The sequence below is a fragment of the Thamnophis sirtalis genome, unplaced genomic scaffold (genome assembly GCF_051295495.1).
Source record: "Thamnophis sirtalis isolate CommonGarterSnake01/CBP01778 unplaced genomic scaffold, rThaSir2_p1.2 scaffold_6, whole genome shotgun sequence".
Classification (NCBI taxonomy): Eukaryota; Metazoa; Chordata; class Lepidosauria; order Squamata; family Natricidae; genus Thamnophis; species Thamnophis sirtalis.
The window spans coordinates 21,511,268-21,643,665 of NW_028261386.1; the positions used below are offsets into that span (position 1 = coordinate 21,511,268).

General features: G+C 42.3%; 7 protein-coding genes across 14 annotated transcripts in view; 2 read left to right on the forward strand and 5 right to left on the reverse strand.

The window, feature by feature from the left end:
- The window catches only part of LOC106547704 (lysophosphatidic acid receptor 6), a 14,475-nt gene extending 12,454 nt beyond the window's left edge, over positions 1-2,021 (reverse strand). Inside the window, exon 1 of the mRNA XM_087719090.1 lies at positions 1,942-2,021. The gene's annotated coding sequence lies outside the window, so the exon portion shown is untranslated. The remainder of the gene's footprint in view (positions 1-1,941) is intronic.
- Positions 2,022-13,851: 11,830 nt separating this feature from the next.
- On the reverse strand, positions 13,852-50,353 carry LOC106545885 (beta-galactoside alpha-2,6-sialyltransferase 1). 2 transcript variants are annotated; one of them, XM_087719091.1, is made up of 7 exons: positions 50,071-50,352; positions 44,518-45,251; positions 39,236-39,333; positions 33,652-33,753; positions 21,287-21,461; positions 20,383-20,661; positions 13,852-14,020 (listed from the first exon to the last, which is right to left on the reverse strand). In XM_087719091.1, the coding sequence occupies exons 1-6, from the start codon at positions 50,085-50,087 to the stop codon at positions 20,384-20,386; spliced, it is 1,404 nt and encodes a 467-aa protein (XP_087575217.1). In that variant the 5' UTR covers positions 50,088-50,352; the 3' UTR covers positions 13,852-14,020; position 20,383. The 2 variants fall into 2 exon arrangements, with proteins under 2 accessions (XP_087575217.1, XP_013918058.2); XM_014062583.2 differs by lacking the exon at positions 13,852-14,020 and having other exon boundaries at positions 20,377-20,661; positions 50,071-50,353.
- A 2,472-nt stretch (positions 50,354-52,825) lies between these two features.
- Positions 52,826-67,154, reverse strand: GPN1 (GPN-loop GTPase 1). Of its 2 annotated transcripts, XM_087717356.1 has the most exons (15): positions 66,690-67,106; positions 66,489-66,582; positions 65,543-65,603; positions 64,816-64,855; positions 64,550-64,616; positions 63,656-63,693; positions 62,570-62,648; positions 62,382-62,476; positions 61,626-61,671; positions 59,046-59,192; positions 58,757-58,839; positions 57,545-57,584; positions 56,153-56,246; positions 54,150-54,269; positions 52,826-53,211 (listed from the first exon to the last, which is right to left on the reverse strand). In XM_087717356.1, the coding sequence occupies exons 2-15, from the start codon at positions 66,540-66,542 to the stop codon at positions 53,126-53,128; spliced, it is 1,050 nt and encodes a 349-aa protein (XP_087573482.1). In that variant the 5' UTR covers positions 66,543-66,582; positions 66,690-67,106; the 3' UTR covers positions 52,826-53,125. The 2 variants fall into 2 exon arrangements, with proteins under 2 accessions (XP_087573482.1, XP_087573480.1); XM_087717354.1 differs by lacking the exon at positions 65,543-65,603 and having other exon boundaries at positions 66,690-67,154.
- Positions 67,155-67,523: 369 nt separating this feature from the next.
- On the forward strand, positions 67,524-81,164 carry ZNF512 (zinc finger protein 512). Of its 2 annotated transcripts, none has more exons than XM_014062615.2 (14): positions 67,524-67,678; positions 70,223-70,341; positions 72,342-72,434; positions 72,651-72,734; positions 73,569-73,693; positions 74,458-74,544; positions 74,937-75,035; positions 75,269-75,436; positions 75,904-76,098; positions 77,558-77,659; positions 78,066-78,128; positions 79,092-79,190; positions 79,374-79,693; positions 80,897-81,164. In XM_014062615.2, exons 2-13 carry the CDS (start codon positions 70,290-70,292, stop codon positions 79,659-79,661), a joined length of 1,455 nt encoding a protein of 484 aa, XP_013918090.1. In that variant the 5' UTR covers positions 67,524-67,678; positions 70,223-70,289; the 3' UTR covers positions 79,662-79,693; positions 80,897-81,164. The 2 variants fall into 2 exon arrangements, with proteins under 2 accessions (XP_013918090.1, XP_087573483.1); XM_087717357.1 differs by having other exon boundaries at positions 80,904-81,164.
- Positions 81,165-84,741: 3,577 nt separating this feature from the next.
- Positions 84,742-87,435, reverse strand: CCDC121 (coiled-coil domain containing 121). The gene is made up of 2 exons (XM_087719092.1): positions 87,343-87,435; positions 84,742-86,361 (listed from the first exon to the last, which is right to left on the reverse strand). Exons 1-2 carry the CDS (start codon positions 87,416-87,418, stop codon positions 85,484-85,486), a joined length of 954 nt encoding a protein of 317 aa, XP_087575218.1. The 5' UTR covers positions 87,419-87,435; the 3' UTR covers positions 84,742-85,483.
- Positions 87,436-95,299: 7,864 nt separating this feature from the next.
- On the forward strand, positions 95,300-117,204 carry FNDC4 (fibronectin type III domain containing 4). Of its 3 annotated transcripts, none has more exons than XM_014062618.2 (6): positions 95,301-95,900; positions 101,917-102,032; positions 102,316-102,520; positions 103,074-103,163; positions 109,783-109,916; positions 109,997-113,842. In XM_014062618.2, the coding sequence occupies exons 1-6, from the start codon at positions 95,822-95,824 to the stop codon at positions 110,024-110,026; spliced, it is 654 nt and encodes a 217-aa protein (XP_013918093.1). In that variant the 5' UTR covers positions 95,301-95,821; the 3' UTR covers positions 110,027-113,842. The 3 variants fall into 3 exon arrangements, with proteins under 3 accessions (XP_013918094.1, XP_013918093.1, XP_013918092.1); XM_014062617.2 differs by lacking the exon at positions 109,997-113,842 and adding an exon at positions 116,474-117,204 and having other exon boundaries at positions 95,303-95,900; XM_014062619.2 differs by lacking the exons at positions 103,074-103,163; positions 109,997-113,842 and adding an exon at positions 116,474-117,204 and having other exon boundaries at positions 95,300-95,900.
- Positions 117,205-118,453: 1,249 nt separating this feature from the next.
- LOC106545907 (low density lipoprotein receptor adapter protein 1) lies at positions 118,454-130,871 on the reverse strand. Of its 3 annotated transcripts, none has more exons than XM_014062622.2 (9): positions 128,443-130,871; positions 124,353-124,495; positions 122,870-122,982; positions 121,450-121,564; positions 121,180-121,252; positions 120,826-120,935; positions 120,595-120,638; positions 120,398-120,429; positions 118,454-119,821 (listed from the first exon to the last, which is right to left on the reverse strand). In XM_014062622.2, the coding sequence occupies exons 1-9, from the start codon at positions 128,537-128,539 to the stop codon at positions 119,712-119,714; spliced, it is 837 nt and encodes a 278-aa protein (XP_013918097.2). In that variant the 5' UTR covers positions 128,540-130,871; the 3' UTR covers positions 118,454-119,711. The 3 variants fall into 3 exon arrangements, with proteins under 3 accessions (XP_013918097.2, XP_087573484.1, XP_013918099.2); XM_087717358.1 differs by lacking the exon at positions 128,443-130,871 and adding an exon at positions 127,903-128,031; XM_014062624.2 differs by lacking the exon at positions 120,398-120,429.
- Between the last annotated feature and the right edge of the window lie 1,527 nt (positions 130,872-132,398).

The window sequence follows — 132,398 nt, forward strand, 5'->3', positions numbered from 1 at the left end:
TTAGGAAGAGAAATAATATAACAGGAGATATGTTAAGTTGTAATGTTAAAATAAGAATAAATATATATAAAGAATTTGGGGGTAAGCTATAACTATTATGACACAAAAAAAATTGCACTCAGACAACACGCTGATTAATAAATGATGAAATGTTTGTTTTAAAAGGAAAAAATTTAAAAAAACTTTTACCAAAAAAAATGCTCACTTTCATAAAGCTTGTTTTTGAGCTGCGAAAACAACCTCTTCAGTTTCTTTCTTTTACACTGATATTAATCAACCTCAAATGTGCTTTTTGTTGACTTTTCAGTGGTCATCCATTGGCTTGTTCTCACACTTAACAAATCAGTTTTCAGTTGTTTCATTTCTATATTCAACCCTGATTGAACTGATTCTGTACTCAGCAATGCTTGAAGTGATTGAAGTAAGGCATACAGAAAGAAACAGAATAAATTCTGCCTAAATCCAGAGTTCTGCTCTTTTAAGCAGCCTGTGTAGGGGTCCCAAGCCTCCACCCCATCCCTGTTACTCTTATTTTTTCTTCCCATTATACACAATTGCAGCTATCATTGTCCTAGAAAAGGAGAAAAACTTGGCTCCATTTTTCCCCTCTGTGGTGCATAATCTTATATCACATCCCAGCTTCCCTTCCCTTTAAATTAGAAGATTTCATCTTTCTTGGAATTAAAAACATAAAAATATTGTTACTGTACACTTTTCTGCATCTTTCCCAGCTGTGCTAGATATTTTTCATAAGTCGTCATTGCTTTATTTCTGGGTTGTTTAGCCAAAGACTGACATGTCAGTTAACCACCATTAGTTACCCTAAGGTAGTTTGTTCCTCAGGTACTTTAGTTTTTCATGAAAAATCAATGGAAAATCCTTCTCCACCTTTCAAGAGTTTTATGGATCGAGTCACTGATCATTTCCCTATTCAGCTATATACTGGATTCAACTAATATTAGAATTCTAGGGTAGAGCAAGATATTTTGAGCTAACTTTCTTTGATCCCAATAGTACCTATGAGTCAGAAATCTCCAGCTGGTTCGCACATCACAATAAGCAGTATGTAATTACAGAATAGCATGTAATATTAGCTATAGCTAATGCAATTACAACACAATGGCATAATAACATAATATTAACAATAGCATGGCTTAATAGGACGGGTTGATTTGTGTAAATGCTAAGAAAGTAGTTGGACTTGAACATCAGTGCTATATCACAAATTCCTCAATTCCATTTTAGCTTAGACTTAGAGCATTGGAAGAAGTGAGGCAGTCATTTCTAAAGTAGACTGTCAAAAAGGCCCAGTCTTAACCTTTTAGTCTGAGCAATTAATTCTGCAACCCTAGTTTGGGAGCTGTATTAGCTGGCCTAACCATCGATTTATTTCTGGGGGGAAAGCTAATTTCTGATGCTCCTTCATATCCCTCAAGAAACATCTTTATTCTTTACAGCTGTTAGTTTCTTTGCATAGAACCCCTCAGGAAGGAAATGCATGGAGATTCTCCATCATCCATAGCGGTTGTCTGAGTTGAACTGAAGAAACTTCTTGGACGAGAAGCAAAACGTTTTCAAGGAAAAAAGAAACAAGACCAGTGTCGCCTTTGGGGACACTCAAAGTAATCTGTCTGAAATTTGTTATAGATAATCTGCATCATTTGGGCTGCTACTACTAAACATTTCATCTCACTCTGTTTCAACTTGAAACAGTGATGGTATTACATCTCTGATTATGAAGGAACGGGGAGGGACAAAAAAAAACATTTAAGAATAACCATTACAATCCAAGATATCTGTTTCTTTCTATTTAACACAGAGTGACTATATACATTGGGGTGGGAAATTAATCTATGGATCCTCAACCCAGCAACCTCTCCTCCAGGTATTTGCTAATTCAGGAGGTCCATTTTCTCCTCTCTTTCCAAAGAACTTACTCACAGAGATTCACATCCTGGAATGACTGGTCATAAGAGCAAGGAGCTGCTTGAAGAGATCACTTGCCTGTATGTCTTCAGCACAATCATCTTCCTTCCTGCTGTTTAAAATGTAAAGCAGAAGAAAACCACACTCCACCTCCTATGATACAAACCGCATGCAAGGCTCTGTTTTGCTATTTGCTTTCGGCTGCCTTTGAAACGGGGAGGGGGGGCTTGGTATTTGGGAGAGGAAGTTTTAGTACAGGAGAAACTGTAAAAAGGGCGTTTTGTTCTCACTGTCTACTGTGCATGCTGGAGACTGGTGCTTAGTGTTGGTCAAGGCCAACCGTCCTGCATACCACCTGATGATGCTACCTGAAGATGAAACTCACATGATGCCTGATGAATTTGCAGATTGAACAGTGGGATGAGGGTTACCGGGGGGAGGCGGTTGGTCACATATTGATATGTATGATTTCACTCACTTTTGCCTCAGATCTTGCTTTGCTTAGCTGCCAAACTTTATGCCAAATTGTCTAAATGTGAATTTCATCAAGAGAAGGTCGACTACCTGGGCTACCGCATCTCCCACAAAGGCATCGAGATGAACCCGGCGAAAGTCCAGGCTGTAACTGAGTGGGCACCTACTCGCACCCGCAAACAATTACAAAGTTTTGGGGGATTTGTGAAATTTTATCGTCAATTTATTCCCTCATTCACCAGCATTGCTTTGCCCATTACAAATCTCCTAAAGTAAAAAGGGGAGGCCAAGCCCAGACCGGGTAAGCCTTTGAATTGGAGTGTCAAGCCAGTTTCAAAAAATTAAAGCGACTCTTTGCAGCTGAACCCGTTTTGAAACACCCAGATATGGAAGCACCATTTATCATTCAAGCTGATGCCAGTGATGTGGCGGTGGGGGCAGTATTACTTCAAATGAACACTGATGGAAAATTGCAGCCATGCGCTTACACCTCATGTAAACTGACAGAGACGGAGAGAAGATGGGCTATATGGGAAAAGGAAGCTTTTGCAGTTAGATGGGCTTTGATGACCTGGCGACATTTTGTAGAAGGGATGAAACACCCTTTTGAAGTATGGACTGGTCATAACAATTTAGAAGCATTGAAGACCCCACGTAAGCTGTCTCCTAAACAGGTGCATTGGGCACAACATTTCAACCATTTCAACTTTGCCCTCAAGTACATTTCAGGGGGGGGGGGAGAACTTCATGGCTGATGCCTTATCTAGGCTTCCCCAGTACAACAGCTCTAAGCTGAGCTTGGTTCACCCAGTCATCCCAGCAAAAAGTCTAGCTGCCCTGGTGATTACTAAAAGCCAAGGCACTTCGAATTTAGAGGTCACAACAGACCTCATGTGCAAACTCAAGGAAGGCCTTGAGTCCGATGACTGGTTCAAGGAACATTCAAACGAATGTACTATGAAAGATGGACTGGCTTGGGTAGGGGCTAAATTGTATGTTCCTGCTAACCTGCAAACTATTATTCTTCAACGGGCCCATGATTTGAGAATGGCAGGCCATTTTGGATTTGTAAAGACTTTACATCTGGCTAATAACAATTTTGGTGGCCTTCATTGAAAAAATACATTGAATCCTATATAACCAGTTGTCCCGCTTGTGCTGCCACAAAGCGACCACCGGGAAAACCCCAGGGCCTTCTCCAAAGTGTGGCCCGCCCTGAGGCCCCATGGAAAGAGATATCGATGGACTTCATTGTCGAATTGCCAGAGAGTCTAGGAAACACCGTGATTTGGGTAATCACTGGCCTGTTTTCCAAAGAAGTTAATTTTGTGCCCTGTTCCAAAATCCCATCAGCTAAGTCATTAACTAAGTTGTTTATTTCACATGTTACATGGAGTGCCTGAATGCATAATTTCGGATGGGGGGGGTCCAGTTCACCTCCCTCTTCTGGAAGGAGTTTCTAATTGGCTTCACTCAGGGGCTAAGCTCCGCCCACCATCCTCAGACTAATGGGGCTTGTGAATGGACTAATTCTGTTTTGGAACAGTACCGCCGGTGTTTCATCAATTATCAGCAAGATAACTGGGCTGAACTGCAAATTTTGTCCCTCTCCGAGTGGAGTGACCAACTTCGTCAATTTTGGCCCATGACCCGCAAGGCGTTGGAGGCTGTTCACCGGGTGCACAAGAAACAGGCTGATAAAAAGAGGGTGAAGCAAAAGGAGTACAAAGTAGGAGATTGCATGTTTTTGTCCATCAAGTTTCTACAAACCACCCAGAAATCGAAGAAACTGGGGCTGAAGTATGTCGGTCCTTTCCCTATTGTGAAAATCATTAATCCTGTTTCTGTACAATTGGAGTTACCAAAGAATCTTAAGGAGATTTATCCTGTGTTTCATGTAAACCTGTTGAAGCCAGAGCACACTTCCTTTCGTGCGCCCCTACCTGCACCCCCTGCCCCTCTTCTTATTGAGGAAGAGCAACATTTTGAAGTTAAAGAAATCTTGGACTCCAGGAAGCATAGGAATTGACTTCAATATCTAGTATCCTGGAAGCATTTTCCCCCCTCCCAGGCTGAATGGGTTGATAAAATGTTAGAGCTCCTCTTACAGAAGTTCTACTTGATAAGTCTTGATCATATTTGAAATGTACATTTATGTTGTTTTTTCTATTGTTTTATTTTCTTGCAGGGATAACTTCTCTTCCGGAAGAAGGGCCGGATGTCAGCCTCTGCTTCGCTATTTGCTTTCGTCTGCCATTGAAACGGAGAGGGGGGGTGGTATTTGGGAGGGGAAGTTTTAGTACAGGAGAGATTGTAAAAAGGGAGTTTTGTTCTCACCGTCTACTGCGCATGCCGGAGACTGGTGCTTGGTGTTGATCAAGGCCAACCGTCCTGCATACCAACCTAATGATGCTCCTTGAAAATGAAACTCACATGACACCAGAGGGATTTGAAGATTGGACAGTGGGATGTGGGTTACCGGGGGGAGGGGGTTGGTCACATATTGATATGTATGATTTCGCACGTTTTTGCCTCAGATCTTGCTTTGCTTAGCCCGCTATCTTTTCATAACCAGTAAAAGTACTCTTAATTCTGCAAAATGGAATTAAGTGGTTTCTTTCTTGGTTGCTGAGGGAGGCCGGCTTGACACTGCATTCTCAGAAGTCACCTCAGTGTTTGCACAACTTCCCGCTTCCAGCTGAGTTGTATTTTTCAAAATATGTTATATAAACTATTCACTGGTGGGGGACTCCAGGTTGAAATTCTGCAAGGCATCCAGTTAGAACCATTCTGTTAATAGGAAAGGATTAGGGGTGGTATCTGGCTACCTCTACTGCCGGTTTGCTCAGGGATGCATTGTGTGCGCTTGATACATGATATACGTCCATGTGCAGAACTTAAAAATGCTTCTGCACATGCGCAGAAGCAGAAAACAAGATGGTGGCACCGCCAAGAAAACCAGTTCAGAGGTGTGGTAGGCCAACTTACTACCTATTCATCCGAACCGGTCGGAATCAGTAGGAACCCACCTCTGGAAAGGATTCTTTCCTTAAGAGGAACATCAAGAGTCATACAAGCTTCTCTAGCAGATTTAAGAACCCTCATCCTAGACAGGAATTGATCTTCAAATATTCAATGGCTAAATTTGCACAGTCTGGTTTCTAAACCAAGTGTTATGCTGAGTCTACTAAGTCTGGTGTGGGCATAGGGGGACGCTACAATGTGTATCACACAACTCTGTCTCCTTTGTATGTCTTATGTCATAGTCGGGTGCAAAGGAGCAGGACTATGCGTTAAGATGCAATTCAGAAATATTTACTGCTTAAGCTTATACACAAGAATCTGATCAATTATAGTTCACATCTGAATTGGTGCCAGATAAGGCTCAGTGGAATTTAAGAAAGGCTGGACTTGAATTGTTTGTGGCAAGGTAAGGGTTCTAAGTGGATGACACCTTTAACTCTGACACGTAGCTCTGTCTGCTCTCTTCCTATAGTCATTATTTGTAAGTACACAAGGGGCAGGAATTTGCACTGTGATTTTATGATGCATTTTAGCCATTTTGATGAAATGTATCACTTATCAACTAAGGCGAAAATTGACTATACTTAACATGGTAGACAAATACAGCAGGTCACACATAAATGTACTTTTTGAATAACTTTATTAGATTTTAAAATCAAGAGATAAAAACTAACAAGAGCAAATTATAAAGGTGGGATATAAAATAAATAAAGAGAGAAGATAGACAAAAAAGAATGAGAAAAAGCAACAAAGAAGTGACATTTTTATTTTACAACAGTTATAACTATAAATGTACATTAAACATTCTAAGTTTACAAGTTTATTCATTTTTCTATTATCTATTATCATTTCTAATTGACAAAACCATACATCATAATATTATTTTATGTTTCACAGAGGAAGCTTACACAATTAAATGTATTGCGAGAATGCAGCCATTATGCATTTGCTTAAAAGAGGATGATTGTTCCCTTTCCTCAGAATACAGTACTTTCCAAAGAAATCAGTTTGAGACATCGATCTAACTTGTAGCTTGATAAAATGCAATTGTTTCCACATTTTTGAGATAGGGGCCTAAACAGTCGAAAGAACCTCAGAAAGATACTGATTTGCAATATCTAATCCAGTAAACTAGCTAGTTTAGTTTAGTTTAGTTTTAATTTATTTATATGCCGCCCTTTTCCCTGAGGGGACTCAGGGCGGCTCACAACTCAAGGGAGGGGAAATACAAACAAATAACAAAAAAAACCATAAAACCATACACAGTTAAAAGCACAACAGTCATACCATTTGAGTGGAGCAACGAGTCTTTAGCCCCAGGCCTGTTGGAACAGCCAGGTTTTAAGGGCTATGCGGAAGGCCTGGAGGGTGGAGAGGGTACGAATCTCCACGGGGAGTTCGTTCCAGAGGGTCGGAGCAGCCACAGAGAAGGCTCTCCTCCGGGTAGTCGCCAGTCGACACTGGCCGGCTGATGGAATTCGGAGGAGGCCTAATCTGTGGGATCTAATTGGTCTAGTGGAGGTAATTGGCAGTAGGTGGTCTCTCTATTGCTCCCCGAACAATAGTTGCAACAACCATATGAATTTCTTAAATATTCTTATTAAGCTGTGAAATTTTCACCAACCTGTAAAAAATTTATTTTCTTAAAATTTTTAAATGTTTTTCCTCTTGTTATTTAAACAACACATCCTTCTTCCTATAGCAGGGGTATCAAACTCAAGATCCAGGTGCCAGATGTGACCTGCGGGGTGCTTAGATCTGGGTCTAGGACTGTTCTCCTCGAACCCTTCGCTGCCCCTTGTTTGCCCCCAGGGTTCCACCCCCATCTATTGACCTCTACCATTTCGTCTCTGCTGAAAAGACCCTAACTGTTCGCCCTGGGCAATAGGACCAAGCCTCTTCAGTCCCAGAACCTTCCTCATGGGCCATTAGGTGAAATACTGCCCACCCTCACCTTTTGGGCTCAAAGAGGAAACTCGACACAGAACACTTTCTACCTCCCCTCCCTCTTGTCGTCTTTCTCCCTTCCCTTCCTCCGCTTGACTGGCGGCCAACTTTGAATGCAAGCAGAGTGACTTTTCAGAATAAACATTAAAGCAATTTACTATTAAAGTGCAAACTAAAAGATCCAGCCATGATTGTAATAGTCAGAAAAAGCAAATTAAAAATGCACAGAACATTCAAAAAGCAAAACAATTTCCTGTAAAACTCGAGCTACAGGATTTGTTTATTTTCTTATTCAAAAGGCATCCAAGATGCTGCCAAATGAAAATAGAGACCATATTTCTCATGATCAGAAGCTAGTAGACTTGGGTCATAGCTTGCTAAATGGTTACCAAAGTATAGTGGCCCTGCTATAGCCTGGTCTGCATCTATTTTAGGGGAAAACTCTCATTCAGGAAAATTGTAAGCTATGCAGTATGAAAAAAAATAACAACTATGATCAAAAAGACAGACACAATTACTATCCCTGAAACTTTGGATCAACCAAAGTTTCTGGACTAACAGCTGTCCAAGATATAAATATATGCAAATAGGATACATTATCAGAACATGGACAATTGTGGCCAATCCCTCTCACTCCCAGTCACCAATCTGTCATCTGAAAAGGTTGCTAGATAAGGAGTTGCAGAAGACATGAGGATCTTAGCCAGTGTGAAAGTAGCAGCTTCATGCCTCTGTGCTGCAAAGCTGTGTGGATGCAGTATATTCACAGCTCAAGCTGTGGTGTAGCTGAAACTATTTCAGAGCGATGGTTCTCTTATCTGCAATCATTGTGCATCACCTTTCCGCCCCTGGACTTTTGATAATCTCAGGGCTGATTCTGTAAGCTTGATTCTCACTTTGAAACCTAGATCAGGCTGCTTGATTTCTTTTGCCTTCTCTCTCTCTTTTTATACAGGAAGCACGAAGAGTGGGTTTTTTTAAATTTCTAGAGAACCTACAGTTTGGAGTGGATCTGTAGTTGTCAACCCTTTGAGGCAGACCAGATCCAGAAGCAGACACTGCAGGAAGTAATAATGTTACTTTGTTGTTGTAGTACGATATATTAACAGGGAGAGCCAGTTTGGTGTAGTGGTTAAGGCTAAGAAATCAGGAGATCAAGAATTCTAGTCTTGCTAGATGGATGACTTGGGGCTAGTTACTCTCTCTCAGCCCTAGGAAGGAAGCAATGGTAACCACGTCTGGAAAATTCTGCCAAGAAAACTGCAAGACTTTGCCAGAGCAAGTCACAATTGAACAGAAAAAAAATATTAAGAGAATTTTAAAAGCCTGCCATTTTTAAGGACCAATAGGTCAAGGCAGGACTGTTCTCTGTCTCCCACTTTCTATTTTCTCAGGGCTAACAACTGTTCCTTCTCTTGCAACCCTTTCTCAAGGACACAACTAAATTTCCCTAAGGTGATTTTCACCTCTTCTCTCAGCTCAGTTTCACAGGAAGGGAAGACAGTAGTAAGTAATGTTTAAATAGCATTTGGGAAGTGAAAATGGAGCCAGGGTAGAGAAGCTCCTTTGATTTAATCAAGACTGGACATTACCATGACCAACATTACAGTGGTGGGTTGCAGGAGGTATGCCCCGGTACAGGCGCTCCAGAGGGCCCACCCGCCCACCCGAGCTCCTTACCTGTCCTTTAAAGCCTTTGACGCTTCTGCGCATGCGCATGGCAGATACAGCACCTGCGGAATGCTCCGCTGAGCAGCTGGAGCATCACGGAGGCTTGTGGAAGTGTTGCTGGCAGCTACAACGCATGTATACCCTGTACGTGTGTGCGCGCCCACTGTGAGCATCCATGTGGGCGACACCGGGCCCGTTCCAACCGTACCAATTGGAACGGGACCGGAACCCACCACTGCAACATTACCAGAGCTTGCACAAGAGGTATAATATTAAGGGTACATGAAGTGTTAGATCTGCTTTATAATGCTTTGGTAAGACCACATTTGGAATACTGTGTCTATTTTGTGACATAAAGACAGTATTGCAACTCTGGAAAGAGTGCAGAGAAGAGCAACAAAGATGACTGCTGTGAAACATCCAATGAATGGTTGCAGGAAGAAGGTATGTCTAGTCTAATGAAGAGAAGGACTGACATGGTAGTAGTCTTCCAATATTTGAGAGGTAGTCACAGAGAGGAAGGGGACAATCTGCTCTCCAAACCACCTGACTGCAGGACAGGAAGTTAATGGCTGAAAGCTTATCAAAGGGAGATCCAAACTGGAACTAAGGAGAAATGTCTGGACAATGAAAACCATCAGTGCAATAGCTGGGCCTCCATAGGTTATGAGTGCTCCATCACTAGAGATTTTTAACAAGAGATTGGACAGTCATTTGTCTAGAGCAGTATAGAGTCTCCAGCTTGAGCAGGAGGTTGAACTAGAAGACCTCCAGGGTCTCTTCCAACTCTGGTATTCTATATTCAGATCTGGACATTCCTTTTCGACATCTCTTACAGAGGCCAACATAGACTGCAAGCAATATTATTAACTTCTTTTGCATGTATGGTTTTTAAATGATTTTTACCTGTAAATCACCCAAATCACTTAGTGAGATGGGCAGTGCTTAAATTTGCTAAATAAATAAAATAAAATAAATAGTAGGCTACCATGAAACAAAGGAAAAATTCTTCTTCCTCTCCATTACTTCCACAGAATTACCTCAGTCATAGATTTTAATTCATGTTTAATCAGATTCATGGGTTTTCCTCCACCTGTAATCCATCCACTTTCCAGTTTCATTCATCTTAGTTCCAACATCAAGGTTGATAATTAGCTTTTTGGTGATGTATTTTGTGTTGATTGATGGATTTTTTTACTCTGTTGTCAGCTGCCTTGTCTGTTTTTCCCCACCTAGGAGGTACATATTTTTTTAAAATATAAAAACATAAATAACTCCAGTGTTTGTCATAATCTGTACCAGCTTGACAAGGTATGACATTGGCTGCTGATTTGCTTTTTACAAAAGTATGCTAGACCAGTCCTACCTAACACTTGTTTAAAATGAGTTTTACTTTCAGATAAGGCTAAACTGCTATTTGGGAGGATTAAATACATATAATTGGATCCTGCTGTATTTTCCTTCCAAAAGAAAGAACGATCTGTCATTTTTCTTATCCTGCTAAAACAAAGCTGGCAGAATTCAGCGTATTAAAGTTACTGAACTAACTCACTCAGATAGACTCTGGGAGGGGAGGAAGGGCACCCGAGAGCAGAATTGTCTCCGTGCCAGGAACTCCTGTTGCTTTTTAGCAGCACAAAGCAAACCACCCATCCTCAGAACAAAAATTTGATTTATTGAATTCAAGACAAGCAGACCCTATACACGTGAACTTTTAATTGTTTGTATTAATCCTTAGCTTCATTTTTATAAGAATTCCTTCTGATATCTTACTTGCTAAAGAGATATTCAAAATGGCACCGAGCAGCTTCATAATACTGATCGGGCTTTGAATTTCTACGGAGTTTAAAATTTCAAAGAAAAGGAGTGATTTAATACTAAATTAAACAGCAACAGCTGCACAATTGACCAGCAGAGACTTATTAATTGGCTGAAGAAGATTAAAACTTGGAATGGCTTCTAAGCAAAAGCCTATCCAAAAGGTTCCCCCCCCCCCGTTTCAAAAAGTGCGGGCAGTTCGCCCGCCCCTGGCACAAAACTACAGTCATTACTTCCTCCCCCCCATAGGGGAGCCGTTAACTAAAGAAACTTTTCAGAAGGAACTGGCTGAAGCATTTAAAAATCATGTAGTTACGATGGAAACAAAAATTAAGGAGGAGTTATCCCTTGCTCATAAAGAACTGTCTGATAAACTTGAGACCCAGGTTCAGAAGATCAGAAATGATATGTTGGGGTTCTTAATTCGTTTTCAGATTATGTGTCCGGAATTGAAAGCAAATTAGAAGATCTTAATGACTCTAATATTAATTTGGTATCCAAAATGGACGTAGTTCAACAAAAAATCGGAGATGCTGAAAAAGAAATTATTATGTTACAGTATAGACAAATGGAGCTTGCACTAAGAATAAAAGGTTTGCGTGAAAATAACCAGGAAAATCTGAAACAGATTCTCTCAGAAGCTTTCGATAGTCTGATGGGAAGGCCAGGGGGGGATTTTGATTGGCAAATTGATAAGGTTTATCGTGTTAACTCCTGGCTGGCTAGACAGAAGCAACATCCAAGGGACATTGTGATTTACTTTACCACAAGAGACTTGAGGAATATGATATTGCAAGAGTCCTATAAAACCAAGCTTCAAATTGGGGGTCAGGAAGTGACTGTTTTGAAAGAGATACCACCTCAAATGCTAAGATCTAAGAAAGACTACGCCTTTTTAGTCGAAGAGCTTAAAAATCGTCAGCTACAGTTCAGATGGGATGCACCAATTGGGCTAGCACTCATTTTCCAGGGGCAAAGATACCGTCTTAATTCAGTATGGAAGGCCCGAGAATTTTACCATAATATCTTGAAGGCCGGACACCCCGCCCCACCTGGACCTAGAGAAAGAGAACAAGAAGGACAAGATAGACAGCAAACTATACAATTATCAACAAGGATGGATCATCTTTCTCTCGCAGAAGCACAAGGAGCCAAGGAACAAAGACAAACCCGTGTGATTACCAGACGACTGGACCAACAAACACCTGTTACCCGTCAAGATGCTACAGTTACCAGCTTAGAAGCAGTGGGAGGAGCCAGACCAAAGGTTAAATTCAGGATGTTCAGATGGCTCTAAAAAAACTTCAGGGAGCCAAAGATGACAACTAAGTTTCTAACATGGAACGTCAATGGATTAAACTCTCCACAGAAAAGAAAGAAAATATATCACTATCTTAAACAGTTCAAGAATGATATAATTTGTTTGCAAGAAACTCACATTAGATCAACTGATCAAAAATATCTGATTAATACAAGATTTGGACAACATTTTATAGCTTCTGCTACAGAGAAGAAAAATTGTATAGTTATATACTTAAGGAAGGATATGAAAGCTGAATTAATCGAAGCAGATCCCCACGGAAGATATATTGCATAGACTTGGTATTAGAAAGGAAAAGGACATTGCTGCTGGGAATATATGCTCCCAATCAACAACAAGATGGATTTTATAGAAAGCTTCATGCCAAATTAATACAGTGGGATTATAGGTCCTGCATACTATTGGGTGACTGGAACGGTGTTATGGACACTAAGAAAGATAAGAAGGCTTCTTGCCCAAATACTCAAATGCGAGCGAAACTACCTAAGTCCTTTTTCGATATGATGGATGATTTCGAACTGAGAGATATCTGGCGAGAAAGAAATGCAGAAGAATATGATTTTACCTTCTTTTCTGATAGACATCAATCCTTTTCCAGAATTGATTTCATACTAACTACCAATGATTTGCTTTCTAGGGTGAAGAAGACAAAGATATGTGCCAGAGTTTTATCAGATCATAATCCAGTTTGGATGGAGTTGGGAGGGGTGACGCAAGCAAGAAGGTCTTGGAGATTGAATGAAAATTTATTTAAATATGAGAAATATACTAATGAATGTAAAAAATTGTTAACAGAATACTTTGTTTTTAATATGAATAAGGGTACATCTATGGAAATTGTATGGGATGCAAGTAAAGCGTATATGAGAGGAGCTTTGATAAATCTAAATAGATTACATAGACGTAAACAAGGGGAAAAGCGAACAGAACTGGAAGATGAAATTAGGAAGAAAGAGCAAGAGTTAACTTTAAAACCAGGAGATATAAAGATTAAACAAGCAATTACCTAATTAAAAGACCAATTTAATATGTTGATCTCAGACCAGGTAGCCACTAGTCTGTCATATGCAAAACATAATACTGTCTGCAATGCAAATAAATCTGGTAGATGGTTAGCCTATCAGCTTAGGAAAAAACAAAAATTTCATAACATAGCCAAATTGCACTACAGAGGGAAAGAAGTGTTTCAACAGGGTGAGATTTGAAAGGTCTTCCGTGAATTCTTTACAGTGAGGTACAAGGGTGACAAAATTAATGGTCTAGATATAGAGAGATACTTGGATAAAGAAAAAATACCCATAGTTAAAGAAGAGCAGAGGCAAAGATTGAATCAACCAATAACTTCGGGGAAAATTTTACAGGTAATTAAGCAGTTAGAGGCAGGGAAGGCACCTGGTACAGATGGCTTGACAGCGGCTTACTATAAAAATCTACAATTAGAAATGGTAGAACCTCTTAAGGAATTATTTAATAAGATTCAAACGGAAGGTAAGGCACCTCCATCTTGGAAGACAGCTTTTATATCACTGATACCCAAAGAAGACCAAGATATTACCCAACCAAAAAACTACAGACCTATATCACTACACAATGTAGATTATCTACACAATGTAGATTATAAAATCTTTACTAAAATGCTAGCAAATGTTGGTTATTCAACAATTGATTCATAATGATCAAACAGGTTTTATTCAAGGGAGACAAATGAGAAGTAACATAAGATTAATCGTTAATGCACTAGAATATTTGGGAAAGAATAACCAAATTCCTGCTGCACTCATATTTCTGGATGCTGAGAAAGCCTTTGATCGAGTTAACTGGCAATTCCTGTTGAAAACACTGCAAAAAATGCAAATAGGAGAACGTTTCTTACAATCAATTAAAGCAACATATCAACAGCAAACAGCTCAAATTATAGTTAATGGAAGTTTAATAGATTCTTTTCAAATTGAAAAAGGTACAAGACAGGGTTGTCCCTTGTCCCCATTACTGTTTATTATAACTTTGGAAATATTGTTGAACGTTGAATTTTTTTTATCTTGTTTGTTTTTTGTATCTCCCCCTTCCCCACTTGTTTGTTAGCCGCCCTGAGTCCCTCGGGAATAGGGTGGCATACAAGTATAATAAACATAACATAACACAACAACATAAAATACGGGGCTTGGAGGGCCTAAAGGGAATTAAGATTGGGCAGCAAGAATATAGAGTACGTGCTTTTGCGGATGATCTGGTTATAATATTAACCCAACCGCAGGAATCTAGTATGATCTTAATGAATATGATTAATCAATATGGTCAAGTGTCAGGATTTAAAATAAATCTAGGGAAAACAAAAATATTAGCTACAAATATGAATACTAAACAAAAGGAAGAACTAGAAGGAATGAAAGGATGCAAAATAGTTAAAAAGGTCAAATATTTAGGAGTTAATATTTCAACCTCAAACGGGAAGTTATATAAGTATAATTATGAACCACTTTGGCATAGTATGCAGACAGAGATGAAAAAATGAGAAAAGTTACAGTTATCCTTGCTGGGAAGAATAGCAGCAGTGAAAATGAATATTTTACCTAAATTTTTATTTCTTTTCCAAATGTTATCTATTCTTAAAAAAGATGTAAACCTGTTAGCATGGCAGAAGGGTATTAATAAATTTGTATGGGCAGGGAAGAAGCCGAGAGTAAAACTAAAAATAATGCAAGATGTGCGTGAGAGGGGAGGTTTGAAATTACCCAATTTAAAACTATACTTCGACGCAGTAGCTTTATTTGTAATTAGTGATTGGATTAATTTAATGAATGATAGGATACTTAATATCGAGGGGTATGATCTGGTACATGGCTGGCATGCTTACCTGCTATATAACAAAAAAGTGGACAAGAATTTTAAAAGTCATATTTTAAGGAATGCTTTACTGCGGGTCTGGAAAAAATACCAATACAAATTAAATGATAAGATACCCATGTGGGCAATTCCTAGACATGCAATAGAAAATATGAACATAGTACAAAAACAGGATATAATTACTTACAGACAGCTTCTTACCCTAGAAAGGGGTGTATTACAACTAAAATCCTTGGATGAATTAAAAGAGGAAAAGGTAATTCAAACATGATTCCAGTATGGACAGCTACAGGCCAGGTGGAAAACAGATTTAAAAATTGGTTTTATGCAAGTCGAGGATAATTTATTTAAACAAATAAGAGATCAAAGCTTAATGCATATCAAGAGACTATACAATGTATTATACAAATGGATTCCAAAACAGAATTAGTTAAAGACTGTATGATAAAGTGGGCTCAAAATATTGAAGAACCAATAATGTTGGATACATGGGAAAGGATCTGGGTAAGAAATGTAAAATTTACACAAGCCCAAAACTTAAGAGAAAACTTTTATAAGATGTTTTATAGATGGCATTTAGATCCTAAAAAGTTGGCTTCTATGTATCCGAACTTACAACCCAAATGCTGGAGATGTGATTCACTCGACGCTACATATTTTCATATATGGTGGACTTGCAAAAAGGTTAAGGCATTTTGGATAAAAATATGGTGGATTATGCAAAATGTTCTTTAAAAAAGGATAAAGTTTACCTCTCAGTTATTTTTGTTAGGTATAATTACTGATTGTACAGCTGTAGAGATTAATTTGATTTTGCATTTAATAACTGCAGCTAGATTGTTGGTGGCGCAATACTAGAAGAAGGAAGATTTGCCTGCAATTCAAGAATGGACATTGAAAGTCACAAATTTAGCCGAGATGGCTAAAATATCTGCATATCTTAAGGACCACTCAAACGAGAGATATAAACGAGACTGGAAAAAATGGATCGATTATATTCAAAATAAATATGGGACTAAGAAATTCCAGATAGCTTATGATTAAGATCAGGAATGATATAAATTGTTTAAAGTTAGCCTTGCAAGGAGGAGCTAAGTTCAATTTAAAGATGTTATCAATTTTCTATTCTTTTTTCAAATATATTTTAGACTGTTTTTGTTAAAGATTTATACTGTATATGGGTTCTGGGAAGTCGGGGAAGGGAAGGCTGGGGGAGGGTGGGGGGAGGGTGGGAGGGAGGGATGTATATTAGGCTTGATGAGGGGTGTTAGATTTTAAAGAAATATTATTGCACATGTATACTGTCTTCTCTTACTTTTTCTTTAAAACTAAGATATGTTAAGTATATTGATATGGAAGCATAAATACCATCAACATAGAATGGAGTTTGCTCAGAAGCTGAAATACACCAAGTGAATGAGAGGAAGAGTGGGAAACAGAGGAGAGAAGAAAGATAGGAAGAGAGGGATAGGAGAGAGGGTAACGGGGGAAGATGAGGAGGATGAGGAGTGGAATGAAGAGAGAGGAGAAGGAGAAAGGAAGGGGAAGTAGAGTAGAAAAGGATGATGGAGGGAAGAAAGGAGGTAGGAGAGAGGTAGAAGAAAGAGGTGTATGGAGAGCAGAAGAGCTAATAATGGGTTTTTATCTTTCTGGGCGTTGATGACAAGAGGAACTGATGTAATTACTACTTAATACAATAGGATATTGGCTATGTAATAGTATACATGTGATTATATGTTATGAAAATGGAAACTAAAAAAAGTATTATTTTTTTTAAAAAAAGTTACCGAACCCATCTCTACCATTGGATTAGATCTTGTTACTGGTGTGCATTGGCTCAGAAATGCAGTGTCTCAAATATCTTTGCAAAAATAGATAGTTTTGCTCCCTTTTATACTTACATTGAAGGAGGGAATGGCATTAGCTAAACTAAGAAAAGATGTCTCTAGTGCCTATCACACTTGAGCTTTAAAAACCCCAGTGAACACTGGTTATGCAGATTTATTATTATAATAGCTATTTGGACTTCCTGGACTATCTCTGCTACTTTGCCAGGCATTTCTCTATACCAATCATGGGTGGGTTCCGGCAGTCATTACAGTAAAAATTGCTCTGCACATGCGCAGTGCAGTAAAAATTGATCTGTGCATGCGCAGAAGCAAAAAACAAGATGGCACCACCTATGGAGCTGCCTGGAGAATCAGTTCGGGGGCGTGGCAGCAGGCCTGGGTCGCTGCCAGTTCCAGCGATCTAGGCCGCCAAACCACTACCGGTTCGGTATCGGTACGAACCCACCACTGATACCAATGTTTCTCAACCTTAGCGACTTTAAGATATGTGGACTTCAACTCTCAGAATTCCCCAGCCAGCATGGGAATTTTGAGAGTTGAAGTTCACAAATCTTAGAGTTGCTGAGGTTGGGAAATACTGCACTGCCTCTTTGGGTGTCACAACAGGAAGCTTTTTTGTAGAAAGGAAATGGTGGCAAAGCCAGATTGGTTGATGTATGATGAAATATTATCTTTTTATTCTGGTGACCCAATACTAAAACCAAGGGAAGAAATTGAATCAGAAGGTTAAGCTTGCCATTGGTTTACTTATCAGCAACTGAAAGAAAGGTTCAAATTGGATAAGCTATGATTTTGACTTTGTTAAAAAAGAATTGGAACTTTATTTATGTGCCAACAATGAACATATTATTGCAATGATTTACAAAATGTTATTGAAATTGAATTTGGAAAATGAACATATAAAACATTGTATGATTCAGTGGTCAAGGAATTTTTGATATAATGTGATGCTTGGACAATGGGAAAATATGTGGATGATGGGTTTAAAATTTACCTTAAATTATAACCTAAAAGAGAATTTCTATAAGATGGTGTATTGTTGGTATTTAACACCAGATAAGTTAGCTAAGATGTATAAAGGCATGTGAAATGAATGTTGGAAATATAAAAATAAAGAAGGGACTTTTTATCATTCATGGCAGACGTGTGATTAAAGGGGAAAAAAATTGGAGTATGATTCATGTTTTAATACAGAAAAGAGAGATAAAAATGAAAACAGAATGTTTCCTTTTTGGTCAAATGGAAAAAGAACTGGAGAAAAAACTTTGTTACTACCGTATTTTCACGACCATAAGCCGCACTGAAAATCCTAAAATTTTATCAAAAACCAGCAGTGCGGCTTATAACCCGGTGCGCTTTATGTGTGAAAAAAGATAGAAAATCTCTCCCTCCCGACGCTCAAACTTGAAGCTCGCAAGCATGCACACGTCCCTCGGGTCTCTCCCTTCAACCTCGCTACTTTCTCAGTCGGAGACCGGGGGGCGAGCAGAGAGCCACCCAGTTCCCAGCCCCTATAGACTGAGCTGTTCCGTCACCCCCGCCGCCGCAAGAAGGGACGGCAGAAGGGACGGCTGACCGGCTTAGCCCTTCAGGATTTGCCGGCGCCGAGCACCCCATCCGCCCCGGCAGTCGCCCTGCCTAACTACGCTCCGCGCCCCAGCCGGCTCTGCGCTGCCGGTCAAGGGCGCGCGGGTGGCCGGTGCGGCGCCGGTCTTCCCAGCACACCACGCCGGCCGGGCAAGAGCCGGGAGAGCAGCGGAGCCCGAAGCCTCCCGCGCCAGAAACGTCCCGCTAGCCGACGCCTGCCACGTGCGCCCACCTGCCCGCCTCGGGGACCGCAACCCGGGCGCCCTGCCCGCCGCCGCCCGGTTTGGCTTCCCTGGCCGCGGCGCCCCAGGCCCCCGCGCTGGCGATCTCCCGGGGTGGCGAGGGTGCGCGGGGCCGCTCAGCGGAGGAAGGCGGCCGCCTGGCGGGAGAGGCTCGGCCGAAAGGTGCTGGGGCTGGAGCCGCAGAGCCAGGCATGCCTTCCGCCCGGGAAGTCCTGCCCCTTCATCCCCGAAGGCCGGCGCGCGGTGAGGGGGGCCGGCGTGGGACCGAAAGTACTTTACACATGCTCCACGGTCGCCGCGCTCTCCGTCCCAGCCTTCGCCGAAGCCGGCGGGCTGCCTCCCGAAGAAGCCGCCGGAGCGTCCCAAGCCAGAAAATGCCCCAACTCGGGCAGACGGAGTTCCAAGTTGCAACCTGCGCACGTGATTCGATGAGGAACCAAGGGGAGCCGGGTCTCTGAGCGCGGCTTATAACCCGGTGCGCTTTATATGTGGAAAAAGTTTAAAAAATTAACGTTAATTGATACTGCGGCTTTTAATCCGGTGCGGCTTTTGGTCGTGAAAATACGGTATATATGTTGACAGCAGCAAATATTGTATGCACAAAAATGGAATGATACTTTGATTCCTATAATGGAAGAATGGTTGCGGAAGTTGATGGAGTTCATGAAATGGCAAAACTGACTACCATATTTTTCAGAATATAAGATGCATCTTTTTCCCTCAAAAAAGAGGCTGAAAATCAGGGTGCATCTTATATACAATACAGCATTTTTTGCCTCCTGAAACCCCACACCCTTCACCAAAATGGCCATGCATAGCCTCTAGGAAGCTTTTAGAGAGCTCCTGGGGACTGGGGAGGGCAGAAATGAGCAAATAATGGCCCGTTTTTTGCTCAATTTTAACCCCCACCCCAGTCCCCAGGAGCACTCTAAAAGCTTCCTAAAGGCTATCAATGCCCTTTTTTAAAATGAAAAACAGGCCCATTTTCACAAAAAACCCGGTCTGTTTTTTGCTCGTTTTGGGGCCTCCCCCACCCCCAGGAGCACTTTGCAAGCTCCCTAAAGGCTATTCATGACTTTTGGGAGGGGGAAAACAGGCCCGTTTTTGCTAAAAACGGGCCCTTTTTGGGAGGTTTGCAGAGTGCAAACCCTTTTTTTAAATTTTCCTCTTCAAAACCTTGCTGCGTCTTATATTCTGAAAAATATGGTACTTTGATTAAAGAAAAGAACATAAATACTTTTGATTCCACATGGAAAAAGCTTCAGAACTTCATGTTTGATGTGGAAAAGAATGAAACTCTGACTCTGGGTTTTACAGATTAGACTGATAGATCTTTATAGAAACGACTTGTTCATACTATTATAGAAAAGCAAAAAGCATTGATTCGATGTTAATGCCTTATTTTACTGTACCAGAGAGAGTCGGAAGTCAATCCTTCTTTTTCTCCCCCCCCCCCCTTTCCTCACTTCACTTCTCCCTTTCCACTCCTTCCTCACTGCTCTTCTATTTACTTTTATTTTATAATACTCTATAGCTTAATAAAAAATGGGTTTTTAAAAAAAGAGAAATACTGTACTACCATACATCAATAGCTCAAGCAATCCCAGTTGAACATGCCTGCTGCTTTCAGAAGGCATCTATCATCCCTTCTCTTGCGATATAAAACAGATGGTCTCACCTTACTTCAGACCCTGTTCAGATTTTTTGCCTTGTGGGGGGCAATTCAGGACTTGGAAGCCTGGCAGCGTTACACGGCCCTTTTCTGCCAAGTCAGCCAGTGTGCCACGGTTCATGCGCCTCACCAAGTTCTTCTCAAAGAGCAAGGGATGGTAAGCACCCAGGGTGCAGGCAGCATCAGAGAAATGCTGGTAATAGTGGCACAGATGGGTTTGCCGTTGAGATGGTAGGAATTCATACACATGGACAAGTTTGCATAAGGACATCATTAGCACTATTCCTAAAGATTGAGCAGAGAATGGGAGAGATAAGGAAATAAAGTGACTAGTACACAAGGAAATCCAGGGCTGGGAAGTTCATTGCCTAGTTTAAATAGAGTTATGGCAGTCTGGATTAAAATATTGATGAGAAATCCTGCAAGCATATATATAGAATGACTCTTTCATTGGCTATAGAGCAGTGATGGGATTCCATTTTTTTTACTGCGGTAAAAAAATGTGCATGTGGCTTGGTAGGCATGGCTTGGTGGTGGGCGTGGCTTGGCGATAGGCGTGGCTTGGTGGGCGTGGCAGAGAAAGGATACTGTAAAATCTCCATTCCCTCCCCATTCCAGGGGAAGGTTACTGAAAAATTCCCATTCTCTCCCAATCAGCTGGGAGTCAGGAGGCAGAAAATAGATTGGGGGGGAGTAGTCAGAGGTGGTATTTACCAGTCCTCCAAACTACTCAAAATTTCTGCTACCGGTTCTCCAGAACTAGTCAGAACCTGCTGAATACCACCTCTGAGCCACATGTATAAAGAGAGTGATTATTAAGTATAGAAAGCAGTTGCAAGCAAATACAAGGGAGGTAGCAATTGGGGCTGCAGAGAATAGGGTAGGTTGCAGAATTTCCTTTCTTACTTACCCAGCATGCCTGAAGATGGAGGGTTGCGCTGCACCTGCTCATCTGCCCCTTCCTGCACCAGCTCCCAGATCTCCCACTGTAGCCGTGGGTGCAATAGATGGAAGAGCTGCCAAGGTCTTTTGGTCCGCAAGGTACGGAAGGGTTCAAAGAGGGGATAATCAGGAGACTTGTACCACTGGGAATGAAAAAGACAAATCTCTCAGGATAGCACGTCACTGCCTAACCAACCCCACAGGCCAAAGTTAGATTTCATCTCCAGGTTTCCCCAAATTAAGTAGAGAGATTCAGCAGCTCGTAACAATGTAATGGATGCAATTGCACCACACTCTTAACCTAGTTCCGTGATGGCGAAAAGGTGGCACAAAGAGCCATCTCTGTGGGTACGTGAGCCATCGCCCGTTGCTCTTCCAGGTTCCAGTGCACCAGCCAGCTGGTCTTCATGCGTGTAGGAGCACTGGAAATCAGAAGAGCAGCCGCCCGGTGCGCATGTGCATGCCCGGAAGATGAACTTCCAGTTTCTGGCATGCACTGCAATGGTCATAAGTGTGAAAAACCCTCATAAGCCATTTTATTCACGCATGCATGTGCACCAGAAACAGAAATATCAGGTGGCTGGTGTGCATGTGTGCAACAGACACTGGAAGATCATCTTTCTGGCACACACATGCGTACCAGGTTTGTTTGTTTGTTTGTTTGTTGGATTTATATGCTGCCCTTCTCCTAAAGGACTCAGGGTGGCGTACAACGCTAAAAAAACACATATTACTAAAGTTAAAAAGGAAATTAGATAGAGTAGCCAAAAACAAACCCAATTAATATTAACAAAACATTTTAAAAATTAGATTAAAATTAACAATTTAATCAATCATTTATTTTATTTTGTTCAGGCCAGGTCGGTTTGCTGGAAAAGGCAACTTTTTAGGGCGCGTCGGAAGGACCGGAGGTGGTACCGGGTGGAGGTGATACCGGAAGTACCGGGTGGCTGCTCTTTCAGTTTCTGGTGTGTGCATGCGCAACTGGTCAACTACTCAACTAGCACATGTAGACCAGAAACTGGAAGACCAGGTGTCTGGTGTGCATGCACAAGCGAATGCTGGAAATCTGAAGAGCAGCCGCCTGGCACACACATGCGTACCGGGTGGCTGCTCTTCTGGTTTCCGGCACAAGCGTGCGCATGTACACACTCCCGTTTTGGTATTCAATGCCAAAAATGTTCACCAACACTGACCTAGTTGCTGAATTAACTGAATTTCTTAGTGGATTTATGTACAGGTGCTCCTCAACCTATCACCACAGTTAAGCTCAACATTTCCATTGCTAAGCAAGACAATTGTTTTATTTTTTTAACACTATTTCTACATTTTCTCTTTACATACATGTGTTTTTTGAACAGCGTACTATCTGGATAAATTTGCTTACATAAAATAAAATAATATAATAATACAATAGCAGAGTTGGAAGGGACCCTGAAGGTCTTCTAGTCCAACCCCCTGCCTAGGCAGGAAACCCTATACCGTTTCAGACAAATGGCTATCCAACATCTTCTTAAAGACTTCCAGTGTTGGGACATTCACAACTTCTGGAGGCAAGCTGTTCCATTGATTAATTGTTGTTAACTGTCAGGAAATTTCTCCTCAGTTCTAAATTGATTCTCTCCTTGACTAGTTTCCACCCATTGCTTCTTGTTCTACCCTCAGGTGCCTTGGAGAATAGTTTGACTCCCTCTTCTTTGTGGCAACCCCTGAGATATTGAAACACTGCTACCATGTCTCCCCTAGTCCTTCTTTCTATTAAACTAGACATACTCAGTTCCTGCAACCGTTCTTCATATGTTTTAGTCTCCAGTCCCCTAATCATCTTTGATGCTCTTCTCTGCACTCTTTCTAGGGTCTCCACATCTTTTCTACATCGTGGGGACCAAAACTGAATGCAGTTTTCCAAGTGTGGCCTTACTTTAAAAGTAATAGTACTTTTCCAGTTCCTAATTTCTACCTCTATTATCCAATCATATATAAAACAAGTCCCATGTTTGAAAATATTCTGTATCTTCTTTTCCTTTTATGTTTAATGACAGTCTATCCATTTCTGCACAGTATTATTTTAATTACATTTTCTTCTATAGGTGTTTCTTCATTTTTCCACTGCTGTGTAAATACAATTCTTGCTGCTGTCAAAACATGCAATATTAAATATAGATTCCCTTTCTCACACTTTTCCAACACACGTGGTAATATGTGCCCAGTAAGCAAGACAATTGTTAAAGTGAATTTTGACCCCTTTTATGACCGTTGTGAAGTGAATCACTGCAGTTGTTAACAGCTACATGGTTGTTAAGTGAATCTGGCTTCCCCATTGACTTTGCTTGTCAGAAGGCTGAAAAAGGCAGGCTCCCAGGATACTGCAACCGTCATACATTCATGTCAGTTGCCAAGCATTCAAATTTTGATCATGCAATCGTGGGGATGCTGCAATGGTCATGTGTGAAAAACCCTCAAAGGTCATTTTTTTCAGTGCTGTTGTAAATTTGAACAGTCACTAAATGAATGGTTGTAAGTCCTTACCTGGGGCTGAAGTATATAGAACAACCAAACGGCCAGAGTTCACAAACCATCATAATTTCCCCAAAACAATTCTCCTACAAAATTTAGCATTCCTTCGCTTTCCTTAACAACTAATTCTTACAACACTGTCAAATAATTTACCAAGACTGCATTACTATTCTTCTTCTTTTCCTTCCTAGTACCTATTCTCTCCCCACTTATGACTATAACCATGTTACTTGTATCTTTCAATTTATATTGTTTTATTTGTTTCCTAGTACGAATTGATAGCTTATTAGTAACCTTGACTATCACTGTGTTGCATCTTTTTATTCTTGATGAATGTATTTTATTCTCCTTATGCACACTAAGAGCATAGGCACCAAAGACAGATTCCTTGTGTGTCCAATCACACTTGACCAATAAAGAATTGTATTCTTTTGTGTTATGTTTTTCAACAATGGAAGTTTTCTAGTTCTTTCCTGAAAGTGGAGAGAGTGAATTTGTAGAGGACTTTTGAAAATATCTCAAAAGCACAAGCAAATGGGAAAGGCTTTCTCTGCAGGAACACCCCTTTTCATTCTGATTGAACCGCTTTTGGTTTACTTTTAGAAAGAGTTGACACACCTCTTTAATTTAGCTTTTTGGATACCATTTCATTTTGATAGTTTTTACTTAGATACTTTTGAGATCTTCAATTGAAGTAGATCTGTATAACACACTGAGTTAAAATACTAATAATAAATGATACATGCCACTATTTTATCCTCCATTTGTATGATTCCTTAACCTTTATTGCTCTCTGGGTCATTTGACTCACTTACTGCAATAATTTGAGTTTCCAGAAACTGGGATTTATATTTCAGGTTTGTTAATGGCTATAAATGTAGTTTCCAGAAAATCAAAAAAGGCAGTTTTGATCTGTAGGGGTTAAAAGCCAGTACAAGTGCTTGTTAAGGGAATTTTTTTAGCCTATGTCATTGAAATACTTTTATCTCTCTGAGAGAGAAAATTATCATTGGTACATCCTGTAGCTATGACTCAGCTGCTCTGGGGAAAAAAAGTCTAGACTTTAGATATGGTTTATTAATATGGGAGGGAGAGAAAGAGAGGGAGGGAGAGGGAGGGAGAAAGTTGAGAGAGAGAGAGAGAGACAGAGAGAGAGACAGAGAGAGAGATGCTGCAGCTGAATTAGACCACAGTGTTTCTAAAAGTGGCGAAGCACATTCATTCATTCATTAGATTTATATCCCATTTTTGATTTAGAATCTCAAGGCAGTATTCATAGCACTCTTTTCTCTGCTGTGTCCCACCCCCCTACAGTGACAAACTATATAATACAAGGTTGATCAGGCCATTAATTCAACTCAGACCAAAATCATCTAATGAACTTTTAGGTTCCACCACAAAACCGCGGTAGACAAAAGCGCGGTCGACGAAAGCGCGCACGTGACGTCATCACAGCGCGACGAAAACATCGCGCTGTGATCGATAAATGTAAAAATAAAGCGAAAACCTTACGCTAACCCCCCCAAACCTAACCCTAAACCTAACCCTAAACCTAACCCTAAACCTAACCCTTAACCTAACCCTAAATCTAACCCTAAACCTAACCGTTAACCTAACGCTAAACCTAACGCTAACCCTTAACCTAACGCTAAACGTAACCCTAACGCGCTAAACGTAACCCTAACGCGCTAAACCTAACCCTAACCCTAAACCTAACCCTTACCTTTATGTGAATCGGCTTGCTTTAATTTTATTTTTATTTCTATTTTTAATTTTTTTCATCGCGCTGTGATGACGTCAAATGCGCACTTTCGTCGAGTGCGCTTTTGTGGACCGCGGTTTTGATGGGTCACGGAACTTTTATGCCTGAGTATGGACTGGAATTTGGATGCCCAACTCCAACAAAAAGTGTCCATTTATCCATTATAGTTTATCATACATTATCTCTTTTTAATTTGTTCTCACTGTTAGGAAATTTCTCCTTCGTTCTAGGTTGCTTATCTTCTTGATTAATTTCCATGTATTGCTTCTTGTCTTCAGGACCCCCTGAAGGCTTTGGAGAATAGGAACCCCTCTTTTTTGTGGCAGCCCCTCAAATATTGGAACACTGCTATCCGCCAATTTCTGCAACTGTTTTTCATATGTTTTGGTCTTTAATCATCTTTGTTGCTCTGTTGTTTAGTGCAGAAGAATTCAGATAAAACAGAACACAGAAGATGCCAATTGCAACTTTTTTGGGTGACTTTTTGCAGAAACATCTGTCAGGGAGCACAAAGGACCCCACAGTTCATCTTTTCTATCAGTTTCAAGAAAATATTCCAAGCTGGCATCTGTAACTCCATTTTCTAACTCAGTTCACTAATTATACTTTGGGGGGGGGGGGGAAGGAAGCATTCACATTTATAAAACATATGCACCTGTTAAGTTAGAGAAAGCATATCTTAAATTAATACCGGTACCTGAATTAGATCGTGTTTACTTATTTGTTTATTTATTCAATCAATTTCTGTAACTGCCCAACTCAACCAAGTGACTTTGGTTTTGTCTTTTTGTGAAACCAGGGCTAAAGGTTGGTTTCTGAATGCTGGATGTAATAAGATGGCTGAAAATGAAACATAATGCTTTGCAAATGTCCAACACTGAGCAAAATGCAAAAGAATGTATGTTTCCTTGGTTGTTTAAAGTTTTTACGGATTAACAGATACAGTGCTACCTTGGTACTTATCATTAATTGGTTCTGGGAGGCCCAATGACTACCAAAAATGATGAGCACTAAACTCATTTTTTCCATAAGGAATAATGTAATGAGTCACAAGGCAGCTGACACCAACAAGTTCTAGCTTCTTCAATACAATACAATGCAATGCAATGCAATGCAATGCAATGCAATGCAATACAATACAATACAATACAATACAATACAATACAATACAATACAATACAATACAATACAATACAATACAATACAATAGCAGAGTTGGAAGGGACCTTGGAGGTCTTCTAGTCCAACCCCCTGCCCAGGCAGGAAACCCTATACTGTTTCAGACAAATGGCTATCCAACATCTTCTTAAAGACTTCCAGTGTTGGGGCATTCACAACTTCTGGAGGCAAGCTGTTCCACTGATTAATTGTTCTAACTCTCAGGGAATTTCTCCTCAGTTCTAAGTTGCTTCTCTCCTTGATTAATTTCCACCCATTGCTTCTTGTTCTACACTCAGGTGCCTTGGAGAATAGTTTGACTCCCTCTTCTTTGTGGCAACCCCTGAAATATTGGAACACTGCGATCATGTCTCCCCTAGTCCTTCTTTTAATTAAACTAGACACACCCAGTTCCTGCAACCGTTCTTCATATGTTTTAGTCTCCAGTCCCCTCATCATCTTTGTTGCTCTTCTCTGCACTCTTTCTAGAGTCTCCACATCTTTTCCACATCGTGGCGACCAAAACTGGATGCAGTATTCCAAATGTGGCCTTACCAAGGCATTATAAAGTGGTATTAACACTTCATGTGATCTTGAGTCTATCCCTCTGTTTATGTAGCCTAGAACTGTGTTGGTTTTTTTGGCAGCTGCTGCACACTGCTGGCTCATATTTAAATGGTTGTCCACTAGGACTCCAAGATCTCTCTCACAGTTACTTCTATTGAGCAAGGTGCCACCTATACTGTACCTGTGCATTTCATTTTTCTTGCCTAAATGTAGAACCTTACTCTTTTCACCATTGAATTTCATTTTATTACATAGTGCCCAATGTTCAAGTTTGTCAAGATCCTTCTGTATCTTAGGCCTATCTTCTGGAGTGTTAGCTATTCCTGGCAGCTTGGTGTCATCTGCAAATGTGCTGAGTTCCCCATTTATTCCCTCATCCAAATCATTGATGAAGATGTTGAAGAGTACTGGGCATAAAACAGAGCCCTGGGGTACTCCACTGCATACTTCCCTCCATGTAAATGCAGTTCCATTGAGGACTACACGTTGAGTGCAGTTGGTCAGCCAGTTGTGAATCCATCTGGTGGTGATGCTGTCTAACCCACATTCTTCTATTTTATCTAGTAGTAGGTTATGGTCTACCTTATCAAATGCCTTACTAAAGTCCATGTAAACTATATCGATGGCATTCCTCTGGTCCACTAATTTTGTCACTTTGTCAAAGAATGCAATAAGATTAGTCTGGCATGATCTGTTTTTGACAAACCCATGTTGGCTTTTGGCTATTACTTTGTTTACTTCTAGGTTTTCGCTAATGCGTTGCTTGATTATCTTTTCCAGAATCTTTCCTGTTATTGAGGTCAGGCTGATAAACCTGTAGTTTTCTGGATCTATTTTTCCCCTTTTTTGAAGATGGGAACCACATCAGCTCTTTTCCAGCCCTCTGGCAGTTCCCCGGTGCTTCAGGATCTCTGAAAGATATAGTTCATTGGTTCTGAGATCTCATCTGCCAGTTCCTTCAAAATCCTGGGGTGTAATCCATCCATCCTGGTGATTTGAAGTCATCTAGGGTAGACAGGTGCTCACTTACCATTTTCTTCCCTATTTCAACTTGTGTTCCTGATTTTTGTAGTGCTGTTTTTGATAGGTTGGACTGTTTTATCCCTTTGTGTAAAGACAGATGCAAAAAAATGAGTTAAATAGTTCTGCTTTCTCCCTGTTGCTTGTCACCTTCTTGCCACTTTCTCCCAGCAATGGACCAATTGTTTCCTTAACTTTTTTCTTGTTTTTAACATGTTGGAAGAAGCTTTTTTTGTTATTTTTTTATTTTTGTGGCAAGGCTTTCTTCATTGTGAGCCTTAACTTTCCTCACTTCATCTTTACAGGTTCGGGCTATTTGCTGATATTCCGCCTTAGTTATGTCCCCCTCTTTCCACTTTTTATACTTATATTTTTTGTCTTTCAATTTGTCAGAGAGTTCTTTATGCAGCCATGCTGGTTTTGGGGGGGAGCTGTTGTTGTTGTTTTTGTTGTTGTTGTTGTTGTTCTCCTTCTCCTTCTCCTTCTCCTTCTCCTTCTCCTTCTCCTTCTCCTTCTCCTTCTCCTTCTCCTTCTTCTTCTTCTTGGTATTGTGCTAGACTGGGCTTTTGTAATCTCATTTTTCAAAATTTCCCAAGCTTCTTTGAGCCAAGGTGGCGCAGTGGTTAAATGCAGCACTGCAGGCTACTGCTAGATCAGCAGGTCAGCGGTTCAAATCTCACCGGCTCAGGGTTGACTCAGCCTTCCATCCTTCCGAGGTGGGTAAAATGAGGACCCAGATTGTTGGGGGCAATATGCTGACTCTCTGTAAACCGCTTAGAGAGGCCTGAAAGGCCTATGAAGCGGTATATAAGTCTACTGCTATTGCTATTGCTATTGCTATTCTTGAGGTGTTTTCCCCTTGAGGATTCTCATCCATGGAATTCTTCCCAAGCTCTCTCTAAGTTTATTGAAATTAGCTCTCTTAACATCCAAGACTCTAGTTTGACTTTGTTCTACTACTTGTGTTTGCATAATTTTAAATTCCAATATTGCATGGTCACTTGCCCCCAGGGTTCCTGTGGCTTCAACACCTTCTATCATTTCCTCTCTGTTAGTAAGAATTAAGCCCAATATGGTTGATCCCCTTGTTCCCTTCTCTACTTTTTGGGAAACAAAGTTGTCTGCTAAGTTTGTTAGGAACCTGTTGGATCTTCCACTTGGTGTAGAGTTTGTTTCCCAGTTGCTGTCAGGGTAGTTAAAATCCCCCATTACTATTGTTGTGTACTTCCTATATATCTTAGTTAGCTGACTAGCAAAAAGTTCATCTACTTCCTCTGCTTGGTTGGGGGGCCTGTAGTATAGACCTATGGCAATGTCATTCCCCCCCCCAACCTTTAATATTGACCCAAATGCATTCAAGATAGTTCTCATCATTGTGCTGTTTCTGTAGAGATGTAGTTATTTCTTATATATAGTGCAACTCCACCTCCTCTTTTATTTGGGCTATTTCTTTTAAATAATTTAAATCCTTCTAGCAACTTTCTGTAATGGCAACAATATCATATCTGCCCTCATTTACTTGAATTTCTAATTCACCCTGTTTATTCCTCATACTCTGTGCATTGGTTTATAGACATTTGAGTCCATTTTGATTGACCCTGTGTTTACTGTTTACATAACCTATGTTATGCCTGACTGTCCCTATTTTCTTACCACTTGTATGATTCATGCACATGGTATGGCACTCACAATTAAATGATTGGTTTTGCTTGACAGCAGGAGTGGTAATCTTACCCGCACAAACATCTATGTTACATGCACTGATAACGCTATGAATTTTAGATTGCTCGGGACAGAAATGTTCTGTATCAATTAATTCTCTGTCCCTGCTGTTCAATTTAAATGTGTATCCAGAAAATCTGTGAATTTAATGCCAAGTAACTCAGTCCCTTTCTTGGATGGGTGCAGACCATCTCTTTTGTACAGTTTTTCATTGGACCAGCTGCAGACATCATGACTAATAAAACCAAAGCCTTCCCTTTTACACCACTCTTTTAGCCATACATGCTGGCCCTTCCCTTTTTGTTCCTTATATACTGGTAAAACCTCTGAAAAGATAAGCCTACAACCTAGATTACTAAGTTCATACCCCAAGCTCTGGAAATCATTCTTCACAAAAAGTACATCTTTTTGGGACAGATCATTTGTGCCAAGATGTATAATAGCATCAATGTCACAGTCCTTACTTGCATTCTTTTTTTTTTCCAAGTATCACAATGTTTATTGATAGATACAAGTATATAAAATCAGGGCATGAACATGTCTTGATAAATTAAGTAGACTTAATTCCAATACTCTCATAGGGACCAATTCAGTTTCTCACCATTTTATTTCATACCCACAAAGACCACTTCCATGGGCATCTATCCACCTCTTCAAACTGATCATTTTTGTGCAAGTAAACCATGTTTCTTTTTAAAAGACTTGTGCACTTGCTCAGGCTCAAGGATATTAAAATTTAGCACATAAAGCCCATTACTAGAGGTAGAAATACAGGCAATATACTATTACGGCAACCACCATCAATTACAGTTAAGGATTCTCTGTAACAACCAAATGGATAATCAAATATTGCAACAACTCAAGTATTACACTGAGCAAAGTGCATTTCTACAGTATTCAGTGTTGCTATTCAGATTTCTAACAAACAGCCTATGGTAACTGGCATCAAAGAAGATCCTTACACACACTGCTTCTGAACTTATGATGTAATTATTGCATGCTGCTAATACACTGTTATCTAAACATTAAAGATATTCTAAAATATTTTTATGATTAAGACATACTATAAAAACCCTTATGCAGAAACAAGTCCTACTGACCCGCTACTGCTTTAAATATTGTGAAAACATTACAGCGGAATGAGTTTTCGCAGTGGTTAGGTCAAATGCAGTTACATCATAGTAACAGTATGTTTGCACAATTTAAGGCTTTGGCTGGTTTAATCAGCATCTTCTTCAGATTCTTCTTCCTCTGCTGTTTCCAGCCAGGTCAACCACTGGTTTACCTGGAACAAAGCTTTGCTTTCCCTGGAAACTCTTGAGTAATATCTTCTTTCCATGCCAGAAAAGCTTCTTCTTCAATGATTTCCATATCATAGAAATGCACAAAGAAGCGCATTCTTGACTATCTTAAGAATACGCCTCTTGCCTCTGCTGGCAGTAGCACCTGGCAGACACCTGATCTCTTTTAAAACCTCCATATCCTTTCCTAAATTTACTTCCCTTATGATTGAATCCAGAAGGTTCAATCAGAAGGTTCTCTTTTTGCATACCTTGTTCTTCTTGTGCAACGGTGTGTGATACATGATATTCGTTGAGTACCAATCAAACGCTAAGTACCATGACAAAATTTTTGCATCAAAATGCCTTGAGTATCAAATTTAATGAGTTTCAAAGCAGTAAAGTTACAAGATCTCACTGTGAATACATTTTGCTGTAAGATTAAAGATGTATTATTTAATATTTCAATATTTTTGTAAGGAGTCATGGTTTTGTTTAAAAGAACAAATGATTTTGCAGCAAACATAGTTATGCTATAGCAGCAGTGTCCAATCTTTCCAGCTTGGCAGACCAGCAGAGCTGGCAGGAGAGGGGATGGTTTTGTGTATGGAGGTGCCACTTTCACAAATGCGGCTTTGTGTGCATGTACTCACCCACCACTTCCACGACCCAGTTTGAAATGGGTCAGGGCCTGGTACCCCTACACTATATGATACAACCAGAAGCATGGATCTGGAAATTAAAGTATCAAAGACCAAAATAGTTGTATTTTATATAAATGTCTCTCCCATATATTCACCCAGACAAACACATTTACACAGGAAATACAAGTCTTGGCCTAAATGTACATCAATTAAAACTCTGGCCAAGCCAAGTTGGGTTTTATGCCAATCCAACAGAAAGATAATAGTACTTATATCTAGGTCCATCTTCAATCATCATACAGTTCATTCATTCTATTTATAGGTTGCTTAACTCAATGATTGTAGATAGCTTACAATTAAAAAGTAAAAAAGCTGCAAAAGACTGCTTTTAGCCATGTTTCCCCAAACATAAGACCGGGTCTTATATTAATTTTTGTTCCAAAAGACGCATTAGGACTTATTTTTTGATTAGGTGTTTTTTCAGGGTATATGGTACTAAATATGTCAGTCTGGCTGACGATCTTGACTCGGGTTTATTTGGGGGGGTAGGGCATTACGAGCATCCTGAAAAATCATCAAAAAAAAAAAACTGCTGTAAGATTCTAATCTTGGCCCCTTTGGCTGGCTTTTCAAACCGGGGTCTTTATATCTTGGCATCAAAATAAAAGTATAATTCTGTATCACAAAAAAACCCCATCATTTTCTGGTTGGGTGTTATTTTCAATGAAACACGATATATACCTCTAATGGAAAAAAGTACTTAGCGGATCAAAGAACACCATACTTCATTCATTCTCCTTCTATAACTTGATGGATCTCTCTAATCCGCTACAGGAAAGGAACATTTTCTAGCACAAAGTTTTGAAATTGTTAGACTTTGGGCCTGTTTTTTTTCATCCTTGGGTTTTTGTTTTTTTTAGGATAGCAATCTGTTTTAAATATTATGTTTTGAAGAAAAAAAATAAAAATTCATTGCAGTAACTGCTGGATATCAATCTGTCATGAGTGCTCTGGGAGCTAAACATATGTGGCTCATGAGCCATATGTTAGTGTTATGTATGTATGTATGCACAGATCCCCTTCTGTCCCAGACTACTGATATTAAAGATACTATGTTCATACAATGCAGACAATTGTTGTCTTGTTGCCCCAGCGAATTACAAGTAGTCCTCAACTTACAACGGTTCAGCTAGTGACTGTTCAAAATTACAGAGGCACTGAAAAAAGTGACTTATGTCAGTTTTTCACACTTACAATCATTGCAGCATCCCCATGGTCACGTGATCAACATTTGGATGCTTGGCAACTGACATGTATTTATGACGGTTGCAGTGCCCCGGGGTCATGTGATCACTTTTTGCGACCTTCTGACAAGCAAAGTCAATAGGGAATCCAGATTCACTTAACAACCTTGTTACTAACTGCAGTGATTTACTTAACAAAAGGTCGTGAAAGGGGGGGAAATTCACATAGCAAGTCTCACTTAGCAACAGAAATTTTGGGCTCAATTTTGGTGGTAAGTCAAGGACTACCTGTATATTATAGCTTAAAAAGTCGACTGGCTCACACAAGAAGCTATGAACACATATGAGAACCACGGGTTACCTCAGCCCCATTTCAGCCTAGGCTAGCTTATAATGGGATCCTAACTAGAGAATCTCACCTCTTCTAGGTCCCCAGGGTAAGGGGCTGGATCCCATGCGACCAGAGTTCCCTCGGCATAGAGTTGTTCATCTAGAAAATTGTGATTTGGAGAAACCATCAGCTGTGAAGAAAAAAGGGGATGAGAACATTTCTTTTACCCACAAATTCAAGCCAACCATGCAGCTGCAAGGGAAACAACCAGTTGTGAGATTCAATTTTTTTTACTACTAGTTCTGTGGGTGCGGCTTGGTGGGCGTGGTGTGGCTTGGTGGGTGTGGCTTGGTGGGCGTGGCAGGGGAAGGATACTGCAAAATCCCCATTTCCTCCTGATCAGCTGCGACTCAAAAGGCAGAGATTAGATGGGGGCGGGGCCAGGCAGAGGTGATGTTTACCGGTTCTCTGAACTACTCAAAATTTCTACTACCGGTTCTCCAGAACTCAGTTGTGAGTCCCTACCAATTCGGACTGGTTCAGCTGAACCGGTAGTGGTTTGGCAGCCTGGGTCACTGGAACTGACAGTGACGCAAGCCTACCATATCCCCGACCCAGTTCTCCAGATGGCACCATAGGTGCCGCCATCTTGTTTTTCACTTCTGCGCAGAACAATTTTTATTGCACTGCTCACGCGCGCAACACACGCATGTGCACCCATGAGTGAACTGGCAGTAGTGCCTACACAGTGATGGCAAACCTTTTCTGGCACTGAGTGCCCAAACTGGAAACCGTGTGCCTGCGTGTGCATGTGCGCGCCAGAGCAACTGGCCGACGTGCCCATGCTTGTTTTTTGGCCATTTGGGGCACCTTTTTCAGGCCGTTTCCTGGTGCTCTGCTGCCCAGAGAGACCAGCTGGCCAGCGCCCATGTGTGTGCTGGAAACCAGAATTGGAGCTGGCTGAAAAACAGGCCATTTCGGGGGCATTTTCGGATACTCTGAAAACCAGCCTGGAAAACAGCCAATTTTTTGGCTGTTTTTTGGGCTGTTTTCTGATGCTCCAGTGCCTGCGAAGACCAGCTGGCCAGCAGCAGCAGTTGGCAATAGTGTGCATGCCCACAGAGAGGGCTCTGTATGCCACCTCTGGCACGTGTGCCATAGGTTCACCATCACGGGCCCACCGGAACCTACCCCTGCCAGACCTGGTCAGAACCTGCTGAATACCACCTCTGGAAACAACCTAGTGATGTTCGTGGCGAGCCTGGCCAATTCATCAGAATAAGAGTACTTCCCCTTCTTTTAGAAAAAACCCAGTCAGAGGAATATCCTACATTTTACAAGAATTGCCCAGAAGCACCTAATATATTTGCATAGAGGGAGAGCCCCAAATGTCAGATTTAACTTTTATTGTGGTATGCATTTTTCTCTCTCTACCCTTTTATATTTGTGCTGCTGCATGCTAAGCGATTCGCCCTCATGCCTTTGGTTGAGAATGCAGCTAAATGCAGACATCTTCAAGCTGCACTTTGCAGATTTGCTGGCAGTGATCTGACCAGGTCCGAATTACACAGTGTGTCATTCAAGTTCTCTGGAACTCCTTAAAGGCAACTTAATAATTAATATGTATTCCTGAAGGCTGCTACTCTGATTATGTTCTGGCCTTGATATTTGACTTTGAACTGAGGGTTCCAAGCATATTCAGCAAAATGCCAAAGCAGGAATAGAGAAAAACATCTCAGCACTAACTCCCAACAATCCAGCTTATATTGCAAAATATATTGCTACTTTTTTAGAGTCAATAGTGATCAAAGATCTTTCTCTGACTGGCAGCTAAGTGAAGAATGTCAAAATACAGTACAGGTAGTCCTCGACATGACAGAATCCATTGTTGTTAAGTGGGACATTTCTTAAGGGAGTTTTGCCCCATTTTATGACCTTTGTTGCCATAGTTATTAAGTGAATCACTGCAGCTGATAAGTTATTAACATGGTTGCTAAATGAATCTGGCTTCCCCATTGACTTTCCTTGTCAGAAGATCGCAAAAAGTGATCACCTGACCTTGGGACACCGCAACGGTCATAAATATGAACCAGTTGCCAAGCATCTGAGTTGTGATCACATGATCACGGAGCAAAGGTCATATCTGTGAAAGTTACTGTTTTCAGGCCATTGTAACTTTGAACAGTCATTAAATGAACTGTTGTAAGTCGACAACTACTTGTACTAGCATCAGCAGCAAACATTACCACTAAAATGTAAACTATCTCCATTATGATAGAAGTTAAAGTTATTCTTATGACCGCTTTGCAGTAATCTTTGCCATTAAAGTGGAACTAATACTGTACAAACACAAATACAATAGCAGAGTTGGAAGGAACCTTGGAGGTCTTCTAGTCCAACCCTCTGCCTAGGCAGGAAACCCTATACCGTTTCAGACAAATGGCTATCCAACATCTTCTTAAAGACTTCCAGTGTTGGGGCATTCACAACTTCTGGAGGCAAGCTGTTCCACTGATTAATTGTTCTAACTGTCAGGAAATTTATCCTCAGTTCTAAGTTGCTTCTCTCCTTGATTAGTTTCTATCCATTGCTTCTTGTTCTGCCCTAAGGTGCCTTGGAGAATAGTTTGACTCCCTCTTCTTTGTGGCAATCCCTGAGATATTGGAACACTGCTATCATGTCTCCCCCTAGTCCTTCTTTTCATTAAACTAGACATACCCAGTTCCTGCAACTGTTCTTCATATGTTTTAGTCTCCAGTCCCCTAATCATCTTTGTTGCTCTTCTCTGCACTCATTCTAGAGTCTCCACTACTGTAATAAATCCATTATGGAGTTGAGTTTCATTTCCCCCCCAAAAAAAGATGTATTAAGAGTTAGCAATGGAAAAAATAAAAGTCAATATGAAATATGCAAAAAATATTTTAAAAAGTATGTGAAAGACAAAAGAAAAAGACAAGGAAAAGAAAGAAGAAAAAGTAATTCCTTCCTTCTTCCCAACAAATAAGAAACAATTTTAGTAACTTATCACCATCTCTAAATACAAAATGAATGTTGAGTTTCAGACGTCCACTCTTGATATGCGAGACCTAAACATCACCAATGACCATTCACAAATATCTTAAATTATAAGAGGTTTGGACACAACGGTGGCTATGGTTTCATGATCAAACCCCTGAGCCTCTTTAACACATGTATGTGTGTAATGCATGTAAAAATGGACAAGGTTTCAATCAGGGGTGGGTTTCAAAAATTTCAGCAACGGATTCTCTGCCGGTTGCTGGGTGGGTGTGGCCATGGTGGGTGTGGCCTAGTTGGCCTCCTGCACCACGGTGGTGGTGGTGGGGGCATTTTTGCCTTCCCCAGGCTCTGGAGGCTTTCTTTGAGCCTCTGGGAGGGCGAAAACTGCCTCCCCGGGCTCCGGATGCCTTCCAGGAGGCCCGTTATTCCCACCCCCCAAGCCTCTGCACAGGCCCTGTACTTACCTCACATCCAAAATGGGCTGTGTTGAGATTCCTGGGAGGGGAGGGGAGGGGAGGCATAGACAGGACCAGCCAGGGGTGGGATTTGGAGGTTCTCCGACCCAGCCATAATGTTAGCTACAGGTTCTCCCGAACCCGAGCAAACCTGTAGCGACCCACCCAGGTTTTGATCATGTAGTCACAGCTGCTATCCTGACTTTTCTGACCACATGGATATCCTCGGATATGGAAATTTTAGCATCTATTACTTAATTAAAGAATGTTTATTGGGATGATATTCTAATTCTTTTCCAATAGCCAGATCAAGGTTTCTGTTAAGAATGCATAAGGGAAAATTAGAAGAGGTGGGTTTGAAGCATCAGTTCATGTAGGTTAACTCCAGGTAATGCAATCTTTACAGAAAATCTCTGCCAGGTTTCGGGAGGTTTTATAACCCCACAGTAATCCCAGTAACTTAGCAACCAGATCCCAAAACACAAGCTCCCAGGGCTCTCCTTATATCAGCTAAAAAACAAATGCAGGTAAGTGAACAATAGGTCTCAATCTCAAAGGTGCTTTTTTTCAGGAGGCAACCGGACTTTCTTGTTTTTTTCTTTTGAAGACATTTCACTTCTCCTCCAAGAAGTTTCTTCAGCTCTGACAGGATGGTGGGGAATGGAAGGATTTATATTCCTTGCAGACAGCTGGTCATTTGCATCCTTTTAGAGGGTCGTTGAAGCACTTGGAGGTTTATCTCTGTCCTCAGGGTCACCTGAGTGGTGCTTCTGGTTCCTGTAGTTTGCAATTTCTACAGATTTTTAGCTATACAATTTGAGATGAACACCCTTTGAATGGTGTGGGAGTAGGAATGGATTTCCAGAGGAAAAATCGCAGACTACAGGAACCAGGAGCACTACTCAGGTGACCCTGAGGAACAGATAAGCCTCCAAGTGCTTCAACGACCCTCTAAAAGGATGCAAATGACCAGCTGTCTGCAAGGAATATAAATCCTTCCATTCCCCACCATCCTGTCAGAGCTGAAGAAGCTTCTTGGATGAGAAGCGTCTTCAAAAGGAAAAAAAAAAACAAGGAAGTCCAGTTGCTTCCTGAAAAAAGCACCTTTGTGACAACCATAGTAACCTAGATGACTGAGAATCTCTACAGATTGACAGGTCTCAATGCCAGAAGGAAAAATCCAGCACAGGCAACTGAATCTGGGCCTGTGTTAGAGAAAGGCTGGACAAAGCCCCAAACTTGTCCTTGAAATCATGACGTCTGTTAAATGAGCCAGCTCAGTTGGCCTTTGGGTGAAGGGGTTTCTGCTTCAGTAATGATGTCTCACTGAAGGATCCAGATGATGATGGAGTGGCACAAGTCATTTATTCTTCCATAACTCTCTATGAGAGATTTAGGATAGAAACTTCACTGTGGGAAATCTACATTTAAGACAAGGAGGAATTTCCTGACCGTGATCACGAATAGGCTGCCTATAGCTGTACATGTACCATCACAGGAGGTTTTCAAGCAAAGGTTGAATAGCTTATTTATCTGGGATAGCATAAGGATTCCTTCCCTGGGCAGGTAGGTAGACTAGAACAGTGTAACTCAAACTTGGCATCTTTTAAGAAGGATAGACTTCACATAGACTTCAGTTTCCAGAATTCTCCACTCCGCATACTGGAGACCTCTGAGTCTTCTGGAGTAGAAGACATTATGAGATCTTCTAACCTTCTAGCCTAGCTAGGCACCTCACTTTTTCTCTCAGGACATAATTATAATTAAAGGTGTACAGTGCAATTTGCCTACTTCTGTCATAACAGCTGGTTCTGTAATTGTCTGTAATTGTCTATAATAGGTCTGTAATTATCTGAATCTGATTTTATTTATATCATTCCTATATATTGATATATTTGAGGACAATTAGCCAAATATATTGAACTAACAATGTAAGATATAAAATATGGTGCATATAAAAATGGCTAGAACTTCAATCACATTGGTACCTGACCCCATCCTCACTTTTTTGACTATCTAAGGATACCTCTGATCTAACAATGTAGAAGAATTGAGGCTACTGTTCTGTTTCATGGCAAACAAATGAAATGAAACCATTGGATTTTCCCTACCTTTTCCCCATTTAGCTTTTAACTATGAGCAAGTTGTTTTTTTCTTTTGTCCACAGCTCAGTCTGTCCCTCCCAAGTTTACTACCCACCTGGGAATTCACAAGGCGGAGTGTTGTTTTTGTGCCCACATCATGTTCATAGCCAGCAGTTGGGGCTCCATTGAAACGAAGGACAGCATGATGGGAATCTGAGAAAATGAGAAAATGAGCAAATAAGGGCAAAAGCAGGTAGATCCTGTCCCTAGGTCAGTGATGGCAAACCTTTTCACCAGCAAGTGCCGAAAAGGGAGTGCACGGGGGGGGGGTGGCACCAGGTGTCAAAAAGGGAGCACTTCGTCTTGGCCGCAACCAGGAAGAGGAGCTGCTCAGGGGGCATTCAAGTACCGAAAAATGAAGTTCCGGTTTCCGGCGAGTGCATGCGCCGTTCAGCTGGCTGGCTCATGTGGGAAAACGGAAGACCAGCTCTTCCAGTTTCCGGCACTGCTGCCACACACAAAGGCCAGCTGATCATCGCATGTGCTCTAGAAACCCAGAAGAGGAACCGCACGTGCCAGGTGACATGGCTCCATGTGCCACTTCAGGAGCGCATGCCATAGGTTCGCCATCATGGCCCTAGGCCAGTGGTTCCCAAACTTGGCAACTTTAAGACTTGTGGACTTCAACTCCCAGAATTCTCCAGGCAGCTCTGGCAGTTAGACTTATATACCGCTTCATAGGGCTTTCAGCCCTCTCTAAGCGGTTTACAGAGTCAGCATATCGCCCCCACAGTCTGGGTCCTCATTTTACCCACCTCAGAAGGATGGAAGGCTGAGTCAACCCTGAGCCGGTGAGATTTGAACCGCCGAACTGCAGAACTGCAGTCAGCTGAAGTAGCCTGCAGTGCTGCATTTAACCACTGCGCCACCCCGGCTCTTCCAGTTTCCATGAATACCTATATGGAAGATGGGGTATCTGAGACTCACTCAAAGCAAGCCATGGGGCAGAATGAATTGTCCAGGGATAGCTTCTTGAGGATGGAACGGAACAAATATTTCCAATATTTTAATGTCTGTGTCATATAAAAAAATATAAGCATTACGATTTCTAAATCGATAAGAGGTGGTTCTTAAACATGGAGTGGTTTTCATAATGAGATATTTTCAAATGAACTGGGAAGAAACAATGGTACTCAAGTGGAAACATAAAAGGAGACATGGGAAAAAATGGTACAGAGAGACTGGCCAAGCCTTATTGGAAGTTATACAAGTGAATGGGAACTGTAATACTTTCAGAACCATCGAATAAGTTGAAATATTTTACATGGTGGAACTGAGACCTAGTTTGGCTAGGTAGACATTGCATTGGATAGTTTGCTTAGGGTGTCTGTATGTGAGGCAACAAAATTTTTAGAATAGGAAAGGAACAAGAGAAGTAATAAATCTGCATTTGTGTCTTGTGTTGTGAGTCTCCGGATAGGTAAAGACAATAGTTGGCCCTGTTATACAGAATTTCTCAAAACCACTAATGTGCCATCTAAACTACAGTTTTTAAGTGTCTCACCAGACTGAATGACCATTTGCTGCAGCTACTGTCTTCCCTCCTCTGTACACCACAGAATTTGGGACTCTTCCCAATCCATGGGCTGAAGATGCTTTTAAGATTGTAACTCTCCAAATAAACGCACTCCCATCCATCCCTCTCGTTTGTTTTATTTTGCCCAGAGTCAATTTTAATCTTCAGAACAGGTTCAGGAGCTCCACAGTATTGACAATGTGCCAGTTTGTATAAACTTGATGTTGTTTCATATGTTGAGGATTATATCATTCTGTATCAGGGGGGAAAAAAACCCGCTTTGCTAAAACTTTCCTCAACGTTCTTCTGAGGAGAAATCAGGAGCTACTATCTCTTAACAGGACAGACCTCTTCTAAAGTAACTCTGTAACTCTCATGGTATTCACAAGACACTTCTTTTTCCCCCGCTGCTTCACTTTTCTAAGTGGCAGAAAAAGCACACTTTTTTCACTTTATCCCCTTGAGACTTGATGGAGCTTCTTGCAGATTAGCCTGCTGTCTATCTTCAATTAACTAATCTTGCAAATCTTTCACCACCCACAGCCCGTTGATAGAAAATTGCCAATGCTGTGAATTCACACCACCCACCCAATGCCCTTGACAGCTTTCAAGTCCCCAGGAAGCTCTAACTCCCTCTGATCAGTTTGCAAACATGGCTTTTCCTTCACAGCAAGTTAACACACCTATTGCCTGTATAACAGGCAAGAAAATGGTCCTCCCACTCGTCCACCCTAGGTGAGTTCAAATCACTAGGACCAGATGGATTACATCATAGAGTTCTGAAAATGCTGGCAGATGTGATCTCGGAGCCATCAAAGCATATTATTCAAAGATCCTGGAGCATCCGGGGAACTATGAGAAGAATGGAAAAGAACTGTGGTGGTTCCCATCTTCAAAAAAAAGCGGGGGGGGGGGGAGGAAACAGTTCCAATAAACTACAAACCAATCAGCCTGACATCAATACTGGGGAGGATCCTGAAAAAGATAATCAAGCAACGGATCTGCAAACACCTAGAAGCAAGCAAAGTTATTACAAGAAGCCAACATGGGTTTATCAAAATCAGATCATACCAAAGAAATCTTATTGCATTTTTTGATAAAGTGACTAAATTAGTGAACTAGTGAAATGCTGTAGAGGATTGGATTTCAGTAGAGCATCTGACCAGGTAGTCCACAACCTACGGTATTTTTCGTGTAGGTGGCAAAGTTTCTTTGAAAAATATTTCCCTGACTAATTTCAGCACTTCAATTTGCTCAGTTCTTTGTATTAACATCTACATCATTCTGGGTTGACTTGGAATGTTCACTTGTGCCTGCTGGTAAGTGAGCTGGGTTTTTTTCTTTTATTTTTTTAATGTATTTTAAAATAATATTTTATTTATTATGCATAGGACTTTTTAAAATTCTGAGTGGATTCTTTTTTTAAATTGTCTTAGACTATTTAAAAAAAGATTCTATCCAAAATAAATTGAAGTGAAACCATGTTTAAAAATTCTATGCACAATACTTTGAAATATATTGTGCATAGAAAGAATAGTTTGAAATGTTTTACTTCAATTTATTCTGTGTGGATTCTTTTTTTAAATTGTCTTAGGCTATTTAAAAAAAGATTCTATCCAAAATACAAAATACCAGCTGCAGTTATTCACTTAAGAACTGTAGCAAGAAAGGTGGTATAATGGGCTTAGTGACCAAAGTTACAATGGCATTGAAAAAAGTGACTGATGACCATTTTTCACACTTAGCGACTATTTTCACACTTAGCAACCGTTGCAGCATCCTCATGGTCATGCGATCAAAATTTTGATGTTTGGCAACAGATTCGTATTTATGATGGTTTCAGTGTCCTGGGGTCATATAATCACCTTTTGACAAAGTCAAATGGGAAAACCAGATTCACTTATGTTACTAACTTATCAGCTGCAGTTATTCACTTAAGAACTGTGGCAATAAAGGTGGTATAGTGACCAAAGTTACAATGGCATTGAAAAAAGTGACAGATGACCATTTTTCACACTTAGCGACCATTTTCACACTTAGCGACCATTGCAGCATCCTCATGGTCAGGTGATCAAAATTTTTATGTTTGGCAACAGTTACAATTTATATCTGTAAATTGTAGTTATGTTGAAATAAAAAAAATATTACAATACTATTTTTGCGTTGTATGAAAATTTTTGTTGCTCAGTATAAAATTTTTAATCAACCCTCCCTCCCCCCGGTCAAAGGTGTCCCTCTTTACCAATCTGAAAATCTGGTCACCTTAATCTTGGTACTACTATATAATGCCTTGGTAATACCACACTTGGAATATTGCATCCAGTTCTGGTTACCATAATACAAAAAAGATGTTGAAACCCGAGAAGAATGCAGAAAAGAACAGCAAAGATGATTAAGGGTCTAGAGGCTAAAATATATGATGAACAGTTGCAGGAAGTGGGCGTGTCTAGTCTAACAAAGAGAAGGACTGGGGTGACATGATAGCAGTCTTCCAATATTTGAGAGGCTGTCACAAAGAAGAGGGGGACAACCTATTTTCTAAGTACAGGAGGGCAAGACAAGAAGTAACAAATGGAAACTGATCAAAGAGTGATCCAAACTAAAACTTTCAACTCTAGTATTCTGTATATTTCTTAAACATTTGTTCCACTTCCTTTAGGCTGGCAGTGCATGTGCTGTTTCTATTTTCCCAGTTGGAGTAGCATGATGTGCAGCATCATATCCCCTTCCAAAGGCATTGATCCTGGTTTGGGCACCCTTTGCTAGTTCTGGACCTTGCCATATATTTTAAAATATTTTCTATCTCAGAGTTTTGCCAGGATTCCTACTAATGGTGGTGGCAGTATCGTGGTCTGTTTTGTGCCTCTGAACCAACGTGGCACACCAGTCACTGAAAGCAAAGATTCAGATACTTTTGTCACATGCAAATATGGACCTTCTTGATTTTCCTCAATAAGTAAGTGAACAAGAATAATGTTTTTTATTCATTTGTTTGATTGGGTTCTCTTTATCTACTAGTTTTAGGACTTAGGTTCATATTTATGCAGAAATATATTCAAGGCCATTATTAAGCACTAGGGTTCCTTACTGAAACAAAGAAACCAATAATCTTAACCAAGATTAGCATATTGTGCAAAAGCTACACAAATCTTTACCTATTCTGCTACAATAGCTCATGGGGAGACAATCACAGATTCACCTTAACCAGTTAAGTTAAAAGATCTCAATACATTGATGAAGTTTTAATTATGATTTCTGTGTATGTATGTATGTGTATGTATGTATATATGTATGTGTGTGTATGTATGTATATATATATATGTGTGTGTGTGTATGTGTATGTGTATATGCATACATGCGTACATGCGTACATGCGTACATGCATACATGCACATATGCACATATGCATGTATATGCATATATGTATATATGTATATATGTATGTATGTATACACACACACACACATACACACAGACATATATGTTTTGATATTGAATTCTGGAGTGGGGGGACCTAACTGAAGCTGGGAGCACCCAGATCGGAAAGAATAATCTCAAAGAGATGAGAATGACTTTGATCATCCAAATAGCAAAGACCTAGAAACAAGTTCTCTAGTCTATGGATAGAACAAGTTAGAAAGGAAAGGTGGGACATCTAATATAATGTAAAATTATATTCCTTGGCTCTTCCCTAAAAAGAAAGTAATAATATTTTAATACAACCATGAATTATAGCATTTGTTTATGAATAATATATTTATCAACTCTATTAAGTAGACAAACACCCCAGGGGAATATCTGATTTTTCTCTTAATACTCACCAATCTCATTACCCAATCCTGACCCCAACATGGAGCCAGCTGAGCTCACAACTGCACATGTCTTCAGGTGACCAAACTCTTCTGCCAAACTCCTCTGAGGCAGCATAGCCCTCCACACTGGTTCTGCAAAGGGTCCTTCATCACCCAACACAGTAGACACAGTCACACGGCTTTTGAGCTGGCACATGAGGTCCATCCCAGTTAGGTGTGGATTGCCTAGGGGCTGCCCAGCACCTGAGGGCACCTTATACTTGTTCATTGATCGATAGTTCTGGAAGACCTGACGAAGACCAGGGCTCAGTACTTGAGATGAAAGCTTTTTATTCCATGCAAGCCATGGTAAGGGACGTTCTCGGATTGGGGAATGAGTTTCTCTGAATTGTTGAACTCCAGTAAGCACCTTTTCAAGACGTTGCCAGAACTTCTTGATTCTGGAGAAGAAGGAATCTTCTGTCAGAGTCTGTGTTGTAATTTCTAAGTTCCGGTTGACAGATCTAGCAGCTGAGGGGAGCTTCAGAGTTTTGTTTCTCTCTGATGAACTTTGGATGTCCTGGAAGATTGTTCTTATAAACTTGGTGGGCACTCCTGGGTCACGGGAGCCCAAATGTAGCATTAGCCCTGCCTGTAGACAAACTAAGCTCAGCATTGTCAAACATAGCACAGCAAAACTCAGCCAAACGCAGTTTGTCCCCCACCTCCAAGGTGGTCGTACACACCATAAGGTATCCCCAGACCTGTGAAGAGATGGGCAACACAAGATCAGCCAATTTTGATTAGCATCGGCTTGGTTCTACTACCACAACACATAGCACTGGCCGTTTCCATAATGTGGTTTCAATTACAAAATAGACTATGATTTAAAATGACCTGCTAAAGCAGATGATAAGGTTCATCTCATCTGACATCAACTATTCCAGTGGCCAATCAATAGCAGTTAGCAATAGCAGTTAGACTTATATACAGCTTCATAGGGCTTTCAGCCCTCTCTAAGCGGTTTTACAGAGTCAGCATATTGCCCCCACAGTCTGGGTCCTCATTTCACCCACCTTGGAAGGATGGAAGGCTGAGTCAACCTTGAGCCGGTGAGATTAGAACCGCTGAACTGCAGATAACAGTCAGCTGAAGTGGCCTGCAGTACTGCACCCTAACCACTGCGCCACCTCGGCTCTTTTGCTATAACCATCAATCAGATGGTTATAGCAAGCTAACTGTGGAAGAGAAAGCGAAAGTGCCAAAATGGCAGCCCAAGAACCATACGTGACACAGCATCATCAATCTGGTGGCCTCCAGAGCGGATGTAGCCAAAGAAAACTCTCGTTCCGCCTCTTTTGTGCATGTTTGAGAATTTAGAGAAATAAGATACAAAATGGATGTCATCAGCCTCACGGAAACTTAAGGCAGTGTTTCCCAATCTTGGCAAGTTGAAGATGTCCGGACTTCAACTCCCAGAATTCCCCAGCCAGCATTCGCTGGCTGGGGAATTCTGGGAGTTGAAGTCAGGGCATCTTCAACTTGCCAAGATTGGGAAACACTGACTTAAGGTACCGTAAGGTTTGAGAATACGTTGAGACCCATAGAAGTTTGAGAACACATCCAAGTCACACATTTCAGTCTCAAACATGAGACTTAAAGGGAGGCTTGAATAAAAATCAGCATTTAATCTTTGATCAAAGTTTAAAGACAGGATGGTCAGTTGTTCCCAACATACCCCAAGGATATGTAGGGAAGAATTACGGTACCCTTCAGACAAGGCATAGCTCCTTTTTATAGAGACATCATAGAATAACATCCTGGCTTTACAATACACCTCACTAGACTTATCAGTATTATCTCTTTTCTGTTCCCACGATTGGCCATTTGGCCCCCTGTTGGGAAGGGGTCAAAGTGAGAAAAGTTCTTAGCCACATATCAAAGGTGTCAGTTTTACAGCTCTTTACAGCTCCATTCCGGGATCTGTGCCCATAGATTGCAGATTTATAAGAGTTCAAATGGCAAAGATAACATGTTTTGACATTTGCCAGCTATTTTACAGACCCTAATAACAGTGCCACAGGAAGTCAGTTGCAGGGAACAAGAGGCACTTACAGCATGCAAGCTTATACATTACAAATACAAGGCATAATATATGTGTGTTACAGAAAACAAATGTTTCTACTAAAACCAACAAGTTTGTATCCTTATTACTATTCCCCTTCAGTACATATTTCACTTCCTCGTTAAAAACAGAACTAGGATCTACTCACTTTTGGTTTACAAACCTCTACATTCAGTGCAAAACCTAGAGTGGTCTTTGAGCCAACAGATAAATAGCCAGTGGTGAAATTCACATATTTTTACTACCGGTTCTGTGGGCATGGCTTGGTGGGTGTGGCAAGGGAAGATTATGGCAAAATCTCCATTCCCTCCCCACTCCAGGAGGAAGGATATTGAAAAATCTCCATTCCCACTCTACTCTAGGGCCAGCCAAAGGTGGTATTTGCCAGTTCTCCGAACTACTCAAAATTTCCACTACCGGTTCTCCAGAACCTGTCAGAACCTGCTGAATTTCAGCCCTGTGTATGGCTCACCTCTAGCATGAATGCAACTACTCTTCCTTGATTGATTTTCTGGAGCTATGCTTCCTATATGAGCAGGTTGATAAATGACCAAATTTGGATATTTAGTGTAGTTTGGAACACATTGCCATATATCTGAGAGGAAAGAAAATGGCTCCCAGCTGTATGGTTTGAAATGAAGGCTTTTCATGAAGAACCAGTCCCATTTCACATTCCTAGTATTGCAGCATGCTGGAAACAGGAATACCACAGGGACCATAGTAAAAATGATCCTCCCTCCCCCATTCCATTGTTTAAGTGAAATGCACGCTAGACAAAGATTGGTTTGGCTAACAGGACTGGTCAGAAAGAAGAAGTGGGGAGAATAAGTCTCCAATTTTGAGTGTCAAAAATTATTTGCCTACAACAAATCTTGCTAGATTTAGACACTTGTTTGCAGACGGATTTGAGATTGAGGTTTCTAACATCAAACATCTGAGTCCAGGTGCCATTGTGGGTGAAGAATTTTATTTTTCTGTTCCTTCTTGCAGAAGATCATCCCATTCCCCTTAAACATTTTTTTCACCACTAGTGGGGAGGGTCTGTGCATCCTCAGGAGTTGTGTCAGAAGATTCAAACGGAAGAATGGAACTGGTAGAAGAGTCCCCATCATGACTGAAGCTTCATTTCTAAAGAATACCACTGTTTTGAACAAGTAATTAATCAAAAGGTACAATCTATGTCTCAGTCTTCTATTTATAGATTGGAAATCCCTGTGTTTTTTGTGGCATTTTGATAGTTGTAGATAGTTATGCGGTTGATCAATTAGATATTCTTTTTTTCACTTCTGAGGGGGATCAGAATTGAACACTTATTTAAATTGCTTTTTAAAAATATATAATGAAAGGCCCCAATATTTGCAGCCTTTGCTTTAGCAGTTTGAGCATATAGACATTTGTTCTTATTCCTTGGTCCTGTCTGACATGGTGTAATCAGAAACATACCTAATGACAGAGTTTACTCAAAACTAAACTAAAATGTGGGTTTGTGTTTCACTTTAATTAAATCTCACTACTTTCTTAATGCATTGTGGAAATCAGATCATCTATTAAATTGTAACAGGTCTATTTGGATCAGGGCTAGCTATAAATTACTGTTAAATAAATATCTATAAAGGCTGCAGGTGGAAATACCATGTTGTGTGAACTCAACCACATTGTTAAAACAGGACTTGGGGCTTGCAGTGTTGTGTGAATCCACTCATGGATCAGAAATATTCACCATGGCTTTTGCAAAAAATCAATTATTTTTTCATTAATCTTTGGAGGTGGTGTGATTTTTGTTTGTTTGTTTGTGTGTGTGTGTTTGTGTAATGTTAACAACCATCTGGTAGTCATAATGTACCAGAATGTTTAGAATAGAAATAGAAGTAAAAATAGAAATAATAGGAATAGAAGAATAGAATAGAATCTGGAAGGGACCTTGGAGGTCTTCTAGTCCAGCCCCCTACTCAAGCAGGAGAACCTATATGATTTCAGACAAGTGACTGTCTCTTCTTAAACACCTCCATTGATGAAGCGCCCACGATTTCTGAAGCTGTTCCATTGGTTAATTGTCCTCACTGTTAGGAAGGTTCTCCTTAATTCCAGATTGCTTCTCTCTTTGATCAGTTTCCAACCATTGTTTCTTGTCCTGCCCTGTGGTGCTTTGGAGAATAATTTGACCCTCCTCTTCTTTGGAACACCACCATCATGGTAACCCCTAATTCTTCTTTTCCTTAGACTAGCCAAACCAAAATCCTTCAGCCGTTCTTCATATGTTTTAGCCTCCAGGCCTTTGATCACCTTAGCTGCTCTTCTCTGAACTTGTTCCAAAATCTCAATATCTTTTTTGTAGCGTGGTGACCAAAATTGGTTGCAGTATTCCAGGTGTGGTCTTAACTAGGGCTTTATCAAGCGGTACTAATCAGGGGTGAAATTCAGCAGGTTCTGACAGATTCTGGACAACGGGTAGCGGAAATTTTGAGTAGTTTGGAGAACCGGCAAATACCACCTCTGGCTGGCCCCAGAGTGGGGAGGGAATGGAGATTTTGCAGTATCCTTCCCCTTCGTCACGCCCACCAAGCCATGCCCACAGAACCGGTAGTAAAAAAAAATGAATTTCTCCACTGGTATGTGATCTTATCCAAAACACTTTTGACATTCCTGCTCCACCCCTCCCCTCCCAGAAAGGATTTTGAGCAAGAAAAGCCACGGAATAAGAGGAAGGGGAGCGGGCTTGCGAAGGTGAAAACGCGAGACCTGCGGATGGTGAGATGGGAACAGCCCAGTGCCCTTTGGGGAGGGATGGCGAAGGCTGGAAGGGATCGCCTGCGCTGCAACTGGGGGCTGTGCTAGGGATCGCCTCTCCCCCCTCTCCCCCCTCTCCCCGTCCCCTGCACCTCATTCTTCCTGCTCTCGGCAAGTCCCGATCCAGAAGGAGGGGGGGGGGCGGGAGGTTTTCTCTCCGAGGAGCCGCTGCACCGGGCTTGTCGCCTCCGGAGTTTGGGGTTGGGGTGGAGGACTAGAGACGCAGCCTGGCCTTGTTGGGATGCAGCAGAGGTGTGGCTCGTTGCAGAAGCTCCCAGTCCCAAGCCAGCACTCTTATCGCCTTGCCTCCTTCGGGAGCCGTTTCTGGTCTCCAGCTCGTGATAAGTCCTAACGGCGACCGGCAGCCGGATAACCGCCTCCAATGCTTCGATTTCGGAGACGGGGAAGAAGAGGCCATCAGCGCACAGGGGACTGCAAGGAGAAGCACCCGCCCTCCGGGCCCACCAGCTCTTCCTGGCACCCTGTGTTGCTCAAGCGTTTATAAGGACCCAGTTCTGGGAGGTCTCTAGGCTGCAGGGACAAGGAATGGGCTCCTCTGGGCTGCTGGCCTCCTGGTCCTTTGGGTTCTGCTCCTCTCCCTTCCAGGGTCTCCAGGAGTTCCCCCTTGTTGAAGTAGGGGGCGGTTAACAGTATACAACTCCACGGCTTACCTTCTCCGTATCAGCATCTCTCCTTAGTGGCTCTGAACTGCAATGTGTCCAGAGGGAACGTTTTCTGGGTCACAAGGAGGTACACTATCAGGAGACAAGTGGCGCCACGGAGAGCCAGCTACTCCTCTCTCACCCTGGATGTCAGTTGAATCCCCTCTTCTACCAGGAACAGGCAGAATCTATAGATGAGGCTGAAGGTTCATAGTCCGAGCTTGTGGGCTGGTTTCTGAACGTTTCATTACCAGGCTAGATAATATATTCGGGGTTTAGGTGGTGTCAGTGTTCTTCCATTTATAAGGACTTTATGTGGTTAGTAGGTCTTGTGATGGGTCAGGTGTGTGTGTGTGTCAAGTGAGGGTCTTGTGATGGGTCAGGTGAGTCATCAGTGAGAGTTTTGTGATGGGTCTTGTGATGGGGAGGTTACATCAGGTGAAGTGCTGGTGTGGGGAGGGCTTGCCTGGATTTGCTTGAGTGTCAGTGCTATCTCTGGTTAGCTGTGTGTGGTTGATTTGGATTCTGGGGGCTGTAGGTCAATGTGTCTGTTGATGGAATTGCTTGTGGAGTGCCAGGCTTTGATGAAACCAATGATTTTTTGTGTTGTTCCAATCCAACGGGTGCTGCTTGGTGTCAGTGTGACTAAAGATTAAGGATTTGGGATCGTGGCATTTGACTGCCAGCTGATGTTCGTGGATCCTGTTTGTCCCAGGTAGAATTGGTTGCAATGGTTACAGTTGATTTTGTAGAGTATGTCGTTTCTTTTAATCCTACCTTGCTTTTGGCTCTGGAAAATTCCTGGCGAAGTGTGGGTGTGTTGGCTATTGCTATTCCAAGAGGTTGGAGAATTCTGGCAGTCATTTCCTACATCCCTTTTGTGTATGGTAAGGTTTGTTTTTGTGTGGTGGTTGGCTGTGTGGTATAGCGTGTCAGAATATGAAGTTTTTTGGATAGCCGTTAAGGAGAAAGACGTCAAGCAACCATTTCTCTTCCGTTTTTCTTAGTGTTGTGGTGCTGTAGTGTGTCCTGCCCTTCTGAACAGGGCCTGGGCACAACTTCTTTTGTGTGCATGGGGTGATTACTTGCAAAGCTACAGAATCTAAAGAGCCTGGAGAGCAGTGTTTGGCATCCAAAGGTGGTGATCCTTCTCAGGGAAGGCTGCAGCAACAAACTTGAAATTCCTCCCCCCCCCCCCACACAAAATTGTCCTAAGGGCAAGTGAGTAGCTTTTGTCCCCCCCCCCCCCGTTTCAAGTAGCATATTTAGGAATACTTAAACCACAGCCCTAGTTTCATTTCCTGTGTGTATTTCACTACGAAGTTACAAAGCTTTGCCACTATTCTTCTGGAAGCACCACTGCAACAGGAACTCCCCTCCACTTGCTCCAAAGGGAGGGAGTAAGAAAAAAAAGAATCACTTCGTTCTTTCATTTAAGCAGCAAAGAGACCCTTTAGCAGACAACGTACATGTGAAAAGACAATAGTAAGAAAAGGAACACTCTTGCAAAAAAAAAAGCTGAATAAACCTAAAATGTATTTTACTAAATCTAATTTATATGAAGCTATCATTCAATATAGCACTCTGTACCTTTCTGTCTTTGCAAATATTGAATTACCCCAGCCATATCCATGCCCTGCTTTATAAATGGCCTTTTCTATTTTCTCTATTATTTTTTCCATTTTTCTATTTTTTGCCTGCTTCTGAAGAGGTTATAAAACATCACCACTTTCTCAACCTTCTCCTTAGCTATTTTGCTCTTCCTTCATATATTTGGTTCTCATTCATTTTGCCTAAATAATTGCATTGCATTTACATTCATTCAGCACCATTTAAGTTCTGAGCCTGCCTCTTTTGGCCTTCTCAATGGATTTAAATAGTCCATTCCCACTGCAGTCCACTTTCCTATGGATCAAACTCTCATTTCCATATTACAAAGGGATAGAAGCATACCGATGCATACAGTACCCTTTTTTCCCAGTAAATGTTCAGTCATAACTCAAACCCCATACTTACAGCCTTTCATTTTGTAAGCTTTCAAAGTTACATCACTGAAAAATGTGAGTTAGGACAGTTTTTCACACTTACAACCATTGCAGCATCCCCATGGTCACATGATCAAAATTCAGATGCTTGGCAATGGACTCATATTTATGACAGCCCCAGTGTCCCGGGGTCATGTGATCACCTTTTGAGAGCTTCTGAGAAGCAGAGTCAATGGGGAAGCCAAGTTCAGTTAACAACCGTGTTACTGATTTAACCACCTCAGTGATTCCCTTAACCACTGTGGCAAGAAAGGTCATAAAATGGGACAAAATTCACTTAGCTCTCTTGCTTAGCAACAGAAATTTTGGATTCCGTTGTGGTCATAAGTCAAGGACTACTTATAGACTCTCTGGTTTTTTCTATGAAGAAATAAACCTCCTGCCCCCATCCTCCTTTTAACAGAATCCAGCAGAAGTATTTTGTGTTTTGTATTCACAGTAGTTTTTGGAAGAACTCTGCATCTCCATGTGCATGGGTGAGGACGTACAGGTTCCCACATGATCAGAAGTAATTTTCCAGCCTTTTTCGTGTTGTCTTTTTCCAGTGCATGCACCCTCAAAATGCTTAGCAAAATGACCTATCATCTCATCTCATGTTCTTGATGTCTCTAAACTCCCATGCCAGTTGTGTCTTCTCTTATTCCAGCATATACGGGGGGGCGGGGGGGGAGTGAAGTGCCAATAATTAAGCTAGAAGAAAATGTCAGCCACCAAGAAAATGTAGTAGAATAGATATTTGCTAATAATTTACAAAACAGAAACATACATGATAGGTAAAATTCACAACAGAGACAAGATCCCTCAAAGTCATATTTCTTTTGCCAACAAGTGATGATGTCTCATCTGTGAAAATGACCATCCGGTTCTGGCAAATTGCTTTAGTCTCCCACTGAAAAAAGTTGCCATGGAAAGAAGTTGATAGCCTTGAGTCAAGGGAACCAGAACGGTTGCCTTAGATGGCAAAGACTTGGGGCTGTTTCATAGCTCTTGGTTCTTCACTTTCAGTGTCCTGTTCTCTTCTACTGGTTGCTTCTGGTCGAATAGTGCAGCTTAGCTTCTTGCAAGAAGTTTTGGAAGGCAGGTTCTTCATGGCTTTCCTCCGTCACTGTAGCAGAAAACAGAAGAGATGTGTTAGCAAAGTGAGTCTCACCAATGCCTTGGGACCCAAAATGCCCTCATAGAAACCAGCACCACCATGTCCCAAAGGTGCTTTTTCAAGAGGCCACTGGACCTTCTCTTTTTTATTTGAAGACGTTTCGCTTCTCATCCAAGAAGCTTCGCCAGCTCAGTCATTCCTCATCATCCTGTCAGAGCTGAAGAAGCTTCTTGGATGAGAAGTGAAATGTCTTCAAAGAAAAACCAGAAAGACCAATGGCCTCTTGAAAAAGCACCTTTGGGACAATCGTGACCTGGATGACTGAGAATCTCCATAGACATTCAGCATCCATACAATCCTTTGCTGGATTGTACAATGGATATAAAACAGAGTATTTATTTATGTATTGAATTTCTACACTACCCATCTTTCTAATACAGTAACTCTGGGCAGCTTACAGTATAATAAAAGTTAAAAAGTGCAAAAAAAAAGAATTAAAATAAAAAGTTACAACTTAAAAACCAAGATGATGGGCAGCCTTGGGCGGAGAATCTTCTCTATCCCATCAGCCACTCCCAATGTAGTGGGTCCCTGTTGAGCCCCAGGCCAAGCAGCAGAGCCACGTTTTTAGGCCAGGAGTTTGGAGGTGGATCTCACCTCTGATAGGAGGATATTCCAGAGGGCAGGGACCATAGCAAAAAAGGCTCTTCACCTGGACTCCACCAGCCTAAAGTTTTGGGCCACTGGGATACAAAGTAGGCCTTTTCCACTGGAACAAGTGGGGCAGATTAAGGCCAACCCCAGATACCCTTGACTCATGCCATAAGTGGGTTTTAAAGGTAATGACTTTACTGTTAGAAACTCCATGTAAAGCAACTGATGGAAAAATCTGCCCACCGTCCCTCTTAACTTGCAATTTTTAATTCCTCCTATTCCTTCAGAATCACCTTTATGATCAATGTCATCAGTATCACTGTCTTGGGCTTCTTCCTCCTCCTCTTCTGGATCCAAAGTTCCTCGTGTCAAAATCAGTTCTGATGAGCCTAATGAAGATTCTGCCACTGAACCTTTGGACCAAAATCAACCCAAAAAGCCATTATTCCATTTCTTCCTGTGCAGTAGGATGAACACCCTGTCCTAGAGTTCCTCAAACTCTACAAGTTCAGAAGGGGGTGTGTAAATACCTAAATGCAGGCTCTGGGCAGTTTTAGAAAGTTAGCAAGGCAGCAACAATAGTTGCTCAGTCCTACAGCTATGGCATAATACCTTGCCAGATCCCTTTGGCAAGTACCATAAGCAAGCCAACGTACACAAATTCTACCAGCAGACCCTCCTTTTCTTCTTTTTCGGTGCTTCCCTGTGCAACCCAACTATTTCCCAAACTATATCCTGAAATATTTAGTGGAGCAGATAAAATGATCAGGTTGCTCCCAATTCGGCCGAACCGGTAGTGGAATTCAGGCCTGGATCGCAGAACGAGCAGCAATCCAGGCCTGCCATGGCCCCGAACCGGTTCCCTTGCCACCACTGGGCCGCTGCCATTTTGTGTTCTAGTGACTGTGCGTGCGCAGTTCACTGTAAATCGTTCTGCGCATGCACGAACAATTGACATTTAACAGTGCACACATGCGCAGCACGCGTCTGGCGCACGCATTGCAAACAGTAGTAAAACCGGAGCAACCCAACCCCTGAAAATGATGAACCTGAACCTACTTTTAAATACTGCTTGATGGCTTGTTGGCTTATTTGTTAATCAAAGTTATATAGGTGTCCATCTCATCAAAAGTGACTCTGGACAGCACACAACAAAATAATGTAAAAAATTACATATGTAAGAATCCACGCTAATAAATACACTATATTGCCAAAAGTATTCGCTCACCTGCCTTTACTCGGATATGAACTTACTGTAAGTGACATCCCATTCCTAATCTATAGGGTTCAATATGACGTCGGTCCACCCTTTGCAGCTATAACAGCTTCAACTCTTCTGGGAAGGCTGTCCACAAGGTTTAGGAGTGTGTTTATGAGAATTTTTGACCATTCTTCCAGAAGCGCATTTGTGAGGTCACACACTGATGTTGGATGAGTTTACATGGCCTATCACTTCGTGGTTGAGTTGCTGTCGTTCCCAAATACTTCCACGTTCTTATAATACAGCTGACAGTTGACTGTGGAATATTTAGGAGCGAGGAAATTTCACGACTGGATTTGTTGCACAGGTGGCATCCTATCACAGTTCCATGCTAGAATTCACTGAGCTCCTGAGAGCAACCCATTCTTTCACAAATGTTTGTAAAAACAGTCTGTATGGCTAGGTACTTGATTTTATACACCCGTAGCTATGGAAGTGATTGGAACACCTGATTCTGATTATTTGGATGGGTGAGCAAATACTTTTGGCAATATAGTGTATCATTAAAGAATAAGATACAAACCGTAGGTGATGAGAGGGATAAAAATGCCCACCACAACATTTGAACCATATTGGCAAGTCTCCTGTACCTTGGGAGTCCCAGGCCTGATAACATAATGAGGTCTTGAGGCCTATCAAAAGGGGTGGGGGTAAGGATGGCAGCCACCATGGCAGAGATAGCACATCTCCTGGGGCCAACCAAATGTAGTGGGACCTTAGTTGATAGGACCCACAACATGCCAGATCTGCTGGGGGCAGGGCTGATATAACCAGGGAGAGGCAGTCCTTCAGAGAGCCTGATCTCATGCCATTAGGGGCTTTAAAGGTTAAAAATGGCACCTTGAATTGGACTTGGAAGCAAACTGGCAGCCAACGCAGCTCACAGAGTAGAGGTGTAACAAGCTGTTCTAGGAGTGCCCAGTGGAATGGGCAGTTATGTGCACTTATTATTCTGTTATATCTGGCAGTTATTCTGTACAAGCTGAAGCTTACAAATGTTTTTCAGGGACAGCCTCTGTAGAGGTACTCATGTACCTGAAACCGCTGGGCTGTTCTCCATAGCAACAGGCTCCATATCTCTCCGTAAACTTTTCAGTTGTTCTTCCTGCTGCTGCTTCTGAGCTCTTTCCTGTAAATGAAGAGAGAGCATTCCAATAACACGTTTTTCCCCCCTATGCGTTTGTATCTCAATTTGCTCTCATGGTGGAACTTAGTACGACATGAATGTAGTTTTCAGATTACCTCCTAGCTTCTTAATTTCAGTAAAATTCTCTTGGATCCTTTAAGTTGTAATTATATCCCATCCCTCTTACCTTTCAAGTGAGGCAAAAAATGAACAGAAATTCAATCCTGCCTTAAGGACTAAAACTAAGAAGGAAGATGTTTGGAATGCTTAAGGAGCTGTCATGAGAAATGGCGAGAAACCCAGTTATGTTACGTACTGCATTGAGCATGTTACTTTGATTTTTTATTTACAGCATTGTTCAAACTTAGCTAATTAGGTTTATTTAATACATCTACATTAAATGAACTGTGGTTTGATACATTCGGACTCCGTCATCATGGTTTATTTAGCATGTCATGAATAAGTAACTGCTTACCACTATCTTCTTATTATTCATAGAAAAGAGATCTGCGTTCTTCCATAATTGTACATTAACTCTCATCAGTGCTTTGAATTAATTTAACAATGGAAAAAGAAAGGGCTCCTGGGCCTCAGAGATTTTGGTCTCTTCACCTTAGCCTAGGATTACCTGCTTGGTAATCTTGGTACCTCACACTTCTTTTATCATCGGATAGGCGAGTTAGCATTTACATCTGAAGAAATGCCTTTTGGAACTGTCTATGAAGATTCTCAGCCATCAGGTCATGGTTGTCCCAAAGCTGCTTTTTCAACAGGCAACGGGATTTTCTGGTTTTTCTTTGGAGACGTGTTGCCAACTAGAGGCACTAATAAGATGGTTGAATATTTTGCAATGTTGTAGGTGACAGAGTTGATGCTGCTGACAATTGGAGCTGAAGAAGCTTTTGGGGTGAGAAGTGATATGTCTTCAAAGAAAAACCAGAAAGTCCAGTTGCCTCTTGAAAAAACACCTTTGGGACCTTTTAGAACTCCAATGTCAGATGTGAACAACCAGACCCAGGTAGAGTTCAAACTAGTTATTCGGGGGTTCTCTTCCTATCACACAGAATCTCCCCATATTGGCAGCTTTTGTCTGGGAAAGGTCAATGGTATTTGGGCGCTGGTGGGGGTGTTCAGACCTCTTAAGTTTATATAGGAAATCCAAGCTAATTCCCTGCTTGAGCCCTCCTTCCATCTGGGGCAGTTACTCTCCAACATCCAGCAACAAGTATGCAGACACAATTGGGGATGGGAGGACTTACATCAGTACAGCTCAGAGCATCAAAGTATATGCATGTACTTACCAATTGCTTTCTTAGGCGCTCATATTCTGGTCGATATTCTCTGAAAGAAGGAAAAAAAGGGGCTTCATGTATTTACTACTGAGCACTATTTTATACATATATATATACATACACACATATATAAGTGCATACATTCTAACAGACAGTAATGTATTTATTTGTTAAACATATATGCTGCCCATCTCGTCTGGTGGCAACTCTAGAAAGCTTACAAACCATTAAAAAACATTTCATATAATAAAGTTCTTCTCACATGATCAGCAGTACTGAACTGTTACAAGTAATCATATCAGTTTTATTTAATGCTATAGAAAGAGGAATTTTTCCTACAAGCCTAATATCTGCACCAAGAATGAATTATTTGGTGGTGCCCTGTGAAAACCCATTGGATCTGCCTACTCTACAGTACATCAAAAGACGTGATATGGAACCGCTCAACGGTTGAGGTCTCCAATACACACCACAAATAATTGATTTCTGAAGATTGTTGTGAAATCTTAGTATATCCATAGGGTACAAATAACTGGAAGCATTATTTGCCGAAACTCTTTCTTTCTTTTTGTGCCTTTGAGTCAGTATGACTCCTGGTGACTGCCTGGACTAATCCCTGCAGTTTTCTTGACAAGGTTTTTTTTGGAAATGGTTTGCCATTTCCAATGATTTGCCATTGGTGACACAATTTGACTGGCCCAAGGTCATCCAGATGCCTCAGGGCATAAGACAGAACTAGAACTACAGAAGCTCCCAGTTTCTAGCCTGATGCCTTAATCACTACAACAAACTGGCTCTCTCTAGAGTTTCTAGGCAACCTCAAATTCAGTTGAGGTTTGCAGAGTGCAAATTCCCACTTGCCCTCTGATTAAGGTGACCTAAGGGCACAGATAAAACCCACAACCTCAATGGCTCTCACAGAATGCTAATGACCAGAGCAGACCGGAGTGCAAAGAAATATGATCCTTCCATTTCCCTGCCCTCATCCTGTCAGAGCTAATCCTTCCATCCTCCCACCATCCTATCAGAATCAATGAAGCTTCTTGGATGAGAAGTGAAATGTCTTCAAGGAAAAATAAAGAAAACCCAATTGCCTTTTGAAAAAGTTATCTTAGAAACTCAAATTCAGTATGTCCCAAAACTCAAGATATCCCTAAAGATAATGCATAGCACGCCAGGTTGCTCTTGCTATTTTCCTTCCTTTACTGAAAAAAACCTCACCTTTCATATTCATCAACAGCTTTGGATAAATGTTCAAAAAATTCTTCCATCCCTGTTCCTTGTACAGCAGAAACACCCACCACCTGCAAGAGAAAGTTGTTGATAAATTGGGTGGCTTTAGAAATATGGATTCAAATGAATTAAAAGCTCTGTCTTGCTTGACTTGCTTAACTTCAACCTACCTCTTCCTATTCAGTACCAAAAACTGCATTACTCAATAACATTTTCAACAAACCCGCCTGCAGACAGAACATACTGCACCCTTTACAGCACAAAAGAGAACACCCACCTGAAGTGTGTTGTAGAACTCATCTAAAACAAGACTCATAGACCGAGTTAAATTACTGGCATAGCTGGTTTCCTGACTGAGGGCATCTTGAAAAGCATCAAAGTCCTGCATCCATTCAAGTGCAAAGCTATGGTCAATGATGTCTGTCTGAAAAAGAAAAATAAATAGGGTGTCTAAGTATACATTTAAGTGAAACATAGAAACAGCTTCTGCCAAAGAAGTCTTGCCAGAATCTTAGCCATTATACTTTGTTACCTACTGGCCCAGGGACAAGGACCAATGGCCTCATCGTAACTGCTGGTTTTCTAGAAGTGTAGGAAAGCAGACTGATGGCTCTTCATTTCATTTGCACAGAAAAACCATGGTAAAAAATGAAAGATTGCAGTACCATCAAAACCCAACAGGCCATCTATGAACTATTGTGATCAATTCAAAACTTTACCTTTTAAGAAGGAAGGAAACAAACAAACTGGAGCATGTTTTGAGAAGCATAAAGAAAATACTGGGAAGCCTGAAAATTCCCTTTTGTAAATAGATATGGTTATTCAGCACAATCAGAACCACTGGAAGGATTGATATAGGAAAACTTTTTCTCTGTGCCCCAAAGGACAGTGTTTAAGGTTAATGGCTGAGAATCTCAGCAGAGTTTAGTGGAATATTAAGACAGTGATTCAGCAAGCTTTCATGGCTCTAATTATATTGGAACCTGGATTCTTCAGATAGTTGATTACTTTGGTATCATCCTCAAAAAGATTTCTGACCTTCTTGATGAGATGGATAGATGAATGCAATATTTCAAATTTTATTTATTTATTAAATTCACTGACCGTCCATCTTACCACAGAGTAACTCTGGGCGGTTTACAATAGTAAAAGGATAAAATATATAAAATCTATACACAATGCAAACAAAATACTATAAAATATAAATACTCAATCCTAACTAAAAGATGGGGAGGGAGGAAATAGGATGAGCAGTGAGGGGGGAGGTAGTCTTTGTATTTAATATGTCAACCATTCCCCAATGTGAGGCCCCCTCCCCATTGGGGCCCCAAGCCAACTGGCAGAGCCAGGTCTTGTGAAAGGTCTTGTGAAAGGTCGGGAGGATTGGAGCTCACTCCAGGGGGGGCAAGATGTTCCAAGAGGCAGGAGCAATGGCAGAGAAGGCTCTTCTCCTGGACCCACCTGCAGGAATACCCTAGCCGATGGGGCCCGCAGCATGCCTTCTCTGCCGGCATGGGTGTAGTGGGCCAATCCCACTGGGATGTGATGGTCCCTCAAATGTGGTTACACAACAGTTATCTAACAACACTGTGCTACTGATAAGTTTTTCTGTCCCTGCTCAATATTTGACATTTCATAAATATGTCTAAAACAATATCAAGGTGACTGTCCTGATTACTCAATATCAAAGAGATTCCAATGGTGTAATCCATTACTTTGCCCTATTCCATCTCATTTTGTATTCACTGAACTGTTTGCCATTTAATGACCATTTAAACTGTAATTTCTCTTCAAAACCATTTTCTTTTTCTTGGGAGATAGTGGAAAACATGATAGTAACAAAAATAGCAATAGCACTTAGACTTATATACCGCTTTACAGTGCTTTACAGCCAGTGGTGGGTTTCAAATCCCGTTCCAACCAGTACAGTTGGAACGGGCTTGCCAGTGTCTACATGGATGCGCGCAGCGTGCGCATGCATCTTGGTGCTTCCCCAAGCCTCTGTGACGCTCCAGCTGCTCAGCAGAGCGTCATGCAGGTGTCATATGCGCTGTGCGCGTAAGCGCTGAAGACCTAAAAGGACGGTAAGGAGTGAGGGTGGGTGGGTGGGCTCTCTGGAGCACCGTACCGGAACGGTATCCAGTGCTCCGGGCAGGCTCCAGTACGCCCGTACCGGGGTGTACCACCTGTAATCCACCACTGTTTACAGCCCTCTCTAAGTGGTTTACAGTCAGCATATTGTGCCCAACAATCTGGGTCCTCATTTTACCCAACTCGGAAAGATGGAAGTCTGAGTCAATCTTGAGCCTGGTAAGATTTGAACTGCCCAAATTGCAGGCAGCCGGCAATCAGCAGAAGTAGCCTGTAGTACTGCACTATAACCACTGCACCACCACGGCTCATATCATATCAACATATCATACCCTAAATACAAGTTGGATATCACAATTTAGCCTTACATTCTTTATTGCTTCTTTGAAGAAAAAAGTCACAGAAGGTCGCAGCACTTTAACTGAACTTCTGATCTCAAAAAAGCTAAATAAGACTAAATCTGATTAATATTTCAATGGGAGACAACCTGGAAATCCCATAGCTGCAATTAAAATAGGAAGTGGAGATTCCCCACCACCACCTTTAATTCTGGAACAAGGCTATATAGCACATCTATTATGCTGCCAAAACTATACAAACATCTTTACATCCTCATCAGGAGTCAAGTTTAAATAGATAACCTTCACTTTAAAAAAAAAGAGAGAGAAACAAGAAGGTATGGCAGAAAGACAGTGTTTGCTTAATATTAACAGATGAGCTCATTGATATCTAGCATGTAATGTGGGCTCTGGGACACCCCACTCACCTTGTTCATGACCACTATGAATGGGAGCTTCGTTTTGTATAGGATGCTGAAAAAAGAGTGGATAATCAGATAAAAGGATGTCTCAGGCATGAAACAGTTTGTTGTTTTAATATTTTTACTGAAAGAAAATTTTACACCATTCAAAACTACAGAAATATAAGCAAAAGAGCAAAAATGATATGAAATAAAAGCCTGGTGAGATTCGATCTGCCAAAATGCTGGCAGCCGGTGATCAGCAGAAGTAGCCTGCAATACTGCACTCTAGCCACTGTGCCACTGTGGCTCAAATATGTTAAAGATAACAAATTGGGCTGTAATACTTCACCACATTCTGTTCTTAACTACAATTTAACACACTTATGTTAACTTGGCTCTGTTGTGAAGGGCCCTACAATTATTTTAAAGATTAATCTTTCCCATACAACCAAATTTACACCTTTCTCTGGCAGATTCTTCTGCAAGACCAAAAGGAGGAGCTTTGGGGGACAACACACAATCTGAGCAACACCCCCCCCCCAGCCCCCTTTTGAAGTCAGCTTTCCTGGTGTGAATGCTTGGATTTTCCCTAGCTTTTAAATTTATAATATACTTTTCTAAATTAAATACAAAGAACGTTTGTGCTGGGAAAGCAGATTGGTGCATGTAAATAAAAAGTCTGGGAGAACAAGTACTACATTAGAATTTTGTTTTAAAAACAGACCTTTATCCCACAAAGAAAAAGGGGAATTGTAAGGAAAGTGGGAAAGTGCCTCCTACCTGCAAGCATACAGCATGTTAGACATGAAGGTGACAGGATTAGTGCTGCGAGATGTGTCCATCACATAAACCACCACCGATGGGAAAGAGGAAGCCTAAATAGACATTTCAAGATTATTGTTAACAAAGCAAAGCGTTTCCCCCATCCTTAATTAACTCCCAACATCAGATGAATAGAAGTCACTAACCAGGGCTTCTGTGATGATAGTGCCAGAGGCAGACCAAGTAAACACTTCAATCTGCCCAGGTGTATCTATTAGGACATACCTGCAAGGAAAAAAAAGATTTGATCTCTCACACACTCAGAATATACAGAAGACATTTTATTCAGATTGCGCACACAGGAGCTAGACAGTAGTGTATACTTCTCCACTGCTGTCTCTGAAATTCAAGACAGAGCCACTACCCACAGAGACAAGAACCGAATCCAGGTTTAATTATTATTTCTTTTCAAAACAAAGGATGAATTTGTGAACTATTCTCTTTATCAAATCAAAATAAATGATCATTTTAGTCCAAGACCGCTGTTTTAGGAGTGACGAGGCATAATTAGTTGCTCAAAGAAATATTACTAAAATATCTCACATGCCACTCCAGCCCTGTTTAAATCTTTTTTTTAATTCATTTAGGAATTGAAAGTACTGTGCACTCATTTCAAAATATTCCAAATCACACAAAAAAATAAAGCCCACCAAATGTTTACACCTGTGTGAGGGGGAAAAATGTGGGACTACTCTCAGTATTTTGTGACTGAACATGCAATAATTTCAAGTGTATCCATAGCTTTCCAAAAAAGTTGGAGAACCCCATCATTTGTTAAGTCATCACAATTGATGGCTGAACCGCTTCTTTTCCAAAGAGGACTTGTCACATGCTTTGCCAGTATTTGAATCTCATTTTAAAATAATGCTGAACACCAGCTTTTTCACCATGCCTTAGTTTTAGAACCCCGGGTCCCTTTGATATACCCATCCAAATAGGCTTTTGACATGTTGGGTATTTGAGAATATACCATTTTAAATTCTAATTCTAGACCTAGAATTCTGAGCAATATCACCTGATTATTTCTTCTAATTTACTGTTTTGTCATTTTATCATTTTGTGAGTTGCACGTTAAACACTAAGATAATGTTAACAAGAGCTATAAAGAAAAGAAAGGTAACTTTTCCTATGTAAGGCATGTCTATTTAAAATAAGGAATGCATCTATGTCCCTTCTTAAAAAGGGGCCTCCCAGTGGCCACCCCCTCCCTCCCAACATCAGATTTGACTCACTGAGATGCAGTCTGTCTTTTTTCAATGAACTTCATCACCTGATAAAAATTAAAGAGAAAATACAGTTTGCATACAGAAATAAAACTGGACTTTGCAGAAGAGGTACTAAAAAAAGTGGCTCAGTATCACAAAATTACTGTAAGTGACAATTCTTCAATTGTGCAGCTATAGCAATTAGACATATACCACTTCACAGAGCTTTAGAGCCCTCTCTAGGTGGCTTACAGAGCCAGTATATTGCTCCCAACAATTTGGGTCATATTACTGACTTCAAAAGGATGGAATATATTACATTGGCAGTGAACATCTCAAACTTCAGCAATGAGTAGACAACCCATGATCCCTTGGGTCATCACTTCAGAGATATTTCCTTAACAGATTCCTCAACATCTTCAATGGCTTCAATAAATGTAGAGATTTATCTGCCTTGAAAATAGCCCATGAACTGCGTAGCACAGTCAAATATCAGCACAGGAAATGTTTTATGACATTTTGTAATATACAATGTTTTATCAAATTTGCCAAATTTCAATTCCACAGGAATCATTGGTTTCATATTTTGGACACATTTTGTAAGTTAGCACATCTGAAGATACCTTGGTTCAAAAGTTGTCCTCTGAAGCAAATTGTTGATGGCAATAAGCTGACTCTGTAAATCAGGAGTGTCAAACTCGTGTCGTCATGGCGTCATCACATGATTTTTTTTACCCTTTGCTAAACCAGGTATGGGTGTGGCCAGCGCATGACGCATCCGGCCCAAGGGCTGTGAGGTTGACACCCCTGCTGTAAACTGTTTAGTGTGGGCTGTAAAGCTCAATGGGAAAGCTTTGCTATCCCAGAATATTGAATTTTTCAGAAAAGCACACCAGCAAAATCAGTTAAGCAAATATGTACCTGGTCAAATCTTGTAGCAAAAAGATTGAGGGACGTCACAATGCCACCATTTGGGCCCAGTGCATATCTGGAGTTAAGTCAGGAAAAGTTGGAGAAATCCAATTCACTAGGTCAGCATATTCCCCAGCACAATCCCACAAGAGATCAATAAAAGCTATACTACAGAGTCAGACACAAATGGAACAGCATGAACATCCAGCAATATACACACACAAATAAAAAGTGATGTTACATTTTGAAGAAATAGCCAAATAAGGCAAGGATACTGCTTCATGACTTCTTTGTAATTCACTGTGTCCCGGATATCTTTTAAAAAAAAAAGGAAAACAGAGAGGATGGAAATTATACAAAGTATGATTTTAAAACAAATTTAAAAGGAACATATCTTATTGTTGGCTTACTGTTCTACTTGAATGTATAAACAAACATAATTTACCTTTAAATGTAACATCCTTCCCAATGTTTCCTACTTTCTCAAAACTTGTTCATCTTATGTGCAGCTCTAATATTTCCATAAGACTCTCTAGTTCAGAGGTGTCAAACTTGCGGCATCACATGATGTATCGTGACTTCCCCCCCCCTTGCTAAATGGGGATGGGCGTGGCCAGTGTGTGACGCATCTACTTCATGGGTCTCGAGTTTGACAGCTGTGCTCTAAGTCATGGTGTCAAACTCAATTGTGTCATGAGACATATCACGACATATTGCGACATTTTTTGCGTTTGTGGAGCCAGACTGGGAGTGGCCTGCATGTGACACATCCGGCCTCAGGGCCACTAGTTTGACACCCCTGCTCTAGGTAATTTCATGTCAGGTAAACATGGAAATCATAAACACACAGATTTACAATCGATCCTAAGCAACTTTCAGCAAAGATTTAATTAATATAGGACTGTAGAATGTATGCAAATTTAATCAGGTGTACTCATCCATTCATATTAATGAGATCCAGTTCAATATGACTTAAATTCTTTAAAACAGAATAAAACCTACCATTTATTCCTTTGTTATATACAGAACAAGCCTGCAAATACTGAGCTGCTCCAATTATGCTCTGCAATCATAAGGAGAACTATTATCTTCTCACATCTGACAGCAACTCCATTTAGTTGACAATAGTAAAGGTACTTGGAATAATAGCATCCCTGTGCGGGATACATTCTGCTTGATCTATGGCACCTAGAACTGAGGAAAGGTGAAGGAGCCACCATGCCCCTATAGGTGGCCATATGGGCTAAACGTGTGGCAGCTTACATACTGCGCAGTTGCTTGGATATCTGCAGTCCCTAAATTTTACCCTGAACCAAAGATTTGCATGTTTGTGTGTTGTCCCCAGTTCGGGTCTGAGGCTGGGGCCGAAGCCAATGAAGGACACCAGACACAAGGTGCAGGTTTTATTGCTTTTTACTGGGATACCCCAAGGAAAAGGGCTCCTGGCCAAAATGCCAAGAACAAAGAATTAAGTAAGCTTTATACATTTTCACTAAAGGAGGAGCCGGGACAAGGCAAGATAATATCTAATAAACATTTTAGTAATAATTCTACAATTTGTTCTATTGGTCCTAGGTCTTGGCTAATGAATCCCCCAGGAGTTATCTAATACACATTTCATTTGCTGCAGGTCATCTCTATTCCCAACTTTTAGCTGAGGTCTGCAAGTTGTCTAACTTGTTACTTTTACCAGCTTTCTAACTACCCATTTTATCAGCTTTCTAACTACCCATAATTGTTACAAGTTTTATACATGCATATTTCCTGTGGATAAGCATTCTTTATTCTTGCCAGACAGACCCCACAATTACAGTCTTTCTGATTTACTTTCAAGTGTGTGCCATGATCTTTCTTTTATTTCATGCTCTTTATAGCAAAACCAATACTCTCATATTTTTCTGAAGAAAATAACTGGCCAAGCACAGAGACAACCACCGTATATACTCACCGATATTGGCCTGGAAAGGCAGCTCGTAAACGGCGGGATCCAGATTGATGACATACGGAGGAGAATTCTTACTATGCAGGTAGGCAATCAGCCTCTATGGAAAACAAGCCATAGGTCAAAGAAAGCCAGCAAGGGGACCAAGCAGCCCTCTTAAAGGCCTCCTTCCTCGGGGCCGATTCCCGCTTCCCGCTCCGCCCGCACCTGCACCAGCGCCGTCTTGCCAGAGCCAGCCATGCCCAGCACCAGGACGCATATTGGGGCTCCGGATGCAGAACTCGCTGCCCCGCCGGCAGCTGCCATTTTGCCGCCGTCTCATCCGTTTTCTTTGACTTCCGGGGCTTTCTCTGGCTCAAAAAAAAAGGGTGGGGAGTCGAGTTTTTGACCATAGAGATACGGAAGAGAGAGAAAGAGAGGTTGGAAAAGAAGAACGGCTCCCTAAACATCGCCTCCATTGGTGGGGCATGGGAACTATTAGAATAGTTTTCCTCCACTGAACGGGCTTCTCTTCTCTCAAAATTAGGCTGCCGAACAATACCGCCATATTATTCTGCTACCCTGTACCGTCGCTTAGAAAACATTTTCGAAGATGCCACCCTGACATCGGCACCGGCCTGAGTCTTGCCCGAGAGGAGATAATGGCCGTTCCGGCTTTTCTCTGTCCACAGCACAGGGTGGGGGAAACGATGGACCTATGATTGACTTGTGGAACTTCAACTCCCAGAATTCCTGAGCCAGAATTCTGGGAGTTGAAGTTCCACAAGTCATAAAAGGGCCATCGTTTTCCCCATCTCCGCCCAGTAGTCCTGGTGAACTTTGACCCAGCCATCCTTTCGACATAGAGCTTATTATCGTTACGGAGGCTGTGACGTCAGAGTCCCCATTCTAAAGAAAAGCCTGACTATGTTCTTGGCGGGTAGCGAGAATGAAAGGGGGGCGGAGGGTGCAAAGCGGCGCTTGCGTAATAAAACTTTGCGTCACCTAGGCAACCAGGAAGGGGAAACAATCGCCTCTCCTCTTTCCGCTTCCTCCGAGGCTGGGAGTGGGAGGAGTCGGTCGGGCTGGGGGCTGCTTGAAGGACCTCCTCCTTTTTGCGTGGCTTCTCTAGCTTAAGATCCCCATTATTTCCTTGATCTCGAGATCCCGCGCCGGATCGCCGCCGCGCAGGGGGGGAAAAACAACCTGTCGCAAAGGTGAGTCATACGGGCGGCTGCCGGAAAAAGAGGTCGGAGCTCCGCCGTCGCCTTCTAACCGAGGGGGTTCGTTGGAGAGCGAGGCTCGTGGCCCTTTTGGAGCGGAGATTGCGTCGTCGTAGCCGGCCGCCCACTCGCTCTGCCCTGGGAACCGTCGGGTTTTCCGCGGTGCTTTCCCGCTTCGGTTACGGACGGCTCGCTGGGCGCGTTTGTACGGTTTCCGCCTTGTTTTTTTTAAACTGAATTTATTAGCCTCCTGTTAGATTTCGGCAGCTTCGAGGGGGTCTATAAACGTATTGTTTACTCTGCGTTATTTTGTGGCTTCGGGTCGGTTTTTTTATTTTTATTTCTGTATTTATTTAGTTCGTCACTCATGTACAAGGTGACAGGGATAAGAATAAACATGAATAAGAACACAGGAAATGGGTACAAATAAATGGGGACGGTAGGACAGGGACGGTAGGCACGCTGGTGCGCTTATGCACGCCCCTCCTGACATTCCTGGGGCCCCGCATGCAGCTTTTTTGTGGGAAGGTTTTTCCGGAAGTGGTTTGGCATCACAGGTCGTCCTCTACTTACAACCCCTCGTTTAGTGGCCGTTCAAAGCTACACCGGCACCGGGAGACATGACTCAGGACCGTTTGTCACAGTTCCGACTTTTTGCAGTTGGATCGTGTGATCAAAACTCAGGCGCTTGGCACCTGGTTTGTATTTATGACGGTTGCAGTGTCCCAGGGACATGTGATGGCATTTTGTGACCTCCTGACAGGCAAAGTTGATGGGGAAGCCAGGTTCACTTAACAACCGGGGGTTACTAATGTATGAACGGGAGTGATTCACTTAACAAGTGTGGCAAGAAGGGTGATAAAATGGGGCAAAACTCACTTAACAAACGTCTCACTTAGCAACAGAAATTTGGAGCTCAGTTGTGTTTGTAAGTCGAGGACTACCTGTGCTTCTTTCCTAGGGCTCAGAGAATGTGACTGACCCAAGGTTACCCCAGACGGCTTTGTGCCTGGGGTGGAATTAAAATTCATGGTCTTCCCATTTCCATCCTGATGCATGAACCAGTGCATCAAAGTAGTTCTATCAAGTGTAATTCTTGAAATTTTAGGTAATGTGCGTAGAACATTGTTTCTCAACCTCGGCAGCTTGAAAGTGGGTGGACTTCCAACTCCCAGAATTCTCCCACCAGCTAGCCTGGCAGGGGGATTCTGGGAGTTGAAGTCCACCCATCTTCAAGCTGCCAAGGTTGAGAAACACTGGCATAGAATAAATGGAGTAATCATTGGATATGTTCAAGCAGAGACTGGAGAGCTATCTATTAGGAATGCTTTCATTTGATATTATCAAAATCACTTAGACTTATATACCGCTTCATGGTGCTTTATAGTAGTAGTTTGTAGTTTATTATGATTTATAGGCCGCCCTTTTCCCTGAGGGGACTCAGGGCGGCTTACAATACATGGGAAGGGGGTGCAAAACAAAAACACAAGACAGTGCATAAATAAAAATAAAACAATAAAACACAACTTTCATTCAACATTCGGGTAGGGCAAATTAGAATCTTATCCCCAGGCCTGATGGGATAGCCAGATCCTAAGGGCTGTGCGGAAGGTCTGGACGGTGGTGAGGGTGCGAATCTCCACGGGGAGATCGTTCCAAGGGAGATAGTCCTCTCTAAGCGGTTTACAGAGTCAACATATTGCCCCCCCTCCCCCTGCAACAATCTGGGTCCTCATTTTACCGACCTTGGAAGGATGCTAGGCTGAGTCTACCTTCCTCTGTTCATAATGACACAACATGTATCCAGTTGACAAATAATTAAAACTTAATATAACCAATAATTACATGCCTTTGTATAGTAAAAATTTAGAAAAAGCATAGCTAATGAAATCAATCAGTTTATGGCTACCAAAGCTCAGGTTCCATGCCTTTCCAAAATTGCCAATAAAATACATTGTTTAAAAAAATCTGTAAAATGGTAACAGTTAAAATCTACATGCAACCAGATGCTTTATGTCTGTTGAATAGGGGATGGGACTGGTTAAAAGGCCTCTCTAAATTCAAGGATTACATCAGTAATCAGTTCTGAAGGAACTGCATTTATTTAACTTCAGCTCCAATTCAAGGTGCTACTTCGTTAGAAATCAGTTGTTTCATTTAGGGGAGGGGGGCACTATGGAAAGGTTTTTTGAAGTCATCATGGAACTCAGTAAAGGATTGGAGAACTCAACTACTTATCATTTCTGCTTATATGCTCTTTCCAATCATAAACATACTGATTATCACCTGAAGTTGTTTCGACACTTTGGCTGCAATGTTTTACTGGTCATTGAATTAAACCATTTTCTGAGCTTGCATGATAAATTGAATCACAAGTGGACCTCATGGTCTTAGTTCACTTACTCAATAGAACACACATAAAAAAGCAGACCCAATATTAAAAGCAATGAAGCTTAGCATGTGCAAATGGCATCTGACAGATTTATATGTGGCTTGATGAGGTACTATATGAATAGTGATGCTTTCTCCTCTTCTCAGAGCCAGCAATTAAAGGGACAGGCCTTGGACATAATGAAGCCATTCATGGGCTAGATACTGATTTGAGATGAAAGGGATGAAGCCTTCTGTCAAGGCTGTTATGGAAGAGGAGAAGAAAGGTATGGATGAGTTTTGAAGACGAACAAAATTTAATTGTGTGGGCATAATGGAGCTTATGGATTTTATTTATTTGTGTATATTGTGTACTAGTTTTATGTTTTTATTGGATATATTGTAAACTATTGGGAATCTTTGGGGAAATCTGGTGGTAAATTAGAACCATAAGTGAATGATGATGATGATGATGATGATGATGATGATGATGATGATGATGATAATAATAATAAAGCACAAATGTTCCATTGGAATTTGTGCAAAAATTATAATATTAAAACAGCAACAAACTGGTGGGAACATCAGCCTGAAAAAGTCACTGAAAATCAGATGGTCAAGATCTTGTGGGATTTCCGTATACAAACCGACAAAATACTGGCGCATAATACACCTGACATCACACTGGTTGAGAAAAATAAGGTCACAATCATAGACATCGCAATACCAGGTGATAGCAGGGTCGCCGAGAAGGAACATGAAAAAATCGCAAGATACCAGGACTTAAAAATCGAAATTCAACGACTATGGCACAAACCAGCAGTGATAATTCCAGTGGTAATTGGCACACTGGGTGCTATTCCAAAAGCACTGGAATTACATTTAAAACAGTTAAAAATTGACAAAATCACCATCAGTCAAATGCAAAAAGCCGCACTGCTTGGATCTGCATGCATATTACGAAAATACGTTACAACATCCTAGGCCCCTGGGTGGGGCCCGACTAGTAACCAATGCCAAATCCGGCGAAACAACTGGCCACTGTGATACAATTGTATAATAATAATAATAATAATAATAATAATAATAATAATAATAATAATATAATAGTGTAACAAATATATTTGGTATCTCTCTCCTTAGAATTAGAAAAACATTTCTCCATTTGGAATATATGAAGTTTTCTAGCTCTCTCTTGATTAGAGAGTTGTAAGTTTCTAAGAATTTGTTCAAATCATATTCATATAACAGTCCCATGTAGAAACAGATGCTGTAGCATCCTTTGTCTATGAGTGCAAATGACATATTCTGTCACTGCTTCTTTTTAATTTAGCAATTTTAAACTTAAATTTAATTATGTGCCAGAGTCTGATTATAAACGGAAAGGAAGCAAAAGAAAACTCTGTGTGCCTTAAAAAATGTATTTACAATGTAACTGCAGCAATGGATACTTTAGCTGGCTAACTAATTGACCCAAACTTGAACTCATGAACTTGAACAATAAGATTGTTTCTTCTTGGCATTTTGAATAGCCACTTTGTAGTTAGTCTTACTTTGAGAGACTCGATAAACAACTAGAAAATGTAAATATTATTTGATATTTTTATTAGGATTAGATTAGATTACATTATTAGGATAGTTGGTTTAGTATAATGGATGAAGTTAGGGTTAGCTTTGTAAATTCTATGCCCATCTTGGGCATGATGCCACCTTGATGATTTTGAGCTAGTCACTTTTTTTCAGTCGTAGCAAAGGAGGAAGTGACCAGACCCTTCTAAAAATATTGCCAAGGAATTTATAGGGACTAGTCCAAGAAGTCAACAAAAGTCAACATTGACTTGAAGGAACACATCTACACAAAATCATTTAAGCCTGTGATGGCGAATCTATGGCATGTATTGTATGTGGAGCCATATTTGCTGGCACACGAGCCGTCAGCTCCGGCGCGCATGAGCATGCCAGCCAACTGATTTTCAGCCTTCCAGAGGGCTGGGAGAGGCCATTTTCGCCCTCCCCAGGCTTCAGGAAAGCCTCCGGAGCCTGGGGAGGGCTAAAACTCCTCTCCACGTAGGGGCGGGGTTGTGCATGCATGTGCAGGGCAGGAGTCATGCACAGGTGGGTGGGGTGCATTCCATTGTGGCTGTGGGCACGCGCACGGACAATTTTGGCACACCCTTACAAAAAGGTTCACCATCACTGATTTAGGCTATAGTTGCATATGTCTTGAACTTATATTTGCTTTTTAAAATCTATAAACTTAAAAAGCTATCTTGGTATCTCTCCCAAGCTGGTGATTCCCACTCCAAGGCAAAGCATAAGATGGAACAAGATGATGAAGAAGACTACAAACAACTTCCCAAAAAGAAGCAAAAAGTTTCTGGTGAGTAGAGTATCCCCCATTTCCTGCTTGGCATAGATTAGGAGACCACATATATTTATTTCCTTTGATGGATTCTCAGTTGATCCAGTCTCTCTGGATGCTACTTTTGCTTTTTCTTCTATCTTTCCCTAATGCCAGTTTGAGGATCTTCAGTATTTAGGTGAGCTTTTCTCAGGTGTAAATGAAAAATCTCACACTTGCTTGCCTTTCTCCCAGGAAAAAGACAGTCGGTGGGAAAACAACCTAGTCCAAAGTCTAAAAAGTGCTCTAGAAAGTCAGAACCATCAACATATGCGGCAGGTAAGATGCAGAATCCCATAAAAAAAATATTGTAAGAAAGCATATATGAGCATTGCAGAAATAACAGTGAAGAGGTATCAGAATTTAGAACTTAACAGTATCGGAAAGGGCTCATACATCTTTCTGTTTTCCAGTAGAATTTAAAAAGCAGACTTGACATTTTACATGTGCAGCCAAACAAAGGATAACTATAATGGATTTAGACAGTAATAGTATCTATATAAATGCAATACTAGAGACACCTACAGAAAGCGATAAGAAAAGAATCCTACCTAGTGCTTTTCAGGCAAAGGTCCATGGAGCTTCTCTGTCATCCAAGTCATGGTTGTCCCAAAGGAGCTTTTTTTTTCAAACAGCAACTGGACTTTCTTGATTTTTCTTGGTTGGCTGTCTATTAAGAATGCTATAAGTTGGATCCTGTATTCATCAAGGTTTGATCTAGATCACTTCCAAGATCATCCAAAACTCATTGGCTCTGCTTCCATAAGCAGCACATGAACTTTGTTCCTCTGCAGTGGCTGGAATGTAGAAGTACTCTGCCCCTAATCCAGGAAGTAGCCCATTCAAGCATAATGAATATGTCTGTCCTCGATCGCCCAGTCTACTGCCTTGCCTGATTTTGTATCCCTATCCCCCTCTTTACTTGCCACTTCTCTAAACTAAATTACCCCCACCCACCCACCCACACACCATTTTGATTGTGCTGGAGGTGCTTTAACCCTGCCATTTTGGTGGGTCTGTTCTGACCTTGTCGCTCTTCAAAAGGAAGGCCCAGTTGGGTTACCTACAGAGAAGATTAAAATGTTGAATCATCACCATCCTGTGCTCTGGCAGGAAGCTTAGAAGAGCAGTGGTACTTGGAGATTCTGGACAAGGGTCGTGTCACTTGCCCAATCTGCCGATGTGTAGTGAGGAAGACGGTGGAAGGATTGAAAAAGCACATGGCAAATTGCCACCAGGTGAGGAGATGGGAAACGTAGCCCCTGTGAATTCTGTTAGGACATCCATAGAAGGGCCAGCTACTCCAACATGCCATCTTTAGTCTGGGTGATCAGACAGTTATTTCCCTCACACATCCCAAACCCTGTTTCCTTTGTCTTTTGAAGTTCTAGTTAGGGCACACCAGCTTATAGACAGTGAAATGGTCAGAATGAGATAATAATATTCAAATTTTAATTTTATATGTATTTCTACATGCCCCTTCCCCTTTATTGATCTTTCATCAAACTAAAAAATACCAAAGATGTATTTCCTCATGCAGAAGAGATCCAAAAGTGCTTTCATTCTGAGTGCTTATTTCCAGTTTTAGAATAGATCAGCTTTATTTTAAATAATTCTTCCTTAAATATTTAAAATTTCTCCAAAGTGAAATTATATTTTATTGTTGCTGCATAGTGAATGAATATCCCATGGTCAGACATCATTAGTTCAACAATGTAATTATTGTAAGACCAGAATCCCCCCCCCCTTTTTTTGTACTGTTTCTTTATTGAGTTGTATTTGCCTTTTAGTTTAGTTTGAAATCCATTTTTTAAAAATGTACACATGTATGCAAGAAAAGTGCTTTAGGTGAAACACCCCTAGATTGTCTAGATTCGAATGAGGATATTCTAGAACGCTAAGATCGGACATCGTTCAGTACTATTGAATGGAGGGAGAGCTGGGGTAGCGCATAACCATTGCAGCTTAAACTCTTGGCCCTCTCAACACTTTCTGTTCCTAGGAGATGTTCACATGTCAGCACTGTGGGAAACAGCTGCGATCTCTTGCAGGGATGAAGTATCACATCATGGCAGATCACAACAGCCTGGTATGGTGCAAAGTATATATGTCCATAAAAAGCCTTGTCTAGGAAGGACCTTGGGGCTCCCAGAGTAGTCCGCTTGAACATTTAGGCTATCTAGCACTTGGGAATCGGGTGTGACCCTTCTGCAACAACGTGTTGCATTGCTAAAATAATAGCTTAGTGCTTTGCTCAGAAACCCCTGTCAGGTCCCCTGCCTCAGCAGCACTGAAAAACAAGAAATTCCTCATGGAACCCATTGGGGAGAACGGACTGAGATCCAAGGTCCTCCTCTGATTGATGTGCAGGATTTTAAACTTCCATTGCCTGTCTTGCTTGTTCTTTGTAAGGTAAACTTCCTTTGATTTGTTGGAAATAATAGCCTTGGGTTAGTCTTTCTCTTCTCTGCTTTTATGCAGCCGATTAGGAAGGAAGCCAGCCAGTTGGATAAGCAGAGCGAGCGAGAGTGTTTGCGGAGAGTCCTGAAGCGCATGGGGAAGCTCAAGTGCACAAGAGAGGTGAGCTTCAGCTATACTAAGGTTGAGGGACATCTTTACAGCTGAAATGGACTTTCCCAAGTCCCAAGAAGAGTACCTTTGCCTGTTCTTGGGGAATGGTGGGCTGGTGGATTAGGCTTGTTTTCTGCATTTCTGGCCATAGGTAAGGAAAAAAATAATGCATCTATTGTTTTCTCTCTCTCTGTCTTGGGACTCAGGAACTGACCACTGTTTTTCTCTACCTGCTTCTACAGGGCTGTACAGGCAGCTTCACCAGCATAATGGGGTATCTCTACCACACACAGAAATGTGGCAAAGCAGCTGCCGAACTGGAGAAGATGGCCTTAAAATGCCATCACTGCAATAAAGCATATCGGTCCAAGGCAGGCCTTGTTTACCACTTGAAATCTGAGCATGGACCTGTGAGTTCTTTGGGTACTGAACCTGGGGAGAATGGCTGGGGGAACAGATAAGCTTCCGAGCATCCTTTTAGCCTGTCTCTTGAATTCTTCACCTTCACGGGTCAATTTCAAGTCCTGTTTTTTTTTCTAAAAAGGCCATACTAGGGCACCAGATAATTGTGGCATGGGGAGGAAAAAGCCAAGGCCCACGACAATATTCAGAAATGCTGTTGTGTCATAATATTTCTGATTCTATAACACGGGTGTCAAACTTGCTATGTCACATGACATCGTGACTTTTTTTTTCCTCTTTGTGGAGCTGGGGTAGGATGATCTATGCGTGACACCTCCGGCCCATAGGCCATGAGTTTACCACCCCTGCTCTATAATAAGAATCAATTCTTATTGTTCGATTCTCTTCCCAAGTCTTTGAATTGTGTAAACAGGAAGTGACTGGAAAAAAATGTTACCTTGGCTTTTCCTGTCAGGTGTCATTTCTCCATGAAGACAGCAGGACGACTCCTCTGAAGGACCCAAGCATGGAATCAAGCAGCATAGGCCGAATCCAGAGGAAGTCGGCTAAGGTGGCTGCCTACTACCTGCATGAATTGGCTAATGAAGAACTTGTCAAAGAGTGGCCAAAGAGGAAGGTCTTGCAGGATCTTGTTCCTGATGATCGGAAGGTACAAGAGTTGCATGTTCTATAAAGAGGGAAATGTCCAAGGTCTGTGTAGCTAAGAAACTGAAATACCACAAGTAAAAATTCTAATTGTTTGGGAGGAGCAAATTGGTGCTTGGGGCATGTAGTTTTATTGCAGTTTTGTGACTTCAGATCAGTGGAGGATCCATGGCAGTGGTGAAATTCAAAAATTTTTACTACAGGTTCTGTGGGCACCGTAGGGCTTGGTGGGCATGAAGGGGAAGGATACTGCAAAATCCCCATTCCCTTCCCACCCCACTCCAGGGGAAGGATTTACTGCAAAAAAAATATCTCTATTTCCACCCCACTCCAGGGCAAGGATACTGTAAATTCTCCATTCCCTCCCCACCACACTAACCTGCTTTCCAGCTCCATTCTCCTGTGCAGGGCAACAGAAGAAGACCCAGCTGATCATCTGGGACTCAGGAGGCAGCGAATAGATGGGGGTGGAGCCAGCCAGAGGTGGTATTGCCGGTTCTCCGAACTACTCAAAATTTCCACTACCAGTTCTGGAGATTCAGTCAAAACTGGCTGAATACCACCTCTGATCCATGGCAACAGTTCTGTTACTAGCTATGATTGTATATAAAGTTCTGGGAAGAGCTACCTTTTCTTATTCCTTCAGACAATGATTGAGCCATTCTAGGATGAGAGGGACATTTGCAGTTCTTGAGGTATAATTTGCCCTGTTTTTGAGATTATGAAATAATCCCAAGTCTTTGTTCATGACTGGGTATCCAAGCTGATTTATTTACATCCTTCTTGGAATGTTGCATACATGGAGAGAAGCAAACAGGCACTATGGATTAGCTGTATAATCCTCGGGAACTAGACCTGAACTAAATAGAAGCATCTGGAAGATTGTTAAATTATTAAATCAACCCAGAGTTAGTGCAAGGCAGGCTTTGTTTAAATTATATGTACAAAAGCAGCTCTTCTATATCTTGATGTAACGTTTATGATTAGAATTTGTCATTGGAACGACTTCGTGCATCATTCCCAAGACTCTGGGAACCAGCAGCTATCTGTCCCTTTTATACAGGAAATTGGAAGTTCTTCATGTGATTTTGTCATGATTTTTTGGAATGTATTTTTTTAGAATTGTAAATTACCCAGGGTCTTTTTACAAGTTGGGCATCCTTGACATGTGATCAATAGCCCATTCCAGTTGGCTTTAGCCTTGCTAACAGTTTGTCTTTTATGTCAGATTTTTCAAACCCTAACTTAACACTAATAAGTAGAGTTGCTGCAAATTGAGAGTTGTCTGCCTGAATATACGCTGTGTGCTTGATAAGGCATTGATCTTACCTGATATCAAAGCTCTTTTAAGAGGGGATGATTGGCTCGAACACTGTAGGTAGAAATTTAAAAAGAATATACAGAGATGACTGTGCCAGCCCCTGAACTCTAGTTTTTGCTTTTGTTCTGTTCTCCTATCTCAGCTCAAATATACTCGACCTGGGATGCCTGCTGTGAGCCAGGAGGTTCTGTGCAAGTGGAGGTCAGAAATAAAGACCTACAGGCGGGTCCATTGCCCCAACCAGGTAACTATAGCCCCCACCAGGTAAGATTGGATTTGGTGAGCAGGGAGTATGGCTTGCAGTTAAAGCTAGTGCTTTTCCCCATCGCAATTTCTTTGGAAATGTCGTCCTGGTTAACTGATTCAATGGGACAGTTTCATCCTATTTCCAAACTGGCCCAATATATAAGACCCATCTGTGAAGTCCTCCTTGGAGTTTGTTGCATAGTCTGCAGATCTTTGAACCTTTGATATCTCTCTTTCTGTCATATATCCTCTATAGGCACAAAGGAAAGCCTCTTTCCCAAAAGCACACCAACTGAAGAATGGTTGTTATAGCTTGTGTGAAATCCTTTTCTCCTCATAATTATCAGCTTCAGTCACTTGACCTTTACATAGTGACCTTGTTTCTTGTTTTTGTTTCTCCCAAGGGTTGTGAGTGTGTCTACGGCAGCATCTCTGGTCTTAAGGCCCATCTGGGCAATTGCACCCTGGTATGTATCAATTTATGGCTGTGTGGAGGCCTTCTCAGTTGTTGCCAAGAAAAGCCCTAGGAAGCAGGGGAAATTAGGCATACGGTCAATTCCAACGTATTTTCTGCCAGATCTATCCTCTCCAAAAGATTCATATTTTGTATGTAAGATTTTGCCCCCTTAAGTGATATCAGCATGGCTTCCTCACTTACTGTATTTTTCAAAGTATGACACACCTTTTTTCCCTCAAAAAAAAGAGGCTGAAAATCTGGGTGCGTCTTATACACTGAATACAGCATTTTTGGCCTCCCAAAACCCCGCCCCCTTCACCAAAATGGCTGTGCATAGCCTTTAGGAGGCTTCCAGAGTGCTCCTGGGGGCTGGGGAGGGCAGAAATGAATGAAAAACTGGCTGTTTTTTGCTCAGTTTTGCCCCCAGCCCCCAGAAGCACTCTACAAGCTGCCTAAGAGCTATGTACGGCCTTTATTTTTTGACAAAACCTGGCTTGTTTTCGCAAAAACCTGACAGTTTTGGGGAGGTCTGCAGTGCAAAAACTTCTTTCTAATTTGCCTCTTTAAAATCTTAGTGTGTCTTATATTCCGGTGCGTCTTATACTCTGAAAAATATGGTAGTTTGTGGAAAACATTATTTTTGAGGACAGAAGAACATTTTGTTTTTCCTCCCGGCCATTTCATTCTGATTTTTCCATGAATAGGAAAAGGTTATAATGTTTTAGATGTGTTCAGCATGATCCAGAGCAGGAGTCTCCAACCTTGGCAACTTTTAAGACTTGTGGACTTCAAGTCAAGAACTCTGGGAGTTGAAGTCCACAAGTCTTAAAGTTGCCAAAATTGGAGACCCCTGAGCCAGAGGAAAGCCACAATATTACAAAATTCCCCAGAATAAAATTTCTCACTTCTTTTCCTTAAATGTTCACTGTCATTGCTAGGAATGCTAACGATTTTGTCTTTCCTTAATTAACAGGGTGAGTTTGTGGCGGGGAAGTACAAGTGCTTGATTTGTGAGAAGGAGTTTGTGTCTGAGAGTGGGGTCAAATACCACATAAACACAGTGCACTCTGAGGTGAGGAGCTGGTCTCAAATGCATGGACTTTTGTGTGTGTTTACACAAAGTCCATGGTTTTAGGCCTATTTTCCTGCCTATTATTGGGTGGGGGACGGGACAAGGGTTCAAACATTTTCCTGTGCTGAGAAAGTCATCAGTGTCCACGAGTCCCAGTATTTGTATTGTGCCTCTTCCCCTCAGGACTGGTTTGATAACACAAACCCCACTAAGAGCTTTGAAAAACTGGTGAAGCTGCAGCAAAAGGAGGCTGAGCAAAAAAGGCAGCGCAAGAAGCACGTTTCCAGTCGGAGCCGTAAGAAGAAGCTGCGAAGCGCCACTGCAAAGAAGTCACCAAGGCTAGGACCAGATCAGAACCAACGGCAGGGGGTCAAAGTCAGCCACTCTAAGATGGCAGACTGTGAAACTAGGAGCCTGGAAGAAGAGGATTCTCTCCCTTTGAAATACAGTCACAGAAGGGGGAAGAAATAGCTTCTTGCAGGGATTTCTGCATTGCAGGACAGGTACAGCAGGAGTATCTTATACCTAGAGAGCATGTACTTAGCAAAACTTGGGGGGGGGAGGCGAGAGAGTAGTGGTGGGATTCAATTTTTTACTATCGGTTCTGTGGGCGTGGCTTGGTGGGCGTGGCAAGGGAAGAATATTGTAAAATCTCCATTGCCTCCCCACTCCAGGAGAAGGTTACTGCAAAATCCCCATTTCCTCTTGATCAGCTGGGACTCAGGAGAATAGATGTGGGTGGAACCAGAGATGGTATTCAGCCAATTCTGACAGGTTCGGGAGAACTGGTAGCAGAAATTTTGAGTAGTTCGGAGAACCAGCAAATAGGCTGGCCCTGCCCCTGCTGCCTCCCAGCTGATCTTCTTTTGATGCCCTGAACAGGAGAACAAAGCTGGAAAGCAGGTTAGTGGGGTGGAGAGGGTATGGAGATTTTGCAGTATCCTTCCCCTGCCACACCTACAAAGCTACAACATGCCCACAAAGCCACGCCCACAGAACCGGTAGTAAAAAAATTGAATTCCACCACCGGGTGGAGCCAGTCAGAGGTGGTATTTGCCGGTTCTCCAAACTACTCAAAATTTCTGCTACTGGTTCTTCAGAATTGGTCAGAACCTGCTGAATGCCATGTCTTGAGAGAAGGGATTGGTTTGAGGAGTGAAATCGAACTACTAATAAAGTAACTGCTAGTTACTTTAAGAGATAGGGATTTGCTGGCTGAGGAATTTTGGGAGTTTGAAGTCCACCACTCTTAAAATTGCCAAGATTGAAAAATGCTGTCCTAGATGAAATCTGGCCATAGAAGTTTTCCCAAGTCTTTCAGAGTCATTCCATTGCATGCTACAGGAGAAAATGTATTCAAGTTCTCAAATGTAATATGTACAAATTTAGCAGGGACAGGACTTGGGGGGTCAGTTGATCTCAAATTGCTTCCCAAATCCTGATTTCAACTATTTGAGGCTTTTCCCCCTGCTTTGTAATGTTTCAGCATCTGCAATTCCAAATGCTGAAAAGAGACCCATCTTGGAAAGGAGTGGGTGGAGTAGGATTTTCCATCTTCCCTAAGAAACAGATATCAATAAATTGGATCAGATACAAGATTTTTCCATAGCAATCAGCCCACATTTTCTTCTTAAAGAACTATAAAAGTGACTGCAGCTAATAATTTTGTCACTTGGAAATAAGAAGTACATGTTTCTTAATCACAGGAAACAGGAAAGGGAAGAAATTCTTGGCTTGAATTCACCTCTTGCAAGTTCAGTGAAGATGGAGAGTAGAGTGTCTGGGAGAAGAAACTGGTCAACAGCATGACTAAGAAGACTTTCCTGAAATTCCACTGTTCCAGTCTAGTTGCAGTAAAACAAGATCTGTTATATACTGTTACATACTGAGCCAAGTGCTTGCATAGGATTAAGTTTGCAACATATGCTTATGAAATATTATACCACATAGAAAATAAAATTACTAATCACTCTGGTTATGTGTGTTTTTTTGTCTCAAAATTATCATTTACCATTACTATATAATAAAAAGTAAAGAAGAACTGAATTCCTTCTAGTGAATTTAACACAAGCGTAGAGAACCTGCACAAATGGGCTGGACTCATCTAGTGAGCGATTACATTGAACTTAAATCGATCTGGCCTTGCTTGTGGCTAAATTAAGTCCCCTTGTATTGTGCAAAAGCATTTCCTGAATAATTAATTGACTAAGCCTTTTTAGGAACTCCTTTCTCTTCCCACCTCACGGGTCCCACACCCTCCTCCCCATACCTCTTAACATGGCTCAGTCATTTTCCCTATAGATCTCCTTCGGGAAGCAGCCAATCTACAGCATGACCTTCCTATGTGGAAGCTGTGGTGCCAACCTGAAAGTGGGCGCCATTTTGGAAGCAGGCCCCGTGTCAAGGGGGAAGATGCACTAAGGCCTCCCTGGATTTTCCCCACCACACAGGCACCCCATGCTCCGCCTGCACAGTTGTTTAACAACCCCAATAACAAAAGCAGGGTCATAAAGTGAGGCGATCATGCAAGCACTTCAGTTAATCAATACAACCTGCAACCTTAATTGGCAGGCTCCATTGTGGTCATATGTTGCTGTTAGTTACGAAGACGTGTCTAACCCATCGCGACACTATGGACAACATTCCTGCAGGTCTTCCTGTCCTCTACCATCCCCCGGAGTCCATTTAAACTCGCACCGACTGCTTCGATGACTCCATCCAGCCACCTCATTCTCGACCCCCTTCTTCTTTTGCCCTCAAACTTTCCCAGCATTAGGCTCTTCTCCAGTGAGTCCCTCCTTCTCATTAGGTGGCCAAAGTATTTGAGTTTCCTCTTCAGGATCTGGCCTTCAAAAGAGCAGTCAGGGTTGATCTCCTCTAGGACTGACCGGTTTGATCTCCTTGCAGTCCAAGGGACTCGCAGGAGTCTTCTCCAGCACCATAGCTCAAAGGGCTCAATTCTTTGGTGCTCAGACTTTCTTATGGTCCAACTTTCACAGCCATACATCACAACTGGGAAAACCACAACCTTGACTATATGCACTTTTGTTGGCAGTGCGATGTCTCTGCTTTTTAGCATGCTGTCTACATTTGCCATAGCTTTCCTCCCCAGGAGCAAGCATCTTTTAATTTCTTAGCTACAGTCCCCATCTGTGGTGATCTTGGAACCCAGAAAAATAAAATCTGTCATATGTAGTAATGCTAATAAAACGTCTCAAGGGAGCATACAATGGGATTATTTCTCTGACAGACCGTTGTAACTCTTAAGAGGTTTTTATTTAGGACTGCTTGCAGATTGAGCCTCAGGGTAAGGAGTTCCAAAACATGTGGGCATTGGGAAGGTTGTCGTTTGGGATGGTTAAAATGTAATGAAAGCATTAACCTCACTCAGGTCTGACCTTACTTTCCCCTTTCTGTAAAACAGTCCCCAACTGGACTGCTATTTCGGCTTTATCCCTCAGCCTCCATGGATTATATATTAACCTGTCCTTCCCTTTGTATACCGAGCCTTTCTCTGGCAATGTGAAACTATAGTCATGCAGTAGGACAAATTCTCTTGGGCAAAGTAGTCAGTCAAGCCCAATTGGTTCATATTAACATTTTATTAGCCTCGGGAAAAGAAAATAACCAGACAACATAAAATAAATGAACAAGTTAAACACTAAATGATCGAAACAGAGAGCTATTAAATCTATTAGTGTATGCAGGCTGCATGAATCAGTGTCAATACTCAGAAGAATTCCATTTTAAAAAATGACTCCTATGATGATTGGAAAGAAGAAATTGATTCCCACTCATATTCACACATGCTTAGCTTGATCTCTGAATGAATCCATTTTTTAAAAGTTTGTATAGTACAACCTCTCGTCAATTGGCCAAATATGCTACATTTGGAAAGGCAAAGGTGGATACCCCAAACTGTATGCTCTGTCAATGCATTTTCTAGTTTTTATTGACTTAATAGCAGCTGAGACACTTTTGGAGGGCAGGTTTCTGAAACTGAGATATTTGCATGTATACTATTTGACATGGGAGATGAAGAGAAATGATCCGCCAACTGTATCGAAGAGATAAATTTGAGGATATTTTTTTTGTTTTGAGAGTAAAGTCCAGAAGTAGTTTCTAAATGGAAACAAAACTAGACAAATTATTCTTTTTAATTAAAGTAGTCAATTGCCTCCCCTTTTGGTCACCACGATGTAAAAAAGATGTTGAGACTCTAGAAAGAGTGCAGAAAAGAGCAACAAAGATGATTAGGGGACTGGAGGCTAAAACATATGAAGAACGGTTGCAGGAACTGGGTATGTCTAGTTTAATGAAGAGAAAGACTAGGGGAGACATGATAGCAGTGTTCCAATATCTCAGTGTTTGCCACAAATAAGAGGAAGTCAAGCTATTCTCCAAAGCACCTGAGGACAGGACAAGAAGCAATGGATGGAAACTAATCAAGGAGACAAGCAACCTAGAACTAAGGAGAAATTTCCTGACAACAATTACCATATTTTTGGAGTATAAGACGCATCGGAGTATAAGACGCACCAAGGTTTTGAAGAGACAATTTTTTTTTAAAGTAGGTAGGTAGGGAGAGAGAGGGAGAGAAAGAGAGAGAAATACAGTAGGGAGGGAGGTAGGGAGGGAGAGAGAGAGAAAGAGAAATAGAGAAATACAGGAGGGAGGGAGAGAGAGTGTAGGTAGGTAGGTAGGTAGCGGGATAGAGAGAGAAATAGAGAGGGAGAGAAATACAGTAGATAGATAGGGAGGGTGGGAGGGTAGGTAGGTACGTAGGTAGGTAGGTAGGTAGGTAGGTAGAGGGAGAGAGAGAGAAAAATACAAAAGATAGGTAGGGACCCATTTTCTGTCAAAAAAATTGCATGCATAGCCTTATGGAGGCTTACAGAGTGCTGCTGGGGGCTGGGGGGGCAAAAACAGTCCATTTTTCTCTCGTTTCTGCCCTCCCCAGCCCCCAAGAGCTCTCTGAAAGCCTCCATAAGGGTATGCACGGCCATTTTGGTGAAGGGGTGGGGCTTCGGGAGGCAAAAAATGCTGTATTCGGTGTATAAGACGCACCCAGATTTTCAGCCTCTTTTTTGAGGAAAAAGGTGCATCTTATACTCAGAAAAATATGGTAATCGGTGGAACAACTTGCCTCCAGAAGTTGTGAATTCTCCAGCACTGGAAGTTTTAAAGAGATTGGACAACCATTTGTCTGAAATGGTATAATGTTTCCTGCCTGAGCAGGGGGTTGGACTAGAAGACCTCTAAAGTCCCTTCCAACTGCTAATATAGTCTAGTCTATTCTAATATAATCTAATTTTACCATCTCAACTCCATCACTTATTTACCATTTGTCCTTTCATTGTTGGAATTGATAGACCTTTCCATCTTTGTGCAAATAAAAGTCTTGCTGCTGTGAATATACATAGCAACAAAATTCCACCCCCACCCCTCCAAGTTCTTTTTCCAGCAAACCAAAAGACTTCTGGTTTCAGTTTTACATTTGTTTTAAGAATCTTCTGAATTAAAACAAAGATTTGATCTCAATATTTCACAGTCTACCAAAGATGGTAGAAAGTACCCTTTTTACAAATACATTTCCAACGTGCATTTGATTTTTTTTTAAACACATCTTTTACCATTTCTCAGGCATTAAGTACCAATGATACATCATTTTAAAACAGTTTTCTTTCAGATTGTAGTTCAACATGAACTTCATTTGCCCACATCTCCTCCTATTGATCAAGCATTATATTGCAACCAAAGTTCTTTGCCCATTAAGTCATACAGTCTTTTCAACAATTCACATTTTGGCCACTTTCTAAGTGGATTACTTCAAGGGATTTATAAACTAATTCCTCCTTCCAAAAATAATCCAAACCACAACAGAGGTGGCATTCAGCAGGTTCTGACCAGTTCTGGAGAACCGGTAGCGGAAATTTTGAGTAGTTCGGAGAACTGGTAAACCAGACCATCTGTGACTGGCCCTGCCCCCATCTTTTCTCTGCCTTCCCAGTTGATCGGGAGGAAATGGGGATTTTGAGTCCCAGTTGATCGGGAGGAAATGGGGATTTTGCAGTAACCTTCCCCTGGAATGGGGAGAGAATGGTGATTTTACAGTATCCTTCCCATGCCACGCCCACCAAGCCAAGCCACGACCACATAACCGATAGTAAAAATGTTTGAATCCCACTACTGAACCACACCAACTAATCAATGCTGTGCCAGTCCATCTGTTAAGTGTTCAAGTGTTCTAGTTGGCTGTCTTGGCTGAATACAGTTTCTCTGACCATTGCATTTCACTCCTCTTGCAGCGCAAGGCCTGAGCCTCTACCACTCAACCGACCACGCAGCTGGACCAAGTCCTGCAAACAGCCATGCTCCCGCCATAGCTGCTCCATTTGTTTCTGCAGCTGCTGCTTGTGCTCCTGCAGCTTCTGGACTCGCTGGACCAGCTGGTGCAGCTCCGTCTTCAGCTCCTTATTCTGCTGGCAGACTGTCTGGCTGTGCTCCTGCAGGCACCTCAAGGCCAACTGCTCCACCTGCTGAGCCAAGCCCTCCACTTCCTTCCCTGCCACCTGTTCCTGGGCCATCTTCTCTTTCAAGGCTCGTATCTTGGCTGCATCCAGGTGCTGTGTATGCTGCTTCTGCGCAGCCTCCAACTCCTTCTTCAGCTCCTCAATGTGGGATGTCTGCTTTTCTCTCAGGGCTTGGACCTCACGCAGCCCCTCCAATTCAGAGCTGAGGCGAGCCAGCTCAGCTTCCTTCCGCAACAGCTGTTCCTGCAGGGCGGCCTCTTGCTCCTGGGAATGGGCAATCACTTCTTGGTGCTGCTTCTGGATTTGGTGCAGCAACTCCTGGTTCTCTTCGCTTAGAGAAACCACTAGACCTTGGCGCCTTCGGGCTCGCTTGGCTAGGTAGCCGGCAAACTCCCGGCTCTCATTCTGGAGATCTTGTGCCTCTTGCTGGAGGAAATCATGTTGTGCCCTCAGCTGTGCCCTCCTCCATCTCAAATCCTCCAGGTTTCGGCAGATGTTCTCATATTCCTGTTGTACTGGCAGAGGCAAGGCATTGTCTGGCATGGGTTCCACAGTGTCCTTGAGAGCGGCCTTTGAAGCTGTGAGCTTGGACCCGGCTGGCTGTGCTTTCTTTTTCTTTCGGGGCTTTGGAGCCATCACTGGAGAGCTGGAAAGCAAATGGACATTGTCTGAAGATCAAGAGAGTATTGGAACTAAAATGCATCCGGTTCAGTTCCAAACTGGGAGAAAAATGCTGGAAACAACATGGAGGCTGCCTGGAAAGAAAGGGTCTCTTTACTGAGGAAGCAGAACCACCAACCACATGTGATTCTGGGCAGCTGACAAAATAGAATTGAGAGTGGGTGGGTTTTATACCTTCTTTGGGCTTTGCATTTGAGGTTCCTGTTCCTATGCAAGAACATGTCCTTTAATATTCTATTGGCTGTTGTCAGATTCCTATGGGGTCATGGCTGGCTCTATAGCAGTGATGGCAAACCTTTTATCCATCAAATGCCCAAACTGTGTCCATGTGCATGCCCAAACTGAAAGGTGCGAATGCATGCATGCATGAACATGCATGCATGCATGTGCAAACATGTGTGCATGCACAGCAGAAACCTGAAGACCAGTGGGCTGATGGGAAGCAGGGCATCCCAGCCCCGCCGCAGGAGGCAAGATCTTTTTCTTTCGTGAGCTTTTATTTTGTCATTTGCAGAGAAACCAAAAGAAACACCACGGCGATCTGACGTGGAGCAGCGCAGGCTCTGTGTGCCACCTCTGGCACATGAGCCATAGGTTCGCCATCACAGTTCTACAGGCAAAAGGGGAAATGCAAATCCTAGGTGCTTGTCTGAGCTAATTTTGTCACCCTTTTGTTTGTTGCTTATCTGAGTTTCTGTCTTGACTCCATTTTTCTGAACGGACTACCCAATCTGCATTTCTAAAAGCTGGCCTCCTCAGTTTCTGCTTGGGGGAGGGAAACTGGGGCTGGCTTCTGCCTCCCTCAATATTTTTTTTATTTCTCCCTTTAAAGTAAAGATTTTATCCTGCTTTTTAATGTTTCCCAAAATATTTCATTCCTTGGGGGTGGGACACTTCCTACAAGAGAAAGCAGAGAGAGGAAACTTGACCGAGATTACCTTCAGAGAAAGGAAGGACAAGGGCATGTGCTCCAACCACCTCGGGAGGCCAGATCAGCCTAAGGCTCCACCTCATGCAGAAATCCTTTTCTACTTTCTGTGGGACTCAAGCTCAGCAGTGGAAAAACTGGGCCAGGCAGAACTAAAGGGATTCTAAAGATGGGAAAAGATATGAGTGGAAATCCAGAGGGCTTCATGCAGTAGCTTATGAAGGAGGCAGTAAGCGTGAAGGAGGTGATATGGAAGGGGTTTTTTTTGCTGTAGGAGGGAGGGAGGAAACTCAACAAAAAAGTGTGTAGGGAACCTACCTGAAAGTTCTTTTGCAGCTTTGAACAAATCCCGTGTGTGTTTTCTTGTTGCTTAGTGCCCGGAGTGGGTGGAGCCAGGGGGAGGAGGGAAGAGTGGCTTTCTTTCATACCCATCTGGTAACTCGCGAGCTGAGACTGAAAATTCAGCCTTCCAAGCTGTCTGGCTCACTGCAGCAGCTGCTCCTAAGCTGAGGTGTTGCATGACAATACATTGCTGTACATACACAATAGATATTAGGCCCGGCCAGCTCTTACTGCTACAGCAACATTGAGGATGAAGGCTTCGTGTTCTTCTTGAAGACTCTCCATTTGAGTGGTCTCTGAGCTTGGTTGCTTTCTTGCAGAGGTTTCGTTGTCTAAATTACCGTAGATAAAATTGTCAGTGCTGCACTGCACTGCACAGCCCTGGTGATGTTACCTAGTTTGGGTAATGAAATGCCTGTTTTTTTTGGTTTTTGTTTTTTGTTTTTTTTCTTATTTGTACCCCCTCCCCCCTGACTTGGTTGTGAGCCGACCTGAGGGAATAGGGCGGCATAGAAATATAATAAACTCAACTCAACTCAAACTCAAAATAACCAAGGGCCCCTCATTTCAGCTCTGAGCTACCAATATCCTCCTTTATAGGCTTCTCCATCTGTTCAGCCTTTTGTTGGAAGGTGGAGTGAAAATCTCCAGTTTTAGTAATCTTTGATGAGGTGTTGGCAATGAGAGTGAGTGCTTTGATTATATACTGTATTTAACCAGATCAACTTATGCATGATCCCCCCCTCTCCCTCTCCCTCTCCCTCTCTTTCCCTTCCCCTTATCTCTTTGTCTCTCTCATATCTCTCTGTGGGTTTCTGTCTCCCTCTTTGTGTGTGTGTGTGTGTGTGTGTGTGTGTCTTTCTCCTTCTCCCACTCTTTCCCTTCTCTCTCTCTCATCTCTCTGTCTCTCTCAGCTCTCTGTGTGTGTTTCTGTCTCCCTCTCTCTGCCTCTCTCTCTTTCTCCTTCTCCCTCTCCTCTCCCTCTTTTTCCCTTCCCCTCTCTCTTATCTCTATGTCTCTGTCTCTCTTATCTCTCTGTGTGTGTGTCTTCTTCTCGCACAAACAGCTTCAGTAACAACAGCTCTTTATTGCAAGTCAAGTAAACATCCGCCTGAGGAATGATCAGGCAGCATCACCTTTTAAAGGGATCTGTCAGACCCTTTGACCAATGGGATTAAACCTCTCTTCCCACAGGAACAGAGGTCCTTGGTGGAAACCTCTGTCAGTGGGGGAGGGGAATATCTAACACCCCTCCCCTCTAGGATGGAACAATCTAACTGGTTAGAAGTAGTGGGTCTTCAGTGTTTGTTGTAGTGCGGACCAGGACATTGCTTGTAGTGAGGGGGTCAGTTCCGAGAGGTTTTTCACCCTCTCGAACACTTCCCGGCCACAGTAACCAAGGAACAAGTTCTTTTTGGGGGCTTCTGGAACACCCGTGAGATCGTTCGCTTCCAAGAAACACTCGAATCGTAGCATGTACGATTCCCAGTGTTCGGTAGCTGGGTTGGTGGGGTGTGCATAGCCATTCCGGTTCTCTCTTGTTGTTCCAGGATGGCTTGTTTGATGCCTCACAGAATGCTCCGGGCTGGAAGTACTTGCAAGGCTTCTCTCTCTTTGTTTGCCTAGTTGCCTTCCCATCCCATCCTCATCACCAGTGTTAGATCGGGTAAAGGAGACACAATAGGCTTCAGTAAACAACAGCTCTTTATTGCAAGTCAAGTAAACATCCAGCTGAGGAATGGTTGGGCAGCATCCCCTTTTAAAGGGATCTGTCAGACCTGTTAGCCAATGGGATTCAACCTCTGTTCCCAGTAGAACAGAGGACCTTGGTGGAAACCTCTGTCAGTGGTGGGGGGGTATCTAACACCCTCTTCTCTCCCTCTCTCTCTTTCCCTTCCCCTCTCATCTATCTCTGTCTCTCTCATCTCTGTGTGTGTGTTTCTGTCTCCCTCTCTCATATATCTCTCTGTGTCTCTCTCTCTTTCTCCTTCTCCTTCTCCCTCTCCCTCTCTTTTCCTTCCTCCACATCTCTCTCGTGTGTTTCTGTCTCCCTCTCTCATCTCTCTCTCTCTGTGCCTCTCTCTTTCTCCTTCTCCCACTCCTCTCCCTCTCTTTTCCTTCCTCCTCATCTCTCTGTGTTTCTGTCTCCCTCTCTCATTTCTCTCTCTCTCTCTCTGTCTCTCCCTCCCCCCCCCTCTGTCTTTCTATCTCTCTGCTTCTGGGAGTTGTTGAGAGTAGAGTTTAAGGCCCTCTTGCTTTCAAGAGGTACTCTATGTTGCAGGATCTTTTTAAATATGGATATTTAAGACTCCCATGAATATTTAGGGTTCAAATGACTACTGGAAAGAAAATTGTAAGCCCCCGTGACTATGGAATAAAGACTTGTGCAAAGTTGACAAAGGGATTTGAAGGGCACCATCTGTCACAATAGGTAGTGGATAAATCAATATAATCCTTCCAGCTTTGACATTTACAGTCTTGGATTGCAGTGTGTTTTTCCTTTTTGCTAAAGTGCTGGAGTCCGGCTCCCTGTAGGCTGGCAGAAGAAATATTCCATTTGCAAATTGCAATTATTCTAGCCACCAGGTGATAATTCTTATAGTTAATTTATATTCCTGTTCTAATTTATTCTTAACAGCAGATTACGCATTTTAAGGTAGGATTCCTTTTCCCCCTTTATTCTGTTCATTAAGAGCTTTGGCATTTTCTGGAGCTTGTTAGCAACATTATCTGATTAATATTTGATGTAATTTTATCTAAGCCTCTTTCCTGGTGGTTTTAAATAACCTCCAGCTACTCAGGAGAAATGTCAGTCTTTTAACTCTCCTTTTCTTTCTTTTGAAGCAAGTACTTTAAGAAGTTCCTTCTAACTATGATTAGCAATCACGTTAATCATGGCTGGTTCCACCATGGGGTGGCAAAGATTTCTTCTAGTAGAAATACTTAAACAATTCCACTATCAGCTGATGTAGCCATCAAAGACCCTCCTGCCAAAACTTCCACCCGCTGTTTCAGAAGAAACTAAGTGTCCAGAATGAGCTTCAGATTACATACAAACTCCTTCTGGGCAACACTTCCCCCATTACCTACACTACAAACTTCATCAGAAAAGAGATATTGGAAACTAGATGGAAAGTGGTCAGGAATGGCTGAGTTCATGTAGGGTTCTTCAGGAGGTGTGCTACTTTCCTCTTCAAGGCAAACAATGTTATTCAAAGAAGCATGAACAGCCTCCTGAATCCAGCTTACCCACAGTCTACCTGGAAGAGACAAGAAAGGCAGGAGTCAAGCCAAGTTGAATGTGGCAACATTCAAACCATAGGAGAACCTCTCCACTTCTTCTGATACTTCATGCTCAAAAGAACCACAGATGATTCTACAGGACATTGTTCCATGCATCACAGGAGACTCTGTCCAGCTTGTTTCCAAATGAGAGCGGATATGAGCATCTTTATCTGCTAAGAAACCAGCAACATTAACTGTGGTTTGGAATTGTGGTTCGCTCGTCCTTCTCCAGAAGGGTCTGGGTTTCATGGAACAGGTTTGTGGGTCCAGAGTCTGTGGATGCAATAAGTGCAAAGAATTGATATTTTTTGCTCTTATTCTACTTTATAGATTCAGACATGGGCTCTTACCAGTGTTCAGTGTCCACTTCTGGTTGTAAAGAACCAGAACCACTTCTGGTGGTACAGTGGTTGCAATGTAGTGCTGCAGGCTACTTCTGCTAACTTCTGACTGCCAGCAGTTTGGAAGTTCAATTCTCACCAAGCTCAAGGTGGCCTCAGCCTTCCATCCTTTTGAGGTGTGTAAAATGAGGACCCAGATTGTTGGGGGCAATAGGCTGACTCTGTAGACCACTTAGAGATTAGATTAGATTAGAGGTTAGATTAGATTAGAGGTTTATTTATATGCCGCCCTTTTCCCTGGGGGGACTCAGGGCGGCTCACAATCCAAAGGAAGGGGGGGAAACAGACTTTTACATATAAAACAATACATGGTTAAAACACAACATTCATACCATTCGGGCGGGTTACAATCTTTAGCCCCAGGCCTGACGGGATAGCCAGATTCTGAGGGCTGTGCGGAAGGTCTGGAGGGTGGTGAGGGTACGAATCTCCATGGGGAGATCGTTCCATTGGGTCGGAGCTACCACCGAGAAGGCTCTCCTCCGCGTGGTTGCCAGTCGGCATTGACCAGCGGATGGAACTCAGAGGAGGCCTAATCGATGAGATCTAATAGGTCGTGTGGAGGTGATTGGCAGTAGGGCTGTAGAAGCACTGTGAAGCGGTATATAAGTCTAAGTGCTATTGCTATTGCTACATTTGGTTTGATGTCCACCTTCAAAAATCTAAAATTGCCCAATAACTTACCAAAGTCACATTTTAAAAGAAGTCCTTTTGCTTAGAGCTTAATAGCCCGCACCATTCTGGATTCCCTTTGCATAAATTTGCAGTAATGTTCAGGCTTTTTAATCAAGAGGCATACAAAGGAGGCTTAAAATACTCTCAGACTCACTCTCTCTCCTCTGCAAGGAATAAAACAATTTATGTGTAATCTGTATTCAGGGAATTCTAGTAAATGAAGAGCTTATTAATAAGGTATTTGTCACATCTGAAATGTAAACTCAGAACTGGCTCGGGACATTTTTATGCCTAAGACAGAATGGTAAATGGTGTCTCTATCCCTCCAACATTAAAGTAACTAGTAACTATAAAGTTACTTAATATAATATATACTGAAAGAAATTATTATATTTAGCATCTTTACAGTTTACAATAATACTGAGAAACAAAGAAAGCTATCCAATAATTTTAATGCTAAAAGCAACTAATCTTATGTTTTGTTATTTATAATTCTAAGTTGTAATTGTGCTATACATAATAAATGAATGAATATTAAATGCTTAGCCAATTTTATCATGATGAGTTTGCAACAAATCAAAGCACCACAAGCCCATTAGAAGGGAATCTCGTACTGCTACTGGACAATCACCACCACATGGTGCCCTGATTCCATAATGCACCAAGAGGTGATTTGAGGCAAACAGCATATTATAAAAATTGGGACTTCACACAGACATGGAAGGGTTGTGAAAATATAGAAAACTCAGTAGGCATTTTTGCCTTTTAAATTAAGTATAATTGCTACAGTCATAATTAACAATTTGCTGTCTTTTATCTGTTAGGTCTTTCATTAGGTAAAGTTGTCGTTTTAATGTGTCAGAAGAGGGGGAAAATATTAAATACTTGTGGAGTATATTAACTGTATTAAGAGAGCCTGAAATCCATGGAGCCTGAAATAACTTATAGCTTTGTTAACTTTCTTAAAGCTTTCATTGATCACTAACAGATGCTGACACAACAGCTCTCCCAATCATTCTTTGCATTGAACTCTCCAAGGTCCTGAAAGTGTTGCCTTCTGCTGAATCGTTTTTCATTTAAGATACTCTGTGGCTGGGTTCACATATATTACATCCTAAAACTGGCTGATTGAAACATTTTATCTGTGTCAATATAACATACTAAGCCACCCCCTAAATAATTGTAATAGTGGTTTGATATATACAGTATGCCAAGGTAACTGCTGGATTCTCACAGCATATTGAATCATGAACTACCCAAACCTATTTCAGCTTAGTCTCATGTGCGGTGTAAATCCATGATGCGAGAATCCAAATTATTGATAGCTGACATTCCTCTGACTCCTCAGCCACGCCAGGCTGTTATTTCTTAATGACGTCTCTGCACCAGCTTGCTAATATAACTATTTGTTGTTGTTTTTGTCAGCAGAGGGCGCAATACACCCAAAAGTACTGTTTATCCAACAAGGATAGGATTGATCAAGAGAGAGAATGAAAATGGTTTGAGCAACCAGAGATCTACCCTGCTAGCTTAAGCAAGAAAATAGAAAAATTCTCCTAAGTAAGTAACAAAGGAAGAAAGAAGGAAGGAAGGAAGGAAGGAAGGAAGGAAGGAAGGAAGGAAGGAAGGAAGGAAGGAAGGAAAAGAAGAAAGGAAGAAAGAAAGAGAAAGAAAGGAAAGAAAAGAAAAGAAAAGAAGAAAGAAGAAAGAAGAAAGAAGAAAGAAGAAAGAAGAAAGAAGAAAGAAGAAAGAAGAAAGAAGAAAGAAGAAAGAAGAAAGAAAGAATAGAACTGTCATCATATCAGTCTTTGCAGGGCAAAGCATTTCCCTACCTCCAGTCAGCTGACCAAGGGGATAAAGGATCATATCACTAAGCCACTTCTTAGTTAATCATTGATGCTTTGAAAGATACTGATCAGAAATCATGCCCTTTCAGCTGCTGCTTAAAGGAGGATTGGGCAACTGAGAAGACCTGTGGAAGACAGACTAAATAAGACAATGGCTTTTAAATGTCTGATTTATTGCCTGCCTGCCTGCCTGCCTGCCTGCCTGCCTGCCTGCCTGCCTGCCTGCCTGCCTGCCTGCCTGCCTGCCTTAATTTGCTTTAGCCTAATAGTTATTAGAGGCATAATATCAGTTGCTGAAACTTCCTTAGCAGCTCAATTGCCTCTAAGCAAGAAATAAACTGTACTGATGGAGACCTCAAAAATCATGTAATAGTTTACATAGGTGGGGAAATGTATACATGTACAATATCCAGGAGGATAACTGCTGGAGGTGTACTACATTCTGACAAGAAGCACAGATACATAACACATTCGTGTACATGTGTACATACACCACACCACCTTCACACAAATGTACATATAAAGTTTTGGAAAGATGTGTATATGTGTAGGCAACACCTTTTAAAAATAAAGTTGCTATAAAATGGGTAGAGAAAGATATAAAGCTGTCAAATGTAACAAAGAACAGGGTTCTTCATTGAGAAGATTGTCAGAAAAGACAAATGTGTTTTCATGAAGCTTTTCACTTACAGTTTATGTCTTGAATTGTTAGGATAACTTGCGTGAGGTTATTTCATTACTGGATATAAATGCTTTATCTGTTACACTACTTTTGCATGGTTTTTCTTTTTGCTGATTTCATTTCTCAAACAATGCTATCTTATTTTATTTCTTCACATGTTTGTGTCCATGTGTGCAATTGTTTTTTTTTTAAATTCCTCTTTAGTTCTTTGGCATCTCGGAAAAATCCAGTGTGAAATCAATAGAGAACATGTGTAGCTCAGTGCAAGGTCCTATGGGCTCTCTTGAGCTTGGTTGTTTACTTGCAGATATTTCATAACCCAACTAGGTAACACGGTGTAAATCTTTGGTGTTAAGCAAACCTGTGCCTTGTTTTAACAGCTTCCATGCAACACCTCCCACTGGCTGATAACAGCTACAGAGAAGCCAGAAGCAGATGGTAGGGCATCAAGGTAAAGACAGACAGTCTGCCACTTTTGTCCCCTCCGGGCATCTTTGCCTTCCCGAGTGCAGGCAGGTCTCAACAAGTGAGTCTCCCCTGACACTTCTCTCATCTCAAACGACGCTCAGGATTTCTCCCCATTCCCGACGCCTACTCCAGATGTGTCCTGCTGCAAAACAAAATACTCCAAGAACGCCTCAGACATGAACTGCAGGGGTCGCTTTGCTCCATAGGCGGCGTCTTCTTCAGTGCAGCCCAGCCTAGCCCAGCCCTGCTTGTCAGGGACGGGCTCCTGCCGCCTGGGTCTCCCGCAGACTTAGACCAACCATTCATTCCCGAGGGGCGAGGGCGGAGCGCCGGCGCGGAGCCAGGAGGAAGAGGGGGCGTCCAAAACGACAGCATTCAGCGGTTCATGACTTGGCGTGGCTGGCAGGAGCGGCGGAGTTGAATCGGCGACGTCCTCTCCACAGACCTTGTAGCGGATTTGGGTTGCAACAGCAGCATCAACAGCAGCAGCATCGCGGAGCTCCGCGGAGATTCCCGGCGGTGTTGGGCCCGCCTGATGGAGCCGCCAAGCGGCGGCGGAGCAGGTGGCGGTTCGGCGCCGAGCTCCGGAGCCGCTGCTGACTGGGGGAGCGTGGCGCTCGTCCCTGCGGCGGACACTGCGGTTCCCTCCGCGCGTCCCTCGCCACCTTGAGCGTCCCGGAGACGGCCGTCCAGACCCTTTTGTCGCGGGAAGGGGGCTCCCGACGAACCCGAAGCCGCGCCGACACCCCCGCTCGACTCGATGAGCAGCTGCTGCATCTGGCCGCGGTCATGGCTCCGATTCCCACGTACCTCAATCCGGCCGCCGTCCTGGTCCTGGTCAGCTGCGACCTGTGCCTTGTGCGCGCAAGTAAGTGTAGGGGATGGAGATGGGGGTGGAAGAATCTCCCCAGTGGATCCAGACCGAGATCCCCACCCTGAGATTCCCCTCCCTCCCCCAATGGCCACTTCTTCCAAAGCTTCCCCTTTCGGCGCCCTTTCGGACCAGCCCACTTCTCAGTCACTGGCCTTGGTGCTGAAGTAGGTCTCCCGTGCCTTCCTGCTTCAGGGACCACTTGTACAGTGTGACTCTGGTTTAGGGAGAGGGGCTCAGGCCTATTGGCCTGCCCGTGCTTCTACAGTGGCATGGTGAAAGACAGCTGTGTCACTGGACAAAAGAACAAAGTCCCTTTGGGACAATTCAGTTGTGTGAGGTTTGAAAGCAAGAAAGACCCTCAATGCTTGAGTTGCGTTGTTCTCTTCTCAGAACTTCCCCACACCACCTTTCCTTTTGCCCAACATCAAAATCCCAGCCAATTTCATTAGAATAAAAGCTTGACTCAAGGTTGTTGCCATTTGGCCTTGCTAGGTCTTCTCTGAGGTCCTTGTCCAAGTGCTCTTGCTCTGCCAGCTGCAAAGTTGTTTTTTTTTAAGAAGTATGTACTTGGCACCTTGCAACAAACACCAAAGCCCATTCCCCCATTCATTTCAATTCTTGAGCCACACAGAGTAAGAGAATCTGGCACTTGATAGAAAGGAAGCAGTCATTTGCTCCACTACACTAGCCTGAGGTGCTAGCTCAAGGCCCCCATGAATCACAACCTCACTCACATACATAGTAGTACATATTATTGGTGCTGATTAACTTGTATTTTTTATAGATGAAATGCTATTTGCTGCCTTTAAAAGGTGGGGATGGGGTGGGAAAACAGAAGTATGTGCTAAGTTAACAGTTCAGGCAGTGGAGGGAAAAAATGTCTAGATGGTATATCAATGCATTCTCCCTATGTAGGGACATAGAGGCTGAGGCCAAAGTCCTGGCTCTGTCAATGGATAGGTCATGCATAGCCTTTTATATCTCAGAGCAGCATTTGGCTTAAAGGGTGCCCACTCCCATTCAAACAAATATATTCTGGAGTTATTCTTCTTGCTTGTTCTGTGCTCGTTGCCAAATATATCTTCTTGATAGTGTTAACATTTTTATGAATGCAACCAAGGTAAAGTAGCACTATTCATATGGGTTTATAGCTTACAATAAACCATATGCAATCTGCTAGGAAGCTAGCAGATTTTGGTTTTCTAGCATAGCCATGTGGAAGGGATACACTCACACTTAGATAAAATTGCAAAGCATCTACATTAGCAAAGCAGTTATACCCCTGGCTGCTGCCAGCCAGGAACCTAGTACAATTTTCAGGATTTCTGGTCCACCTTAACTGCCCAAAAACTCTGGAAGTTTTAGTAATACACATCTGGAGATCACAATGTTGCAGAAATAACTGCATTGACAGTAAAAACCTAAGCAATCTAATTCCCAATTATTTGTTTTGTAAATCATCATGTTGTAGAAATAACTGAATTGACAATAATAAGTTAACAATTCCCAGGTATTAATTTTTGGATAGTTATATTCCAATTGGTGTCTTCAAATGCTTTCTATTTATAAAAATAGAGTTAAAAACCAGACATTTACAAGCCTTGCAAATTTGGCCAGCTAAGCCAGGGATTCAGTGAAAATGACCACATGGTGAGATTGAGAAATTCAGATGGACGGGAGCTGGTAACTTAAGTGATCAAGGAGGAATAGGACAAGGACCAGCAAAGGGACAAAGCCGGACAGAATAGTGGTGCAAATAGCTTCGTTAATGAAACGTGTGAAATATGAGAGTGTAGCAGAGTTCAAGTAACAGAGCTGATGGGTGTGTTGCCCCATTTGTCAGAAAATCAGCAACAGACAATAAAGTGAAAACAGCTGATGCAGTATACGTGCTACAGGCCAAATTTGCAAGGTTCTTGGTGTTAGTATATTTCCATTAGGAGATCTGGAAAGGATCCAAACTAAGAAGCAGATGAAAAAAGGCATTTCTAACCAACATATCGGATCTCTCTCACACACAGACAAAACACACACACACACACAAGCAGTGTGAAGCCTTTATATAGTTTCCTCCCAGCATTTCCTTCCTTAGCTTTCACTTCCCTCTAAAGAATGTTGACATCTGCTGCATTTGGTTAACTCTTTCTGTCTTTCCAAGCAAATGAATTAGAAAACTAAATGAATTAGAAAACAAAAAGCAGCTAGAAACATTTTGATCTTTGGGATTCAATGACACAATGTGATTCATAGGATAAAAATTTGAAGGATACTCTTAAAAGGGCTGTTCTGATCCAGGGTTCAAATCAGACAGATAGTCAAGCTCCCCTTCACCCACCCACCCACCCTGTGCCCACCAATCTATTCACATTCAGGTTTTCAAACTCATACTAAACAATATGGTTACTAAGCACATTCAATGCTCATCGTTTTTTTATGAATTTAGAATTTAGGAAGAAAGGATTTTACTGGTTCTATCCATTTCTGCTCTCAAAAGACAATGTTCTTGCTTAGCTTCTATGTTTCTAAACGTTCGTCACATTAATCTACTATTAAAGGGATATATTTAAATAATGTGATTTGCTTTTAAAGAAAAAAAAGTGCTGTTAAATGTATATCCTGGGTTTCACAGTCACAAAGCAGCCTTCCTTGTGACAACAGAAACCTTTTCTATTGAGGATCTGCCCTCTGGAATGTTCTCTCCCACCATCACCCCAAATAGGCTTTTAAAAAAGATTAAAAACTCCGGTTTTCCCTTGGTGTTGAGGCAAGGTTGATTGGAGATACTGCTGGAAGGATGTAATATATATTCTGGGTTTCTGTTTACCTATTAATTACAGGTGAGATTTTAACTACATTTGTTTGGCTTCTTGTACATTTCCCAGAGTTACAGTTGTCCAAGTTGACTAGCCATATAAATCCCTTAAAAAATGTAACTCGAAAAACAAAAAGAAAATGTCTTCCAAAAGAAGGAAATCAATTCCATCAGGTTTTGCCTTTCCCTCGGAAGTTCCTTTGTGGGCCCTGGCAGAGGAAACTCCATTCCCTTGCTTTTAAGGCAGTTTGATCAGACTTTGCTGCTTCTCCTCTCCAAACTCCATCTGTCTTTGACAAGGAGGTGTCAGAGGAAGAGATACAATCAGAAGTGGTATTCAGCCGGTTCAGACCAGTTTGCCTGAACTGGTAATGGAAATCACGGGTCCATCTGCCCACCCGCCCCATGTCTATGCCGTCCTATTTAGGCACGTTTTCAAACTGCACTCATGCATGCAAGTCACTCGCGTGGTCAAAGCGCATGTACGGAAGGCCAAGCACATGCATCGATGCATGCACGCTCACATTTGCGAACCGGTAGGGAAAGTAAGTTAATACCACGCCTGGATATAATTCATTGAGGCATTAAGAATGGGCACCCGCACATTTTTTGCGAGCCTCACAAAAGCCTCTCTGGCAGAAGGGTAGGGGGGAAAATGCGGCAAATAAATAGAAACTACCCTATTTTTCGGAGTATAAGATGCACTGGAGTATAAGACGCACCCAGATTTTGAAGAGGTAAATTTTTTAAAAAAGTTTTTGCACTCTGCAGACGTCCCAAACAATCTGCACCCCTCATTTTTTGTGAAAAATGGGGCATGCAGAGAGTTTGAGAGGCCTGCAAAGTGCTCCTGTAGGCTGGGGGAGGCAAAAACAAGCAAAAAAAGGCCTGTTTTTTGTGAAAACGGGCCCATTTTTTGCAAAACAAAAGGACATGTGTAGCCTTTAGGAGGCTTGTAGAATGCTCCTGCGGGCTGGGAGGACCAAAAAACAGCCCATTTTTGCTCTTTTTTGCCCTCCCTAGCCCCCAGGAGCACTTTGCAGACCTCCCAAACCCTCTGCGTGTCCATTTTTGTGAAGGGGAAGGGGTTTCGGGAGGCCAAAAATGCTATGTTCAGTGTATAACAGGCACCCAGATTTTCATCCTCTTTTTTGGAGGGAAAGATGCATCTTATACTCCGAAAAATAAGGTACATACACAGCATGACAATATGAAATGCAGTATCATTTATTGACATTCATAATCAATTCCTGTCACTGCTATTGCCAGGCGGGCAATACTTCTGGAACTCAGCTTCACACCTGCTCAAAAGGCAGAAGCTCCTGAGAATGCCTGGGTGAGAGACATCTAAGAAAGGCATCCCTGTTCCCCATGGAAACAAGGGAGGGGCACCCTCCTCTGTCCTGGATTGGCTAGTGAAGAAAGGCCCAAAGTTTTCTTCTTCTGGGAGCTGGGAAGGGTCCAGACATTCACCAGTAGCCTTACTTCAGGTTCTCAAGGTCAGCAGTGCCATGTCCTGAGAAGCTTTAGCATTCTTTCAGTGAAGAAAAATCTCTTTCTCCTTTGCTCCAGCCACAGCATCTTTCTCATCTGAAAAGAGGGGAGAGAAGGAACAGCCACCCAAGCCCAATGAAGGCTGTTGGTACAAGTTGGCTGCTGGCACTGCTGCATCCCTGGCTGGCACACCATACGCTGCTGCCAGCCTCCCATTAGCAAATTAACACTTGCTGGAGAATAGAGTTGACCCCCACCTATGTCCTTGGCTTGGCAGGCTTGCACTGGCTGCTATGGGCTCCTAGACAGGCTGATGGCTCTTGGCCATGTGCAGAAAAGCTGAATGCCATGAATATCAAGTAACTTTGATAGTAGTCGGATGGGTGGGATCTTTAAAAACTTTCCTTAAGGAACCATGAGGCCGGCCCTTACTTCTGGATCAGTTCAAGAAGGCTGTGTTTGCGCATCTTGCTAAAGTTGGCTAGCATTAGCCTTGGTTAGGCTTTCTCATTGCTTATTGTGTGGTGCAAACCCACCCTGATTCTTTACTTTATAATTGTGCAAATCTAGAAACTGGGTTAATCCAATAACCAGGTTAAGCATGCTATGTGGAGTTGCATGGGGCAGAAAGGAAATTGCATCTTTGCTCAGACTGCAGCATTCTGAAGTTAAGTAGAGCCATGGTGGCTCAGTGGTTAGAGGACAGTACTGCAGGCTACTTCTGCTGACTGCTCGCTGACTGCAATTTGGCAGTTTGAATCTCACCAGGCTCAAGGTTGACTCAGACTTCCATCCAGAGGTGGTATTCAGCTGGTTCCGACTGGTTTGGGCAAACTGGTAGCGGAGATCACAGGTAGGCTTGCCCACCCGCCCCGGCTCTATGCCATCCTCTTTAGCCAAATTTCTGAGACTGGGTGCATGTGCAGAAGGTGCGCATGCAAGCAAAATAGATGGGCAGAAGGCACAAAAACCGAGCATGCACGGACGCAGCAAACCAGTGGTAAAAATAAGGGGAACCCACCACTGCTTCCATCCTTCCGAAGTCAGTAAAATGAGGACCCAGATTGTTGGGGGCAATATGCTGACTCTGTAAACCGCTTAGAGTGGGCTGAAAAATGCTGTAAAGCGGCACATGTACCCTGTTTCTCTGAAAATAAGACCTCTTGGATAATAAGCCCAATTGGGCTTTTGAGTGCATGCACTAAAATAAGCCCTCCCCTAAAATATTTAACTGCATGTGCAACCAGTCCCTGCTATTTCCTGGGAGGGGGAAAGGTGTGGGGCATGCCTCATGTGCCCCACATGTACCTGCCATCCATGTGGAATGGCCATATGGAGGCTGCTCCTGCAAACCCTAGCTACCGCACCCCTTCTCTTAGTGGCGGCCGCAAAAAGAGCGGCAGGCCAGCGACACTAGGGCTGGCAAGAGTGTGCCAGAAACAGAGAAAGAATGTCCGGCCCTCTCTGGATCAGCTGATCCGCAGGCAGGAGGCTGAGGTTAAGGGGCCTTCTGCACCACAAAAATAATAAGACTTCCCCAAAAAGTAAGGCCAAGTGCTTATTTTGGGAGTCCAAAGAAAATAAGACTCTGTCTTATTTTTGGGGAAACACGGTAAGTTCTAAGTGCTATTGCTATTCATTATGAGCAATGGAAGGGAGCAGCCAGTAAGGGTTCTCCACCCATCACTTTCTTGCATCCCACAGATCGGCCCCCATCGCCCGTCAACGTGACTGTTACACAGCTCAAGGCAAACTCGGCCACCGTCTCCTGGGATGTGCCAGAAGGAGACGTCATCATCGGCTATGCTATTTCACAGCAGGTGAGCTTGCGTTGAGGCGCTCCTGGAAGAAAGCCTGTCAGGGGACCAAGTAGCATCAAACCTTTACGCCCCAACCCAGCCAGGACCTCCCATTTCTAGCCCCTCTGTGGGCTGTCCCTTGCTTCCGTTCAGATGCATCCCTCCCAGATTAGGACTAAACCGTCCCTTAGCGTAGCAGTAACTCTCCTTAAGCCGCCTGGTGGAAGTAGGCAAGGTGAGCCTGAGGGCTTGTCCCACAGCCTGGCTGGCCTCCAGCTTTTAACAACCTTCCTGGTTCTGGCAGCGACAAGATGGGCAAATGCAACGATTCATCCGGGAGGTGAACACCACAAACAGGGCCTGTGTGCTCTGGGATCTGGCAGAGGATGCAGACTACATCATCCAGGTCCAGAGCATTGGCCTCCACGGAGAGAGTCAGGCTAGCAAGAGAGTCCATTTTCGCACGTTAAAGCAAAGCGACCGACTTCCATCCAACAGCTCAAACCAAGGTAAGCGAGACCCTTTTGTTCATTAGTTTGGTGTCATCAAACCCAGGCTTTGCTCGTTGTAAACAACTGTTTGCTGTATCAAACGTAGTCCAGCAACACCTCCTATCTTATCCAAGGATATGTTGGCAATTTCTTTCATTCCCATCTGTCCACTTTATCCGTTGTCGTCTTCTTTTTCTGCTGGCTTCAACTTGCTTAGCTTTTTTTATGTCAATCATTTGCTAAAGTTGGCCATGGGGGCCAGTCTCTGTGTTGGATTCTCTCACCAGCGTCCAGCTCATCCCAATGAGAAACAAAGCCCAGCAATGTCAACCCATCACCTCCATTGGCTACCTTGCAAAGTTCTCCTCCTCAGTCCCCAGTTGCGTATCCATAATTCTTACAAGCCAAAGGCTAGTTAGTGAAAGATGGTCTTTCCTAGCTCCCTGTCACTCCAGAGAGCCGACCTGCTCGAAATGTGAAACAAAGCAACCCTGGAGGTGTTGAGGAACTCTCGTCTGACTTAGTAACATGAATGATCCCCTTGCCAAGCTCCAGCCTTGTGTTTCTACAGGAGACATCACAATGGAGGGGCTGGACAAAGAGCGGCAGCTGCAGACCGGGGAGATAATTATCATTGTGGTTGTGCTGCTTATGTGGGCAGGTGAGTTCTCTTGGGTTCTCTGGATTTAGGCAGGATTGTGGCTGGAAGACTTGGCCTGCACAAAAAAAGGTACTTTTCTGCAGTGTGTCTTTAGGATTGGCTATTGGCTTTTGGAGCAGCAAAAGAAATGTCTTCTACGAGTTCCCGAGGGCAAATGTTTGCAAAATTATTAAGGTATTTGATGTTCAGTACATGTAGGCCTTAAATGATGACCAAAATTGAGCTCAAAATTTCTATCGCTAAGCAAGACAATGGTTAAGTGAGCTTTGCCCTATTTTATCACCTTTCTTGCCACAGTTGTTAAGCGAATCCCTGCCGTTGTTAATTAGTAATGCACTAAAGTGAATCTGACTTTGCTTGTCAGAAGGTTGCAAAAGGTGATCACATGACCTCAGGGGATCGCAACCATGATAAGTCCATGCCAGTTGCCAAGCGTCCGAGTTTTGATCATGTGACCATGGGGCTGCTGCAACTGTCATGTGAAAAACAGACATAAGTCATTTTTTTCATTGGTACTGTAGTTTCAAATGGCTACTAAATGAATGGTTGTAAGTTGAGGACTAACCATATCTGTCAACTCCTAAAGTTGTCATGGTGAGGAAAGGGTGGGGGGGAAGCGCATTCCATGCATTCTTTCAGCTAGAGTCGGATCTCAGATTACTGCAGCAGGCTTGGGAAGGTTGCACCTCATTGGGGAATGTGATTCATGATACAGACTGAGGGGAGGGAAGGAACAGGGGTAAAGTTCAGCTATAATTCAACTAAGGCTAAGATCTGACTGCCAAAAGATCTTGCCAAAAATAAATACTCCTAATAAATGACTAATTTTCTTTTGAAGTTTGGTCGGAGGCTCATGAATCAATTAGGGCATATTTTGGAAACCTGACAGTGTCAACATTTGATATGTCGTGAATTTTGCTCAATCTGCCAACATTCCACATTTATCATTGCTATGAGTTCTGGCCCATGGACACATTTAAAATCTATAACATACCATAGAAACTTTAGATCAAAAGTATCCGAAGGCTTAGATTATTCACAGCACACTAAGAAAAATTATCGCAACTATTAGATGCATTTGACCAATTTAGATGCTAAACCTAGAAATATAAAACCCATTTTTAAAGCACAGAAAACAAAAAGGAGTAGCTAACTGTTAAATTATGAGTTCTTATGGTGTTCTGTACAAATTCCAGCTCTTTTGTAGATTTAATTCTGTCATAATATAGAACAGTGGATGATATTGTTTGTTTGTGTGTGGGTCTCTCTCTCTGTGTGTGTGTATGAGTGAGTGAGTGAGTGAGAGAGAGAGAGAAAGAGAGAGAGAGGGAGGGAGGGAGGGAGGGAGAGAGAGAGAGAATGAGAGGCTTAGAGTACTGCACAAACCAAATCTGCTCAGTTTTATTTGTGGTTTAATGTATTGTGTAAAACCCAGAAAAAATGGGTAAATTCAGTAATGAGGATAAGAACATTGACAGAGTTGATAAGGAATGTTTTTCCAGGCTGACTACACTGCTTTAATTCAGTGCATTTTTTTTCAAGGAGTATTTTTCCATAACATTTTTAGATTACTGCTTATTCACGTCCTTAGTTTGCAAATTAAGTCATTTGAATTTTTGAAGCATCTCCGTGTGTTTCTTTTGTTTTCTCTTAGTTGCTTAATGTCCCACCAAACTGCCAGATCCTATTTGAAGAGCATGTTTGTTCTTTTCTCTCTAGTACGTGGTCCTTGTATGGCTTTTTGCATATTTTTACCCTTATTTATTATATACAATTGTCTGTCTTTGAACAATGATTTTACCAGTCATGATCAAACATTATTTAATGTTTATCTGACTTTTACTAAACACTGCAAATGTTATTTTTAAAGCAATTCATTATATTTGCATTTTGAAAGGACATGGGTAATTTGAAGAAATACTATTGAATCTTGGAAATTGCACATGAATCCCCAGATCCATCTTCTATAATTTCTGCATGCTTTTCGTATTATTTCTGCATGCTTTTCATGCATGTTCAGTACTTGCATCCTTGTTCCAAAACATTAATCCATTGTTTACATTTGTATTACACATCCTTTAAATGGGCAAATTACTATTGAGATAGCCATTAGCAACTCTGTCCAATATACTACATCACATCCTGATTTCTTGTGATTGCATCCACATCACATTATTTGGTCTCCCCAGTTTTGAAGGGTGACATTTTCCTGTGTCACACAATTCATTCATAGTCTTATGAAAAGAAGGACTAGGGGAGACATGATAGCAGTGTTCCAATATCTCAGGGGTTGCCACAAAGAAGAGGGAGTCAAACTATTCTCCAAGGCACCTGAGAGTAGAACAAGAAGCAATGGGTGGAAACTAATCACGGAGAGAAGCAACTTAGAACTAAGGAGAAATTTCCTGTCAATTAGAACAATTAATCAGTGGAACAGCTTCCACTTCCTCCAGAAATTGCAAATGTCCAACACTGGAAGTTTTTAAGTAGAGATTAGATAACTATTTGTCTGAAGTGTGTAAGGTTTCCTATCTAAGCAGGTGGTTGGACTAGAAGACCTCTAAGGTCCCTTCCAACTCTGTTATTCTATTCTATTCCATCCCATCCTATTCGCTGCAGACACTTCAAAGGCTGGTTTCTTTTGACAAGTCTGTATCTTTCTCCCTCCCACCCTCTCTTCCTCTATGTTTCTTAATCCTCTCCCCACCCATAAAAGTCCAATACAATTGGCTATTCTTCCTTGTAAATTGACAGGGAAAGGGCCTCTCTTCAGAACTTTCATTTTAGAATATTTTAGGTAATGGATTAGCCACTCTTGGAATCCAATGCTGTAATAACTAGTGCAGTGTTTCTCAACCTTGGCAACTTGAAGATGTCCGGACTTCAACTCCCAGAATGCTGGCTGGGGAATTCTGGGAGTTGAAGTCCGGACATCTTCAAGTTGCCAAGGTTGAGAAACACTGAACTAGTGGTTCACAGTGATCTAACAAATGTTAATGGGGAGTGAATGATTGGATACTGGTGTGAAAGCCTCCGCTTCAGAAAAAAAAATCAGCTTCTATTTTTCTGACCTTTTATCTGACTCCAAAAGGAAAGGGTTTTTTCCCCAGCTGTGATTGGTGTCTACAGCATTCATCTTAGGAATGGCCAGTTCATAAGTCACTTAATTTCTGGAGATGTTAATATTTATTATAAAAAGAATGGAAGCCAGAATGGAAATGAAAACAATGTATGCTTTTCTTCAGTTGCAAACTCTGCAAATGTAAGGTTAAACAAACATTTCTAAATTAATTCAAACCCATTTTTTTTCCTTTTCCAAACAGAAATATAATACAGATAATCCTTGACTTATAACCATTAGCCAATTGACTGTTTAAGTTACAATGGCACTAAACAAAAGTGATATATGACCGCTTCCGCATGACTGTTGCAGCATCCCATGGTCGAATGTGACCCAAATTCGGCTGGTTAGCTGCTGGCATGTATTTATAACAGTTGCAGTGTCCTGTGGTCATGTGATCATCTTTTGTAACCTTCTGACAAACAAAGTCAATGGGGAAGCCAGATTCATTTAACAACCTTGTTACTAACCGTATTACATTTAACTGCAGTGATTCATTTAGGAAACATTATAAAATTGGGCACTATCTAATAAAATGAAATTCAATGGTGAAAAGAGTAAGGTTCTACATTTACAGTATAGGTGGTAACTTGCTCAATAGTAGTAACTGTGAGAGGGATCTTGGAGTCCTAGTGGACAACCTTTTAAATATGAGCCAGCCGTGTGCAGCAGCTGCCAAAAAAGCCAACAGGCTGCATAAATAGAGGGATAGAATCAAGATCACGTGAAGTGTTAATACCACTTTATAAGGCCTTGATAAGGCCACACTTGGAATTCTGCATCCAGTTTTGGTCGCCACGATGTAGAAAAGATGTGGAGACTCTAGAAAGAGTGCAGAGAAGAGCATCAAAGATGATTAGGGGACTGGAGGCTAAAACATACGAAGAACGGTTGCAGGAACTGGGTATGTCTAGTTTAATGAAAAGAAGGACCAGGGAAGACATGGTAGCAGTGTTCCAATATCTCAGGGGTTGCCACAAAGAAGAGGGAGTCAAACTATTCTCCAAGGCACCTGAGGGAAGAACAAGAAGCAATGGGTGGAAACTAATCAAGGAGAGAAACAACATAGAACTGAGGAGAAATTTCCTGACAGTTAGAACAATTAATCAGTGGAACAGCTTGTCTCTAGAAGTTGTGAATACCCCAACACTGCAAGTCTTTAAGAAGATGTTGGATAGCCATTTGTCTGAAACAGTATAGGGTTTCCTGCCTAGACAGGTGGTTGGACTAGACGACCTCCAAGGTCCCTTCCAACTCTGCTATTGTATTGTATTGTATAAATGGGGCAAAACTCACTTAACAACTTTATTGCTTAACAATAAATAACATTTATTGTAACTTACAAAGCCCTTCATGGTATTGGACCTGGGTACTTGAGAGACCGCCTGCTGCCAATTACCTCCCAAAGACCCATTAGATCACACAGGGTCGGCCTCCTCCGGGTTCCGTCTACCAGCCAATGCCACCTGGCTACTACCCGGGGGAGGGCCTTCTCTGTGGCTGCTCTGGCCCTCTGGAACGAACTCCCCGCAGAGATTCGGAGCCTCACCTCTCTCCAGGCCTTTCGAAAAGCCGTCAAAACCTGGCTTTGCCGGCAGGCCTGGGGTTGATGAGTTCCCCTCCCCTCTCGACCTGTGTGGTAGTGTGATTCTTGGCTATTTTAACTACTTGTATTGTGTTCTATGTTCCCCTTTTCCCCCTTTGAGTTGTTCGCCGCCCTGAGTCCCTCCCGGAGAAGGGCGGCATACAAATAAAATAAATCTAAATCTAAACAACAGAAATTTTGGGCTCAATTCTGGTCATAAGCCAAGGACTACCTGTATGCATCTCATGCTTCTAACGTACAGTACTGCACTCTAAAAGCTTCTTTGTTCTTTAAGATGTCATCAATTCATTTCCCAGGTAACAGACAGGGGAAGATAAAAGCTAGGCTAAAGGTTTTGAACTCATAACTTGGTAATACGTAATGGAAATAAAATTAATATGGATGATAATTCCCCATCGTCTTATTCAAGACCATGCCAATTTTTTACGCTCCAAGATTCTCTTTAAATGAGAAGCTAAACAATTCTCAAGGTCTTTAGAAGCAGATGGATTTTTCTTCTTCTAAAACATTTTCAGTTCAAAAGTGCTTCCACGGAAACAGGTATGTGATGGGGGAAGTTATTTAACCCCATTCAATTTCTGTTTTCACATCATTTACTCGCTGTTCTGACATAATGCTTGTGTACTTGCCCCTTGAAAGACTAGTTGGTGATGAAGATTGGGGTATTACGCAGACCCATGGTTTGTGTTTCTCTCTGCCCATTTCTAAATAATTATTACAGGATTTTTCAAAAGTATTTACAATCACGATCACTAACCTCTACATTTCTGTCTAAAAAAAACTAGGTGAATAAGCAGTTTTATAAACCTACTAGCTGATAACCCTGCATTGCCTGGGTTGTTATAGATGTCGAAGTGTTTGTCTGACAGGGAGCCCATGCGCTCCTCTTTCCCGCCCCGTCTACGATCCTGACTCTCCCATGCGCTCCTCTTCCCCCCCCCCCACGATCCTGACACTTTGCCCCAAAGTTTGTCTGATAGGAAGCCATTGAGAAAGGCCTTTCTTCCCCCTACTCCCATGCCCATCATCCCTGCCCTCTCCCTTCCTCCTCCCATGCGCTCCTGTTTCCAGTTTGCTTTGGACGAACTGTTAACATTTTAAAAAGAAGAGTAAAGCAATACTGTACATTCAGAGAGGAATATACAGTATGCGATAAATGAAAGTTCTAGGGAATCAGTTATCAGGTTTTGCTCTCTCTATGACACTGTTCTATCAATTAACACCCTGGAGGGCAGGATTGCACCTACTCTTGACTGGCAACATTTAATAGGAAGAAACATGTGAACTCTCAAAAGAGCTTTCACCATTTCAAATTCCTCACCTGAGACAGGCTCAAGTGTCCGTGTAGATGTCCTTCCATATCACACTAAGCTATAATATTGGCTTTGAACATCTGGAGAACCTGTCCATTGTAGTTGGGACACATTGGATGAGAATGTTAATAAGCCAGGGTTAAAATTATAATTCAGTGTAGTACATGAGTCCAGCCACAGCTTGGCTAACATTTCCCCCTCTTCACTACATGACTGCACCATTTGTCCCCCTCTCCAGGCATTCTTAACAAATCATACACACACCACACAAACATTTGGGGAATGAAAGAATTACTCCAAAATTGGGGAGTGTGTTTTTTGTATGTTTGTGTGTGTGTGTGTGAGAGAGAGAGAGAGACAGACAGACAGACACACACACACACACACACACACACAGACAGACACACAAAGAACCAGAGAAACACTAAAATATTTTAAAAGAAAGAGCATAGCTTTTCAAATGAAGAAAATGCTGGAATTTGAGTTTCCCGTGTTCATCTTTCCTTCCTTCGTTCCTTCCTTCCTTCTTTCCTCCCTCTCTCCCTCCGTCCCTCCCTCCCTTCCGCCTTCCTTCCTCAGCTGTGATCGCACTCTTCTGCAAGCAATATGACATCATTAAAGACAACGATTCCAACAATAATAAAGAGAAGACCAAACCTTCCTCAGAACATAGCACTCCAGAGCGGCCCACGGGGGGGCTACTACGTAGCAAGGTAAATACTGTTACCGGGCAAAGGAGGGGTGAGTGAAGGGTACAAGACTGATCTTATTTCAGATGGGTTGAAATTGGCAGGGAGAGATTCCCAAGCACACTGGACCATGAAGAGGACCTGTGACACAAGGTGAAAGGCTTTACTAGAGGTACCAGCATCATTCTTTACTACAATTATTATATGCCACATTCTCAATCCTCACTTAAGCTACAATGCAGTTTTTTCCCTACTTAGGATGTAATATGAACCTTATTGTATAAGGATACAAAGCTTTTAAGGATTAACATTTATTGTCAATTAAATCTGTATAGCCCCCCATCTCCCCAAAAATGATTCTATGCCAATTCAAGATCCACTGCCAGTTGGTGCCTAGAATTTTAAAGAATATAATAATGATAATAAATAATAACATACTCTCAGAGCTATTAGAATACCAGCATGGCAATATATTGAGTGGAAGTGGACATCACGTAAGACATGAGGGAACGAAATCACTCCATCTTTCTATTATTTGCAAGTAATTGGGCTACATCTAGTAACCCAATATTATCAGGCTCTATTTTATGAACTTAGGATCCGTGTTTCAAGCTCAGCACCAGGAAGCGCTGTTGTGTTCTGCCTTTTCAAGTCAGGCATAGGAGTCCGTTTTTGAAAGACAAAACTGCTGCAGTCAGCCTCATAATAAAAAAATCCACAACAATATTGGACAGCCATTTGTCCAGGATTCAATAAGATCTCCTACCTTGGGCAGTGGGTTGGACTAGAAAACCTCCAAGGTCCCTTCTAGCCCTCTGATTCTATAATTCTATGAAATTAACAAGAAAAAATTATGTTACCCAGAATTACATATAGTTTGTAATGGTGGATAAAATGGATCATTATGTTTATTAGAGTTACATTCTACCTTTTCACCAGTGTTTACAGCTTGCATACGTCATTTCTTCACAATAAAGTTAGGCTGAAAGGAAAGAATGGTTCAAAATCCCCTAGTGAATTTTCATGGCTCAGGGTGAAACTAAGTTGAACTCAAGTTTTCCAGTCTCTGTTCAATAACATAACAATTATTTTTTCCATAGAAAGCCCTGGTTGTCACATTCTTTTTCAAACTCTAAGGAAATCAGAAACTGCATGCCTGAATGCTTGAAAGCATTTTACTCATATTAAAAAAGTTCTTCTAAATCTTATGTAAAAATATTAAAATGTAAATATCTGATTATGTGAAACGATACAGGAATTTTAACATCAAATGCAAATGTGTCAGTAAACAAAACAAGTTGTTGAAAGAATGTTGACGTACATATGTATATGAGAGAGAGAAAAAGAACACAATGGTTAATAGTCTCATACATTAAAAATGAATTTGAACATTTTTAGTCCTAGGGAGAAATACCTTTAAATGGGCATCCCACCATTAGGAGAAGTGTTAACCTAACCTTGATTCGCAAAACAATTGTAAGGGGGAAAGTTGTTGTTCATTGCAAAGTTGTGTCCGGCCCATCGCAACCCATTGTCCAGCCCATGGACAATGTTCCTCCAGGCCTTCCTGTCCTCTACCATCCCCTGGAGTCCATTTAAGCTCACGCCTATTGCTTCGATGACTCCATCCATCGCGCCTTATTCTCTGTCGTCCCCTTCTTCTTTTGCCCTCAATCGTTCCCAGCATTAGGCTCTTCTCCAGTGAGCTAGTGCAACAATTTAACTTTCTGATCAGCTTAATTTCAATAGAAAAAAGTGGTGTATCTAGAAAATATTTTTCTAAAATGAAGACAAAAGGATTACACAAGATTCCCTTTGGCAGAGAAATTTGGGCCTTTGTAGAAATATAAAAGGGATGTGGTGGCTCAGTGGCTAAGACACTGAGCTTGTCGATCAGAAAGGTTGGCAGTTTGGCAGCTCGAATCCTTAGTGCCGCAAAACAGGGTGAGCTCCTGTTACGTCTCCTGTTACTTGTCCCAGCTTCTGCAACCTAGCACGTAAAAAAATGCAAGTAGAAAAATAGGAACCACCTTTGGTAGGAAAGTAACAGCGTTCCGTGCGCCTTTGGCACTTAGTCATGCCAGCCACATGACCATGGAGACATCTTCGGACAGCGCTGGCTCTTCAGCTTTGAAATGGAGATGTGACCGCCCCCTAGAGTCAGGAACAACTAGCACATATGTGTGAGGGGCTCCTTTACTTTTACCTTAGGAGAAATATCTAGCCTGAGCTTAATGCAAACAAAGAGAATTTTATTCTCTTTCCCCATTCTCTGACATAGGAAACAATTCTTAAGAAATTGGTTCAATTATTGTTGAGAATCAGCATGCATATTTAATATAATATGATTGACTGCAGGCAACCAGATGTTTAGATTGGGTTTGGCATTTTTGTCCATCTATTGGGTCGTTTCCACAGATTTGGGATAGGCAGATTTTTAATAATATTAAGTGTTGTCATGGGAACCAAGTAAATCTGCCTTTGAAATTGACTGATGGTGATTTCATTCAAGTAGTGCCTCAGATGGTTTTGAATTGTACCAACGGCACCTATCCTGTTTCCCTGAAAATAAGACCTCCACAGATAATAAGCCCAGTCAGGCTTTTGAGGGCATGCGCTAAAATAAGCCCTCCCCCGAAAATATTGAAACACAGCAGCAGCCATGAGGTGACCACACTCGCCACCTCCTGCACCTCAAAAATAATAAGACCTCCCCAAAAATAAGGCCAAGCGCTTTGGGGGGGGGACCTTGTCTTATTTTCGGGAAAACATGGTATTATTACTGGTATTACCTTTGTTTTCTTTTGCAACAGTCATTCTATTTCTACCTTTAGATGTTTTGTGATATTTATCTGTGTTTTCTCCAATTCTTTCTCTTCTATTATTATTCAGTTAAAATATGGTATGATATGTTGGAGGAGAGAAAAAGAAATGTTGCCTAAAAATGAACTGTCGGAAAACTTCTCTGGCCAACCATACAGCAAGCAATATATGGTTAAATATTATATAATATGCTGGTTTGGAGAGTTAAAAAAAAAGAATATCATATGTTATCAGAGTAATCTACAGAAATACAGGAAATTGTGTTATATCAAGGTAGACTGTTGTGTTGCCATTGTGGTTAAACATCTGAATGGACACTTTTCAGCTTGGATGAGTCCTTTAGTCATTGAGCAACTTGTTCTGACCTAGGCTTCTCCAGCAGCACAAAGCCGAGTCCTCATCCCAATAAATCCCCTTTATTTAATTTACAGTGAATTGTTCTCCAGCAAAGTCTTTCTTCTCCCACAGACTTTCAAGATAGTACACAATTACTGACCTTTATCAGGCTTGGAGAGTGGCCAGGCCAATATCTCTCAGCGCCACAAGAATGCAGGAATGAACTAATTGTCTCCTGCAAACACCCATCCCCTTTCTCTCCTCTTTTATTCCCTATGGGAAGGGACATTCATCCTCCACCTGTGGCCTTACTCCCAAGTCGACCCTTGTTCCTTAGCTGTTCCCTTCATCTGGCAACATTGCACATGCGCACACGGGAACAGGCTTCAGCTGTTTGTCTGCCTCACTGATGTCTGACTCTGAAGGCAGCTGATAACTGTCAGATGGCCCTGGCCCCCTCTCTGCCTCAAACACAGAGCACTCGTCAGAGCCTTCCCCAGACTCCAGGACTGGCCCATGTTCCTCCCCAACCTCCTCACTGTCCGAATCTGCTGCCAGCTCCACTGGCCACTAGCGGGCCACAACACAACTTTCCCCCACCCAGTTCAGTGTGCCCAGTAATAATAATGGGTGATAAAAGTTGCTCTGAAATGAAATGGGCATAGTGGAAACAACTGAAGAATAGGAAGAGATTTAAAGTAAGAGGAAAGCATGACCTTTAGTAAAAACAAGGCAAACATTGGTTTAGTTCTAGGGGAATGTAATAAAGGTTTCTCAGAAAAGATGAATTTTGAGAAATTCAAAATTTCTCAAAATTTCTGAAAATAGGAAGATAACATTTCCAAAACAATTATGGAGTGAGGGAGAAAGAGTGAAATGTCTCCTGAACCAGTTTCTGGAGTGATTATCCAAACAGCTTCCACAGACTGGCAATAGCAGTATGATGGAGGAGATGATTTTTAAAAATGTTGGTTGTAAATAATTTACAAGTTTCCCTCCCCATCTACACAATACACAACAAGTATTTGACTCATCATTATACTGTAACATTAAAATCACAGTTTAATTAGCCAATTATAATTAATTTTACCAGTATATCAAAAGAAATTAATACTTTACTCAGTTGCATTCTTTCGTTACCTTCTTCCATCTTGGAAATAAGGAGGAAAGAATCTTTTCAATGTAGCTAGAGAGCGAAAAGGACAGCAAGATGGATACTTAAATGTACCAATGGAAGATAAGAAAATGTATTATAGGAAGAAGGGGCAAAGGAGAGGAAAAATAATAAAAGTACAAAGGAAACACTTCTTTTAACATTGCAGGATGAGAATGTACTCATAGAGTGGAAAAACTGTTGTTCTTTTCTTATCCATTATTAAACATTCTTCTTCTTAATTCTATCAAGATTGCCTGAAGAGAATCAAGAACCACCAGTATAGGAGAATAAAGGATAAGTTTTTGCTGGCACATGCTTTGCCTCGCACTTATACCTGTGGCCCATGTTCAGCCTTTCAGGTTAAGATAGCCTCTTACCCATACTTTTATACAGTTTTGAAATTTGTGCAGTCACTTTCATTAGTTTTGTATTATCATATATTATCTATTATACCATCTATCATTATCTTTACCAGAGGTGGGTTTCTTCCAGTTCGGCCCGGATAGAACGAAGTGGTAGTGGCAGCGGTGGGAAGCTCCACCCACCCGCCCGGAAACTTCCGCGCTTGCGCAGAAGCGTCGCAAGCACATAAACACGAGCAAACTAGTAGTAAAATAAAGTGAAACCCACCACTGCTCTTTACCTTATCTTACCCCGTGTTATTTTATTATTTGAATGCTTTCAAATAGTACTATCATTTTGTATCGGCCCAGAGAATATTAGCTATTGGATGGATAAATAAAATAGCATGAGAGGGACACTGGATCATATTAAGAGCCTTTTGTCCTGCATTATGTTGCCAGAGCAGCCAGGCATATATATGAAATGGATAGCAGAATATGAGGACAAGCAAACACTCTCTCCCATACATTTGAATATATTGCTTCCCAAACTGGTTGATTAGGCACAATCCTTAGCAGCCATAGCTTAACATCTATGAATATGTAAAATCAATTTTACAAGTAATCTATGTTGGTAACAAATTGGTTCATATTTGTTTGAAAATTCCATGTTTTCATTTAGTAACTAATTAGTTAAGATATCATTGAACTGGGCTTGACTTCTCACAAACATTCCATATCTCAACTTGCTTTTAGTAACAGCATGCACATGATCCAGGCACAACATTGCAGCAAGCTACAGTCATGTGATCGCCATCTGAAGCCTCCCCTGTCATCTTTTCACAAGGAAAGTCAATGGGGAAGCCGGCAGGGAAGATCATATTGCTCCTATAAGTGACTCCCACCCTTTTTTCCCCCAAGGACACCCACTTCTCCCATAGACCGATTAGATCACACAGGTTAGGCCTCCTCCAGATCCCATCTGCCAGCCAATGTCGGCTGGTGACTCCCCGGGGGAGAGCCTTCTCTGTTGCAGCTCCAGCCCTCTGGAACGATCTCCCCGTGGAGATCCGGACCCTCACTACCCTCCCGGCCTTCCGCAAAGCCGTTAAGTCCTGGCTGCTTCAGCAGGGCGGGGGGCTTTCGAAATATTCAGCCCCTCGGAAATTGTGACTGTTGTATATTTTAATATGTTGTCTTGTGTATTATCCCCCTCCCTTGTTTTATTGTAAGCCGCCTGGAGTCCTTCAGGAGTGGGCGGCATACAAGCTCAATAAAACAAACAAACAAAACAACAACAAACTGTGGAATACAAGATCCCAGGGATTCTCTACCTGTCCACACTCCATAGCAGCCCCTGCCAGCCAACCTGTATCTGTACGGTCTGGCTGCAGCCTCCACTCCAATGCTCAGATGTGCCCACCTACAGCCCCTTCCAGCCCACTCATGCTTCGCAGTGTCCAGCTACAGCATTCCCACCCATGATCCATTGTCTGTCCATGGCACCCCTTACACACACACACACACACACACACACACACACACACACACACACACCTTACTTGAGACTCCCACCTTTTCCCACTTTAGCAACCTGAGGTTATGATAGCAACCAGGACTGTCAGCATTGCGGTCACTAAGCAATGAGGTCCCATGTCATTGAGGTTTATGACCGCATCACTTAGCGATGGAAATGCTTGGGTTACAATTGCCATTGTAACCCCAGGACTCCTGCTATTCTGCAGTAAGAGTTTAGGTGGCTTTAACCCTTTGACAGATTCTCTTCATTCCAAACTCTTCTCTTGTTGAGCACAACAGAGGAACAGAATCAAAGAAACCAAATGGACAGAAAGGGAATAGAAAATGGAAGTTTTTCATTGCACTCTTTTTTAACTTATCAGTATAAACATCTCTCTCTCGTACAGAAGAAATCACCATCTATCAATATCATTGAAGTATAGCTGTTGCCACACAGGCTCGAAGCACTCCAGAAGGCTGCTGGAACATTGCTGGGCCCTGGGTCTGGCTCTTCACCTGCATGCAAAGAATTAAAGCTTCTTGCCCTGAAGGAGGGATCTGCATGGAGCCAGCTGCCAAGACAAGGTGCATGTAGAAGCTGGCCTCTAACTAACCTCTCGTCCGGAAGTTGTAACAGAAACAAGCCTGGGCCACAAGGAACAGCCAGCTGCAATGCCTTCAAACCAGCAGCAGGAAGTGCCGCAAAGTGCTAACCTGGGAACAGACTTGAGTGAAGACTTCCTACCTGCTGATGTGGGAAGCAGCATTATACTGGGCCACGTTTTCCTTCAAGCCTGAATGAGAACCTAAAGCATAGCCTGCAGTCTTACAACCCAGGCTCCGTGTCTCCAGCAAGTGGCAGAGAAACAGACTGCATCTTGAAATGAATGGTGGATACAAGGAACCCAAAGGGGTTCAACCTGTCCCAGTAGTCTGCTTTCATCAAGGAGTGGAGAAAAAGATGAACTATAGACTGTACTTATGCCCCCATACCAACCATTAGTGAGTGACTTAATTCCAGAGCCTATTGGGAAAATATCATGTTACTCTGAAGAGCAGAAGAAGAAAGCAGCATCATTGTGAGTTTCTAGAGCAGGGGTCCTCAAACTTGGCCACTTTAAGACTTGTGGACTTCAACTCCCAGATTTCTCCAGACAGCTATGCTGGCTGGAGAATTCTGGGAGTTGAAGTCCACAAGTCTTAAAGTGGCCAAGTTTGAAGACCTCTGTTCTAGAGTTACCTTCTTTCAGAGTACCATCTACTGTCAGAATTGTCATAAGCTGCTATCAATTCTTTGTAAAGTCTTTTTGCTTCTGTAATCTCCCTTGTGCCAACAACTCTTCTGCCATCAATGTGCCAAACATCCCCAAATCTATACTCCAATTGAGAAGGCTATTCCCTGTCCCGGTCCCTCTATCCTTCCTCAGAACCACAAAGACAGGAGCTGAAAGAATGCCATCTTATGTACTAGTGGGAGAGCCACGTTGATACAACATTCTCCCCAGCCAGCATTTCCTATCTGTAACAAGCTCTTAGTCAAATTGTTAATGCCAGCGGAGAAGTAGGTCTCATTCCCAAAACCAAGCCTGAAACCAGGAAGTAGCCACATGAATCACCGGTGACAGAGAAATACAAAGCAGCATCCTTTGTCTTCCAAGAATCCTAGCCTGAGTATTGTGCTCTAGAGAGTAGACTCACGGCATGATTACATAGGAGACCAGAAGAGCTATGGAGCCAACACACATTTATCCATGTATTACTGACTGTAGGGTCAGGAAAATGTGCCATTCTGGTATTCTGCCATAAAAAAGCTATCCAGGCACCTGTGAAAAATGAGGCAGAATTACCTTGTACATTGGTAAGAGTGAACATTTTCACTGCTAATGAGTTCTCTGGGTAATGGTCATAGCTGAGCTGGTACCCGAAATCACATCAACATTTACATTTGACAAAACTAAGACAGTTGCATTGCCATAACACCCAGGATGATCACACACTGCTTTTTATAGCATTGAAGCCATGGACATACTGTTATGCCTTCCCATCTTCTCTTTTGGCTACAAAATAGTGTGGGGGATTTCTAGTGAATTAAAAACCTAAGAAGTAAAACCCACACCTGTGTTTAAACAACAGACACCAAAAATTACCAACATTATTTCCTCCCAATCATTTATACAAAATCATATGATTAGTTGTGGCTTACCAGGAAGAGCAAACCTTTAAAAAATGAGGCTGAACCACAGTTTGCTCTATGATGGATGATCATATTCTTAGAACATATTTAATATAGATTCAAATAACTTATTTTCAAAAGGCAGGAGGCACTTTGACTTTGGCTATGAGAGTCTACCTCAAACAAGCCTCAAAACTAGAAAGAAAAAAATATATTTATTATCATGACCATACTTGTGCGCACACACTCCTCTTTAGAAATTGCTGCAAATGGTCCAACTGAAATGTATTGTGGCAGATGTAGGGGGTGGAATTGCTTGGTCCACAACATTCTCCATTTAGTTCCAAACAGCTTGACCGAGCATCTCCTTTTCAGCTTCAAGTAATGAGAATGACTTGAAATCGAGACTTGATAAGGATGTTCATTATCAAACCACATTCATTGTTTTATTGCTTCAAAGTACCCTGTTAACATAGAGCTTATACAATTTCTTGATGATCCCCTCTTGGAAGGAGGCATCCATGCCGAGACTAGAGGATTTATCAGGACTCTGAAAAGACCCCTAGGTTTCCTCTCCTGTAAAGATTCAGAAGACTACTACCTAAAAGGAGCAATTAGAGAGGGACTGTACAAAGAACTCACTGAAGAAGAATCAACTCTGCTTGGAGACACTAACAAAGACCAAACGATTTCATTTCATGTTGACCAAGAGATACCCATGACACTTGTCAAAGGCCAGATGCTGCTGTTTCCATCAGAATGGTCGAGACTAGAGAAGAGGGAATACATCCTTCAAAGTATTTGGTTTACGGATAGAAAGCAATCTTTGTGATATGGAATATTACGCAGGAATTGACTCCCAGGGGACAGCCTTCCCAACACACACACCCTCTCCCTTGTTCATCAATCTAAGATGAAGCAATTGAAAGAAAAAAATGCCCCAAAATACAATTGTAGAAATATTTATTTACCTTTAAAAATGACATTAAAAATTAAATCTTTTGCTACACAGCTGTGGTTTGGCAGTGATGAGTAATTGGGGGCAAGGGATCACCCTCGCAAGTAAAACAGAAGCCAGAACTTTTCTACATCCACAAGGCTCCCACCCCCCACCCCCAATTCGACGAGGCAAGAAATGAATTACAAATCTGATTGCTTTTGCTACAAAGCACCTACCTCTGCATTCAGGGCAATGCCCTAGTATAAAAAGTGTATCTATTGCCTTTATCAAGCACAGGAGTTCTGGCATCCTTGTAGAATATAGGTTTTTGAGTAGAACCAATGAAGTCCCTGGAGAACTTTGGGCACCTTGATGCTTTCAGGAGGTATTGACTTATTAAGTTCTGAACAATACAAAGTTATTCAAGGCAAGGGGGTCTGTGGCTGGAGAGGAGGAAACCAGCCTTGTTCTTTATGCATTGCAGATGACAAAATGGTGCTGGAGATGAATAGTGATGGCAGCAACAGGTGATTTAGAACAGTGTCCCTGGAGGCAGGCAGTTGCTAGGAGGACTGCATCCCCAGGCTGCCACTGAGTGGAACTGTGTGTCTGGGGAGCTCCCAAAGGTAAGGCTCCCTGAATCTGAAATACAAAGTTAGCAGTAAAACGACTGGAGGGAATGATGCCCTCTTCCAGTTCGGGCATACAGTGGGTAATACAAGGAAGAACAAACTTCAGAAAAAGGGATTAGAGCTCTTTCACTAAAGTCAAGGAAGGCCAATTACGAACATCATGGACACGTCAAAACATAAATGTTAGCAGGTTTCCATACTCCCAATTGTTATAGAACAGTGATGGCGAAACAGTTTGATACCGAGTGCTGAAAAGGTCGTGCGGAAACATCGCATGCACGCTCGTCAGGGCTGCACTCCGGAAAAGCTGAACTTCCGGGTTCTAGCGTGCATGTGCACCCAACGATCAGCTGGCTGGCGCACATGTGCACACCAGTTTTCGGCACTGCCACACACGAGGACAGCTGATCGTCACCCAGGCATGCATGCCAGAAAGCCGGATGACAAAACAGGCAAGGCCATGCGTGCTGGGTGACATGGCTTCGTGTGCCACTTTGGGCACGCGTGCCATAGGTTTGCCATCACGGTTGTAGAAGGTTTAATCTGGGAATGTGGTGACAGCAAAGTTAGACGGAGAGATCATTACCTGCGGTGGGGCAGCCCCCCTCCTCCGTGCAGCTTTGAAGTGGGAAACAAAGACATGTTAGGTCTAACCTACCCCTAGCCACCCAGGCCACTTAGCATTGCAGCCACAGGGGATTCCAGTCACGCATTTCCCAGCCATGAGACATCCTGGGCTCTGGCTTCCCAGTCTGACCCTGACATGGGCTTCAAATTGCCTACCTAGAGAAGGTTTCATTAAGATCTCCTTCCTCGTCATCTTCATCCTAGAGAAAAGGATTATTATGAAGCTTGGACTCTTCAATTCTGCCTATGAGGTAAGTCTGACCATGGATCCTTTCCTCTGACGTGCTCACCTGTTTCCAAAGTTGGGAATCTTTCTTGGCCATCATAGCCAATACACTGCATGCAAAATAAGGGGAAAACGAGCTACGGACATAAACTATACAATACCTCAAAGTCTGTTTTGAACGGGGGGCTGCCCAGAGGTGTCCTGACTGGCTGACAAGTGGTGTCTATGGGGCACGTTGGCCTTGGAAGATGCTTTTCTTCCTCCCTGGAGCCTGAAGAGAAAAGAAAGCTTGCAACTAATTTTCATTTCCAACTTAATAATAATACTGAATGTTCCATTGAGGATGTGAAGATTCCCCCTCCTTCTCAACACCGTCCATCCTTTGGCTAGCCAGATCTTACTCCTGCATCTTAATTCCTTCTGCATTAGAGAAAGGCAAGGAGTTCAGTCAAAATGGGGTGCGGGGAGAGAGAGAGAAAATTGTAACTACAGGAATGTGCATCTATCAATCATACCTGCCTGTGTAGCTTGCCAGAGATCCAAGGCCACTTGGAAGGCCTGTGCCACAGTGAGAGTCACTGCCTGGGCCTACAAAGTGAGATGAGGAGAGAAAGCATGACAAAAGAAAATACACAGGAGGAGCAGGTCAAGCAGAAACCAACATGAAAATTCCCCCCTCCTGAGGAACAGGCATCCAGAGCTGTCTCCTCAAGACAAACCACAGAATTCGGATGAGCCCGAGAACAAATCCTTCTCCCTCCCCACTTGAAGTCACAGGAACTCACAATCTTCTTCTTAGGTGATAGAAAAGCATGGCATTCAAGGGCACCGCTTTGAGGGTTCTGTGCCACATAGGCAAAAACTTTGTTCTGCAGCTTGTCTGTGGTACAATATGAAATCCTGCAAAAAAGAAAAGGCTTGGGCTGGTTTCTTAAGACCTGCACAAAAAGGGTAGAGGCAGTCTATGCCTAAATCAGGAAAGGGCTCAGAGTAAGACATATTTGCTAATGAAGACACAATCAGAATAGGAAGAAAGAACCACATGAATTGACGGGGTATGGATAATTTGCCAATTAAAGGTAAAAATAAAGGTTCCCCTGGCACATATATGCTAGTCGTTCCCGACTATAGGGGGCAGTGCTCATCTCCATTTCAAAGCCAAAGAGCCAGCGCTTCCAAAGATGTCTCCGTGGTCATGTGACCGGCATGATTCAATGCCGAAGATGCATGGAACACTGCTATCCTCCCACCAAAGGTGGTCCCTATTTTTCTACTTGGATTTTTACATGTTTTCGAACTACTAGATTGGCAGAAGCTGGGACAAGTAACGAGAGCTCGCTCCGTTACATGGCACTAGGGATTCAAACTGCCGAACTGCCAACCTTTCTAATCGACAAGCTCAGCATCTTAGCCACTGAGCCACCACGTCCCTTTAATTTGCGTTAGGCAAGAGCAAAAAGTAGGCTTCCACAACTGACATGAGGCCCAATGGTTTGTGGCAAGACTGTTCTTGAATTGCTACTGAGGTCTTGGGAGCAAACATTTGGGAGGGGGTATTTGTGGCTTTTTAGAAAATACGTTAAAATAGCAACATTCTGAACCTGTTACGTTTAGCTGTGGCAGAGGTTAATGCCTTGGAAGAAGGTTCTTTAGATTTAAAAAATCTTTTGGTAGAGCCTTGCCTGTTTTTCAGCCCTGGCTTGACCCACTTCTCACAGCGCATCTCCTATTATACCATTTCAACATCAAATACAGCCCTCAGCATAAAAAAAGTAGGTCACTTCTTGCAACAGCAAAGGATTCCTAGCAGAAATGAGCAACAGAAGTTGAAATGCAGGAAGCCCGTGAAAAAAATGGAGAGGAAAAGAATTTCCAAGTATGCAGATATAAAAATCATACTTCCTAAATTAGCAATAAGAAAGGTGGTAAGTCCAGCCAATAAGGTCCTCTGCATAGAAATGCATTTTTAATGGAAAGGATATGCTTGTGGGCAGGCCCAGGAGAGCTTCCAAATTAGCCCCAATTTAGTTTCTTATGCTGCACAACATGCCATGATTCATGTAGTTTCTGCATGAGCTTTAGCCAGTCACTGATGCTTCTTGATACATCGCAGAGGAACAATGAGAACAAATGAGCCATTTAGTCATCTCTCTGTCCATCGGCAGTGTTCTACCAGGAATTCAGTCTTCCTGAATGAACTCATACCTGTAAATGGAGATGGTTTCAATTGTTTCCTTAGTCTCAGCATCTTGCAAAGAGAGGCCCCTAGGCGACACAGTCAGAATCATCTTCTGGAACTTCTTAGGTCCCACCCGAGCCTAAGGATAAGAAGAAGTGGATCAAGAAACAGTTGTGGATGTGAATATAGACCTATCTCTTTCTGGGTCAAATCCAGAATTCAAATCCAGAAAACTGTTATGAAGTCATGCATCCACAAAGCCCATGTCCAGATTTAATTACATTTACAGCTAGTCCTTGACTTGCAACTGATCCTTAGCGACCATTTGAAGTTAAAATGGACCCTGAAAAAGGGACATGATCCAGATTCAAAGTTCTGATGTCCACCACCACCCCCACTTATCACAGTCATGTGACTACATTTTGGATGTTCAGCAAACAGCCTGCATTTACAGTCATTTGCCACATTCTGCAGCTACATGACCACAATTTATGTTTCCAGCAGAAAGTGCTCCATAGTGAACAATGGATTCACTTAATTACTATTTTGTTCACTTTATAACCACCACATTCGCTTAACAAGCACCACATCAAAACATAAAATAGGCAGAATCATGTAGTGACCCACTTTACCACTATCATGACTTAATTACGGGCTCAATTATTTATTTATAATATGCATTGGCTGCCCATCTTACCATAAGATAACTCTGGGCAGCATGCAGACATAGAAATACATCTACATTAAAATAAGAGCAAATTAAATTATGATCGTAACTCCAGGATTTAAGATTAAGATTAAGATTTAGTTTATTTGTATGCCGCCCTTCTCCGGGAGGGACTCAGGGCGGCGAACAACTCAAAAGGGGAAAGGGGATACAAACACAATACACGTAATTAAAATACACAAGAGTCATACAGCCATACAAGTCGAGAGGGGAGGGGAACTCATCAACCCCAGGCCTGCCGGCACAGCCAGGTTTTGACGGCTTTCCGGAAGGCCTGGAGAGAGGTGAGGGTCCGAATCTCCGCGGGGAGTTCATTCCAAAGGGCCGGAGCTGCTACAGAGAAGGCCCTCCCCCGGGTGGTAGCCAGATGGCATTGGCTGGTAGACGGAACCCGGAGGAGGCCGACCCTGTGCGATCTAACGGGTCTATGGGAGGTAACTGGCAGCAGGCGGTCTCTCAAGTACCCAGGTATTCACCGCTACCCTTCAAATTCTATTCATACATTATATGTGAATTCAGATCTGTTTAGCTAAAACAGCTAATATTTTACCTCTAAACTTATAAAGAATTTAAAACATCAAAATAGTAATCTACAAAGCTGATAAAAAGAATGGGAGCTGCCACCCATTTTCTCCTTCACAGTTTGAAGAGTCAAGCTTTAATCATCCCACCTCTGAGCACTGCTTGTTTATGAAGTCCTGAGACATACAAGTCTTTGTAGTTCTGCCAGCCTGCATTACAAGAAGAGAATAACACGACAAGAAGAGGAATTCATCTTTTACCATGGCAATGATCCGGTGGATGGCAGCTGCTGCCATGTCCTCCCCTTTGGGTTTCTCCACCAATGTCATGCCTAGGTACTTCAGGGAAAAACTCATGCCCTCCAAAAGGGGTTCACGCATGTCAGCCCAGGATTCCGGGAGTTCTGCAAAGCAAGGCAAAAATAATTTAGTAGAGATGAAAAAACAAAGCCATGCCAACCTCTCAGTAGCAGCAGGTATTTTATCACGACTCTACCTATAAAGAGGGCACTTAGGGCAGCAAAAAGATCTCACATAGCCACCCTGGTTGCATCCGCTGAGTCCCGTCCAGCCGCCCTGTTTAGGATAACCCGCTCCCTATTGAACAAAAGGGAGGCGGGGGAACCCTTGCAGGGCAGAGCTGAAGAGTATGCCCAATTCTTAGCGGACAAAATTGCTCGGTTTCGGTCGGACTTGGACTCCACCCCCGCAGTTCCAGCCGAGACACAGGGGGACCAAGTAGAACAGCTCTGGGTTGAGTTTCAGGACGTTACCCCCGGGGATGTGGACAAGGCCATGAGAGCTGTAAGTACCTCCACCTGTGTTCTGGATCCGTGTCCCTCATGGCTGGTTACGAACTGCAGTGAGGTGACACGAGGCTGGATCCAGGCGGTCGTGACCGCCTCCCTTCGGGAGGGGAACTTCCCCGCCGCACTGAAAGCGGCGGTGGTGAGACCCCTCCTGAAGAAACCATCCTTGGATCCAGCTGTCCTTAATAGTTATCGCCCTGTCTCCAACCTTCCCTTCTTGGGGAAGGTTGTTGAGAAGGTGGTGGCCTTCCAGCTCCAACGGTCCTTGGAGGAAGCAAACTACCTAGACCCCTTCCAGTCAGGCTTCAGACCCAGTTACAGCACAGAAACCGCTTTGGTCGCATTGATTGATGATCTCTGGAGAGCCAGAGATGAAGGATATCCCTCCATCCTGGTCCTCCTTGACCTCTCAGCGGCTTTCGATACCATCGACCATGGTATCCTTCTGCGACGACTGCGGGAAGTGGGAGTGGGAGGCACCGTGTTACGGTGGTTCTCCTCCTACCTCTCGGACAGGTCGCAGTCGGTGTTAGTGGGGGGGCAGAGATCGTCCCCTAGGCCCCTAAATTATGGGGTGCCTCAGGGTTCGGTCTTATCCCCCCTACTATTCAACATCTACATGAAACCGCTGGGAGAGATCATCCGCAGGCACGGGATTAGATACCATCAATATGCGGACGATACTCAATTGTATCTGTCCGCCCCGTGCCAACTCAATGAAGCGGTAGATGTGATGGGCCGGGGTCTTGAGGCCGTTATGGACTGGATGAGGGTTAACAAGCTTGTGCTCAACCCAGAAAAGACCGAGTGGCTGTTGTGTTTTCCTCCCAAAGATCTGACTAATATTCCATCACTCAGGCTGGGGGGTCAAATTTTATACCCCTCAGAGAGGGTTCGCAACTTGGGAGTCCTCCTGGATCCGCAGCTGTCATTTGACCACCACCTAACGGCTGTGACCAGGGGGGCATTCGCCCAGGTTCGCCTGGTGCGCCAGTTGCGCCCCTACCTGAATCGGGAGGCTCTCACAACAGTCACTCGGGCCCTTGTGATCTCTAGGCTGGAATACTGCAATGTGCTCTACATGGGGCTGCCCTTGAAGAGCATCCGGCGACTTCAGCTAGTGCAGAACGCAGCCGCGCGAGTGATCGCGGGTGCACCTCGATTCACCCGCATAACACCTATCCTCCGCGAGCTGCGCTGGCTGCCTGTCGATCTCCGGATGCGCTTCAAGGTGCTATTAATCACCCATAAAGCCCTGCATGGCAGTGGATCTGGATACTTGAGAGACCGCCTTCTGCCAATTACATCCCTGCGACCGATAAGATCCCATAGATTAGGCCTCCTCCGTATCCCATCGGCCAGCCAGTGTCGGCTGGCAACCACAAGGAGGAGGGCCTTCTCAGCAGTAGCCCCGGCCCTTTGGAACGAGCTCCCTGTAGAGATTCGTACCCTCTCCACCGTCCAAGCCTTCCGCATAGCCTTGAAGAACTGGCTCGCCCGTCAGGCCTGGGGATAAGGATAGTTACCCCTCCCGAATGATGAATGTATGTTGCTTACCATTTTATTATATGTCTCTATCTTGTTGTTTGTATTCCCCCCTTTCCCAGTTTTATGTGAGCCGCCCTGAGTCCCCTCAGGGAAAAGGGCGGCCTACAAATTCTAATAAAACTACAAACTACAAAACTACAAACTATAAAATACAGAAGCTTTATCTTACAGTGTTTCCCAACCTTGGCAATCTGAAGATGTCCGGACTTCAACTCCCAGAATTCCCCAGCCAGCATTCGCTGGCTGGGGAATTCTGGGAGTTGAAGTCCGGACATCTTCAAGTTGCCAAGGTTGGGAAACACTGATCTAGAAGACTTTCTGGGTTTGGCAAACTTTTGGGCCCTTCAATCTTCCTCATCTGTAGATGGGGCTGCAAACAGAAAAACAATTATATACTTCTTCCACAAATCATGTCAAGTTGGAACTGAAGGCTTCTGTAGAATCCACCATTTTCCTCAAAATAACAATAGTAGTCTCAGGTTGCAACGTCTAGCTTCCAACATTATGCACAGACAAAATGGATGACGCAGCACATCAACACATGCTGCTTTTGGCATCTGTAAATATCCACCTTGTGAACATCTCTGGTTGGAAATAACTAACAGCTGGACCAAATCAAAAGTATTTTAGGGGCTGTGTTTCTATGTTTCCACTACTTGAAGGGCCATTTTCTACTGCCCCTCTCACTATGCAGGGCAGATGAAGAAGCTCAATCAGGTATAACTACCGTCCGCAGATGGAAGCACTATCATAAGTTTTAAAAATTAGAAAGCATCTTCCTGTCTTTGCTCCTACCTCCCACATCTGACCCTCCACAGAGTTTGGTTCCACTCTAAAAAAAGTCTTTTCCTTGGTGCAAGATAAGCACCAAAGTCAGCCTTGATGAAATTTTGAAGGATGCCATTTATTCCACTGTTTGTGGAATCTAGGAGCAAATATTAGTGCCTTTTGGATTTTAAAGTCACAAACACAACAAGATAATAAAGTAGGTTGAAGGCAAAGGTTCCCCTCGCACATTGTTCTCAACTCTAGGGGGCGGTGCTCATCTCGGTTTTAAAGCCAAAGAGCCAGTGCTGTCTGAAGACGTCTCTGTGGTCATGTGGCCAGCATGGCTAAACACCAAAGGCACACGGAACGCAATTACCTTCCCACCAAGGTGGTCCCTATTTTTTCTACTTGAATTTACATGCTTTCAAACTGCTAGGTTGGCAGAAGCTGGGACAAGTAACAGGAGCTCACTCCGTTATGCAGCACTAGGGATTTGAACTTTCTTATCAATAAGTTCAGCGTCTTAGCCACTGAGTCACCGCCTGATAGGTTATATTAGTATTAAACTGTTGTTTTCTTTAAAAACAAAAGCTATTGTAGCTCAGGAGGGAAAGTGATCTGAAATCAAAGCTAACCAAACTGTGCCTACTGAGCAAAAGTCCTGACCGATGGTGTCTTGTACAAACCTGGTACAACACTGAGTAGCCCAGCTATCCAGCCCAGGGTACCAAACATTGAATAGGATCGGAATCCCCAGCAACAGGGTTAAGCCTTAGTGTGTTGGGGAGGAGTCTGCCTTGGTTCTTCCATTCAGGTGGCCCAAGGGAGGGGAGGAGGGCTTAACGTCGGTAAGTAAAACGCCTCCTCCCTACAATCTCCTTCCCTCGGGGCTGCAGCTCAGCTGGGGAGGCTGGAGCGCCACTAATTAATTTCGCGCTCCAGAAAAAAAGCAGCGCCCTCCCCTCCAACTCCAGTCTCCACCACGAGGTCCTGGCATCGTTCCCCGCCCTTCCAGTCCCGTGGACATTGGCGTCGCCGGGGCAGGCTCTCTTCATGCGCGGGGCGGAGAGTCCCCCGAGTATCCCACGAGAAGGGAATCAAGGCAGCGCGGCCGTGGGGGAAGGAGCAGCGGCAGCAGCAGCTTCGTTGCGCGTCCTGCTGTCTCCTAGCAACCGCGGCGCTTGCACCTGCAACGCCCAGCAAGTAAGGCGCTTCCTCGCACTAACCTTGTCTGTGGCGACGGAGGCGGGCAACGCCCAAGCGGTGGCGGGCGAGGCTGGGACTCCGGAGCACCGCTCGTCCCGCAGCCCGGAGCGCTTCCATCACTAGAAAGAGAGGAGCCTCGGGCTGGGTCTGTGGACGCTCTACTGGCGGTGGGTGGGACTTCTCTTACGTCGATGCACCTTGCCTTCGGGTAGAGCCAGCACGCATGCGCTGCGATCGAGACCAGGCGACACAGATACAGTTGCTGTCTATTAAGAAGCACCTGGGGAAGTTGTAGTTGCAATTTTTTTGGCCCCCCTCCAAGGAGATCGGGAAGTAAAAACTGCATATGCGAATCTTGGGAGCAAAATGACAATTTTTAGTGCTGTGATTCGGTAACAGCGAGCAACCGGAGTAGATGGTTGTTGTATTTCGCTCGCAGTCTTACCCCATGGAATTTAAAGAAGAGTATAGCACTCAGAACGTGTATCATGTTCTTATTAAAAAATACAACACTTCCCAAACTAATAATGCGATTGTTATGAACTGGTTTGCTGCCCCAGAATTGGAACATGTCATTTAGGCCACTATTTCTAAAGCAGGTTAACTTTAATACGAGTGGACTTCAACTTTCAGAATTTCCCAGTCAGCAAATGGATTTAGGTCATCAATTCCAACACCTTACTTTGGACAGGATCCTCCTTAAAGCATACTAAATAAAGAGTAGGAGCATTTTTACTCCATTTGAACAAATCCAATGAAGAGGAGACCATCAATTCTGAGTAATTGGTTTCACTATCAAGCTTACTATTAGGATGTTTCCTCACACACACCCCCAAATTTAATCAGAATTTGCCTCCTTGTAACTTAACTCTACTTTTCTCTGTCTTGTGCTCCAGAATCAGAGATAACAAATTTTGTCTCTGAGCTTCTTTTATATGATGTCCTTTCAAGTATTTGAAAAATGTTATCGTATCTCTTTCAGTCATCTTTTCCCTAAGCTAAACTGTGTCCAATTTTCCCCCATTCAATAGTTTCCCATATCTTGGCTATCTTCATTTCCCCTTTGAAATGAACCCATTTCAATTTCTCTGAATATAGAACTGGACTCTGTTTCACGTGGGATCTTACCTAAGTAGAACAGATAGTTGGGGTTAAGGTTTCTTTTGGGAAACAGGGTGGTGTGATAAAGTTGAGGTTAATATAGACTTCGAGAATCACTATATTAGAAGTCTCATGTTGAGAATATGGTACAGATATATATCCATATTGTGCCAAATACTTTTATGCGTTCTCAGCACAAGAAGCATTTTATGTGAAAGAAAATTGTTAACTTATCAAAAGAACAGCAACATGGAGAATATAAGATGAAACCAAAAGAGCAATTTGCTGAGAAGGATTTAGTTTTCAATGGCACACTGTCAATGTCCATATGCATATATGGTTAATAAAATATTTGGAGTTGAACAGAAAACAAAATTTAAAGTTGAACTATGTACAAATGATGAACATCTATACATACAAATGTATAAATTTTTATCAAAATTTGAAATGGAAAAAGTAAAAGATAGTATGAAAAAAATGAGCTAAGAATTAGAGAAGATACATGAATCAACATCTTCAAAGAAATAAAATTCAGAAGGCAAGAAGAAAGCAACATTAACCTTTCTAGATATCCTAATCAGCAGAGGGAATGGCAGCAAATTAGAAACAGAAGTCTGACTCACATTAGCCAAGTGCTCCATGACCAAAGTAACAATCTAGCTTCTGACTAGAAGAGCTGTATATATATTATCTGGACAAGCACAAATACAGTGCAACAGCCAAAAACATCAGAAAAAGTAAACAGACTGCTTATGCAACATCTTCCAACAAAATGGAAGATAATATTTGTAGCTAGGGTTGAACTGTCGGATGCTAGCATTGATGATATTACCTAATTAGGTGATGAAAAGTCTGCAAGAAAAGAACAAAGCTTAGAAAACTTCAAGGACCCCACAACCAATGCAAGCTATGGAAAGGATAACAATATCATGCATCAAAAACATCTCAGAAACAGTAAATAGACTATTATAACCACACAGCATCACCACAGCACACAACCAACTAAAGTCCTCAAGAATATCTTAAGTAAATCAAAAGACCAAGTAAAAGAAAAAACAGGAGACATCTATAAAATACAGTGTAAGGACTATAACAATCATTGTGTAGGACACACACATAGAAGGTGATGTGTAGTTATAATCACTAGCAGATGTAGTAGTAGAGTGCATCCATGAACAATTAACAATCAAATATGATAAAGACTTCTTAATTTCTCAATACATGGACAGACAACTATAATTTCAACTGGGAAACTGAGTATCCTAGAATCTCTCTCCCTCTCATCTATGTGGTCTTTTTCCCAGGACCTCAAACCATTTGGTCCTGTCCACCATTAAACCATCTTTCGAAACAGTCTCCATGTTTCCAGTGTCTTTCTTCCCACTTGGAGCTGAACCCAGATGGTCATTTCTTCAACACAATGTTCATATTTATCCCTTTTTATTTAGTGTCATGAAAGCTAGGATTTAACTTTCTGGGAAAACTCCACTAGTGATAGAAAAAATATATACTTTGTGAATCTTGGAGGGTTCCATCCTGGGCATCTCCAGTATAACTCAAACCGTGGCTAGTTTGGTCAGTGGCAAGCAACTAAGAAATTATTTGAATGGTGTCTGCTCTCTATTCTGAGGGGAGTTGAAAAGGGCTGCTTGGAGACTGGGAGCTGTCATTCAAGGGTGACAATTAGATAAGAACTACAGAATAACAGAATAGTATTGGAAGGGATCAGAGGTAATCTAATCCAACCCCCTGCTTGAACAGGACAATCTAGTAACATTTCAGATAAATGGCTGTCCAATCTCTTCTTGAAAGCCTCCAGTGTTGGGGCACCCATAAATTCTGAAGGCAAGCCATTCTACTGGTTGATTGTTCTCACCATTAGGAAACTACTTCTTAGTTCTAGATTGCTGCTCTCCTTGATTAGTTTCCACCCATATATCTTTGTGTCAACTCCTCAAATATTGGAACACTGCTATATCTCCCCTCGTCATTCTTTTCACTAGATTAGACATACCCAAACCCTATCACCGATTTTCATGTTTTTTTCTCTAGTCCACTAATCATCTTTGTTGCTCTTCTCTGCACTTTTTCCAGAGTCTCAATATTGTTTTTATATTTTAGTGACCAAAACTGGATGCAGTATTCCACATGTGGTCTTCTAAGGCTTTGTAGAGTGGTACTAATACATCACATGATCTTGGTTCTATCATTCTATTAATGCAGCCTAGGGTTGCATTGGTTTTTTGGCTGCTGCCACAACACTACAGATAGTCCTCAACTTATGACCACAATGGAGTCCAACATTTTCTGTTTTTAAGTGAGACATTTGTTACATGAGTTTTGCCCCATTTTATTACCTTTCTTGCCACAGCTCTTAAGTGAAGCACTGCAGTGGGTAAGCTAATAACATGGTTGTTAAGTGAATCCGGTTTCCCCACTGTCAGAAATTCCCAAAATGTGATCACATGATCTTCAGACACAGCAACAGTCATAAATATGAGTCAGTTGCCAAGCATCTGAATTTTGATCACAGGATCATGGGGATGATGCAAGGTCATAACTGTTAAAAAACGGTCATAAGTCACTTTTTTCAGTGTTATTGTTACTTTGAACAGTTACTAAATGAATTGTTGTAAGTCAAGGACTACCTGTACAAACTCGTATTTAAGTGATTGTGCACTTGGACTTCAAGATCCCTCTCAAAGTTACTCGCATTAAGCCAAGTATCACTAGTCTGTACCTGGACAGTTGGTTATACTGAGTATATCTAGCCCAGTCAGTATATAGCAATTATATGTAGCTCAGTATATCTAGCTCAGTATATAGCAATTATATGTAGCTCAGATTATCTAGCTCGGTATATCTAGCACAGTAT

Excerpts from the sequence above, each read along its gene's own strand:
- FNDC4 (XM_014062617.2), top strand. The coding sequence starts at position 95,822 with ATGGCTCCGATTCCCACGTACCTCAATCCGGCCGCCGTCCTGGTCCTG. Across the intron at positions 95,901-101,916 it reads CCTGTGCCTTGTGCGCGCAA|ATCGGCCCCCATCGCCCGTC; the intron begins GTAAGTGTAGGG and ends TGCATCCCACAG. Across the intron at positions 102,033-102,315 it reads GCTATGCTATTTCACAGCAG|CGACAAGATGGGCAAATGCA; the intron begins GTGAGCTTGCGT and ends TGGTTCTGGCAG.
- CCDC121 (XM_087719092.1), bottom strand. The coding sequence starts at position 87,418 with ATGAGGTGGAGCCTTAGGCTGATCTGGCCTCCCGAGGTGGTTGGAGCA. Across the intron at positions 86,362-87,342 it reads TGTCCTTCCTTTCTCTGAAG|TGATGGCTCCAAAGCCCCGA; the intron begins GTAATCTCGGTC and ends CCAGCTCTCCAG.
- ZNF512 (XM_014062615.2), top strand. The coding sequence starts at position 70,290 with ATGAAAGGGATGAAGCCTTCTGTCAAGGCTGTTATGGAAGAGGAGAAG. Across the intron at positions 72,435-72,650 it reads AAAGAAGCAAAAAGTTTCTG|GAAAAAGACAGTCGGTGGGA; the intron begins GTGAGTAGAGTA and ends CCTTTCTCCCAG. Across the intron at positions 78,129-79,091 it reads ATCTGGGCAATTGCACCCTG|GGTGAGTTTGTGGCGGGGAA; the intron begins GTATGTATCAAT and ends CTTAATTAACAG.
- LOC106545907 (XM_014062622.2), bottom strand. The coding sequence starts at position 128,539 with ATGGAAGCGCTCCGGGCTGCGGGACGAGCGGTGCTCCGGAGTCCCAGC. Across the intron at positions 121,565-122,869 it reads GAAACCATCTCCATTTACAG|GATTTCATATTGTACCACAG; the intron begins GTATGAGTTCAT and ends TCTTTTTTGCAG. Across the intron at positions 120,639-120,825 it reads CGTTCAAAACAGACTTTGAG|GATGAAGATGACGAGGAAGG; the intron begins GTATTGTATAGT and ends CCTTTTCTCTAG.
- GPN1 (XM_087717354.1), bottom strand. The coding sequence starts at position 66,788 with ATGGCAGCTGCCGGCGGGGCAGCGAGTTCTGCATCCGGAGCCCCAATA. Across the intron at positions 63,694-64,549 it reads TTGCTACAAGATTTGACCAG|GTGATGAAGTTCATTGAAAA; the intron begins GTACATATTTGC and ends AATTTTTATCAG. Across the intron at positions 62,477-62,569 it reads CTATCATCACAGAAGCCCTG|GCTTCCTCTTTCCCATCGGT; the intron begins GTTAGTGACTTC and ends ATGTCTATTTAG.
- LOC106545885 (XM_087719091.1), bottom strand. Across the intron at positions 39,334-44,517 it reads AGGATTGGGTAATGAGATTG|ATTCCCATCATGCTGTCCTT; the intron begins GTGAGTATTAAG and ends TCATTTTCTCAG. Across the intron at positions 20,662-21,286 it reads TCCATCTTCAGGCATGCTGG|GAATAGTGCTAATGATGTCC; the intron begins GTAAGTAAGAAA and ends CTCAATCTTTAG.